Raw genomic sequence first — 144,179 nt, 5'->3', positions numbered from 1 at the left:
CTGGGTCCTACATGCAAAACCAGAGAGGGGAACCACAGGAAGGGATAAGCAGGATGCATTAAGTGGAGAAGCTGGTTGGCAGGTGGAAAACATTTCCCTTCATAGTGTAACTGAAAAGGCAGGGACACAAAGAAGCATCTGGAAGGGGAAAGAAAGGTCAGTGTTGAGAGAACAACATGTCAGCAATCCTATCCATGATCTAAGGAGCTGCACACATCCACATCCAGACACAGCAACATATGTCACCTTCTTTGCAAAGAGAAATGTATGTTTGCCAGAGACAGGAATCCTCCAGGTGACAAAGAGAAGCACATCCTGCAAGGAGTCCCTGTTTTAATTATGAGATCCACAGTATTTAATGCCAACACATCAACATCTGGGATCCCAGTCACCGACTGAAAGATCTCACAGCTAAAGACAGTGTTTCCAGTCTTAGTAGCTGAAAATAGAAGCATGGAAATGTGTCCTCTCGAAACCTGAAAATAATGAAATAATCCAGTTTCAAATTCCATGTAAAACCTGTTGTTTGGGGCCCCCCATATGTTGTGTTCTGAATGAGCCCAGTTTGAAAGACCATCAACAAGTTTTGCAATTTATATTTGTGCATAATCTCAATTTATTTATATGCCAGAGGGAAAGAGCCTTGTTCTCTCTGCTTCTTCCCAGGGGATGATTCTAAGTTTCACAGCCAAGGATGAAAAGTAAATTAACAGGATATTCTATGATTTGCCACAAAAAAGGCAGTGTGCTGATATCTGAAGCACAGCAGGCCCTCCTTGTTCTTCACAGAGATAACTAGGTGGGGTATCTCACATAGCACAGGGTGGTAATTGTAGAGAAAAGTTAACTTGCTAATAGCAATCACTTTATCTTGTTTGTCAGTGATTAGTTATGTAAATTTGTTCTCCCCTTCAATTCCACACCAGCGCATCAAGGTGACATGCCACATGTGCATAATTACTGCCAGTGTTATTTCCAGACCTTGATCTACAAAATGCAAAGTGCCACTTATTAGGAAGTCCACACAATCAAAGAGGCTTCTTTCATTTCTCTACACATGTTTGCTGTTCTCTTTTGATAGGCACAGCATGGAAGAAGCCAGTGGGAAGCAAACGCAGCATTCACAACGTGGCTTCTCCTTTGTTAATTAACTAAGTCAGGTGCATAATATTGCCTGTGTAACTCCTTCAGAGTCCAGGACATTGCTGCTCTTACAACACAGGGAAATGCTGCTTTATCCAAGTCTGTTAAACAATAAACATGAAAAGGGATGATAAAAAAATATATTTATTTATTTATTTATTTATTGCTTACACAGCTTCACGGCACATGACAAGCAAATGATATGAGAATCTTAACGTCTAAGGAATTCATAATCTCCACAGGCCAGATTCAAGCTGTGTCACTCTTTAGTCCCTGTGTCATCCCTCTGAGTTTGGGTGGATTCAACAGAAGTAACTGCATCAGGGTCTGGCTTTAATTAAAGAAAACTTTAGAGACTAATAACCAGAACTAAATAAAAATGTTGCCTCAGCCCTAACTCATTTAAGCAGGAATGAAAAAAGAAAAAAGCAAAACCCCAAAGAGCTTTCAGCTGCAGCCATGTTTTAGTGCTTGATATGCAGAGTTGTCATGGCTGGGACTGACTTGCAGAGTCAGACAGTCAGTTCGGTGCCCACCATGTCTAGCTGTAATAAAACTGAGCTGCTAATGACTTAAAAGCTCCAATTAGCATATATTGCTGAAGAAATGAATGCCATTTGCTGATACTCAGTAACAGGAGTGAGAATCCCATCCAGTTCACAGAAAGAGATGGATTTCATCCCAAACCACTCTTGTGTATTCTCTCCAGACCTTTGTCTCACCATGTACCAGCAGCTCCCAGTTCCAGAGTCCAGAGACAAGGCAATAACAGTCCTTGCTCTTCCCTGTTCCAACAGCCCAGCAGAGAGACCATGCCTGACCTTGTGCAGCAAGGTTTGCCAGTGGGAACACAGCCTCCATGGCAAGCACTGGGATGAGGTGCTGGAGACCAGCAGCAGCTGCTGCTGTGTTATGCAAGGACCCAAATTCCAGCTGGGATCTGCTTGTACAAGTCAAGGAGGAGAAGGCAGCTGAACCCACAGGGCTGTGACTGCCTTGATTGGACCAAGTTCAACTGCACATCTGTTTCAAGCCAGGAAGAGCTTCTCTGGAAAAGTTGCCCAGCACCAGGACTGTTTGTTGCAGCAGTTCACCTCAGTGGTACATGTGCTCCTGGGGAAGTCCAGTCTAATTTGATTTTAAAAACAGGGCGTGCAGAGAAGATCAGAGATCAGCACCACACCACACTGCACTGTTAGAAAGGAAGAAAAACTAGTTTGATAACAATGATATTGCATCAGTCTAAGCACAAATGCAGCCTCACAGACAAAGTGACCTTACTTGGAAAAGGGTTAAGTACAAAGACAGGGCAGAGCCAGGGGAAGGGCTGATAGGCTTCTTTAAGAAAACACAGGATGTGCTGTTTCCTGGACCAGGTAGCCCAGGGCATGTTTGAGTCTCTTCGTGCTTTTATTTATGAAAGCCCCCCCCAAAAAAAAAAAAAAAAAACAAACAACCCAAAAGAAAACCCAAAACAAACAAAAAACTCCCAAACCAACCAAACAAAAAACAACTAACCAAAACCCACTGAAGAGGGAGGAAAGTGTTTATTGAAGGAGGCAAATGAAGCATGGTACAGCTGACTGACCCCCCATCAGTGATACCACCTGCCTAGGAAGGATCCAGAGGTAAGATATGAAAGTATTTTGCTGAAAAAAACCACACAGGGCCAATGTGGCTTCCAGCTGCTCAGTAAAGTTCCCAGTTTGGTGCTGGGAGGGACGACAGGCTGGTACCTAGTGAAATTAATGCTTCGTTATAACAATGAAAACAATACAGCTTCCTTTCCAATAGGAGGGGACCCTGTGGTGTTCAGTTTCACAACTTTTGGCTGGGTAATCTCTGTTGGACTCTCTGAGCTTTGTGATCCTTTCTGGAAATACAAAGCTGTTCCCACAGTGTGCCCCTTTCCCTGGTAATGGCAGGAAGAGAAGCATTTCTCCTTCTCAAGCAGCCCCAGAGTGTTTGCTCTATTCTGGGCCAAAGCAAGAGGCTGCTGCCCTCCCAGCCCAGCCCAGGCAGTGCTCAGCAGTGCCTGGCCACATGTCCTCCTCTCAGATGCTATTTTGGGGCCTGCCATAATAGCTGGCTTTACCCACTCCTCAGGCTCTGTGGTCAGCCTAGTGTTGAGGGGGTTTGTCAGCCCTAAAGGATCAAGCTGTTCCCTATTTCCTCTGGAGCTGGAAGCAAAGGACAGATAATTTTGCCCAGCCTGTGTGATGCAACTTTTAAATGTGCAGGAATGTCACACATCCCAAGTTTTTCATGGTCTGTGGTGAGGCCTGGTTCTGCTCTCAGGCAAACCTGTTGTTCCTTTGAAGCCAATGAACTGGCTCCAGATCCACACTGGCATGAGATGCTTCTGGGTAAAAAAAAAAAAAAAAAAAGGAAAGCACTGCAAGGTGCTCCACAAGACAATTTAATTTGAGCATCTCTGTGAAAAGGAATCGCATGCCAGGCAAGATCCAGTAATTGTGGGGCAAAGCACTTGGCTGCCCACAGATCTGCACAGCTGGGCAGAGGCAGCATTTTGAGCAGTGTGTGACAATCAGTGGAGAAAACACCCTCCTCTCTTGTCCTCTTTAGCTGTCCTGCCAGCATCCCCCCTCTCTGGAGCTGTGAGCTGGAGAGAAGGAGGCTGTGCCTGTCAGGAGCTGCAGGGATGGGGGAGTGCAGGGCAGCAGGGCAGGGACTGTGTGGGCAGCTCTTGACCCCGTGCTCTGCCTCTCTTTTCCAGATCAGGGAGCGGGGGAATGGAGGGCAAGGAGCAAATGGGACTGAGGCAAAGGCTTCAGCAAAGGAGTTGCCTTCCTCTTACAGACCAATTCAATTAGAAACACTTAATGGAGACTCATTTCATAGCTCCCACTCAGCCAGGCTGGACTAAAGGACATGCAGGACTTACTGCCACATTACAAGTCTGGGGTCTTCACCCTGGTCCCCTGAGATGTCCAGGCAAAAGCAAGAAATAAATACAAAAAAAAAAAGAGGTCAGGTTTAATAACTCATCTGGAGAGATGGCAAACCTTTGCTCTGACCTGGCACCCTTCTAACCCCAATTCTACTCTGTCCTTAATAACAGAACTAATTGGAATATCAGGAGAAGATCAGAGTCCTGATGGATAAAGCAGCAAAAACGCCCCTGCTTTTAGATGCTAACTTCTCCTGCCCCTGTGTGCATCAGCAGAGAAATACATACGTGTTTGCAAGCCTTAGAAAGTGTATGCTTTTCCCTGTTTAAAGCCCTATAGAGATACTCCAGTAAAGATGAGGATGCCTTGGGGAAATGGGAGTAATGGGTTATTTTTGCCTTTTGAATATATTCTTGTGTGTTTCCCAAATGATATTATTAGGCCTTAATATTAAAAAAAAAACCAAACAAAAACAACCCAACAAAAACAAAATCAAAAGAACAAAACAAACACTAAAGATCTTAAGGTGGTTTGATAGCAAGCAAAGGCAAGCAAGAGCTGAGGAAACTGTCTTGCCCAAACTTTTTTCACCATTTTCCAGACAAATGGCTTCCTTGTACTCTGCACAGTGCTTGCAGACAAAGTTGCAGTATTCTTAGTAAGGTTTATTATAGCATCTTGCCTTGAATGGCAGCAGCAGAGGAATCCCCACTGGGTGACCCGGGGTGCAGATGAGTGTAGGAGCTGTGTGATTCATTGTACACAGCTCAGTGTGAAATAATCACAGCAAACTGTTTGGCTGGGGAAGAACTGGGCCTCTTTCTGTCTTAGGGCAGCTAAGACAAAAAGCCTCTGATCTAGATGGCATTTCCCTGGGTTGAATTATGCTTCATGACTCTGTTTCCCAAACACATTTCTACCTTTTAGAAGAGTGTGTACAGTGAGAACAGCCCAACCTTTAAACTGAAGTGCTTAAAAGGGAAGATAGGTCAGGTAGAGCTATTTCTGTTCCTCAGCCATGCAATCAAGTACTTCTAGGACATGAAGTACATAGAATAATGGAACCACAAAATGGTTTGAGTTGGAAGGGGCCTTTAAGGTCATCTCCTTGCACCCCCTGCCATGGGCAGGGACACCCCCCACCAGACCACTTTGCTCAAAGCCCCACCCAACCTGGCTTTGATCACTCCTAGGGATGGAGCAGCCACAGCTTCTCTGGGCAATTTCTAGAGCAGTCATTCATGTGAATGAATTTTCAAATAATTTTCTGAGAATATTAAAATGTTTCCCTTTGTTATGTCTTCAGAAGTTATTTCAAACTGGGTTGACTGTACTTCTCTGACAGACAGAGCTTGCACCAAGTCTGCTGCATTCAACTCAGAGCTGAAGTCAGTAATTTCATTGCTTAAAAAGTCAGTGATTATTTGATCACTAAGTCAATGTAACAGTGAACTTTAACTGTTATCACTTCAGTTTAAAAACAGAAGGCCCAGGTAAGGGATAGACAGCAATGTGACACTCTTGTTAAGGCTGAGGTGCCGCTTTAAGCACCTGTGAAATCTTAGTGTCCAACCCAACAGTGCTTGGTTTTAATACAGCAAGTACTTCCAGAGAACAGCAGCAAGAAGGAACGTTCTGCACTTCCTCCTGATCACACTGTATGCAAGATGCATGGACCAGACTCTTGTCTCTCTGGTGAGAGACACCAGTAGGAACAATGCCACACCCACCACATTCCTTTCCTTCATGGAGAAATGGACGCCCAAGTTGCCCATAATTTCCCTGTAGGCAGTTCAGTCATTGCAGCAGTTGTTTTCCTCTTCTATCAGGTAAGAACACATAAAATTAGTTATATTTCCTCATACTGAAAATCATTCAAGAATGAGACCAAAGCAAGAATGACATCCTGATGACAGAGGAGAACATCCAGACAGTCCTTTCCTTTTCTCTGTGATCTCCCTGTCTGCTGTACTGCAAATACTTGTCTCAGGTTGAAGTGCTCCATTTCCTTCCTAAAATCTCTTTCTTGTGCTAGTAATCAGGGCAATATAAAATGTTCCTTTTAGACCATCTGGAAGCCACAGGAAACATCAATTAACTGCATATATTTGAATCATAAGTACATTAGGCTAGAAATTTCTACATATTCTAAAAATGAAATCCTATAAAGATTTTAAGCTGTGCAATATTTAATTAAGCGGTGGCCCCAGAGTGTGCAGAGCAGAATCATGTCCCTGGGCCATGGAGCAGGGTTTGCCACAAACCCACACAAGCCAGTCCCCATCAGCAGTGCAGCTATAAAGTTTCTTTCACATAGCAAGCTCCCTGTCTAGCTGGTGCAGCCGCATCACAAACATTTCATTTATAGCCTCTTTTGAAATGCAGAGGATTTTTTTGGGTGGCTCCAGCTGAGCTGCTGAAAAATAAAGGAAGTGTGCTCCCTACTGTCTGGAAAAGCTCTCAGTGGAGCCTGCCAGTTTGATTCAAGCACACTGGTCTAAAATAGCAGCAACAGTTTACAATGTAAGCCAAGCCCTTTCTGTGTGTGCCTGCAACCCATGAGGATGTCTGTGTGCATCAGAGGCCTGCTCTCAGCTGCAGCCAGCCCAGCCAGCAGCCAGCAGCAACCCTTGGATGGCCTCATGTGTCAGTGGGAAGGTGAAGAAGGAAGTGTGCCATTCCCACCCTTCCTGTGGGGAGCATTGGCTTCAGCCTTGCTCAGTGACCTCGAGCAAGTCACCCCACCTTGCTTTGCCCTTCCCTGTGACCAAAGCAAGGTTTGAATGCTGTTGGTTGAGCACATTTCCATGATCATTCCTGGAGCTCTGACTGTGAGCTGGCTGCTCTAAGAGCAAAGAGGTTTCTCTGCCAGCAAGGGCAGCACAGGAGCCAGCACACGAGTTACTGGTTGCAGCATTCCCTGTCTCTCTGGAGAGCAGGAGGGAGCTGCAAGGGAAGGGCTGAGCACCCCACCACCTGGCAAAGCCTTCAGAGGTCTGCTCTGTGCAACGAAATGGATAATGAACAGACACTAAAGTGGAGGCTGGATTTGCTGTGTTGTGCCAAATTCACCTGACACTGCCCTGTTCAAAAGCAGGGTGAAGAGTCACCTCTGTTTGGATTTAATTTCACTTGGGAGCAAGGCACAAGAAGCTCTAAGTACTGTTATGGAAAGGATATGGTGGAGAAGGAGTTGGCTAAGGGGATGTGGCATGGCTGATGTTAAGGTGAGAAATGTGTCAGAGAACAGCTGTTAGTGGAGATCATCAGAGGTGATAATGAGTAATATTTGCATTAGAGAGCTGAAATAAATATTAGGGGCATTATTAATGGCATCTTTTGATGACAGAAAGGTGTGAGGCATCATCCATGGAGAAAAGATCAAGGGATGAAGTATGAGAAAAACTGAGTTTAAGGAACTGGAGAATTAATAAAAATACTATGAAATTCCCAGTACATAATTCACAGTACAATGTTCAGGGTCTTGCAATGAGGAACTGATGACAAAACCTTTTCTATAAGCTGTGAACTCATCTGCTAGAATTGAGTGAAGCAGATAAAGACCTGTGCATATGAGGTTATTATGGGATGATTACATGCTGCCAATGTGATGTAGCTATGTAAAAAGAAAACGTGGTCTTAAGCGGTGTCAGGAGAGGCACTGAGTGTTGTACAAACTGACAGTAAAACGTCACCCCCGTGGTGTGCGACAGACCCTGATGAAGACAGATGAACCGCGCTGGGAAAGAGGCAGCGATCGCGGGGGAGGAAAGTGCGCTCCGAAGGGAGGCTCCAGCATTTCCCCTGGCTCAGCCAGGTGCAGTGCCGGGAACGCCGCTCTCTCTGTACACAACCCGGGCCAGCGACGGACGGGACCTAGCTGTGTCCTCCCCCAGTGCTGTTCCAAGAGGGAACGGGTGCAAAACCCGCAGTAAAGTGAAGCTGGAAGGCAGGGTCAGAGCTCCGGGAAGGAGCGGCTCTCGCAGATGCAGCAGGATGGGACAGGCGATGCTGCAGTGCCATCCTCTGTCCCTTCAGAGCATCGCAGCCATCTCGGAGCAGGAGCGGCGCTGCGAGGGTCCGGCGGGACGCCTGCGGTGAGGAAAGAATCCGGGTGTGCTGTTTTGGACCCGAGCAGGGCAGCAGGTCCTCACTCCCACCTGGAAGCGCAGCTGGATGTGCAGCTGTGCCAGGACACGCAGAGGGGACAGAGGGACAATGCAAGGGGGACAAGGCAAGAGGGACTCTTACAGCTGGCTTCTGCTAACAGCTGGAAAAATGTGTACCGTGTTCTGAATGAAATCAGAAGAGAGAAATAATAGCAAAATACCCACAACCTCTGCAAGGAAAAGGAAAGGGGAAAGGGGAAAGGGGAAAGGGGAAAGGGGGAAGGGGAAAGGGAAAAGGGGAAAGGGGAAAGGGGAAAGGGGAAGGGGAAAGGGGAGGGAAGGGAAGGGAAGGGAAGGGAAGGGAAGGGAAGGGAAGGGAAGGGAAGGGAAGGAAGGGAAGGGAAGGGAAGGGAAGGGAACGGGAAGGGAAGGGAAGGGAGGGAAGGGAAGGGAAAGGGAAGGGAAGGGAAGGGAAGGGAAGGGAAGGAAGGGAAGGGAAGGGAAGGAGAAGGGAAGGGAAGGAAAGGAAAGGAAAGGAAAGGAAAAAGGAAAGGAAAGGAAGGAAAGGAAAGGAAAGAAAGGAAAGGAAAGGAAAGGAAAGGAAAGGAAAGGAAAGGAAAGGAAAGGAAAGGAAAGGAAAGGAAGGGAAAGGAAAGGAAAGGAAAGGCAAGGAAAGGAAGGAAAGGGAAAAAGGAAAAAAAGGAAAGGAAAAAGGAAAGGAAAAAGGAAGATGAAGTGAATAAGCCCAACTAAATTCCTCTCTCTAACATCAACTTCACCATGCAGTGTCTGAGCTGACTGGTTTCCAGCAGGTGACACACCAGACTGTGTCACCTTTTGCTCTGATAGTGGGGACAGCACAGAACAAGCATCTTCCTGCCACTCATCCCTTTGGTCATTATCTTACACGGGCCTTTGTGTTAAAGAAAAACTGCAAACATTTTCACTTCAAGTACATGCTTTGGCTCATTAATCCTCAACAGAATTGATTTTCTGACATGTTTTTTTTCCATGTAATTGTTCCAAATGGAGAGGAGCTGCCAAGGCTGCAGTGCTGATGCATCTCCCCCTAACCACACACCTCAGGAGAAGATGGAAGGTCCATTTCTTAGCTGCTAAGTGTAGCTGTAACACAACTTGAAACCAGCTGTCTCTGTTTTGCATTTGCAAATTTTTTTCAAAGTAGGTTGATGTTAGGGCCTGCCAGCATCTGCAGCAATGCTGCCAGCAGCTTATTAACAGGCCAATTGCCAATTGCTCAACATTGTCATATTACACCAGAGCCTAAAAGTCTCTGCAATCAGAGCATCCATTTTCAACATCCTTTGCATATATTTATGATATATTCTTCTTTTAAAGTGCCCTGCTACTCCTCTGTTAAATATCCATCCACCATTTGGTGAAGAAAAGCATGTAGAATAAAGAGAACTGTCCCTCAGTACCACACTTCTGAAAGCAAACCTGTATGTGACCTCTGCAGCCCCTCCTGTCCTCTGGGACAAACACTGCACAAGCTCCTGGGCAGAGTGTTGGTCCTCATGTCAAAAGTGCCATTAGAAAAAAAAAACAAACCACAAAACCAAAGACCCCAGGAAGTGGCCACCTCCTGCTGACAGCATAAACTCCCTGAGTGTGACAGGACACCCAGGTCTTTCAGTGTGTCACCTTAGCATGGCATCCTTGATGCCAAACTCCCATCTCTGCAGGGCCATCCCATGGCACCATGGCCATCTCTGCACTGGCAGGTGAGGGAGAACAGCCCTGGTGACCTGAGGGGAGGGAGGGCTGGATGTCTCCAGGAGAAGGGCCCTGGTGATCTGAGGGGATGGAGGGCTGGATGTCTCCAGGAGAAGGGCCCTGGTGACCTGAGGGGAGGGAGGGCTGGATGTCTCCAGGAGAAGGGCCCTGGTGACCTGAGGGGAGGAAGGGCTGGATGTCTCCAGGAGAAGGGCTTTGGTGACCTGAGGGGAGGGAGGGCTGGATGTCTCCAGGAGAAGGGCCCTGGTGACCTGAGGGGAGGAAGGGCTGGATGTCTCCAGAAGAGCCCTGGTGGCCTGAGGGGATGGAGGGCTGGATGTCTCCAGGAGAAGGGCCCTGGTGACCTGAGGGGATGGAGAGCTAGATTTCTCCAGAAGAGCCCTGGTGACCTGAGGGGAGGAAGGGCTGGATGTCTCCAGGAGAAGGGCCCTGGTGACCTGAGGGGAGGGAGGGCTGGATGTCTCCAGAAGGGCCCTGGTGATCTGAGGGGATGGAGGGCTGGATGTCTCCAGGAGAAGGGCCCTGGTGACCTGAGGGGATGGAGAGCTAGATTCTCCAGAAGAGCCCTGGTGGCCTGAGGGGATGGAGGGCTGGATGTCTCCAGGAGAAGGGCTTTGGTGACCTGAGGGGAGGAAGGGCTGGATGTCTCCAGGAGAAGGGCCCTGGTGACCTGAGGGGAGGAAGGGCTGGATGTCTCCAGAAGAGCCCTGGTGGCCTGAGGGGATGGAGGGCTGGATGTCTCCAGGAGAAGGGCCCTGGTGACCTGAGGGGAGGAAGGGCTGGATGTCTCCAGGAGAAGGGCCCTGGTGACCTGAGGGGAGGAAGGGCTGGATGTCTCCAGGAGAAGGGCCCTGGTGACCTGAGGGGAGGAAGGGCTGGATGTCTCCAGGAGAAGGGCCCTGGTGACCTGAGGGGAGGAAGGGCTGGATGTCTCCAGGAGAAGGGCCCTGGTGACCTGAGGGGAGGAAGGGCTGGATGTCTCCAGGAGAAGGGCCCTGGTGACCTGAGGGGAGGAAGGGCTGGATGTCTCCAGAAGAGCCCTGGTGGCCTGAGGGGATGGAGGGCTGGATGTCTCCAGGAGAAGGGCTTTGGTGACCTGAGGGGAGGGAGGGCTGGATGTCTCCAGGAGAAGGGCCCTGGTGACCTGAGGGGATGGAGGGCTGGATGTCTCCAGAAGAGCCCTGGTGACCTGAGGGGAGGGAGGGCTGGATGTCTCCAGGAGAAGGGCCCTGGTGACCTGAGGGGAGGGAGGGCTGGATGTCTCCAGGAGAAGGGCCCTGGTGACCTGAGGGGAGGGAGGGCTGGATGTCTCCAGGAGAAGGGCCCTGGTGACCTGAGGGGAGGAAGGGCTGGATGTCTCCAGGAGAAGGGCCCTGGTGACCTGAGGGGAGGGAGGGCTGGATGTCTCCAGAAGAGCCCTGGTGACCTGAGGGGAGGGAGGGCTGGATGTCTCCAGGAGAAGGGCCCTGGTGACCTGAGGGGAGGGAGGGCTGGATGTCTCCAGGAGAAGGGCCCTGGTGACCTGAGGGGAGGAAGGGCTGGATGTCTCCAGGAGAAGGGCCCTGGTGACCTGAGGGGAGGGAGGGCTGGATGTCTCCAGGAGAAGGGCCCTGGTGACCTGAGGGGAGGGAGGGCTGGATGTCTCCAGAAGAGCCCTGGTGACCTGAGGGGAGGGAGGGCTGGATGTCTCCAGGAGAAGGGCTTTGGTGACCTGAGGGGAGGGAGGGCTGGATGTCTCCAGAAGAGCCTTGGTGGCCTGAGGGGATGGAGGGCTGGATGTCTCCAGAAGAGCCCTGGTGACCTGAGGGGATGGAGGGCTGGATGTCTCCAGAAGAGCCCTGGTGTCCTGAGGGGAGGGAGGGCTGGATGTCTCCAGGAGAAGGGCTTTGGTGACCTGAGGGGAGGGAGGGCTGCATGTCTCCAGGAGAAGGGCTTTGGTGACCTGAGGGGAGGGAGGGCTGGATGTCTCCAGGAGAAGGGCCCTGGTGACCTGAGGGGAGGGAGGGCTGGATGTCTCCAGAAGCAGCACGTGCCTCCCATTGACATTAATGAAACACTGCCTCCTGTGCTGTATGCCACAGATAATTGACCTTAATTTCCCCTGCTTATGCAAAGGAGCAGTAATGGCTCCAGTGCCTTTGTTAGCTGCCAAGGGCCTCATTACAGTCAGGGGATGCAGCCCTGGGTGGGTGCTGAGGTGCACCATGGCAGTGCACCCTGACAGGCCCCACTCTGCACACCCTCCCCTTTCCCCAGGGCTCTTTAGGCATGTGGGGACTGCTGGTGTCAAATCATCCCCCATGGGGGCCCTGAGCTCCTGCTGGGACATCAGCCCTGGAAAGAAGGCAAGGATTTGCCAGCAGGCCTCTGGCTGGAGCCAGTGTTGGAGTGAGATGTTTTCAGTCAGAGAGCTTTCTCCAAAGCATTCAAACAGAACCACCTTTGGTGGGGGGAAGAGGGCTAAAGGACACCCCTTCCAAGGATGTGTGCCAAGTCCATGGGGAAAGTGCTCCACACATTTGTTTGTAGTGTTGAAGGTATAAGAGACCACACACCAACCCACATGGGTCCCATGTAAGAGTGTTTATACACCCCAGCAAAACCAGAAATGAGACAAATTCAGATGATCCACACTCCTTAAATCCTTTTCTCCATCTGTTACTCACCTTTTACACCTCACCCCTCCACCCTACCAGGCATTCCTGTTGATCCCTTCCCTTCAGAGCAGCCCCACTCTGCCTTCCAGCTCTTCTTTGCCTGTAAATCTGCTGTCTGCTCCCTCACCTCTTCATTCATGACAGTTCAGGTCATGACAGCCATGAACACAGTGTGTGAACCTTGAATTATGCTCAGAATGGATCAAGAAACAGGAAGCTGGAGATGTTCCACAGGTAATTTCCTCAAGCTTAGTTTCTCTGTCTAAGCTAGAGCAACAATTGAGTACAATACTCCTGGCTGATCTGAATGACAGCATACAGAAATCCTCCCCTGGACACTCTCCTACCCCCCTCTTGCTTGTGATGGCTCAGGAAGTTCCTGAGCCAGAAGTGGTTTTCTTGTGATAGGACTCAACTGCCAGGGACTGTCACTTATTTGCTAAGGCTGGGAGAGAGCAGGCAAAGAGGTTAATTGTACAGAGAAATGCTCATTAAAAGGATTTTTATTATTATTTTTCTGAGGGTGTGTCATGTTATGCATGTTAGGAGATAATTGTGTGTTACCTGCCACAGATAACAGAGCAAAATTCTCAACTGCAAGGTGAAATATGCAGAAATTGGCAGCCAGACATGTTTACTACAGAAGGAATCCAGTAGGGGAATATCTGGTCAAAGAATTGGGATCTTTCTGCAGCCCATCTTTAGAGCTCAGCCCAAGTTGCTGAGATCTGTGGCTCTGATCCAGCAAAGCACATATTTATCTCTCAGCATGTGAGTAATCCCATTCACTTCATTTGTAGCACTTAGGCACTTCAAGATAAACAAATATTTGTGTGACTTGTTGGATGTGGCTCTCAATGAGCCAGAAGCAAAGAAAGAGAGGTGATTATGCAGTTCCACGGGGAAGAATGTTTTGAGATGTTTTTCTCTCCTTCATCCTTGCAAAGGATGCTGTATGAATTAGAACCCTAGTTAATGCTCAGTTACTGTTCATGGTTACTGCCTCTGAGTCTGCTTTGGCTGATAGTGACAGGAGTCTTTAGGGATTACCTTTTTTTTTTTTTTTTTTTTTAATGTTTGCAGTACTATGTTTCTTTTAGTTAAACAGGTCTCATGCCTGGGAGAAGTCTTCATGGGAGCTTTTCATAGTGTTCTGTCACTCCTATAATTAAGTAAGCCCCCTTCTTGAGCTTTGTAAGAATATGCTGAACTGGTCCTTGTAAAAGGAGGATTTTTTAATGCATGAATATAGGTGCCAGTGTTCACACAGCTGCAGCTGGTGTGTGTGTGTGTTTATGCAGATAAGTATTTTGAGCAGGGAGAAGCCTCTGTTGGCTGCACACTTGATCTCCCTGCTGAAATGAATGACATGAAGTGCTGTAAGACACATTATTCCCATTCTTGCCCCAGGCTGAGATTGCCAATGCTCACATTACAGGGAGACCACTTGACCCATCTCCACTTCTGCACACAAAGTACACTTCATGATTTTACTACAGAGTGTATGATTTGCCTCCATGGGTCAGCCTATCATCTTTCAGAAATTCCAGAAAGAACAGCACCTTCTGGGAGGCAGCCAAAATAAGGACTGCTGGGGAATCTGATATTTGTTTCATGTTTATAGCAGGAGGAGTCAAGCAGTGACAGATCTCCTATCACTTCATTCAAGTTTCTTGCACTGGGTTATGGGATGAGAAACCAGTTGCTCCTAGCAAAGTTGTGCAAACTTGTAGAAGCTAGCAAGCTCACAACACATGAGAATAATGAGTTATTAAAAATCTCCTTTCTCAAATGGTCTTTGTGTTCAGTTTCTTTGTTTTGCTTAAAATTGAACATAATCTCTTTTACTTTCCCATTTTCTCATGTCAGGGAAAACAAAAAAATACATAAACCCAGATTTTAATGTTTTGTATTCACTTTGTGTGACAGAGTTCATTGCAGAAGCTTGTTGGGGTCTCCTGACTTCTGTTTCTGCTGGAAAGGCTCTTTACCCTCTTTGCAATTTACAGTTTAGTTTTTCTCCACAGCTACACCTTTTCTTTGTGTTTGCCCTAAAGACTAAGGAAGAATGCAAGACAGTTATATCCTTTGCTATATACTGCAGCTGCAGCTGGCATAGTAAGAAGTGATTTCTTCTGGGGTACATAAGTTAATTTTTCTCCAAGAGCTCAACGATGTACAATTAAATTTGTGGTTTAATGAGACAGAGAAATGTCATATCATTCCCATGAATTAGAAAGGTAGAAAGCATTTCCCAGTGGGCCAAGTCAGACTTATCAAATTTTAAATTAACCATCATTATAGTTCAGAACTTATCACAGATTATTCTTCCAAGACCTGTTAAAATGAAAATTTAAAAGATCACATAAATAATGCCATGTGCATTTGAGAGTTTTAATTCTCAAATTTTAGGCCAATAGAAGGCCTTGGATAGTGTCTAATTAGGCACATGGGCCATAAGTGAAATGCAAAACCCCAATCACTGTCAACGGAGCCAAAATTTCAGTTAAAACCTCTGACACTTTGATCCTTATACAAAACTCTCATTTTAACCACAATTTTTTTCATTTATTTATGGTCCAGTCTAAGTGCCTTATATAACCTGGGCTGCTCTCTTACTCCAACATGACTAATTGCCCTAATTGTGCCAAGATCCTGATTCAAGGACGTCTGGTACAGTAAGGACCACAGGCCAAACCTACAGTACATGAAAGCTATTTTTACCTGCCTGAAACTTCTGATCAAATGAAGTTTTGCTTATAAAATACCTTCTGTGCCAATTTAAAAGAATTTTGACTGTCTACATAGAAAGCATAATTACCATGTTAACTGCCAAAGTGGGCAAGAAGAATGGTCACTTCATAGAAATTTGTTTGCATTACTCATACTTTAATTTCTTTTCCATTTCTTCTAGCAACTCTATTAACCTATTGTTAGTCTTCAGATCTCTTAAACACTCTTTGCAATGCTTTTGTTCAAAGGCAGCCCTACATCAGTATAATTCAGTTTACCCTATTACTGAAAATCTGTGGACAATATTAATTTTTAGCCATTTTCATAGTTGGATAGATATTATCTTCATCTTACACATTGAAAATCTAAATCTCTGGTATTTCTTTTTGTCTGCTTTGCTTTGCTTTCATCTGCAATGTTGTCACACGTACAATCTGGGGTTTAGCTTCCAAAACCATAATTATTTCAGGACCACTGAGGGTTAAGCAGTGAATACTACAAGAGGAAATGTAACCTAGAGATTTCTTCCTTGACATCCCACCAGCCTCCGCTTTTCACATGAATTTCTGTCCTGTTATCCCAACATTACCCAGGCCTGACCTGTTCCCCACCCCAGACTCCCTCACCAGGTGGTTTCCACCATGGCCTGGGCAATTTGTGGGCTATGCAACCAGCCCATGAAGGGGAGAGTGAGTCAGCCTAGAAGTATCTGAGGGAAAATGAATCTTTAAGATATGGCACTTTGAAAAGGACAGATATGAGTTATCTGAATCATAAGTTACACCTATAAAAATATGGCATCAAAGAAGCTCCATTAACAAACATTCTCTCCACCTCTGCTTGCACCTTTATCTGACTGAGGAGCAAATTAAGCTGCAGCAGCAGGAACAAGCAGGAGAGCTGATAGGAGAACCCTGAGCACCTCTGAAGCACCACAACCCCCGGGGACCACCGCAGTGTGAATGCTCAGCAGCGAAAATTCCAGATCAGATGTGCTCTCTTGCCCTTTTCAGAGTCTGCATAGATCTTCAGTACTCTCCTCAGATCTCTCAGATAGCAAATTCCCCAGACCAGATCTGTAGTGGTGTGGTGTGGATCAGCTTTCTTCACGTTAATGGAGATTAGGCACGTAGGAATAATCAAACCTTCCATGTTACTTATTCCACTCCCTTGCCATTGCTGCTAACCTTGCCATCCAATCACCAACACAATCTGTTTGAAGAGCACTTATCTCATTTTGTGAGAATATTCCAATACCTTAAACCAGCTAGTTTTTTTTAAATTTTATTTTATAAATTTCCACTATCTCAATTTTTCCCTTCTGTGATATCCTGCACATGCAGATTGTGGTTTCTTAAAATGCTTTCCAACTACTTACTTTTTTTTCTTTTTTTTTTTTAATTTAGGAAACATTATCCCTAGCCCTTTAATTAACCACACTGCCCATCTGCTCCAAGCTCTCATCAAATAACACCATTCTCATGGCTGTGCTCTTCAGCTAGAGTTCAGAGCTATCACTCTATCTGGCCTCCACGATAGGCAGCCTGCTGTTCCAGGCCAAGGAATCATCTCTGCTTCCATTCCCATGGCTGTGTTACTCTCAGGCACTTTGCTATTAAAAGCCTGCCCTCTCCAATGAATCATTATCCCCATCGTGGGCACAGGCAGGATGCAGCCTGGTCCTGAGGACCCTTCCCAGGAGCACAGGCAGGCACTATCAGTGTGAGTCAGTAGATGGCTCTGTTTCAAGCCTTTGCAGCAGCATTTGGATCTGTGTGTGTCTGTGTGGGATAATTTAGTCCTGCTTCTTTCTTTTTGCAAAGTGGGGTCATATCCAAATCTTCTTCTCCTCTGTGTGCATCCACTGTAGGTAAAGTGTCCAAGGAATAGAACTCAAAACTCAAAACAAATCAAATATGTCAAAACATGACAATGCCCATATATCCCAGGGACTTTTCAGACAAATGCTAAGAGAAAGTGCTGTGACACCCCTGAGTATTAATTCATCAGAATGACAAAATTAATTACCTCCATCTCCCCTCAGTTTGTCCTTGCTGATACTGCCTGGAGTTTGAAGGTGCTCAGAGAGGTCACAGCTTTCTAGTATCACACTAGAGACACTGATCTTTGTTGCACAGTATCATTTTTAATTGCACTTAACTATGGGAATGGCCATACTGGATTAGATTAATTACCCATATTGTCCAACACACTGTTTCCAACAGCAACCAACAGTGAATGCCTAAGGAGGTCTGTAGGAACATGTCAAAGAACTATGAGATAGCCTGAGTAATTGCAGCCCTCAGCCATTCTTGCTCCAGAAATATTCTAAATTGGAGTAGCCTTTATCTGTTCTGTAACCTTCAACAGATTTTTCTTGCATGACCTTGTGCAGCTTCCTCTTGCCTCCATTTCAGGCTTTTCCATCAATAAGACCCCACACCAAGAAGTTCTACAGCTCATCTACACCATCTGCAGTGTGCCTCTTTTCATTTGTTCAGAGCCTTTCCCTGCCATCTTCAGAAGCCATGTCTAGCTCCTGGATTAGAAGGCTGAGTGAACAGGCAGGCTCTGCTCCCCTTCTTTGTGTACTTCCCCATCTCAGAGATTTGTGTTGCATTTTGTTCTGTGTACTTCCTGCCCATGTCCCTGTCACAGGTCCAGTATTAGAGCTGGAGATACACCCTGGCCAGGTAATTCACATCTCTGTGTGACTTGCTCAATTCCCACAGCTCAAAAATCAGGATATCAAAAATCAGCTGTGCCAAGAGACTGAGGGGAACTGTGGTGCAGCTCATGACATGGCTTATAAACCCAGTGCTGCCAGCACCACTGCACTGTTTAGCCCTAACAATGGGTTTTTCCCCTCCATTTTCTGCCTTGAGCACCAGTTCAATTTGATTTCAGTCATGAGCAAAAGCAATTCTCACCACAAGAGCAATTCTCACCATAAACTGGAGCCAGGTCTTACACTGTTTCTTGGCAGGCCAAAATGACATTCAGTGCCATTAAAAGGCAATTTTAATGGTAGTTCCTGCTAAGTAATCATGGACACCAGGCACTTTGTACCTTTGGAAATGTCTCACTAATAGCAGCATGGGGGAGGAAGGAAGTGCTCCCTGTGGAGCCTGACACATCACTAATTCAAGTATGATTAAGTCTGCCTGTCCATCAGAGCCCTGTTCCCTGCACTCTGTCCTTCTCACTCCTCTGGCTTTACCTGTTCCTTCTCTTCTCCAGGTTTGTGCCTGACTCTGCTCCTGGATGTGGTTCTGTCCTTTGGAAAACCTCAGGCCCCCTGGATTTCTTTGTATAGTGTATTGAAAAATAACCAATTCACTATCCTAGATCTGCCTTAGCAAGTGAAATTTTAAAGTCCCCATATCTAATCTTCTTCATGGTAAAAAACCTGTCCAGAGAGACATGGTTACTCCAAAATCCCTCTGAGAAATGCTCCAACTAATACTTAAATACCTGGAAGGAGGGGACACTGGCACTGGGCATATTGCAGAGGCTTCTGTTCTTGTCTTTGATAGGAGAAACATGCAAAAGCTGGCAGGAGACCTTTAGTAGAGAGTGTTTAGCTCCTCTGGCTGTTTTGCTCTGTGGACAGGCTGCAAGGCTTTGTGCTGAACTGCAATAAACAGGAAGCATTAACAATAGCTCTGAGACAAAAAGGCTCCCCTGAAAGTCTATGGCCCAGATATTTGGCTGGTGCTAATCAGAGCCATTCAGTTGGGCTTTGGGGAACTGCAGTGAGCACATCAGAACAAGTCCCAGCTCACATGTGTCTCGTGGAAAGAACAGGTGACAAAACCAGAAGGTACTGGGGAAAGATTTTATTGTCCAGCTGGAAGTTTCTCATAGGTCAGAAATGAGCTCACTTTCCAACCTCATTGCAATCTATGCAGTAAATATCTGCTGTTTATTGGCATTTTTGTACCACAGGAGATGCTGGCCTGGTGCATCCTCCGGAAGGTTGGGTCACCCAATTCATCATTTCACCACACGAAAATTATTCTTTTCTGTGTCAATTCCCAAGTAGTATCTGGTTCATAGCTTGCAAAAGAAACCAAAGGAACCTGGTACCCATGGCCAGCTTTGGAAGGAGTAGCAGTGCAAAAGGTGCAAGGCAGGAAGGAAATACTGAAGGAAATAAATAAACATACATTTCCACTTCCCAGGGGTCAGCTTGCTCAGCTCAGCCACCCCACAACAGCATTTTATCCTTCATCTAGAGGCAAGGGATTTTATCTTCAGGCAGAGGGATGCTGGTGCCTGTCACAGGCTGGCTCAGGCCCTCGGCTGCCTTTAGGTGCCGCTACAGCCCAAACAAACACGGCAGGGCTCAGCCTGGCCGCTCTCACCAGTGGAGCCCAGCCCCTGCTCGGGCAGCCCTGCATGTCAGAATCACCGGCAAAAAAGCACCGAGTCCATCACAGTTACACCGAGCAAGAGTCATAAAACTCTCGTGGCTCCCCATGAAAGATGCTGCTGGTCTGGTGGGGGTTTTTTATTTTAATTTGTATTTATTCCACAAACTGTTCAATTCAAATGACCTGATCATTCCCAAGCTATTTCTTTAGCCCGTGTTTTTTTGGTAATTAAATCCATCCTAGAAATTTGCAGTTCAGCTGTCCTGTCCCTTGTGTGGGCAGCCCCATAGATGTCCAGCTGCTTGATCAAACACTTCCCTACCTCCATCCTTGCAGGTGCTGTGGGTTTCAACTCATTCCTTCAGGGAAGGAAAAATTACTGACAAAATTACTCCAGACTTTACAAAGTCTGCTAAAAGCAGCGATCCTTCATCCTCACCAGTGCATGAACTACGAAGACTGAGGTGAAGTGGTAGAAGAGCAGGATGGAGCTCCAAGTTGAAGTTCATCACTCTTGAGACTTCTGTAGGATTTGGTCAGGGTCCCAAGATGTCCCTCATTGCATCTGCTGGCTTTTCCCATGGATCATGGATCAATTTCTCCATCCTATACAGCCAGTTTCTCTGATCCTCTGCTGTTGGAACAGCTCCTCTGCTAGAAAATCTTACCCTTCTGTTTCTCTCTTCTGCCCCAGTTTCTTCACTCCCTTTACATTTTCTTTAAGTGAGAACATTCTGGTTTCTTTTTTTCCCCATCTGAGTATTCTCCCTTTCTCTTCAGACTGCAGAGTTTCAGATCCCAGGCCAGATTCACCCTTCTGAATCTCTGGCATTCAAGCAGACCTGGAGTGAGAGCTTCTTTTCCTTGCTGCAAAGAATTTTGCCATGATACCGACGGGAAGAGTGGAAACATCTCAAGGATACTTCCAGGCTGCAAGAAGCTCAAACATAACATTCAGCAATGCAGCAATTTCATTAAAATAACCCAAATTCATCAGTTATGCAAAGCCTCTCCACAGCACACCAGTTAGTGAGGTTAAACCAGAAGAAAACCCTGTCCCTGGGATAGGCAGTGACTTGCCCACAGCCCCAGAAAGAACAAGAGGGAGATTTGTTTTGTGCCCACGGATATACAATTTCTGCCCTTGGAATCATTTCCTCGAAGGAAAGGGATAAATTAGAGGCCCTGCTTCCCTCTCACGATGAGGAAAGCTCTGATGTTGTTTTGCCTGAGGCAGGTCATGAGCTCGGTTGGAATTGTTTATGTGGGCATCTGCTGCTCAGCTGCAGGACCAGTCCAGAGTGTAGGTGCTGCCAGGGGACACCTGGGCAGCAGCAGTGGCCAGACCCAGACACATCAGTCCATGAGCATGTGCCAGACAGCTGTGGCAGAAACCAACCCAGTGGAACACTTCTTTCTGTGAGTTGGGTGCTCTGGGGACATCCCCAAGAATCTGATGCCAGAACCAAGGCAGTGGGGCCTGTGGGTGTGAGGGAGCATCTCTTGTGAACCAAGTGCAAGTATTGGTGCCTAATGTTGTGCACCCAACTTTGTAAACTGTGGCCAGAGTGTTTTAACTGGGCTGGGTAAGGGCTTGCTTCTCATATTGCTTCCTGTGCTTTTGTGCATTGTTACTTCTCAAGTTATTCAAAACATCTAAAGGAGGCTGAAGCAATTACACTGCAACTAAAATAAAGTCCTAATTTTGTAAGCCACTTCCCCCCTCACCCACACAGAAAAAATCCACAATGAAATATAGTGCATGAGAAAATACAGAATATTCCACCTACCCTTCAACAGAGCATGTATGAGCACAGCCCTATCACAGCCAGCACCAGGCTAGAGAGCTTTTCATTAATTTGGAACATATATGGGCAGAAGCTTGATAAGCAAATAGCAGTGTTCCCAGAACACCAGCCAAGCCCCATGAAAACTAAAAACAATAAAATTATTGAAAGCTTTTTTAAAATTGGAGGAAATTATTACTCATTTGAATTCTGTTCATGTTAAGGTCAATGGTCTTTTTTTCAGATTCTGATTGTTAATATTAGATGAAAGGACATTTCCTTTACATTGTATTTATGAACTCTAGTGGCACAAGGAGGATAACAGCCACATACATTGCACACCAGAAACATTTCTCAATTTTGCATTGTTTAAGAATTAGTTCATTACTCATTTTTCCTTTGACCTTTAAGTTAAAGCCAGGGTTATTTAAATACATTGGGCCTGATTGTGGTTCTAGAAATTGTGTGTGGATACATGACCTGCATTCAGTAAATGCAGCTTAGACTGTGCACATGGATAAGACTGTGGTTTGAAAAACATTGGTCTGAGGGGATTCAGTTCTGTCATGTTCTGTATGATGGAGGCAAAAATCCCAAGAGGTTGAAGGATGGGACGAGTATGTTCAGAATCTTCTGCTGAGATTGACAGAACAAGCCCTGTTTATGCCCCTGAGGTGGAACACCACAGCATTCAGCTGAATATGCCTGGCTGTGCATGCTAAAAGTTGCCTGCATTGCACAATGCTGTGGGTATTCAGGAGGAAATTTTTTGATTGCTCAGGTGAGAGCTTTTACAACGCCACACGAGCACAAAATTATGGTCTTAGATTTGCTGTGGCTTTCTGCTAACAGCAAACCTAATTTGACAAGTGAAGGTACCACAGGGCCTTTTGTGTGGTCTGCACCACAGAATAATTATCCACAAAACAACATACTGCTGGTGACACTTCCATTGCCCCCAAAATTGCCTCCTTTCACTTTGCTAGTGTTACTGTCATTTCATGCTAGTCAGAAGCTTTCTGTCCTTGTGGCAGGAAAAAAGAAGCACAATTCTCTCAGATTTGCCTGTGTTTAGGTGCTGGATATTGCTCAAGGTACATTCTTGCCCTGTGTGATTGCTAACAGGGCCCAAAGAGCTATCAACACTGTCAAACTTTCACTCAGCAGTGGAACCATGTCAGATCTGCCCTGATGTCTGGGAGAACCAGGTTTGGCTGTGGGTTTTCCAAGTGCTCCCTCCCTTTACACCAGCTGCCAACTGTGTCTTTGTCAGCCAGACAACAGAACTGTGTGCTGAGCTCCAGCAATGCTGGCAGCTCTGAGACTTCCACCAAACACCTGTGAGCAGTGGCTTCCTCCTCACCTGGCTGCTGAGACACTGCTCTCATTTTTCTGGTGACAGTGACACCAGAGCATGTCCTTTTCCTCCTGAAGGCATGACAGCCTGTGAAAGCTGAAAATTTTATGGTGTTTCAGCACATCTGAAACACCATAAAATTTTAGTCCAAATACTTTCCTCTCATCTTTCCCTTTTAATTTAATGATAGGATGAATGTGGCCTTCTCTTGCCATGTCCTCATGCACACACTTCCATCCCAGCTTTGGCAATTCTGAAGGAAATTGAGAGTATGTTAACACTTGTGAGTGGTTTGGAAAGATTCAGAAGTCTCAGAACCATTCTCCATCACAACTGATATCAACACAGGAGCAGCTCAGTCTGTCCCCTGCAGTAATTGTTAAAGGCTTCTAGAAAATGTATGAAATCAGTAAAGGCATTTACTGGTTTGATTCAAAAAACTCTTGTGTTTTCAGAATCAGAATTCAGCAACAAATTCTATGTTTGGCTATCACTGAGAAATGTTAAACTATAGAAAAAATTATCAGCATCCTAACAGAATGAGGCAGGCAGCCTTCTCCTTCCCCTTTCTAATCTCCTTTGCTCACACATGATGCACAACAGCAAAGCTGCACAGAATATTTTTAACAATTCTAGTTTGTGAAGAACTCCACTAAAATTTTAGTCTCGAGAAAAACTTGTAGGGCCTCATTCAGATTTCAGAGTTTTGGCCTAAAGAAAACACGGGTTGCTAAATTAGGAATAATGATCTGGACAGCCACAGCTCATTTCAAATGAGTGGCAATATTGTCACTGTGATGAACAGTCATGGATTTTATGTGAAAATTTGCAGAAAGGGCATTTGGGGGGTGCTGTGCAGTCTTTTGAAACAGTGCAAAGAACATTATTTTTCCCACTAGCCTTCCAAACTCACATGTTTAAGGGCAGCTTAAAGTGAAAGACACAGTGAGGGTGTCCCGAGGCCGCCCCCGCTCCAAAATAACAATAATACACAAATAGTTCAGCTATTGAATAGGTTTGGGTAATCCTTTGTACTTTTAGTATTTCACCATCTGCCATGTCTAAAAAGAAGTACATGTAGCCAGGAGCAGTGTGAAAGACAGGCAGGCAAGGGATCATGACCCCTGCTTTTGACCTTGATGCTGAGAACTCCCATCTCAAAAGAGATCTAGGGCTGCAAACCCGTCACTCGCCCTGCCCTTTGGGGCCAGACAATTGGCAGGGCAGATTCTTCTCTGTAAAAATGAGAAACTGTTGTGGGGGGCTAAAGGGGAGGAGGGAATGAACACCAGAGAACAACAACTGCATTTCAAATAACCTCACTTATTTCTCTCAGCCCTCCTATCAGCTATCAGCATTTCCCTTCTCTCATTTCCATAGTGAAGGCAGATATAAAGCTGTGAAAGTTGTTCAAGATGTGGCACCCATTTGGAAACCTCCCAGGCAGTTGTACTGACATGTTTCTAAAGACTGCCTGTAGGTCTTTCGTCTGGATTAGCTGCACATTCTTCCCTTGGCTCCTTTTCTGTACTGCAGAGCTCCCTCACTTTTATCCATTGCAGGACAAAGTTCCCCTTAAATCCCCACCTTAGAACTCTCTAATTTACACAATAGAAGAGACTTGCTTACCACCACTTTGCATCTGTATTTACACACGAGGGGCACCTGGATCCAAGTGCAGTTCCTTTTGGGGATTGACTTCCCTTTGCAAATCAGGAGTACATTCCAGAGCTTCGCTCACTTTAAGTTCACACCAAATATGCAAGTTCAGCTGGCTTGTTCATGAGAGTAAGGCAAGCAAGGGTTGGCCTCCTACTCGGCCTCACATGTGAGCAAGGTCTGTCTTTTCTTTTTTATAAGTTTTTCTTGAGTGCCAGAAGTAAGCAGAAGTTTCTGCTTTCAAAGGAAGTGGATGCAACACGCTGATCTTGCTGCCCTGGTCTACTTCTCTTTCATTAGGTTGTTTTTTCATTATTGTAGAGGAAAATAATATACATGGGGGAAGAAAAAATCAGGAAGGTGTATGCCAGACACATAAAGATGAGGTGTTCATGTTTTGCAAATTGTTTCTTCTCCTGTTTGCTCATAGATAATGGAGTTTTTGACATCGAGCCACAGAAAAATAGAAAAAAAATGTTGCCTGCCTTGGCCAACCTATTGAAAGAAATAATCTCCTCTTTCCAGTTTGTTTCCATTCCCCTCATTAATCCTTCTTTCCTGCCCAGCTTAACTCTCCCATCCTGTTATCTTCACTTTGTGATGTTTCACCCAAGACAAGGCTGATGCCTACCATAACAAATTCCTCTGAGAGACCTGGCAAAAAGAGAACACGACAAGAATCTGCAGGCAGATAGAAACCTGAATGGCTGGCCTTAAGCTATATTGATATTTCTGTAGTGATATATACAGAGACTGCAGTGAAAGCCTAGACCTTTGGCTCACTAGGGCCAGTTACTTGTTTTTAGATGTGGCTGCTAATCAGTCTTTCAAAGGAAGATGAAAAGTCCCTGCATTACACTGAGCTCTGGTGTATTGCTATAGAGAGGAAATTTTCCTTGACCTTACAAATCAGCAAGATATGTCATGCTTACTCTGATATTCTGGTATCCAAATACCTACAAATATTATCAATCAACATCAAATAACCAAGTCCTACTCAAAACCCAGGGTAACAAATACGTGAATGAGACTATGTAATTGGGTTGTTGGTCATCATATGTCGTCCTTTTAAAATGTTGTTTTCCCTTCATCATGGAAAGGTTGAAATAAATGATCTGATTGTCTCTGACCTAGCAAAGGGAAATGAAATAAGAACAGCTGGGTAGGTCAAGAAGGAGATGAGTCATGTTGCATTCAACTCATCAGGAAGGGCCAGAAATCTGGACTACAGGAATTAGGACAGCTGAGAGGGAGTAAAGCAATTGCAAGTGTATTAGACTTTTATCCAAATCCCTTAAAATGGCCTTTAGTTCTTGCAAAGTCAGCAGAAAACTGGCAATATATTGCTGGAAATGCTTGACAAAAGTGGAAAAGAAATTCCTTTTAACACAATGTTCAGTGGAAAATGTCAGTGCCTCATTTGAAAATATGGGCTGCTGTCTTAAAACCTGGAAGGTTTTAGCAGAGAAATTGTTGCAGCAAAATACAAATTAATTTAGGTGAAATCAACAATCTGTCAGAAATGTTAGAGGATATCTTAACCTGACTTGAGGTAGACTTTTTGAATTTCTTATGACTGAAATATATTGTACAGTCCTAAATCAACACACTGAAATACTGGCAAGCATCACCAACAACACATATGCTTTCATTTTACTATTAGTGGCATTAATGTTAGAAAGAGCAAACTCTGCTCTTTTATATGTATCTGATTACTTCCATTTACAAATATGGATTTGCTTTAATAGTTTTCTAGAACAGGACACACCCTGCACACTTTTCCCCCTATAAATCATGCCTAAACTCCTTCCCCTGGCCAAAACTGACTGCAGAACATCTCCTGATCACTTCCACTATTTCTGCTTCTTATCCACTCAGTTGATTCCACAGTGTCCAGGGGTTGTGAATGTCCCAGTGGGCCTCAAATCAAAACCAAGCCACAGTGGATGAGTCAAAAAAGCTGTGTCTACAAGACCACAGATAATGCTCAAAATTCAACAGTGCAGCAAGGCAGCAAAATAACTGAAAACTTTTTTTAGGTCAATGAAGATCAGGTAAAATTGGAGGCAAGCAAAGGCAGGCAAACAGTTTTTGGATTAAGCACACGGGTTTTTTGCTCTATGATTTTGCCTCAGGTTCATTTTGAAGTTTATAAGTTTTTATTTTTTTAATTATAGCTCCAGTGTTTGAGGTTTTATTGGAATTTGGGGGATTCTTTTTTCTTTTTCCTGGGTAAAAAGAATATCAAAATAGGATAAATGCTCAGACAAACTGGCAGGAAATATTTTCTGAAACCAAGAGGAACAAAGATGAAGATGAAAGTAGCAGCAATTCACATTGTCCTGACTAGTCACTCCAGCACTGAGGGGTAACTGTTTTTTCATGAGGAACAAGAAGGAATGCAAATCCTCTGAAGGACCAAGGACTAGCCCTGTGTTCCCAGCACACAAACTCCCACTAGGTCAATGCTGAATAGCTGCATGGTGGGATGCACTCAGGTACCCCACAGCATCAAGAGAGCAATGAGTGCTTCAGAGAGCGACTGTTGTGGAGTCTCCATCCTTGGAGGCACTCCAGTCTCAGCCAGGGATGACCCTGAGCAACCTGATCTGCCTTTGAAGTTGCATTTGGCTTTGAAGTTGGCTGTGCTGTGAGTGGGCGTGTGACCAGGTGACACTGAGAGGTCCCTGCCACTCTAAGATGTTCTGTGATTCTCTCTAAAGCTGCTCAAATTAGCTCCCTGTGCAGCCAGAGTGACACAAAGTGAGGCAGTGATAATGCTTTAGCACAGAACCTGTAGCCGGCAGCACCAGCAATGTCTCTCTTCCAAGGGTGAAGACAAGATGTGAGAGTTGCTAAAGTAATGAAGATCTAAGGCCATAAACAAGGCAGTTGTTTGGAAGGTGAGATAGCATCTCTTTATTAATCCAGCTGATAACGGTGGGAAAACAAAGATAAGGTTGGGGGAATGTAAGACTTTTTCAGGTCTGCTTTTTTTCATGTCAGGTCATCTTCAGTTGATCTTGTAAATAATCATAATTATTGCAGTGCTAAACTATGGAGGGATGGTGACTCCATGCATATAATTACTTCAGAAAATGAAGAATGTGAGATTAGGCTTTAAAATGTGCATTAAGGAGATGTACAGACTGACAAAAAAGGAAATTTGAGTTTGTTTTGAAATAAAATACAATGTAAAGAGAAATTCTGCAAGTTGGATTTTTAATTTAATTTCAAAAGCAATTTTAATTTTCATTTCCCTGGGAGACTCCAGTTTACACAGGCTACAAAACTGCAGTTCAGTTCACTGGAAATGGTGGTGAATGGGGAAGAGAATCTCTTGTCTGAGACAGCAGAGAACATTTCAAGTCAGAACTAAGAACTTCTTTGCCACCAGTGATGGCCTTCAAAGAGCTCCCAAGAGATACACTTGCCTCATGTCAGCCCTGTGAGTCACTCTTTTACACAAAAATGTACCCAGATTATATATACTTAATGAAAGCAGCCAGGCTTTATATCTTGTTTTGTTAAAGATGTCTTGTTTCCTCAATTGTTCAACATGAAGACATCTCCCCAGTGCTGTGTGGCAGCTGTGTGTATCCTGAATTCAGAGGGCTGTCTGACCCAGTCAGGGCAGGTTTGTAGTTCAGACAGATCCAAACCTCCCATAGTTTTGCCCTTAGATTACCCTCTAGATTATTTGTGAAAAAGTCCCTGCCATCCAGCAGCAGAATAAATTATTTGCTTAGAGTTTGAGGAGAACTCTAAAGCTTTCTTTCCCCTTGTACCATGCAGCTCAGCACCTCTCTTTTGCTGCTCTCATTCTGTGTGGATCAGCTGAGGGTCAAGTTATCCCAACAGGTTCCTGGGGGGCCTCTTGGGTCTTGTTTCCAAGTGTTGGTATTTATAAAGAATCCAAGGTTATATGAGGGGTGGGCTACCTATGTCCAAAACAAGGCAGGCATTCTGAGAGAAGTCGAGATGTGCTGGAGAAGGCACAAAGGAGCCACATCCAAAGCCCAGCGGATCAATGGAAGGATGTGCAACGCCCTAATCTGATGAAGCACGAGACGCTCAGAAACTGAAGGCTTTGATACCTGAGCCCTGTAGCAAAGATTCCCTGGATGCCATGAAGGTGAATTGAGGTTAGCAGGGAGCAGATAAATACAGGAGGGTGCAGACTTCCATACACCTGATGAGGGAGCACAGTTTGCTTTCATCTCAGCGGGGCCCTGTGTTTTCTAAACACTTCAGATGCTGCGTTCTTGTTTTGGTTTGGTTTTCATTATTAAAAACGCAGCAAATGAAACCCCCAGAGAAGAAGCTGGAGGGAGGGCTGCTCCCACATTTTCACCTCTAGGTGGATTGCTTGACCCTGCCCACGGTCCCACCTCGAGTGAGTAACAAAAACATAAATCCCTGTGGGACATGGGAAGATACAGGTTTAACGTACCAGCAGAGTGTGCCTCAGGAAAAGGTATGAAATCATTGCCAAGGAATTTCAGCGTTTATGTGCAGCTCCAAAGTAATCGTCTTCTGTTTATTGCCTGGGTAAAACCTTTTATTTCTTGGGTGCTGCATATTTGAGTTCCTACCTGTCACAGACAAAACAGGCATTTTGTTCTTGCAGCTGCTTTCTGTACGCTCAGAAGTGCCCTGTGCTCTCTCAGATTTTCCCTTATTTTCCCTTTACTGGAATAATTTCCTTCACTAAAGAACTACAGCAACATACTTTTTGCACAGGAAACAATGACATATACCAGGGCTACCATGAACATCCTGTTATATGTAAGAAATGCTCCCTATTTTTTCACTAAGAATACTTCCAATTTTCAGACCAAAATGGCTTGAAAACTCATTATTTTACACAAAGCTGTCCTGTCTTATCAGGCCTGATATTTCTCTGAGTATAAGGCTATGGAATCCATTCTCAGTGAATTATGTCTGCAGGGTCTCAAAGGCCCTGTAGGGAGGGAAGAAAGTCCCCTATAGCTCTCAGCTCATGATTTAGGCAGTGACACCAGTGCCAGGTGTCCTGCCTGAGGAGAGCAGAGTCAGCAGCACAAACCACCCCATACCCTGTGTACATCTACTACATGTTCCAGTGATGCACCAGCTTCAGCACATTTCCTGCAAAGAAACAGCTGATGGAGAACACCTTTTTGACCCCTCCACAGACTCCAAATCTTTAAGAACATGGTCTCTTCAATATGGGATGAGAAGCAGCATCTCAACTGACACGTGGCTTGTGCCTAGCATGTGACTATCGGTCCTTGGGTAACAAGGCAAGGAACACCCAGGCTAGGAAGATTGTTCATGTCCTAGATACAGACCCCCTCAGTCCTGGTAATGGCAAATTAAATGAGTTGGGGGCATTACAGACAGAGAATCTGTTCCTGGGTTGTGCCAAAGCTGACTTGAATAATGCTTAACACAAAATACCATCAACTGGAGAGATTTACTTAAGCAAAAAATGCTGGTATTTCTTATCACGAGCAAGTTGTGTCCCAGACAGTGCTTTAAAAAAATCAGATCCATCTGATTTTTTTAAAGCAGTGTGGCCAGTGCCTCCTGCACAGCCAGTACAGTCCATCCCCACACGAGTTTGTGGCCACCATTGGCATGGCTCAAGCTGTCCAAGAAGTTTGCTGATTAATCTCTGCATGCCAGCTAATGAGAAGCCAGTGGTTGGGTGCAGGTGGTGGGTGCATTTGCTCAGCCCATGGCACTCAGGATGACTTGGATCACCCTTTCAGCAGTGTGCTATGTTGGAAACCCCATAAAATGCTGGCAAATACAACTGTGCACTGTGTGAATGTTACAGCCACCAAATTTGTTGTGGGTCCCTGTGACTAACCAGAGCTCTAAGATTTTAGTAGGGATTTAATTTTGCAGTGTCTTTAAGGGCATGTGGAAAAGGCATCCTTCCTATAATTCCTTAGACCTTGGGGGGAACTGAGACCTGTGTAAGTATTAATTCCAGGTAGTTATTCTACAGGATTTTGCTAGAAGAAGGTACAAAGATTTCATACCTGAGCACTCTAGGGCTAAGGAGAGCTGACCTAAATGTCCAATCTTCCACAGACCCTGACTCACTGGTTCTAAAGATGTGCTGGGATCTGCTGAATGGCACCATCTCTTCTCTAGTTATACCCCAGGAGTCTGGCAGGACTGACATGACATCCCCTGTCTGCCCTTCACCTCATGCTCCTCCTCCATCCTCTGCCTTCCCAGCCCAGTGCTTGCTGCCTCAGCTGGCAGTGCCAGGAGCTGGGGCACAGCCTCCATGCTTCGTGGCTGCACTCCTGGACATGATCCTGCTCTTAGGGGGCTGCAAAAGGCTGCTGTACCTAATTACTATCTCTTGCACTCTCACTCTCCAGCCGTGCTGCTTCCAAACACAAAGAAAGGTTTGTTAACACAGCAGCAGCTACTGTGATTTTAAAAAATGACACCTTTTGCCTTGTGCTGGGAAATCAGTGGGCGTTGGGGCGAGGTATATATACACATGCACTCACAGTGTGTGCATGCATGTTATAGAGGTTCTGCATATCTACATATATATGGATCTGTATCAACTTTCACATATGTGTACATGCACAGGTTAAGCCTTATCTGTACAACAGGCTAATATGCCCCTTTCCTTTTTTTTTTTTTTGAGAAACAAACATTTATTGCTGACTTGTCAGGCATATTCCTTTGTGTTGTTTTTTTAACTTGGCCAGTTCTTAGAGTACAATAGTACATTGGCCATCTGTGCAGAGGAGAAGAGGGGTTTAATGAATAGACAAAGCAGGGAATGATTGACTGATTGGGACTCTTTCCCAGTCTCATTCATACCAGCCATACAATGGAATCACTCCCCATTTACACCGCCAGAAGTGAAAGGAGAATCACGTCTGTTTTGAGTTCATTCCTCAGAAGCTCAGATCATCCTCCTGGGCAAAAGACTTTAAAGCACGTGCTGCTGAAGCCAGGCTATCTGGTTTATTCAGAACATGCCCCAGCCTTTTATACGTGCTAGTAAAATTAGCTTCTCCTCGGCCCCTCTGATGGTGTCATGCAGCAGACGTGGCCTTTGTATAGGGCTAGGACAGTTTGTGTCCGGACAAACTTGTTTATGCAACCCAGTATGCCCCTTCCTTTTTTTGTCCCCATGTATAATGACAAAGTTCTAGGCCTGTGGGCAGATCACTTACTTTCCCCTTTTGTCAGAGTACAAATTTACAACAGCCTGTTTGCATACCGTGCGCTGGATTTTAATCAAGTTCACTGTAAGGAGAGATAATAAAAATGAGAACCATGATTACTTCACAGTTGATTTCATTTGAATAAAGAACTGCTCAATGACAGATGGTTTCTAGAGCTGCTCTATATGTGAGCTGCCATGATGTTGAATAGTAAGGAGAGCAAGAAAGTATGCTGCTGTGGTCTTTGGGTCCTTACTTTGTCTTATCTATATTCATGTTTTATTCAGAGAGGAAATTAGACTCCACACCATTTTTTATTCAGAAGAGAAGGTTGGGAAGGAATAATACACAGTATGCAAACCTGCCAGTTTCTCTCTGATCAGGTCCACATCCCTCTACTCTGCCAATACAGCTTGAACAGTATTCTCCACCAGCAAAATGCCTGACTGTGAATGTAGCTCCTATCAGGGGAACTGTGCTTTTGGCAGTGTGACTTGTGTCACCTACACCCGCAGCCCAGGGGCACATGTGTTATCCCAGAACAGTAAAGCAAGGGGTTTTGTTTGTAAGAACCTGTCTGAGGAAGGGGTGTCTCTCTGCACTGCCTGATGCATCAGTGACCCTGCAGCACAGATGAGCTGAGAGTCTGTGTCCCCTGGCTTTGAATGTGGCTGTTTCTGTGGGTTACTTTTGCCATATCTAGTGCAGTATTGCACAAAACTGCTGAGGACTTTGTTCTCAGAGTTTTACTCTGTGGCAGAAATGCTCCTCTGGCATATATTGAGGGAGTATATATAACCTGTACAAACCAAAGATGACAAAGGTGACATATCCTTGTATGAATGAGTGGCCTTTCGTCACCAACTTGCAGCAGTTTTAATCTCTCCCTCATTGCATGCTTACCTGATCTGATCCTGCATTATTCTGAGCTGCAATGGAAAATCATTGACCTGATGAACTAAAATGCTAAGTTTGCTTTGCATTTGGAACAAGTTTTCCAGAAAAGGCAAAAATCTACACTTTTCCAATGAATAGCTAGGAATGTCAAAATTTATCAGGAGTAGGAATAGCTTTTCTTAGACCACCTACTGTGCTTGGAAGGGTTAGGCAAGTTTTTAAGGACACCACTGAATGTCAGAAAGTTCCAATCTTCAAAAACGGGGAGAGGTTGAAAAGTGCTGCTTTGAAATCTCTTAATACAGCAGGAAGAGATATCACTTGAGATGAAAGGTGGCTGGTGCCTGTGGCTTGCTGGTGTCAGGAGGGACTGCTACTAAAAGTGGAGTCCCGAAGGGCATTAGCCTGTGTGGTTCAGAGGGAAAGAGACAGGCAATTTATCACCTCAGGAACACAGAGGTATTTGGTGAGAATAGTTACTGAGGGATTAAAACATGCCATAAAACCACTGTCTTTATTGCACCCACAAATTTTGCATCCAATAATGATTAAAGCCAGGAGGTGAATATTTCAGCTCCTCAGGCCTCATTAATGGGAGCCTTTCCAGGGGCTTTTAAATGCTTTGAGTGGTGCACACATAGAGCACATTCGTCTTGTGATCTTTTGGACTGAACTTTTTTGGCTGTTGAGTCATGGGTTCAGCTAGTGACCACCTGTGACTCTTGAGATCACTGTGATTATTAGCTTAGGCAAATGCACTTGTCTTCCATTCCTCCTTCCTGTCTCCATTTATCCTACCAGGGTATTCACCTGTTGTGTACTGTCTAAATCCTTGATTAGGAGGTCTCTGGGTCAGGGCTTGTCTTTGTTTCCTTTGTTAGATCTCTTCTATATTAATCCCTTTCACATTGGCAGTATATGAAAGGTGGATTCCTCACAAATTCTTATTAAGTACCCAATTAATAAGAGCAAGAGCATGTTAAGAGCACAGCACAGAGACAATGCTCCATTCAGATGCTGCATGAAATCTTGATGCTGATACTGTCACTTGAGTGAAATCTGTCTAGGGCTGGGAAGAATCCCAGGATAAGCACTAGGAAAATATTATTTACAGAGATGGATGTATTTTATTTTTTTATTTGGAATTTGGTGGGGGTGTGTGTATAATAAAATAAAACTACCAACTGCTTTCTTTGTACTGTGCACCATTCACATAAATTTTAGAAATTCGGGGACAAATTGATCCTGAGTAAAAAAAGAAAACCTGGCCTAAACATTAGCCCCTGAACCTGAGCATAATCTGGGGCTTCTGCTTTACAACTCCTAAAGAAACACAGGACACACAACACAAAATTTTATGGTTGTTTTCAGAAAGAAGCATCCTCTCCTGGGACAGCTCCATGTTTCTAAGGGACTCATCAGTTCCCATGTGCCAACGGATTTGTAAAGTTCAGACATCAGACCCAAAACCTGAGCAGAACAGAATATCTAAGAGCATCAGTGACCTAGTGAATAGCAACCTAATAAACAACATCCCTTTCCAGGGTGGGGCTGGGACTAGATGATCTTCCAACTCAAACCATTCCATGACTCTGTGACCAGGAGGAACATTGTGGCAGATAAACACTGAATAAGAGAGGGTTGTATTGGCCTAAGAGAGGAGCTGGGGGCACGGTGACACATAGGGGCCAGTGACAGCAGGAATTAGCAAGGATGAACTGACTGTGAGATCAAGCAGGATGAAGGAGAAGATTCTGGTATTCTTGATTGAGAGAAAACTCAGGGTTTGACCTGAAATGCTAAATTAATTAAGGTGGTAAGCTACAATATTTGCTTTCAAATAGATGGCTACAAATTTCCAGAAGGAGGCTGACTCCTGAGGTGGGTCCAGTGGGCCCGCACTGAGAGGGCTGAGAAACCTGGCTCTGCTTCCAGGATCCTTCCCCTGCAGGCCTCCAGGCTTCCTTCTTCCCTCTCTCCACATCTCCACACACACAAAGGTCCGAAAGCACAGTCACACACGGAGTGCCTGGAGTTCCTGACTCTGCCAGGGCCTCCAACAAACATTCCCACGCTGCACCTCCGGCTGTGGCAGCGAGGTGATGAAGGCCTGTCTCTGTGCGCTCCCAAAAGGGCTCCCAAAGATCCTGGGTGCTCCTTTTGCCATTCATTGCCCTATAGAGCAGCCTTTGGGCAGCTCTGAATGGTAACAGGTGCTTCTGGCCCCATTGTGCCGTCCCAGCTGTCAGGGATTTCTGGGGACCAGTGAGTGAGATTGTGTAGGAGTTGCTTTAGTGGCTCTTTGCCATTCAGGAATTCTTTTGCGCCAAGGGAATCCTCCAACAGCTGTTTGGGCTGGCTTGGTGACAGCTTTGTGCTGCCGGAGCCGGGCAAAGCGGCCCCAGCTGGGCCAAGGATCTGGCTCCTTGCGTGTAACTTGCTTATTTAGGCCTGTGGCCCTGTTTTGGAGGTAATCACTGCTACTGGGGGTGAATGCAGCAAGCTGCTGGAGCCGGTGGCCTCTGCCAAGGAGCAAAATACCGACTGATGTAATTGGAATGTGAGATCTGCAACGCTCGAAAATTCTGCCAGAAAGTAGTTAAATGGAGATGGCATCTCATTAAAGGGAAGAATGGGGTCTCTGTGCATGTGTTCTGTCCTTAGACTGGGCAATGGATCCCCAGCAAGTTCCCTCTGCAAAAGATGAGCATTTGAAAGAGAGGATGGGGAAGGGCTGGATCTGTGGGTGCAATGGGTAGGTGCGGAGCTACTGTATTCAAGGATGTGCACATCCAGGTGCAGCAAATGAAGGCCTGGCTGGAGGCTTACAAACAAAGATAAGCTTTGCCATGCCATGGTTTTGGTTGTGCATGTGACCTGAATGTCTGTCCTCATCCCTTTGTGCTATTGCCTATTCAGGAGCCACGAGGAGCAAATCATAAGGGCAGCTAGCGACTGTCTCCATATCTACTGAGTCACGATTGGCAACGCACGCCCCGAGGATCAGCTGTTTGATTATCCAGAGAGCATGTGGCTTTACTCAGCTGCTCCAGGCAAAAAAAGCCAAGCAGGACAACTGACTGATTGTCAGGAAGTGTGGACAATGAGGCAGGAGTGGGAATCCATGTGACTGGTTTCTGAGTGCAGTCCTTCAGCACCCAGTCAAAACAGAATGGGCCTGAGCTGGCTGATGACCTGCATATGTAAAAATATTTGTCCTTACTCAAAAGGGAGTGGGACAACATATACTGTGAATGGAACAATGCATGTAAGCATTTGGAAATCCAAGATGTGCCTTGCAGCTAAATCATATGAAATGACATTAGCTCCCCCAGTGTATTGTTGGATGGGTGATCAGGTTCCAACAAAGCTGCAAAGAAAATACAAGTGGCACAAAACAAACTCTTGCTAATGAGCAAGCCCATTATTTGTCTGCTGCTAAATATGTAAATACTGAAGCAGATTAAGTAACAGTAGCTTAAAGATAGGTGTTTTTCTGTTCATTTAGCTGCATTTTGTAGCTTAATGGATTAAAGTGTAAAGCTGACAGGCTGCTTTAAAGAGATGTTCCTTGGGGGACATTAAAAAGTCTTTATGCATGGCACTAGACAAAACACCCACAGCACTGTCTTTGCTCCAAATGAAAAATCAGCTTTTTTTGGTCTGCTTTCTATAATCAGCTACTAAAGAATACTCTTTATTTTGGTAACTAGACAAAGGAAGGATTTGCAATAGAGTTAGACATCACCTAGAAATTACAGTATTTGCCAGTATTTGAAATACATTTCCCTCAGGACTATTCACTTCCCTCACCTCTGCTGAAAACACAGTTATGGAATTTTTTTGGCCTGGGTTCATCCAAAATAACGCCTTGAAGGGACCTTCTCAAGGGAGGAGCAGTAAATGTGATCCCACACTGTTCAGCTATTTCCTTCTGGACCTTAGTGAAGACACTGCCTGCAGTTGGTGCTCCTGGGGGTGTCAGGCTGGATGGGCCAAGCAGGTCTGTCCCCAGACAGGCTCCCAAAGCTGATCTAGAACAGACTGGAGCCCCAGCACATCTCCATGTCTGCTGGGGAGCAGAAGGAGGCATGTGGTGTCCAGCCTGTGTGCACTGCTCTGTCCAGCTTCCCACGGGAGGGGAGAGAGAAGCTGGCTGGGTTTGGAGCCAGGGCTTGCAGCTATTCCAGCCCAAGGGTAAACTTCATTTGCACCCAGAGCAGCATGTGGTGGGGTTGGAAGGAGAGATGATGGACTCCCTCTGAGGTGATATCCTCCCTGCAAGGGACTCTCCAGGGTTTTTAAGCGTAGGCTGCAAAAATCTTTTTGATTCGCAGATACATGTTGCTCTTCCTTAAAAGAAAACAATTGCCTTTTTTTTTTCCCCTTCCCTCCCTGGACTACTTTAAAATCTTCTTCTCCCATAAAGACTTTATCCAAAGAGAAAAGATTCCTCATTTTATTAAAAAGAGCCCTTCTGGGTATGAGCTATTGCACCAAATTAAAAATAAACTTGGAAAATATTGGCAATAATAATAATAAAAAGAGCCTGTATGATGTGAGAAAACACTCTGTGAGCATATTAAAATAGGAAAGCATGGGAGAGCTTTCCTGAAGTCGATCCTCAAGAATCTCTCAGGGCAAAGCCTGAGCATTGCTGGCCCAGCTCCTGCCCCTCCACTCCTACTCCCATGTTGTAGAGTCTTCCCACACCTCCTGGCTCTTCCCCATCACATAGGGACTCCTTTGCCACATGAACTGGTGTGCCAGATCCATCCCATTGCTCCCACACCAGGGAATGTGGTGGTTCTGTGCATAAATCTTGGTGTGGATTTACCCTGCTCCAAAGTTAGAGCATAGCATAGATTAGGAATAGCAGCTCCACACTTCTCACAGAGTCTGTGTCATCGCAAGCTGCTACTGAAGGGAGAGGGCCAGCTTTTTATTAACTTTTTTGCAGTGCTTTTTGTCAGCTTGAGCATGAGTAATGTCAGGCTCACTGATATTTTTCATGCTTTAATAAAATGCATCCAACACTTTGGGAACAGTGTGCATCCACATTTTTTTCCTTCAGTCTCAACCACCCTAAAAAGCAGCAGCACCAAATTCTAGGGAGTTGCCACGACCGACCTACAGTCACTGGTGGTGATGGACCAGATAGGAGAAAGAGAATACTGTTTTCTCAACACCACTTTTATCTCACACTTTAAACCCCCATCAAAGAATTTCATGCATATTTCTCTACGTATTGTAACTTGTTGTAGGGGCTGGACTTGGATTGCCTTTTTAGTTAATTGCTACTTCACTTTACATTTCATGTAAAATACACCAGTTCTAAGAAGTTCTACTAGGAGAACTTCTAGGAGGTCATTGTCTCAGGTACTGCATAAATGTCAGCTATGTTTTCATTTGCTCCTTTATTTCCTTTTTTTTTTCTTTTGGTTAGGATTTTCCTCCAGGCCATTCCTTCTTGAGGTTCAGAGTCCTCGAACCTCTGTTCCAGCTTCTTTACTTTCCAGCTCAGCATCCTACTATCATTCATGGTGTAATTCCAAAATGCACACATTCCTTACAGCTGAGATAAGAATCAATGGGGTTTTCTTTGAGGAGCTGATCTACCTTTGGCCTCACATGAAAATGTTGCCCTTCATAGGAAATAAATTTGAGCTGCTTTGATTCCCAAATTCATCTCTCCTGTCCTTGTGGACCTAATCCTGCAATTGGATCCAGGCACAGAAGCTACATGTACACTGGTAAATTAAACATGGGCAGCAGCACTCCTGGGCTCTGCAGCCAGTTGGGAAAGGCAGTGCCTGTGCCTGGACTGCCTGGTTAAAGCTGTTCACATGGCAACCACTTACTGGAAATGGAGCCTGAACTGGTCTGAGTGCTGTGCCTGAGAACAGAGGTAGAATGAGCAAACACCCTGAGAAGTCGTGGATGCCTCATCCCTGGGAGTGTTCCAGGCCAGGCTGGATGGGGTTTTGAGCAACCTGGTCTGGTGGAAGGTGTTCCTGCTCATGGCAAGGGGCTTGGAATGAGATGATCTTTAAGGTCTCTCCCAACCCAAACCACTCTAGGGTTCTAGGATTCCATGAAATTCATGTTGGGATGCTCTAAAATTCTGCTAATAGAGGCACAGTACCTGGGGAGCTACTGCCATACCTGAATTTACAAGTGCTACTGCCTGAGTCTCTTGCTGCAAAGCCCATGCTGTAGGAGCAGCCCACAAGGACCAGCTCACCACTTTATCTGAGTGAGTGGTAATATTGTGGTGCAATCTGCTGGGTAGTACAGCACACCACTGGTGTCTCAGCTGCTTGTGAAGGTGCATTTGTCTGAGGTAGTGTAAGATACACCATGAAGCCTCAGCCATTGCTAAGTGACACATTTTGTCTGGGTGCTGTGGTAGGTAGGTATGCAGATAGCTAGACTGATAGATCAGGATTCTTCATCCTCTGGCTCTTCTCCAAAGTCCAGTTAGAGAAGATGATGTGGAAGGGATCTCAGTCCTCACTGCAGAGCACTGACATAAAAACCCTTACACAAGGCCACCCATGAGTCCAGGTACCCCAGGACCTTCTCTCTGACAGTGACCTGCAGCAGGTTTGCAGAGTCCAAAGCAGGGCATGATGCAGAAATCCTCCTGTGGGCATGGCCTCCTCACAGCTTGTGGCAACCAACAACTCCCTCACCTTCTGCTTTAGTAGACTCTAAAGGAATTTTTCATCATGAATGTCTCTGTTCCTTTTCTGGAACCAGTTATATTCTTGGCCCCCATAACACCCTGGGCAAGGAGTTCCACCAACCCATTAGATGTGGTATGAAGCAGTATTTCTTCTTATATGAGTTTGCTGCTTGATCGTTTCTTTGCATGTGTCTCAGTTCTTCTATTGTAAGAACAGCTGTCTTTATTTACCTTTTCTGTGCCATTTGGGATGGAAAACATTTTTTTCTCAGATGTTGCCTTTCATCATCACTTTCTTCCCCATAAGGTAGATTCCTTTCTACTTGTTCAGTCTTTGCATGGAAGTTATTTCTCCATAAATATCACACCATATTCTGTCACAGTTACAGATGTAATATAGTTCTGCTCTGAGCTTTTGAGATGGGGAACCAGGCTATTTGAATGTACTTGGATTGGAGCAATGGCTTTATAATATCTTTTCTTTTTTTTTTCCCTGTATTCTCTTTCCTGTAATTACCAACATCCCATTTGCCTTTCTGATCACTACTGAGCACTCACTGGTGGTGTGATAATCTCATAGTACTGTCCCCTGTGACCCCAGTTTCCCTTTCCTGATTGGTAATTGGTATATTAGAAGCCCTCATTACCTATGTAATATTCAGATTGTTTTTCTCTGCAGTGCATTACTTTGCGCTTTCCAAACTAAATTCCATTTCTGTTTTATCATCCGGCCACTCAGTAACACCATCCTCTTCTGCAATTCTTTGCTGCCAGCAGTAGTTTTGACAGGCAGGACTTACAGTATTTGGTGGAAACAACAGTAAGCTGACTCTTTAATTCCTCTCTTTTAAAAAATAATCAATTCACAGAGGAGCCCATCCATTTTTTTTGCAGACTCTCGCCTGCCTACACGCTACTGCTGTTTTCCAAACAGAAGTCTTGTCGTGGACTTGCCATTCTTCTCCAGCTGAGGTTGAATTAATGAATTAAATCTCTTAGCAGGTTGCTGGGAATGGGACTGGACTTCTCCTACTCCATAAGCGACACACTGTGCTCCACTGGCCCCCTGCAGCAGTTTTCATCTCCACACATCAAAGTACTTGCAAAGATGGGGGGTATCAATGTCTCCAGGTGACAGCCAGGGAAACTGATACCCCTTTTAGCAGTAACAGTATGCAGTGTTCTAGAGTGGCCTGAATGCTATTTGTTGAATAAATTAGTTAATGAGTAACAGCAATAGTTGCTAATTAACATACTCAATGAATATTTATGCTGGCACCTTGCCAGTTGCACATCTTATACAATGTGTCTTTCACTCTCACTTTCCCCTTATTTATTTCATACCGTGAGCTCCCATCGGAAACGACCTATCCATGCTCTGCCTTCCCAGCATCTGTCACAGGGAAAGCCAACTTCTTCTTCTCACCCTGCAACAGCCAATTATGATCAAATGAAAGCCTCAAAAATCATCCCCAGCTCCACTCTTTCCCTGCTTCCCAAGGCAGCAGTAGATCAATGGCTCCTCCACAGCACCCCTAGGACCTACAGAGTCAAATTGTATAGAGGAAAGAAGATCCCAGCTCATGGAGTGAGACAACCAACAAATGACATGAGGGATTTAAGGTCACAAATACACATCTTTTGCCACTGCCAAAGACCAGATTCAGAAGAATCATACCTTCAAAACATAAGCTTTCTTCAATATTTAAAGCTTCATGAAGAAAATTAATAACTCAATCTCAAAGTGGAATCCAGTCTGCAACATGCACAGCTCAGGGCCCATTGCTGTACCCCACAGCCTGGACTCATTCCAGTGCCTGGAGTAGCCCCAAAGCATCTGCATTACACCCAGCTCACTAATCAGGCATCTCAACTCCCTGGAGCAGGATGAGGCAAGGATTGGTGTTTGTTATTCAAGAAATGAGGTGTTGGTGTCATCTCTACTTCTGAGATGTCCAACACACCTTTGGTGTGGTCTGTGAAGAGCATCCTATAGGCACAAACCCCAGAGTTTGGTGGGTTTTATCCAGTACTTCCCTTAAGGATATTACCCAAAGTATTATCCCCATACTAATCTTGCTCAGTTGCTAAAAATAGAAGGCTGATTTTGAAAAGTCAAACAGCTAATGCAGTTTGTGAAGAGTCACAGAAAATCCTGCTCTACTAGTGACTGTGATCTAACATTAGCAAAAGATGAAATAGCAAATAAAAGTTTCTTGATAACAAATGCAAACTGACTCTTACAGGGCAAAAACCACAGCCTAATAATGTCTGTACAATAATGGACCTTACATTAGTTACTTCCTCTCAGGAAAGACACTGCAATCAGCATGGATAGTGCTTAATTCAGGGTCTAGCAGCACTCAGAAAGCAAAATTGAGCATCAGGAACTACTAGGAAAGAAACAGAGAAAAAAAAAGGCAGCTGTTCTCATCCCTGTGCTGCTGTGTACATTGATGGTGTGTACCCCTGCAGGCAGGGCTGCTCACTGTGCCCAGGAAAAACAGAGCAGGGCCAGAAATGTTCACAGGAGATCAACAGGGATGATCAAAGCTACCGAAAGTCTTCAAAATAAAGAAGCATCTCACGGGCTGGGACTGCTCAGCTGGTGAAGAGATCACTCGGACAGCAGATGAGAGAGGAGTGTGAAATCAGGAGTGGCCTGGAGAATGTGATAAAAATGTATCTCCCATCGTGTGAGGACTGGGGAGACTTTACATGACTGAGTGCCAGGTTTGAAGCAAACACACCCAACACATAAGCACTTTGTGACACCCATTGCCACAGGATGTCGTGGAGGCCAAAGGTATAAAAAGGTTCCAAATACAATTAGAAAATTCTTGAGAGAAAAGTCAAAGGCCCCTAGACTGCAGAGATGAAGATACAGCTCTGGGTCAGGAAGTCCCTAAACTCCAGACTGCCAGAAGCTGGAAGGATGAAGTGGAGGAAATATCTCTGTACTTGTCCTGCTCCTGTGCTCTTTTGCTGAGCACTGGCTGCAGGCTGGTCAGAGACAGGATGCAGTCTAGGTGACCCCTCAGCCTGACTCAGCACTGCCCTTCCTGCAGCCTGGCTCCCTTCCAGCTGGGCTCATTCACATGATGGCTGCTCAGAAGCTGTATTTCTTCGTGTCCTGCTGTCTTGTGTACCTTGGGTTATCCACAACACAGGATTTTCTCTGCCAGCTGAGACAGACCCTCACTGGGATCAAGGCAAAGGAACACAACTTTTCAGACACAACAGTCAGAGCTGCAAAACTTGGTACTATGAGGTGAAGGGTCCTGATGGAGCTGCAAAAGAAAAGCAATGACAAAGAGCTAAAACAGAGCTGCCATGACCTGACCAGCACTCAGGCAGGACTCATCAGGGTGTAGGAAACCACACTCAGACTCATTTCTTCTGAGACAGTCCCCATCTCAAACCAGTGCCAGATGGAGTGGGAATATGGACGTGTAAGGAATTTTGGATCCATGCCATGCCCAGCACTTAAACAGTTTCTGCCGACTTCACGTTCCACCAGGGTTTAACAGCTCTGGGTTTTGCTCTGGAGTTCCTCACTAAACAACAGAGGGGGCGAGCCTTGCTCCAGGCTCACACCAGGCTCTCTGAGACTTCCCAGCCTTCCCATGGCAAATGCACAGAGCTGTAGGAGGTTCAGATAAGGCCTTGTTCCAAAATTAAAAAAAAAACCCAGAAAGCCAAAACACAAAAACCCACCAAAAAACCAAACTGCTTGAGCAGCCAGGTAATGAGCAGCACCTGTGCACCTCAAGGCACACGGCGCTTCCAGCTGAGCTCACAGAGCTGCTCCACGTGCTGGAGATGGAGGTGATGCCTGCACCATTGCAGTTTTGGGTGAAAAATAGTGCAGAAAATCCTTCCTTTGCCTCACTACAGCGTTTGTGAACAGCGTGCAGCAGATAAGCAGCGTAAGTGCATTGTAGCAGGGCAGCTGTTTTTGAATTACTAAAAATCTCAGCACACAGGCTTTGTCTGTGATAAGCCTAATCTTCTCATCATTATCATGCTAAGAAATCATGCTGGAGGCCTCTATAATCTGACTTCATTTTGCATTAACCATAATTGTGAGAACTCACTTTCTGCATGCGTGTTTGGGCAAAGATTGTTTGCCAGAGACTTTATACAATTATTATACTCCCAGAAGTATGCCAGAATTAATTTTTTTCCTTGATTTAAAAAGTAAAAGAAAAAAAAAAAAAAAGGAATGATCCCAGAGGAAAAAAGAAAGTGAGAAGAGGAGAAAGTTCTTGTGACACAGCATGACTCTGAAGTGTACAGCAGTGGCACAAATTTCAGAGTTAGAGATTCTGATTAACCAAGCTTCACCAGTCAGCTCAGTGTGCACATCGCTGAGACAGGCAAGGTCCCCACACACCAGCTCTCACAGGGGGACACATGCAATGACTTCACCTTTGTTGCTCTCTTATCAGTACAGATACAGGGCTGGGTTTGGACATCCTTTTGATTTTCTTCCACTTCTACCAAAATCCACACAGTCTGCTCACTCATAACTTTTTCCTCTACAGACTGCCAGGAGTTTACCTTACCTCTAGTGACTGATCCTATTCTTTTCAGACCAGCACAGGACTTTGCAGGAGGGGTGGGCCAGGGCTAGGGGCCGGGCTGGGAGCTGCAGGGGAAGTTCTTTGGAGTCAGTCAGGAGCTACAGGGATCAAAGGGCAGAGCCAGTATTTGCAGCTGCAAAGCAGACCTGATGCTGATCCCAACCCTTTTAGATCCCAGTCTGATACGAGAAAAGAAATTTTCATAGTCTTCCCATTAAACACCTTATCAGCAATGTTAAAGCATCTGGAGTGACGGGGTGCTAAGGAGGAGAGACTCATCAGGAGGGGTTTATAAAGAGGAACACCTAAGAACATGAAACCAAAGGTATTATTATGGCTAATGAAACAAAGGCATTTGATTAATTACTGACATCGCAGAGGTACATTTTTAAAAGTGATTACTCTAACTAGAGATGTCGAACGTGATAAGATGCACTAAACAACATACAGTAGGGCAGGAGAAGATTTATGAGATTCCCCTGCACCTTGGCTGCAACAAAGTTCATCAAATCCCAGGAGTTCACAGGAAGAGACCTGAAGAACTGTGAGTCTTCTGCAAGGCCCTGGAGAGCCACATTATCTAACCAGGATTGTCAGTGATCCAGATAAAATACTGGGAGTCAGCTAGGAGGAGTAGAAGGCAGCAAGGCTGCTTGGGCTGGTGGTCTGTTCCCAGTACAGGGGGGTGGTGGTTTGGCTCTGACCAGAATGTCCAGGGAAATGTCTAACAGGGGGCACATGAAGAAATCGTGGTGTTCAGGATTTGATGTGCCACTTCTTCCTGGCAGCCCTCATGGAGCAGTTTGGAGATGGCAGAGTGTTCTGCCATGGAGGGGTAAAACTGAGTTTTCCTGAAGGGTTTCACCATGAGAAGAAATTCAGCAGACATGAACTTAGTTGTCTGCTGGTGCTTAGAACCATTCTGGCCATGCTGGAGTCATAAAAATTCCCTCTCCTTTTACTTTGCCTTCCAGCACTTGGCCCTGGGCAGTTTCCTCAGGGAACACAATTATTCATGAGCCTTTTCCTCTGCAGGGGAGGGAATGCATCCCACCTCCATTTGTCACTGCAACCCCAAAGAGATGGGGACAAACTGGCCTAGGTAGGGGAAGCCCTCTGAAGACAAACTCTTGTAGCCTCCTTCTTCTGGACCAGGATGTCCCCAAGAGCTGGAGCTGGGTGATGGGAAATGGGCAATTTTTCATCAAGCCCTTGTAGATTACCAGTTGCAGCACCTGGGTGAGATTAGTCACTGGTGGCTGGCGGAGCAGGCTGGGGGCTATCTGCTCTCTGCTGTCCTGCTGTTATCCTCTTCCTCAGATACCAGCCCCTGGCTGCTCTCTGAGAGCACCAGCACACAGCCAAAACTCAGGTTACACATTGCATGTTAATTTGTAAGCTAATTTTGCCCTCTTGGCTCTGTTCGTGCTCTGGCTCTGAGCTGCTGCTCACAGTCAGAACGAGCTGTGCATATTTAGACAGTGACGGTAACGAGGACAGAGCTCAGGACAGGCAGGCAGGGACCTCAACATTTCCACCTGCACTGACTTGAGAATATTACCTAGAAACACTGCTCCTCTCTGCAATCTGCATGGAAATATGACTTTATTGATCACAGGGGTGCAAACACAATGTGCCTGAAGTCGCAAACAAATGGTGATCACAGGAAGAAAAACAAGTTACATAGAAAAAAACCCCAAAACATCAGCTATAAGAAGGCAAGTTGCAACAGTGAAGACTGGGGACTTGTCCAAGGGCCAAGAACTAACCCTGTGTTCATAGGTGCTCTTGGACAACTGCAATGTAATGATTTGGAGCCAGATTCTCTGTCAGGGTAAGAAAGCAATGAAGTAAATTGCACTAATGTGATTTACAGCCACAGAGACTCTGCCACTAAAAGCACAGATCCCTCCAGAAGAGCAAGGGGCATCTCTCATGAGTTGCTGCATGACAGCAGCTCCTTACGCCCTGGAAAAACATCCCAGTGATTTCACTGGCAGACACATGCCCCAAGGGAGGTTTCAAAAGGTGAAAAAAATAACAATATCCTTAAGCTACCTATAACAATTGCTAATTTCCAGCTACTTTCTCTCTTAATCATCGAGACTGGCATATGTTGACACTCCTCTATCACTGCTGTTAATCAGATTTTACTATCTCTGTTTAACTACCACCTTCATAGGCCCCATGGCATTTTTTTGCTTGTGTATGACAGCTCCATTACCTTACCCGTGTTGCCCCGCACTGACACGGAGGGTAATTGAACACCTCCAGATAAAGGTGCTAATAAAAAACCTGTTTGCAGATGCCCCGAACGCGGCCGAGTGGGAGGGAGGGAGGGAGGGAGATCCCGGGTGCTGCCCTTGCCAGCAGAGGTCACTGCAGAACGGGAGTGTGAACGCTCACCCGGGACCCATTTCCAGCCAAACACCTAAAAACGAGATTCTCCATTCCCAGGCACGCGCGTGATAATCCACACGCATTAAGTATTGTCTTAAAAAATAAAATTTAGTCTTGTGGAGACCTTTATCCAAACAGTGCCAAAGCCTCCAGGTAGTCCAGTGGATCTCCCCAAGCTCAAGTGATCAGACACAAGGTTTTTCCAACACTCATTTCTCCCACCTGGCCAGATCACACTGGTTTTAGGTGAGGGCACCCATCATACCCAGAAATGGTACATTTTCTGAACAGAGCAACACATTTCAATATCATTGCTTCAGGCTGGCTACTGTTGAAAGCAGGTCGGCTACTGTTGATAGCAGATCTATTGTGTGAAAATAAAAGGGGGCCATTTTTTTAACTTATTCTTGCTCTTTATCTCAGTTTCAGAGGTGCTGGCATTGAATGCTGTAATCTCAGTGAGATTTAATCCTGATTACCCACTATGGAAACATTTCTCCCATTCACATCTCTGGGGTTCATAAACACACTGTGACTATGGACCATGTGGATTTCCCTGTGCACCCAGGGTCACACAAGGGTTGTCAGAGTAAGGACTAAAGGCACTTGGCATGGAAGGCCAGCTCTGCTGTACATTCAGTTTTGCCATGGGAGATTTCATGATGGTCATCTGAACTGCTCTATAACCCTGATACAAAGTCATCTCCCATGAGCTTTTCTCCATCTTTAGATGTTGCAGAAGAGATTCCAGGAAATCATCCACTCTAGATTTAAAAGAGAAAACTGAGAATCCAACTTTACTCCAGTAAGTAGTGGCTAATTACAGTCAGGTTTTTTTACTTGCCTTCTGTTCTGGATGTATCTAGCATCAACAACCAACCACTAGATTTTATTATGGGTTTATTTTCTGCTTGGAACATCTGTTGTATTTTCCCCATGCTCATACTTGTAGACCACAAGCAAGTCACCCCTCAGCCTTCCCTCAAACAGAAGAATTCCACTGAGTTCTCAGTCTCCTGCCATAAAGTTTTCCAGATCTCAGGCTGCTGAGATCCTTTCCCTGATGCCTTTCCAACCTGTCAACATTTCCTTTGAAGTGTGGGCCTGGAAATGGGACAGAGCGTTCCCATGGCTGCCCCGTGCTGCTGTGCACAGAAATAAATCCAGGTCATGGCTCCTCCTGTGCATGTTCAGGACATTCTGCACAGCAGCATCACACAAGGAGGTGACATTCACCTGGGTTGCTCATTGTCACCCCTACATCTTTCCAGGTCTCCTGTGGTGCAGGGGATGGAGTCCTTTCCCAAGTGCTCCCATTGACCTCCCAGCACTGTAGTGAAAGGCCAGCCCTGAGCTTGGAGAAGAAAATGGCTCCCCTGATCCTTGGACCATTTGGCTTAGGACCAAGTCCAGGTTTATGTTAGAGCCTCGAGGGAGACTCCCCAGCTGCAGCAGCACAAAAAGGATGGAGCTGGGAGCAAGGGTGGAGCCTGCATTCCTCAATCTAAAAGGAGACTTTTAGTCTATTCCTCACCTCCCTTTCTTTGAAATGTCTCTCAAGAGATGGTTAGAGAACAAAGGCAAGGAATGAATAAAACACACATTATCAGTACTTTGCATGAGTCCTGCAGGGAAAGGTGGCAAGCTCCCTCCTCTTCTCCTCCCTTTCTTGTTCCTCCCTTGCCACAGTGACTCTCCCAGCTCTGGCCTGGAGTCACTCTCTGGCTTGGCATCCTCCTTGCCATTCTTTGCAGATCTCTCCTTGGAGACACTGGAGATGCTGGCTCCCTCCTCTGAGGGCCTCCCTGCTTTGCTGCTGCTTGTTGACATCCCAGTTAAAACTGCCTCGTTGCAATGACACAAATGGCAGAAGCAGAGGAAAACACACAAGAATGGGGACAAAATGCTGCACAATGATAAATGAAAAGCCACAACTGTTGTGGGGTGGTGCACACCACTGACTCACTGGGGAGCAAAGCAGAGCCCTATCACTCACTGCCATCAGGAAAACCTGGAAGGACTAACATTATACCTTTGAACAATGACATTTTTAAAATTAATATATTCTTTTTTTTATCTCTCTTGCAGCATATTTTTGAGCACGACATTGTCTAGTGCTGCACCTTTTTCTCTTCATAGGATTTTAATGGAATTTACTTCCTTTCCAGCTCATGGAGCTTTATACACAGTTTCTCCAAGTATTACACCATTACTGCCATGCAATGGAAAACCAAGCCCTACGAATTGTTCAAATTGTTCAGTTTTTTGTATAGGCCAGAAAATATTTTGAATGCATTCTTTTATTAGCTATTAGGGAATTTGTGCCTTTTCCAAGCAGGTTCTGCAGAAGATGAGCATTTGCTAGTCTGCAATATGTCAGCATAGCTTCATGGATGATGTAAAGCCAAATCTGAATAATGCCATTGCTGTTAATTTGCATGGCTGCTTAATATTATCACAGAAAAGTTGGATAGAGATGGACTGTCAGTTGTTTTTTGTTGTGCATGAACTGGGTTCCAAACAAGAAGTGGTAGTTTTGCATGCAATAGATAGTAGATCTGTGGAATTGCTTGCCAAAGGATGTTGTGGATGATAAAAGTTTATAAGGGTTCAACCAGTGAATGGACAAGTTCACAGTAGAGAAATGCACTGAGGTTGCTAAACAGATAAACCACACCTTGCTCAGGGAGTCCCTGACCTGAGAACAGCTAATGCTGGAAGGGGAATGTTTCTTACAGATTTTCTGCCTCCTTCCTCCTCCCAAGACATCTGTTTATGATTTCAGTCCAAAGCTGGATGCCAGGCAAGATGGACCTTGATGTGACCTGGTACAGCTGCTCTCTTGGCTTTATGTTTAGGTGGTACAGGCACAAGGAAGCTGTAGCTCATGGAATCAGAGAATGGTCTTGGGTTGGAAAGGACCTTAAGGATCATCTCATTCCAGCACCCTGCCATGGGCAGTGACACCTCCCACTAGACCAGCTTGCTCAAACCCATTTACTGAAGTGTTTCATTTTTAAGAGAAAAATTACTTGGATATTTTTATTTACCTCTACCATTACACAATGCTTTGGGTTATGCATGGCTTTCAAAAAGTAAAGTTGGTTAATGGCACTATTATTTATATTTTCTGAGGATAAGTTTTGTCTTCTTTATTCACATTCTTACAAGAAAATTAGGACAGTAAAAAAAAAAAAGCAAGAAAAGAAAAATTAAAAACAAAGAAATCAAGTACACATGTTATTTTGACCCAAAACAAGTCCATGACAGCTAGTACACACAGACATTTCAACAGGCATGTTGGCTTTATAATCCCTTTTTTTTGGCGTCAGCCTAAGTGATGAAAGGTAGCCATGTGTCCAGATAACTCCATATGAGTGATTAGAAAACCTGGTCATTTTTCCCATGGCACAGGCCCCTACCTGCCTTTTTAAAGACAGCTTTCATCCCAGATGCTTGATGAATGCCAGCTTGTTGCAGTATTAGCAGTAATGTCATATACCTGTGAATGTGCAGCCCAGCCCTGCAAGAGGAAAGTGCCAGGGTAGAAGATGAAAAGCAGACCCTAAAAGCCTGAATACTCCAGATGGGCAGGCTGTCCCCAGGGATTAGCTCTCCTCTTGTTTCTATCAGCAAGCAGAGGGAAACAGTTAAAAGAAACAGGCCTTGTTTGCATTAATATTTAGAGTGTTTTGCCCAAAATGTAGCTAAATAATGAATTTGAAGGTACTAAACACTGTTGTGTGAAGCTGCAGCTCAGACGAAACAGAGGAAGAGAGGTGGCAGGAAGGCAGCTTGGGGAAGCAGAGACTCTGCTTGGCCCTGTGTGCCATCAAGACCTTTCTGGAGGATTCCACAGAGATCAGACTGCGAGACCATGACAAAAACCTGACAGCAACCTCAGGTGGAAACACTGATGCCAAATAAATGGCCAGTGAAGCAGGTAAGTGCTGCCCCTCAGCTGACAAAATCCAGCAAGGGCTTGTCTATCCAGCGAGACAGAATCATGTGCTGAACTAACCACTGAAAGCAGGAAAGGACTCACTTTCCTGAAGGGATGGACACACTTTCCTGAAGGGACAGACATCACCCGGGCTTCCCCAACACTGGTCAACAGAACAGCGGGGAAATGGGCTCTAAATTAACACCACTCTATGGGATGTTCAAGCTGCAGGTGGAGAACTGAGCTCCAGAACTACTGACAAGATGCTTCTGGGGGTGGGAAGCAGCAAATCTCACTTGGCAGGCACAGATTAGATCTAGATGCAGACGCAGATATTGTTGGTTTATTAATGCGCCCGCTCTCGAGCTGGGTGGCAAGTCCCCGGAGGGGCTGGAGTGCAGAGGGTTGAATAGTTTACCTCTGAGAGGGAGAAAGCAAGTGTGAGGCAAAGCCCCCACACTGCTTCCCTCTGTGTTACTGCTTGGATCAACCAGAGAGGCTCCTGCAGGATGCCAAGCCCCACAGGCCACATCCGATGTCCACGTGGAGCCCCTGGCCCTGCAGTGCCTGTCCCTCCTCAGCTGCTCCCACCACAGCCCTGGAACTGGCCTGGCTGCATTCCCAACCCTGCACCAAACAAGCCACAGCTATTCCTCCTGCTCTCCCAAATTAGGATATTTTCCCTGGGGATTGCTGTCTGACTGTCAGTTTTTCCAAGCTGAGGCTATGCCAGCTTTGCATTTCCTCTTCTTGCCTCATACACTAACTCAAGCTTTGTCTGTGGGAAGCTTTCTCTCCTAAAAGCACCTGGTAAATATCCTAGTTTTCCTAGGCTTCTGGGCTAGGGCTTCGGCTGGTGGTAGCCATTAAACCTGATTAAATGACTGGGCATGGCAGTGTCAGCCAACAGATTGCAATATCAGGGTGTACAATAGCAATTTATAACCATGAATAATGTGGAAAGACTGACCAAGGACCGAGGTTCCATGTCTGATACACAGGTGTTCCTACTGCAGAGAAAAGTGGTCAACACTGATCTGCAGTCCTGATCCTCCCAATTCTCTGTCACCTGTTTTATTTCTGTTCATGCAAGGATTTGGTTCATACAACCTCTGGCCAAAGAGGCTGGTCCTGGGTCTTCCCAGGTGCAGCCACAGCAGTGTCCTTGTCTGTGACCAGGACTGAGGCAGAGAGCCATTCCTTGCCACCTGGATAGTTCTAGAGGAGTAGGAGCCACCACATTTATCAGTGGTGTCCCAGTCCTCCTTCAGTTTTTGGACCATCTGGAAGAGCATCAATGCAGAAGAGGTGTGAGAGTGGGTCAGAATAAAGGGGTTTCTTTGGTTTTCAGTGGCTGGATGCTGGCTGAGGTCCTGCTAGAGCCCATGGATGGTCTGTCACAGCCAAATGTTTGGGCAGGAGGTGCCATTGGGATTATCTGTTGGGAAACTGAGGCTGGAGGTGGGTTAGTGACCAATGACCAGACCAGTTCACCAGGGACACAGCACTAGAAGTGCATAAGTCATAATAAGAAAGAACACCCAATGATGGAGGAAAAGGAGGGAGATATTCTGCCTTAGCCTCTCCTGAAGATCATCACAAGTTTGAGTCCTGAGTGTAGGCTGGAAGAGGGCTCTTAATTTTGCAATGAGGAATGCAGAGACTGGATTTGCTGCTGGAGAACTCACCACTGGAGAGCTGGTGACTTTCCACAAACAACCCCAATGAGCCGAGCCTGACGCCACTACACAAAGAACTGAATTTCATTCTGAGCAGATATATTTGTTTTGGAAAGGTGTCTGTAAAGCTGAATGTGGTGCAAGTATGCTGCTGGCGGTGAATTTTCTGGCAGAGTCCCTCTTGGCATGCAGCAAAGTTACCAGTCCAGCCCCACCATTCATGCTGGGCCTCAATCACCAGCGTGTTGCTGCAGCTTTGTGCTGGTACCATTCCAGAAAAACAAGGGAGAGGCTCCAGAGAGTTTCTGAGCAATGCCATGTCCTGCCTGCATGGCAAAGTCTGTGGCAAAGCTGCCTGCCAGCAGCTGGCTCTTTGCAGGAATGTTGCTCCAGCCATGTCAGCATCCTCTCAGTGTGCTTTGCCATTTTCCTGCCTGTGCCTTGTTTTCTCTCCTGGTCCTACACCAGGCTGAGTGGGCAGGGAGGAGACAGTGAAAGGGATTAGTGGCTCCTGTGCCTCCTCCAAAAAGCAAGAATCGTGTCCCAGCTGTGCTGCAGTGGTGATGACAGCGAGGCCACAGAGGAAATTGAGTACCTTACAGAACTCTGGTAAGGTTGCATCTGACCTGTGCTCAAGGTTAGCAGAGCCCTTCCTTGCGGGAGGAAAGAGTCAGATGGCACCAAGTCAAAGGTGTGTGCCTTGTACATACAGGCAAAAAATCATTTATAAGCTAAAACCCTCAACAAAGGCTCACAATAATGGGATTTAGCTCTCACCACTGTCACAATGCCCATGTGCCACCCAACAATGTTATTTCTCTGTGTTTCAGTTCCTTCCCTGTGGAATGGGGAAATCTTCTGTCTCCAGCCCTTTGCTGCTCCTGCCTATTTAAACTGCAAGCTGTTCAGGCCAAGCATCAATTCTCACAAGGTGTACACACACAACAACATATTCCAGTGCATATTCCATACATCCAGGAATAAAAACAAAAACTTGGGACTCCTGTGAAACTGACAAGTCTGGATAAGGGACATGCTCACCCTGCAGGCTGTGTCTACCAAGTGGCTGCATATGTGGCCAGGGTTTTGAGAGACATTAATGTGATGTTTCCTTATGCCCTCAGTCTCTTGGACTCCCTGTGCTGCCAGACATCCATGGCTACAGCAAGCCTCCCTAATCACTGGCTGCTGGCAAATACACAATCAGTCACCAGCCACTTCTGAAGTGTGCCAGACACATCATGGAATATGTGCTCCTCTCAACCCATCTGCACAACAGGCTACAGATGCCAGCTGCTTTTCTTGGAGTGGCATGGATGGGATAGAAAGAAGGCAAAAGGAGAAAACAGAGTAACTAAAAACCATGTTCTCCACACTTTTAACCCATTTCCTTCTTCCCTGCATACTAATTGCAAATTGTTGCCTCAATTTTTCTCTCCTTTTCATTTTTCCAGTGATTAATTAGGCCGTCATTGAGTCAGTGAGGTTTTACTCAGATGACAATAAAATAGGAGATGTTCCTAAACTGACTCTGGTTTTCTTTGGGAATATTCACAATTCATTAAAGGATAAGCTAGAAAAGAGCACTGGGATAATAAACTTAGCCTTCTTGTCCCTTATACTTTCCCAACACTGCTCTGACTTCACTGACCATGATGACATTATTATCATGTTACAACACTATTAACAGGCTGATGGTTTCACCAGGATCCTTGTACAGGATCAAACATATTTTGTGCCAAAATTTTAGGAAGGAAATCTACTGAAAATTTTTATCCCCCCTGGTGCAAATCTACACGCAAATCCTCTTTGAAAAGAAACATAGCTGGCTATGATTCTGCACTTGAAGGCACATGAGCATGGCTGAATCACCTGAATGAATCTCACTTCAATGGGATTGAACTAAAAATGCTACACAAAGTGCATTGGAACACTTGGATATAGAAAAAAAGAGGAAAGAGATCTCACTGTGTGCAACTTTTCCTTTTGAGAGCAAAATGAATGAAAGAAAGCAAAGGTTAATTATTTCATGTGCCTTCAGTTGAAAGGTGCTTGATGAGCACAAGAAGTCATCCTGGGAATTCTGTATTTTTTAGAGCACAACTTTTTGTGAAATTCTCAATCAATTCTCATCTCCCACATCAAGCTCCCCAGCTTATCTGGGGGCCCTGCACACCCTCCCCTCATGTGTAATGAATAAATCAGGATTGCAAACAGCAGAAACCACACTTCTTCTGAGTAAGGTCTGTCTGCACAGACACACCATATGAATGGAACCATTTTCAATTCACAACTCTTAATAATTTGGTGACAGAGGGACAGAACACAAGACTGCTGGGTACAATGAGCTAATTGGATAAAAGGCATGTGAAAACACCCTACCTATAATGTACCTTGTTAGCATATGCAAATGACATAATTATAGAGGCAGTTAGGCACAGTAATATATTGTCCATGTGAACTGTCCACAAATACTTTTGAGATCAAGAAATAAAAGTAAATTCTTTAAACATCCTAATTGGTTGCCAAAAGGAAATTCATTCCAACTAGAACTTAACTCAGTGTAAAGTAACGTAACTCATTTGATCTCAATGAAGATCAAAAAAACACAACCATATCCAGAGACTCTTGGATTACAACACACTGTTTGTATATATTTACTACACAAAGTTATTATACAAAAAGCAATCTTAGTGAGATGAAGGCTCTGTGAAATCATTCAATGCTATTTCTTATGTGTTATTTGTGAGTCAGACACTGTCCTGTTCGTGCAAGGAGACACCAGGTCTTCCTATAGTCTGGGTTTGCATGCAGGATTTCTGCAAGCCAAATGGATAGTCAGATGTTTCTCATTCCCTCAATTGCACTCAGTGATTTTGCACTTCAAATTTAGGCCAGCCTCTCACCTCTCAAACTATTAATGTGCCTCAGAGACATTTTCTAGGGAATTATTCAGGTAGACAACATTTTTTCTACTTGATTTGCTATGAAATAACAAGCACTGTTAAACCAAAGGTTAATCATTGATTGAGTTTAATGACACTAAGAGAAACAGGTCATGTGAGAAAGCAATTGCACTTCCATTTTTGCTGTCACAGGTCATTTATAGCTTTTGATTCAAATTCCACCCCACGCAAAGAGTTGCTAACAACATCCTACTTCAAATTCTAATGTACTACAACTGCAGAGCAAGCATGTGAGCTGGCAGTAATCAGGTCATTTGTAAAGCATACACAGATTCTTTCATTCATCCCGGCCATTAAACTGTTTGAAAAGATTATTTTTTGTTCTGCATTAAGAGGCAGTGCTTTTGACAACTTGTATTACAGAGAAGTGCTCCTTTTTATTTGTGCTCGAGGCTGTTCTGCCATTTTTGTGCATTTCAGAACCTCATACACATCATCACCTGCAGTTCTTCCCAGTTTGGTATGGACACAAAACCAAACAAAGCAACAACAAAAAACAAAGAACAAAATGAGGAAAACAGCTTGCAAATAGGTAATTTATTTTCTCTGTGACCAATAGCTCTTGTGCCCCAAAGTACATGAGGACCTGAAAAGTCAACTGTAAGAGTTTATTATTCTTTCAAGGATGGCTACATCAGCAGGGAGCTGCCCAGACAGTAATAGAAACTCCTTCTGATCTCATCCTCCTTTGTGCCCTTCCATATTCATTTGGTTCCAGGTCATGACTCTTCCTTTACACCACCACCAAGCAGATCAGAATCAAACCTTCCACCTGCTGAGGGAGAATTAGTGGGCACTGTTAATCCAATACTCATCTATGCTTTGGCTCACTAGACAAAATAATTAGCCCTCTAATGAAGAAAGGACCCTTTAGAAACTTAGACATGGGCAGAAAATAAGCTATAGAAGTAGATCATGAGGCTTTATAAATCCTCTGTCACCTTTATTTTCTTCCTTTTCATCCATGTAATAAGACAAAGAAAGGCCTAGTCCTCTAAACTTTTGGGCACTTACATCAGGACCCACATAATTGTACAAGAATTTGCACATACATACAAGAATTTTCAAAACTGACCTTGTTTGAAAGAAGAAAAGACAGTGATGTAAGCTCAACTTAAAAATTCAGGATTTTTGTTACAAATAGCAGTTATAGGCAAAAGGGAACTGTACTTTGAAAAAACTAATGGTGGGACAAAAGACATGAGATTGCCTTTATTTGTAGATTGTACATGAATTCAGGGGTGAGCTGGTTCTTTGGAACTAGGCTGTTGCCAGGTGCAAAGCTGCAGAGAACAGTTTGTCTCTGAGGCATAGCACTGATTCTTCCTGCAATGGGCAAACGACTCCAGGTGTGATTTGATGAAAATGGGCTGTTGGTAGAGACCAAGTCCAGAGTATCACCAGAGCTCATATCAAAAAATTGGCTTTAAAATGGTAGTAGAAGTGATACAACAAAAGGAATGCCTTGAAGCATTGAAGTGTTTCTCTTTTCAAAGAATGCAGTGAGGATTGTTCAAATCTATAAAACACGAGGAGAGTGCTTGTTCCGCAATAGCAACAAGATTTTTTTCCCTTTAAATCGGGTTCAGGAATGACCATAAAAAGTCTGCATTAAAACTTCTCATTTTCAGCGTGGCAGAGCTGGACCGTTGCCACAGACTTTTTGAAGAGTCACTTCACATCCACCTCTATTTTCACCCTTTCAACCCAATTCTACATTGTTACTGCTGAGTGGTGGAGCTGCCTTTGAAAACATACAAAGCAGGTGATTTTCAATTGTATAAAGCCATGTTTGACTTTAGGCATTTGAATTCACGGGAATAGCCTTTCAAAGTGCCTAGTCCAAAGCATAGTGAAGTCAGTGGAAAATCTCCAGGTGACTTAACTGGACCTTGGATCTGGTCCAAACTGTGGAGCCTCAAAGTCTGGAAGTCTCAACTGGGCTTGAAGTTAACCCTGATTGTTCAAAAAGGGAACAAGAATTTTGTTAGGTCAAACTCCTCCACACATGCTGTGTCCTATTTTGCAATGGCTTGAGAGTCTTCTTGAAGGTTGCAGGCATTCAGCACCTTACAAAATGACCCCCCCATTTTAGGATAAACCTTCCACAAAAGCCACTGCAGGAGAAATGCAGTGGTTTCATTGCATTGTCTCAATCCAGCTCTGCCAAAATTCATCCTGCTGTGCAGTCTAGTCACCTTTAGCCACAAGTTGTGGTTGCAACTCATCTGCTAAATTTAGCAAGCCACATGGAAATTCACTTCTAGGAGACTGTTCCCTCCAGGCATTGGCTATGAAAAATAAAAGAATAAACATAGAAATACAAAAATTTAAATTAAAAATATGATCCGACTTCCAAAACAATTCTTTATCCATGAAGTTCCCACCCAAGGAACCAGTTACATGTTTCAAGGGACTATATTGTTTAAGGAACTGTAAATGCCACACAGTTAAAAGAGAGAGATGCAGCTAGATTTAGTTAAACAATTGACTAATAACTCAGTCAACATTATTCTTACCCTAGGTAGTAGTTATCAGCTTAGACAGCTGTTACAGTCTTTCACTGTAATACTTAAAAGGCAAACCACCAAATTCAATACCATATTGTTTGTGTAGTAGTGTTTGTTTAAAGGTAAATCACTCATAAAAGTGTAATTTCCTGCTGATACATAATGGTGGATAGCAGCAGGAAGCCGGTTGGAGCAGACAGACCCTGAGATATGCAGTGCTAAATCACCAGCAGCAGCTACCCCAGCTCTGAAATGACTGTGTTTTTACACCCAGTCACACCTAAATCAGCATCAGCATATTAGGCCTTCTTGCAGACACCTCTTTTCTCTTTGTGCAACAGCACACGATAAGAAAAAGTGCTACAATTGACATAATAAAGTCATGTTTCTCCAAATAAAGATTCTCTTCCTGCTGGGGACACCCTGCTGGGCAAAATTCCCTCCCCAGTCTGGTTTTCTGACTAATTTTCTACAGAATCAAGCTTATATTTTGGGAATCCTTCTGCTTGCTCTCAGCTGATGCACTGCCTCATAAGATCCCGTTGTTTTTGGAACTGCTAATTGAAGCTCCCAAATTCACAGTGTTTTGCTCTCTGGTTTCCATGTGTCAGTGGCACAGACTGAGAGCAGCTGCTGTTGGCTTTGGGAGAGCTGCTCTAGATTCATGCCACTATGACCAAAACCCCAATTAACTTGCCAGCATGTGCTGATCCTTCTCCCACTGGCCCCTCAGCCTCTATAGGGCCTGGCATTGTGAAAGCCATGGGGATGCTCCCAGGGATTAAGCCTGGGACACTGACACATTTATCAATCATGGGATGAAACATGCCCTGAGAGAAATAACTTTGTGTTTCCATCTTGGAGCTGAATGATTTTTGTCCAAGTTCATCTGCCTAAATCTCAGGTTTCTGAGTCCAAGCCAGCTCACTACATGATGAAATTATAATCAATAAAAAGAGAGGCAGAAGATAATTCATGCTGGGCATTCCATCCACTGGGTTTTTTTTGGCAGAATGAATCAGCATCCATCTCTCAGACAGTCCCTAGTGCCCGGGGTGGGTGGATATGTATTTCACTTTCCTGCATTTCTCTAAAGAGATTTCCTGGGATGCCATCAGTATGCCTTGATGGCCTGCTGCCAGAGCACTCCCTAGGTGCCATAAGAATGCACTGGATAAAATCACACAGCCTGTAGCTCAAGCCCACGCAGAGTGGGGAGGAAAGGACTCTCACTGCATCTCTCACCCTTTCTCTGCCAAAGCCTAACTGTTCAGAGAGATTAGGAGAATAAAAACAATGTGTGTCCTCTGCTCACTCTTACCCATCTATACCTGAGAAGCTGGACCCAGTCAAACCTGGATCTAAGCCACAGCCTTCAGAGGAAGTTTTGACAGAATGAGGATGTTGAGCCTCATATGGTAGGAAGGGCAATTGCTGTGGAATTTGCACTGAGATTCTCTTGTTCCTCCTTTGGACTGGAGAGACTTCTGATATGTGTATGCACAGATATTTTTACAGAATTCATTTTAGCAGTTCATGGAAAGGAAATAGGAGACCTGCAAAGATTACAGAAGAGTGAATTACTATGCTAAATTTAAATTCATAAAACATTAATAGAAGGCAAAATGGGAAATCAGTTCCATCTTCCTCCATCTGCCAAGCTCTGCTTTCTCAGCAGCAATCACGTAGCTCAGGGAAATTCTCCCATCTCCTTCCATTAGGGTTTGATGTTATCAGCATTTTCCTGTCATATACAAGAAATTATCTTTAATTAGCTCAGCTTACAGCTACACTACCCAGACTTGGAAACTTGTTTTGGGATATGAGGAACTAGTTGTCTTCTCAAGTGTCTTATGAATCATCAGCAGCAGCAATAAATACATCAAAGTCCTGTAGCTCAGGACTGTTGCCTGGCATAACCGAGGCCAATGCTTATCCCTGGAGATGGAGCTTCAGTGCCCAGGCCATGCCCACAGCTCCTCATCCTGTCCAGTTCAGCCATTCTTTCCCCATGGCTATCAGCACTGAGAGGAACAAGAACAAAAAGTAACCTTGCCTTCCAGTGCCAGCAAGTGTATCCCAAATTATGACCGAGACAGAACAATTGCTTGCCTTAAAATGATGCCTTGTTCACCTACTTTTGGTTTGGATTTTTCTTTGTTTTGTTTTAAAACTTAAGTGCATTTAGGAACATGAGTTTCCAGTGTAGTGTGAGCTGCTCACATTCCCTCTAGTTCAAGTTGTTAGAAGTGAAGGGGGATTCATTTCCTGGTAAGTTGGATAAAATCCTTTTGCAGGTTGCATTAGTTCACAACTAAATATAGCACTTGTCAATGCCTTCCTCACCCAGAGGAAGACAAGATTGTCTATTGGTTTCCTCTTCATTAAACAGAGGCTAAAATAAAATGTCTTTGTTTAATTGAATGCCTCTGCAGACCTGCTCAGGCTAAACCCCTGTTTCTTCAAACAAAAAGATATCAAAGGAAACATGGATCTGCCATATAACCTCGTCATTTGCTTGGAGGGGAGGAAGAGCTACATGCCAGTCTCAGCTTCCCTCAGTGCTTCAAGGACAGAAGGAGCAGCTGCCAGTCTGGGGGCAGCAGGATGGAGGAGGTTCACACACTCTATAAAAGCAGAATAGCATTTGGAGAGAAACTGCAATCAGCAGGGGAATGGTTTGGAAAAGGCTGTGAGGAGAACAGTTTTGTTATGGCTATTCTCTTTGTTGGACCATCAGGCTTCAGCTGTGATGTTCATCACCCAAAAAGTAATCTTGAAACCAAGAGAGATTTTACAATGACCCTGGTGTTTGTGAAGACATGGTAATTTGTATCACTTGTGCAAAATGCACCTATTTGATACAAGGATGGAGCTACTGACCTGAGTCAAGGATTGGGTAAATGTTTGTCTTTTCAAAAATAAATATTATTTCTTATAATAATATTTATAAAAATTTTTCAGGTTTGTACTGCAACCCTGAGTGAGAACAAGACCTCTTCACACTTACAAAGGCAGACCCTGCCCCTCAAAACTTGCATTTGAAATCAGTGAGAGAGATGTTGTATAGCGAAGATAACAGAAATGGAAAGGGAAGGATTAGGTTGTTATAAATCACACAAGAGGACAGTGTCTGCGCCTGAATGCTGATTTTAGGATGCTAATGATAGAAGGTAGGACTATGGGGAAACAGTCACAGAAATCCCCCAGGTGATCATGGTTGATGACGAAATTTAGGGTTTCTAAATAACACTCTGTCTTATTCATAATAACAGAATTCAGAATTGCACACTGAACAATAACATACATAGAGCCATGGTTTTGCAGTCTGCAGTCCAAAAAGCACAGGAATCTCAGACTTTCAATTTTTAAATTGATCATGAATTTGTTCTCCCTCCAGTTACATTTGGTTTTACTTTGTGGGAAGCCACTGAGGGATACCAGAATGGAACTTAGAAGAGAGCAGACCAACAGCAAATCCCCTGCCATGCAGTTGCAGTGAGGCTCTGCCTGCTTTGCTGCTCTAAGATAGCCTGTGAATTATGGGAGCCTGAATCTCCTCATCCCTTTCTCCCCACCTTGAATGGACAGCACAGGCAAAGCCCCGCGCTGATCTCAGGCTGTGGCAGCCCATGCACTCACAGCTCATGATCTCATGATCATTCAGTCTGACCTTTGGAGCAACCCAAGGTGAAGAAATTCATGCAGAAGCTTCTGCTAAACCCTGTGGTCTCAATTTGTGGTTCGTGGTGGTTAAAAAAAATATGGCTTGGTCCAGTCTCCTGATGATGGAGAATCACCACATCCCTGGTCAGGCGCTGTTGTGGTTTGCTACACTCAGTGAGTCAATTTAACACAAATCCTCTCAAGCCTCAGAGGCCTCCTATCCACTTGCAAACCTGGAAATCAAAACAATTTGCAGGCCCTGTTTTAGTACAATACAAATTAAAATCTCATGTTGAGTCTATTATTCAGCCTAAAGCATCTACCAGAATATGTGGATATTCTCTAAAAAGTGTCACTGAAGACTGGAAAACCTACCTTCTACCTCCATCACAAATTTACATGTTGATGTATTAGCCAACCCAGATGTTGTTGTTTAAGCAAGTCTTGGCCTCAGAGAGACAGTCTAACTTTGCTAAGAGGCTCTTAAGGACATTGAAACTGAATTTATTTTCCTATTTGAAAACCTCTCTCACTGAAACACTCTTTGAGGGAAATCACAAACGCAGGAAACAGCAGCTACAGTGCTGCATGTTTGTCCGTATAGAAGGAATGTGATGATATCATTTTGGAATGTGCTTTCTGTCTCAGGTTTTTGTTTTGGTGGTAGGAATGTCACTTTCTTAAAAAGTAAAGCACATTCTTGGCTGTTGTCTCCCTCCCCCTCCCTCCAAATTTTGCCTACGAATCAATATTCCCATCTTCTGCCATGTGTTTTTCCCAACCTGTCAGATACCGTTCTCATGTTAGTAGTACAACCATCTGATGTCAGGCATCCCAACAGGCAATTATAAATAGTCATTTACTATTAGTTTGGAAGGTTTATTTCCACAGATATAAGCTTCAAGATGTTCTTTGCTATTTTAATTTGAAAACGTTTTTTTTTTTTTTTTTTGCATAGAGGATATGAGCATTTAAAATATGTCCATTTCTGCCATGTTGTAGTAGAACCCCAAGAAAAACCTTTGCTGCCTGAAATGATCTGTAAACACCTCATTCTTTCAATAACCAGAGGAGCCCAAAGGCACATGATGTTCAGTTCTCTGCAACTCTGACTGGGTACCTCTCTTTGACAGCTTTTCCTGAGAGAGCCCATTTCCCAGTGGATATTCCCCTATAGCCAGAGTCAGTGCAGATGAAGTTGGCCAAACATGGACATCTACTTTGCCATGATTTTCTGTGGAACTTTTTTAGTTTTCCCCATTTATACCTAATCCATGTGCTATGTACTGCTACTACATCCCCTCTTACATCATGATCTTAAAATTCTACTTCCAGTTGTTGTTAAGACTAACTTAAGGAAAAGTAAGATCCTAAACCAGTTTCTCAAAGCCCCCAGGGGACTGAGATGCTGGAGAACACACCCACACTTCCAAGAGGCAAATCCTGCCTCATCACGCCAGGTTGTTGTCCTTCCATCTCATGAAGCATTGAAAATTCAAAATTAACCAGGAAACAGACTTCAGACAGAAGAATCTGAGAGTTTAACACTATTTTTTTCTCACCTGAAGAGATCCCTCATTGGGGATTTCAGTGTGCTTTGCAGATGATCAGGAAAGGAATGATCCTTTCAGCAAACAACACAGGGGAAACTATCCATGGTTGGAAGGCTCCCTTGTCCACAGGCATGATGAGAATGGCTTTCTGAAAAGGCAACTCTTGTGCCTCAGGAGTTTGTCCTGCAGGAGTCCTGGACCTCTTCAAATGGCAATTGGATCCTTGCTGGTTGGAAGAACAAAATTAACTTCTTGTCTGCCCCAGCAGCTGGACACACAGAATTTAAAGTTTGATATTGAGAAGTGCAGTGCATACCAAACTGCTGAGTTGCAAGAATCCTACTTATCCCAAAAACCAACATGTTTCCTGAAGTGTGTACTTCACCAATGAACATCTGGTAAAGAATACAGTAGAAGAACAGCAGGGCATTGCCAATATGGCAGGCAATTCAAAAGCAAAAATGTTGCACCCTGTGTAAATGAAGCTGATTCCAGAAAGCTGTCTTGGAATCTCCTTGTCCTAGCATATCTCATGCCTCAGAGATGACATGGTGTGATTTCTGGGTCTTTATTCTCAGAGAACAGCAACATTAACCTCAGCCACTCTGCAATTTCTGATCAGGACCATCATGTTAATAGGAATGAAGCAGTCTTAGTGAAACCCAACTCACTGATCTAATGTTCTGTCTGATCTCCAGGGTCATTTGCAATGAGTGCTAGCGTGGTTTTTTAATCACACAAGTCCTTTTATTGAAGAGTGTTTGACAAAATGCTAAGGGTCTGTAATTTGCCAGAGAATCAAAATTATCTGTATAATCAAGGACACTTCAAGATCAAATATTGACTTTGCATAAGCAAAGCTGTTGCTACAAAAGAATTTAAAAACCTGGCTGGGCAGATGTAATCATGCGAGCATCAGCCAATACATTTTTGTAAGTCTCTATACTGGCTGTAAAATGCTTATGCAAAACCAGAGGCTTCCTACTGACTTAAATCAGGATTGTGTGTGGGTGTAGGGTGTGCCTTTGTTGGAGCAGTTTAGATGTCAGAGGCCAGAAATGCAACTCTGTATTCTTTAACAATTAGATAAACCAGTAATAAGTTCGTAATTGCAATTCCACAAGGTAATTTCATGTGCCTGGGAGATGACAATATGCATACAATTAAAAGAAGAAAGCTTTTCATCCCTGTAAACTGTTCATTACTGAATTCTGCAATCTTTTCTATTTGCAGCATGCTGAAGGGAGGGCAGAGGTCACCCTGCACAGGGTGGAGGTACCAGGAGAGGAAGAGGGAATCCCCAAGGCTGTAAATTCACTGAGTTCAGCTCAACACAAAGTATGAAAATGTAGGTCCCTCCTATGCTACCTCTTCTTAGCAATTTTCATCTTTTCGCTTGTATGCAAGAGGAAATGTCCTGGGATAAGGTTCTTAGATCCAGTGTAACAAATAGGGTAGGAAAAATCCCCTTTACTCTGACCATCTTTGAAATAACAAAGCAGCTCAATTTCTGAATTATTATATTTAAGCTGTCTTTCAACTTTCCTTTTCCCCCGACAGTTTTAAATCTCTCTGTGGGTGGAGGTCTAATGTCAGCACATGCAATTCTATACTTTAATCATTTTTTAACTACAAGATCAAAGCAAATAGGTTTTTATTACTCCAGTGTCCGATACTTCAACTTAACTATTGAATATCAGGCAACAGCTCTTCTCAATGCACTACATTAAAATAAATCTTTCCAGCTACACTTCCCTTCCACCAAGAAATGTATTAAAAAATTATGTTATTAGTCATGTGAAAATAACAAACTTGTTTCTACATTTACTCTGGGGGTGTGCAAGCAGCACACTGCCTCATGGCAAACATCATTAATATTCTCATCTTATTTTCATTTCTAACACTTTTCTTCACTTTCCCTGCTTCCACACAGGAACCCAGAGAAATTAATACCTGGCCCGTGGCCAGACTGTCTGGGAGAGCAGTCTCCTGGGATATTATTCCTCTGGCTATGGCAGTGCAGAGCCAACCACATGAGAAGAATGAAGGCATCTTTCACCTCCCAGTGTCAACCCCTCCCTAACTGTGCCCAAATCCCATCTATGGGTATCTCCACTACCCTGTCTGTGGGAATTCTTCCCATCCATTTGCTGCTGTCTCACTCTCATGGCTGGGTCTCACAGGAATAGTTTTCTGAACTGGCTGCACAATTGTTTGTCCTTTTGAACATGAACTTCAAGACAGGGCAGAAGGCTGATAATTCCTTCATACTTCTGGAGAAAAGGTGCCACTTACAGTTGCACATGACTTGTTAAAGTACTCCCTACTGCTCACAGGAGAGTGACATATTCCTGCTTGGCCCAGAGGAACCTTAACAGTGTCTTACTGTGATTACAGCATAAGCTCTGAGCCAACCCTCCTGCACATGAGCCACTTTGGGCATGAGGGCAGTCCCAGTGACCCTCACTATTCCTTACTTTGCATGAACATGGATGTGCTGGGCAGAGTTTCCATCAGAGCCGTGCACACACAGCGTCTGCACTTTGTTATCCTCCCAAATACTTCTCTGTCACAAGCCATTCCAATTAAGAAGGCATGCAATAATATCCCTAATTACATTTTACTTTGATGAGAGATCTAGGCATTTTTTGAAAATGCATGCTGCATAGGGTTAGGAGAATCTTCATTTCAATTCCTTGCATATTTTGGCACGAGCTGTGTCTCCGCCCTCGGTGGGCTCCAGGCCCTGTGGGGCACGTGCATCCCTTCTGCTCCTGCAGCCCAAGCTCTGCATGCCAGACACCAGCACAGCAACACGGGGCTGGTTTTTGCTGACTAACCACAACACTGCATCTCTGAGCCCTGACAGCTCCAACACAAGAATTAGAAAAAGACCCTGAGCAGTCTGGGGGTCTGGATGAAGGGTCCTGCTGTAAAATGCTCCCTTGGAGCTGTCAGGCTCAAGCAGGCACTTGGAAGGAGATTTATATTTTGTTGATTACAATGGTAATAAGCCACAAACACAAATTCAAAGAGTAAGAGTGAACCAAACCCATGTTCCCTTTGAGTGAGATAACATCTCTACCTTTTACACGCCTATCTATTGATGTGTTCCTGGATAAAATGTGTAATTTTAATTAACTGAAAGTACCTGCCTTTTATATTGGACTTGGTGCTAAAAACAAAGAAAATCACACAGCAAAAATGCTATGCTGGCTGAGTGCAATTTTTTTTTTTTTTTTTGTGCTGAGGAATTAATGTGCGGATTGCTTGCCTCTCAATCAATACACATTAGTGTGTAATTGGTGACTATAAAAATATCCCCCATCAAGGTGCTCAGTATCAATTAGCATCCCTTTGCTAATTCACTTGCCAAACAGGTACAAGTATTTATATCTTAAGTTTCTCTGATGCAGGCTCCATATGTAAATTTCTTTCTATTAGTGAAGCAGCTACAGGGAATGTACTTATCCCTAAAATTAGGAAGGAAAAGAAGAAAACCTAAAAGCTATTGTGTCAATACAGAACTAAAGTTAAGCACAAGGAGAATAGGTCTTTACTGTAATTGTTTAATATCATTCTAGTATGAAATATTTCTCTCTATTATTTTTACTATTATGTCAAAACCATCTCCATTTAACACACATATTTGTAAGTATGGATGGAAGCATATATATAATATTTATCTATGTATATTTCAAGAGTGCTGTGTTTTATTTGGATCTCAGAACCATTTGGTCAGCTCAGATCCCTTGATCATACTAAAGAAGAATTTTAGGTCAAAAATTTATATTTACAGAACCAAATATCTGAGCAAATGGGTGTTTCATTAGAGCTAACTTTTAATCTCCATCTGGGCCCAAGTTTCAAACACTCCTTCCTGGATATCCTCTCTCTGCCCAAGAGCTTTGCCATCTCACTCTCTCTTTCAACACCACCCTGTTGTTTGGCTAGAGAGAAACGTTGTTTCTCTATCTCAGCCAAGGATTTTGCCAAGTCCTGTTGCTTCCACTTCTGTAGCATATTTAGAATTCCTCTTGCCCTCTCTATGTTGAAATTCTTGGCCCTGCACAACTGTTTTATTTTGGCTGCTAGAAGCCCAAACTAACCTCATCAGATTTTGGCTGGCAACATGGATCTTTTTAACCATGTCTGTTTTTCCCTGGACACATCCTTGTTTACTGAGTCTGCTGCTGGTGGAACCAGTACAGTAAAATTCAGCACACAAAGATACCAAGGAAAATCCATGCTGAATCTTTAAAACAAATAGAAGTGCCACAATACAGAGTTGAGGACACGGCGTAGCCTAAGTCTCAAATTTTCTTTGTTGGGGTTTTTATTTTTGAGGATAGGTATGTATTTCTCCTGACTACAGCTTCTTTTTAATGTTTCCAAAATGTAGGCATACAATGCACAGTTTTCATTTTTTCTGCCCAGTTTGCACACAGGTGAATGCCCACAAGCAATTCTCTCTGGATAAGAGCAAACATGATGCAGAGACTCTGTGATTCTCTTGCTACATCTGACTGAACTGGGCTATTACAGCTAATAATGCCTGTTAATGTATTAGTGGACTGCTGGTTAATGTACACTGGTAGATAAATGCTGATGTTGGTATTGGTGATGGCAGTGATAAAAATATAACAGTATAAACACAGTCTTCTGCTGCAAATCACTCTTTCCTTTATTACCTTTCCCAAGTGAAAATCAGCTTTGCTTCTAGTAGCAAACTTTAAAGCAAAGCTCTGATAACATTTATCCCAGAGCATTTTTATCACTATTATCTTCGTCCTCTGGTCGGTTAGATAGAGCACCAATTCCAACAGTTTTCCTACATACAAGGTGCACAAGGTTGCCTTCATTGAAGAGTTGCTTCAGTGGTTTACTAAAAGACAGAGTTCATCTTTCTTTTTCTTTTTTTTTTTTTTTTTTACTTTTTAGAGCTTTTTATAAAACCCATTTTCACTGCACTTGGAAAATGTGACTGTACAATGGGAAAGGGCAGGCCCTCTTTTTTTTTCTTGTCTGAACACAATGGCAGGATAAGGGAGGCACCACTCATTACAAGGAATACACTTTAATCAAGTTGCCCAGCACCAAGTGTTTGTCTTCCACCACTTTAGATGCCAATGTTTCTTTTCTCTCTAGGAGAAGAAACAGACAACACTTTTAATTTTAATAAAAATCTTTCAGAATGAAGCAAACAGATGACCTAATTTGGAGGATCTACTTCTTTGCTTGAGTTGCAAATAAAGGCAAAGATGACTGGCAGGCTCCCATACAGCATTGCTGGAGGAGATTTAACACTTTCCTGCTCAGTTTGTTGGCTGGGAAGTGTGAGATGGATTACCATGCTGTTTGATTCCACTTTCCCTGCTCCAGCAAGTGTCCTTACTATCACATACTGCTTGGCTTGAGTGGGAACTGCAAAATATGCTGCTGTGACTAAAGCTCCAGTTGGAAAGGTAGAAATCTGATTTTATTAAACACATGTGGATGCCTCTTAAAATTACTCCTGCAGCTAAAGCCAAGACTTCGTCTTCAGTTTCACAACAGTCTCATTCTCTGGTATGAATCCATTGTTTCCAGGCTTAAGGATATCAAAGCAAATCTGATGTGTTTCTTTAACCTACAGTACTGGGTGTCTAAGTAGACAAAGACAAAAAATCATAATCATAAGAAAGAGCCATCTTTCACCTAAATAATTCTTTTCAAGCCTCCATGTTTGTGAAGAAAACCACAAAATCATTAAAGACTCCTAGTGCAGGGAAATTGAAATGCTTATTTATTGTGAATCCTCATGGCCAATTCCCAGGATTTGGAACTTGAGTGCTACATTTTTTATGGTGTTGGCTGACAGCAGTTAACATTTGAGGGCTTCAAGCATCTTGTCCTGTCTGGATGTATCATCCAGTAACAGCAGAAACTTATTCTCTGTGACCAGATAGAAATATCTGGAGCCTGAAGACTCATGTTCTGTTCTAGAATTCATCTCCTTCAAAGCCAGATCTCCCAGCCTTTTCTCCCAGCAGCGCTGAACTCCCAAATTAAAGGGAGGGAAGTACAAAAGGAAGGGTGAAGATGCAGAAACATGAAACCTAAGTCCTCTTTCACCTACACCACCTTGAATACCAAGTGAGCAGCTCTATTGTCTCTGAGCTGCAGCCACAAAAGGTGCCAGCCCTGCAGTTTGACCTCCTGAGGCTCCCTGCTGGAGGGAACACTGGAGAGACACCAAGTAAGAGGACACAGGAGGTGGTGGAGGACTGGAACCAATGTGTTTTCTGCCATGCACTTCTCCCCAGACAAATCCCTACTTGCTTTGCTCACAGGCTGTAACAGATGAAACTTGGTGTAATCTGTCAACTTGACTATAAATTGCCCAAAATTATCAGCCATGAGGTGGTTTCTCTTGGAACTTGTACTCCCCTGGTGAGTGATCCTCACTGTTGGAAACACACTTCTTAATTTTCATTTAAACTTGCCTTACTGCAGCTTCTTACTGCAAATTCTGGCTATTGCAATGCCACAGTGCATCTCCCTGCAAGGGAGAATTGGGCAAAACTGAGGCTCTCCATGATATTGGGGTTTTTTGTTTTTTAATTTTGTGAACAGATTCTGGGGCTTGCTCTTCTGCCTGCCTGCAGTAGAGCATACAGCAGGCATTGCTGACAGCAAAGAGCTTCTTTGGAGCCCCAGGGTACTGTGCAATGCAGCAAAAGTACAAAAATGCATGGTCTACTGAATGGATCTTGCAGTGAAATGTAGCTGAACAATGAACACCTTGAGGGGAGCATTGACTGGTGACAAGCATGGGATTCAATCTCTGTCCCAGATCCATCCAAGAATGGATCAGTCCTCATTTTCATAAAATCATTGTTTATTCTACTGACCCACTAATTGCTGTTATTACAGCAAATGGTACCATGTATGGTCTTGCAGAGTATCAACAACCTCAAGCTGCCAGGCACTTAGGTGTGTAGCAAGGTGCTGCATGCAAACACCTCCACCCAGAGGATGGGCATTTCCTTGATTATTGCTCTGCTTTACCTTTGCCATCCCCTAGGGCAGCTCCCCCCATGGGCACTATCCACAGACACCAGCTGTCTTCCTGTCTCAGCCAGCAGCTGCTACCAGCTCTGCACTATCCATTTGGCAGAGCTTTCACTCCTGAGCAGGTTCTTATGGTTTATGGGCATTTTCCTGCGTTGGAAGGACCAAGAATGAAGGTGCTTCCATGTGCTTTTGGCCCATATCCCCTCTGTGTCACATTGAATATCCAGCTCTCTGAAGCCACATCCCCTGTTAGCTGTTGACACTGGGGAACCACTTGGCTTCCAGGGTACAAGATGCGATTTGCTATGTACTTTTCCTTCCAGACACCGTAAATCACCTTGAGAGTTATTTTATCATTAATTTTACCAGGAGGATTTTGGATTAATATTTTCTCTACCAAAATCAGCAACACTGTCAGCAGAGAGCCAGTCCCATAAACTGGATGGGAGCCAGACACACAGGACTCCTCCATGAACAATGGATTGTCCTGGAGAATAATCTGTAGAAATCCTGATATATCTCACCCACAAAGAGGTGACAGAGATCCCAAGCTGGGGCTAAGGAATAACTGTTGGCACCCAGGATAGATTCCTGAAAACTTCACTACATACAAAGCAGCCACTAGGCTAAGCAACTCCAGTATAAAGGTTTCATATGGATCAAAACACTTCAAAACAAGCATCTCACCATTGACCAGTTATGCTCTTTTCTCTTTTTCTTTTTTTTTTCTTGTTATGAGAAAATGGGCAGAAAACAAGTGGAGAAATATAAATTTCTTGTCCATAGACTGGAAATGCTTTTTTTTCCGGTCAGCTCCATTCCTGAGTCAGCCATCTGTGTACACTGCTAAAGGAAGTAATGGAAGTTGTCTACACAAAAGAAAGGGAGCACAAATCAACAAGAGAGAAAACTGGGTTTATCTTGAGCCACTGGCAAAAACAAAGCTATCAACCATGTGAAACAAGACAGGGCTCAGTGCAGAACTGCAGAGACCCTGTACTGTATTGATGATATCTAAGTTGTGTGACTGCTTTGCAGTTCTTTTGCCTTTAATCCAAATACTGTCAGGCTTCAGATTGCTTCTCAGTGTATGTGTCTGCATGCAGACACTACTGCATTGATTTCCATCTGCTGCATGTTTTAAAAGTTTTACTCACAACCTTAATGATTAACTGCCCTTTTTAAATTTTTTTTTTCTCTCCACAGAACTTCAGATTCTGAAGCATGCTGAGGAAAACAATCACAGCAAAGAAGCACCAAATCTCCTGCAAGCTCTCCCCTGACCAGTGGGCACACAAAGATCTACCAGCAGCTGTTGATGTTGCGTTATGGATGATTAGCAGGACTTCCTGTATCTAATGAACATGGCTCTTTCAGTGAGGGGAGACAGTACAATGCTGTCCCAGGAACATAAAAACGATGTAACATTCAGTCAGGAATGCATTTACTACATGGCCTGGAATGGTGAATTGATCTCATGCTTCTGTAACAAAGCTCTCATCTGTAGTCCCCATGCACTGCTGGCACTGGCACGGCTTCAGAACAAGCCGGACGATCCTGCTCCCAAAAGGAACTGATTAGGAGGGATGTTCTAGGAGCTATTTGATACAGGCAGCACAATCCAGAATGCCATTTATGAAGCAAAAATAAAATAATATAGCGGTCTTTAAGTATTTTTATGTCGAAGTACGCCAACAGCATCTTCTTACTGATAGTGAAAATAAGCATTTAACACCCCTATAACCATGGTGTTCCTGGATTTGAAGCAGGTAGAGTGGGTGGACAGATGTTTTGGTGTGAGCATGGCACATAAGAGAAAAAAGGTTCAGTTTGGTTTTTGCTGCTTTCCTCCTGATTTTAACTGGAAATATATAAAGATAGGTCCATTTAAAATCCCTCTGCTCATATCTCTACATATTGTTTCACACACCAGGCATCCAAGATATCCAGGGATACGTGAAATAAAATGTAAAGTTGTGAGATGACCTATATGGTGAAGGGAATAAGGATGATGTAAGTAACACAGGCAGCTTGTAAGAAAAGCTTTCAGGATCTTTTGCCAAATATCTACCTTATGGCAACAGTGCAAGGAAGAGGGGGAAAATGTACTTGGAGTTTTGCTTTGTCAATACTATAAAATAAACCCAAGTTAAAATGGGTGTTACTCAACCCAATTGTCAAACATCACTGCTGCAATACAAAGACAAATGTTTATTGGCTTAACTTTGAAACTGCAGTAAATGCTCTTCTATTCAATTAGATAAACAAATACAGGACAGAGTATATAATAGGGTCCTTTCATGTAAATTATGCTTTCTAAGTCATGTGTAAAAGAAAAATGACTTTGATGTTTATATTTCTGTAAAATAAAAAACCATCAAGGTTCTCCTTCTGCTATATTCTAAATATAAAAAATAAAGAATGTTTAAATGATGTCCATTTTATGACAAAGTCAGCAAAGTAAAGAAGCATAGCCAGGCTGACAATCCAGCTTTTCTTCTCACCATTACAAGAGAGAAGGAGAAAAAATTCTTTATTCTGTTCTCATTTACAGTAGCACAAATCCCCAGGAACTGCACTGACTTCAGTATGTTATTTTGGATTTACAGCACACTAAAAGAGATTAGAATTCAGTCACACATGAATGAAGAACAGAATATCCACATTCATTCTAAACATATTTTCCTTTCTTGTGTACACAGAGCAGCAATGCTGTCCTTAGCAATGACAGATTATGTGCTGTTTGTTTACCTGCTTGCCTAGAGGTATTTGTACAGGTACCAAGCAGGATGCCTCAGTGAAGGAAGCACTTTGTTACCCTCTCCAGCAAATGCATCCTGATTTACGTCCAGAGAGAACTGTCTCCTCTGCAGCATCAGGGCATCAGGCAAGGGGCTAAAACATACTCACAGCATTATGCATCCAGTGATGAAAACCACCTGTTTGTGAGCCTGTGCTATTGTCTCTGCCAAGGACTGCCTCTAAGTCCTCACAATTTCTCATGCAGACATATTAGCATACATGGACTGTATATCTTTAAAATATAAGCAGAAAACTGTAGTAGTTTTTGGAGAGCATTGTGGTTAAAAGAATATATAATTCCTGATCTTGATGGAGGAGGGCAATTTCTTCCTTCAGGTTGCTTAGTTATGAGAATCTCAAATCTAATCTCAGCAAAAAGGCAATGCAATGAATAGATCCCCACCAGTTTAAAAGCACTGATATTCCCAGCCCAGCACAAGCCAACTTCATACCCTAATGCCCCATGCCTTGTCCAGCATGTTCAGCTGAGCTGCAAACTCCTCACCCAGGAGCAGGGAGCCAAGCAAACAGTGCCTTTCCTTTGGTCTTGACACCCATCAGCATTAAACACATCCGCCTCTTCTGCTCCACAGCCTTGCTAATGAAGTGGCTGCAGGCAAGGAAGAGGCATTAAAAGAGGGAGCACTGCAAAAGTAAAATGAAAATAGGCTGCTCCAGCAGATCGACAGAGATTAGGGATGGATATCCTCGGGCTCAGTTTTACTGTGGGCAAACTAATGCCCACATCTCCAGTTGAAATGCTCTGGAAACCTTTTCTGCAGCCTCCAAGTACACAGAGCAAAATAATAATTCCAGCAAGATAGATCACAAATAGGAAAGAGGAGGAAGGGTTGATTTTTGTGGGTTTTTTTTTTTCTGGACTACAACTAAAGAATTGAAAAGTATGCAGAACATTTATTAAAAAAAAAAAAAAAGAAAAAAAAAAAAAAAAAAGTCTAGTTTTCAAAGTCAGGCACTTTCCCAAGTTAGGAAAGGTCAGTGCCAACAGTTTTGAGAGTCCAGCATAAAATGCCTAGGATTTTGTTTTGCAGAACTTTGATTGTTATGGAGATCCAATCTCTTCCAGACCCAATCTTTTAAAGACCCATATTCTAACTTTCCAGCTAGCCCTCAACAGCAAATCAGTTCAACTACCTGCAGATTACTTGCTAAATCATTTCAACTGACTCAGTCCAACCCTTATATTGCTTCCTGACATCAAGTCTCTGATAATGAAATCCTGCTGTTCTGTATCTCCAGCCCACATCCCACGCTGCCACTGCACTCCCAGAATCATGGTCTGTGCTGTCCTTCAACCACATGTTTTTTGAAGAACAGTTACAACTCCTTGAACTAAGTTGTGAGGTGCTTACCCTGTCCTTCCTCTGAGCTCTTCTCCAACTCCCTTCCAACGACAAGAATGTCACTAGAGCATTTAGGCTGTTTTGTGATTCGATACCAATGATCACAATAAAGCTCTGGGTTCCTAATCACTGGTGCAATAGAAATAAACAGCAAATTATATAATATGTCTAATGAAGAGGAGGCAGGAAAATAGCCAGCTGTGTCTCTCTCCCTTTCTATCACAGAAAACACAAATACATAGATTTGTATTTAAAGATGTTGATTTAGAAACCATGTACCTGCTCTCTACATCTGGTGAAAAAAACCTCTCTGACTATATTTTTATTTTGGAATGTCTCAATTTACCAAACAAACATTTCATCCAGACAAGTATTCAATCAAATTCCTTTGAAAAACAGGCAAGTTTCCACTGGAGCTATGCCAGCCCCAGCTTGTGAGCAGCCTGGCTGGTGGTCTCCTGAGGACCAGGGCTTCCCGCTCCCACAGTTTCAAGAAATCTTGCTAGACAAATTGCCTGAAGATTAAGGACCCTTGGGCTTGTAATGCCCCCAGTCCAGGGCAGAGTCACAGGCACAGCACAGTGTTGTGGTGACAGGGGAGCTCAGAGATACCAGGCTCATGGCTACAGCCATGGCCAGCACTCTAGTATCCAACAGCTCCGGCTCCAGTCCTTTTTTACAGGCAATTTCAAACTGTTGGAACACCAAGGTTCCCTGAGAAATCAAAATACTTTTCTCCTTCCAGCTCTATTGCATACATATGTGGCAAACAAAAGAAGATCCTTCGTGATCTTTTGCTCTCCTTCAGCTGTTCCTTATTACTGTACATTCATCTTGTTTGTTCTTTTGTGCAAATTATTTTGCTGCTTTTTTTGTGAAAGACACCATTTTTCTACCTGCATTTGAACAGTTCCCAGCATAATGAGATCCAGATATTGGTTGTACATGGTTATGTAACACAAACAACACAGTGTTATCCTCTTTTTTCCTTCCTTACAGAGAAGTTTATTGAAAAATCAAAGCCTTCCCTCTAATCGTTTTCACTCTGTTTGCTGTAGGCAACATTTGTTGGATAGTAATTAATATAATATAAAAATATCTAAATTTTGCATGCATATTGTTTCTTTTTTTTCACAGACTGCATGTTTGTTCTTCCCCCAGCTGAAAAGCTAAGAATGAGAATTTACTTCCCACGTTCTCACCTCCCCTCCTCTACTTTATACCATATTGCAACTTGTCATATTTTATTGTGAATAACTTAAGACCTATTTGACATATTAGTTACACATTTATGTTGCAGAGCTTTTTTTCCTTCACTATTTTTAGAGAGACCAATTTTACATGCCATGATATCCATATCTATATTTATACTGAATATGTTTAATTTTTTTTCTTGCCATATTTAGTTCAAGGCTTTTACTGATGATAGGCAGAAAAAAAAAGCTACTTATCAGACCTTCATTTCACAAGGCAGATGGATAAATTTCAGCTCTTCTGGGAAATGACACTATTCTAACTAGACCTAGGTGAGTTTCCTACTACAGCCACGAGACAGCTCTGGACTTTGCAAAGTAAAGACCAAGATGGTTGTTCTTATTAAAAGAGATATACTTTTTCTGAAATAGGTGGAGCTAATCAAAACATCTAAGGGGAACAAACTGACATATTCCTCTAACTCACTGTGGTGCACGTCAGGAATACCACACACCATGCCTGTCTTGATCATGCTGTTAGTCCTTACAAACCAAATTCAGGAATAATTGCTCCAAGTTCTTCAGACTGAGGCTATTAATGGATTAAAGCAGCACTGAACCAATTGATGGTGAACAAAATTGTTGGAACATAATATTATCTACTGCAGTGCGGACCTCTAATTTTGTATTTTGTAATTGAAATGTAAATAATTTATTAAAACAAAAAGTTGTCTCTCAGGAAAGTTACTACTAAAACCAAAACAAATTTCTCTAGGGCTCTATTTACAATGCCAAAAGAATTGCATAAGCACAATTCCTGACTTTCATGAATGTAACCAGGGCGGTTATGCCCCAGAACTGAATAATAATTAAAAGTTAGATATTGGCAGCTTCAGGCTTGCTTTTCCCCAGGAGCCTAAGGGGTAAGCTTTAGAAGGCAAACTTCACAGCAGCCACTTCATTACAGAAAGAACATGCATCTGATCACCAGAAAGGCACTCAAAACTAACATCTCTGTGGGGATGCAAGGACGGCCCACATGAAGAGGATACAATTTCATGCTGTACCATAAGGATTCCCAACACGAGTTTACAAAATAGACTTCATTTGGGACACTTTCATCCATCCGTCTCACTAAGCCTGTACAGCAAAGGTGTTCAACTCTCCTAATACCCCTATGTGACCTTAACAAAAACTGCACATGGCCCAGGGAGATGAGGCAAAGGAAGAAGTTCTGGGAGCAGTTTTTAGGCAGAAGACAACAGCTTTGGTGGCATCCCAGCTGGATGGGGCTGATGTGAGCACACAGCTGGATCCAGTGCCTCTTGGCTTCAGCAGCTCCTGCTGGCATTCTTCTGCCCAGAGCTGGGAATCCAGGTTGTCACCCCAACAGAAAAGTCCTTCTACCAAACATGTGGCATCACCTCCACTTAACAGCTCACAAACCATGAAGTTTGCCAACATTTACATTTCCATGATTTACATTTCCCATTTTTCCCTGCAACCATGAGGGTTAGAAATATTTTTTAAAAATGGAATTTGAGAACTGCAAGTCAACACACCTCTAGCTGTTGAGGCTTTCATATTTGTAGTATCTTAGTAACTACTGTACTCACAAATATCAAAAGTAATGATACTCTGCAATATATTAAGGAGTCCTCTGGAGATGAAAGGCTCAGGACCTGATGATTTTTTGTTCATGAGCCATAGCATGTCAAAGAACAAAGTGAGCCTGGCAGGGATTGACAGAGATTAAAAGTACATGCAGACACGTACACACACAAAAATCACTATGGAAAATGTGCTGCCTAAGTCTGCATGAGTGAACCCAGCAGCTCAGGCACCTTGCTAAGCTCCAGTGGGAAGAGAGAAGTACTGCAAGGGACATTCCGAGGTGTCCACTCACTGTAAGCCTGGGCCGAGGGGAGAGGTGTGCTTGGCTCCCGGGGCCACGGCGAGCAGACGGAAAGATTCCCGGTTGTGTCCGAAAGCAAACAGCAATAAAACAAACTGCTAATGAGGATGCAACCTGACCCTCTGCAGAGTGCCTGCCCAAGGACCGCGGGGCTGCAAGGGGAAGGGAAGGACTGTGTCGGCAGAAACTCCAAGCTCAAGGGGATTTTTTTAAAAGAGCAACCAAAAAATGTTTGGGTACTTTGCTGGTAATAAAAGTTACTCACGAAATAACCCAGAGCAAACACTGCTTTGAAGGAAAGAGAAGTCTCTTAAACAAAGAACTTTACACTGCAGAAAGAATTCCTTTTTAACACTAATGTTGACATTTCATTTTTTTGTAAGAAATGCCAGTGAATCTTCCCTTAAGACTTTTTACTCCAGACAGAACACCTCTTTTTTCCCTCTCTGCCTGCTGATATACTCTCCAGGAAAGACACAAATTTTTACTCACACTTTCTGCTTTTCTTCATTGGGCTGTTTATCACACTTTTACACAAACCATCCTCAGCTATTACAGCCTAGGGACAAACATCTAGATTTTAGTATTTTACAGCAGGAGACCAGCAGCTCCAGGAGACTGAAGAACCCGTGAGCAAACTACCCATGACAGCATTCACAAATTTGTCTCTGGGTTTTTGTTTTTTTTTTTTTAATAACAAGAAAACAATCCAGAAGCCACTGTTAAGGAAGAAAAAGGAATGTATTTAATGTAGTGAAAGGCAACCTGTCATTCTGACACATTCTCAGTTTTCTGAAAGTCAAGTTAACAATCACATTTGTCAAGGAAGATGTGATGGCACAAGGGACTTGGTTTGTGGAAGGACATCAGAAGTAGCTGTTTTGATTAGAAGAGCAATGATAAACCTGGATAGTGCCCTGCAAAGAAACTGTGATAGCCAAGACTAATGCAAGGTGTAAGAAGTTTGGCAAGTGATAAACTAGGGACTAGGATTGTAGAAATGTAACTGATACTGGAATAATGCTAATCAAACTCAAAAGATTCTGCAAGCAGTTAAACATGAACTTAAGTATTGGAAATATCTCATTGACAGTAATAGGCATGAACACAGTCCTTAAACACTTTGGAATTATGGATGTCTGTTTTCCCTAGCTTCTGACCACATACCACTGCTAGTATTTCTGCTTTAAAAAGGAACAATCACAGGGATGTCAAGGAACACACAACAAAGTAGTTGGGGCAGTTTACTGAGCAAATATGCCATGTCCTTTGCAACCCAGGTGGGAACAGAGCTCTCCTGACCCCTGAGCTGAGGGGCTGAGCAGCTTCTGCATTGTATCATCTCCTAATCCTTGCTGTGAACTCAGTGCACCTTGAGCCACGTTGGTCACTGTGCCAGTCAGCCACAAAAGCAGTGAAAGGGAACAGGAAAGCAGGAGTGTGTCTCACCCACACAAAACCCTTTGTTATTGTCCCTTTGAATAAATGGTAGCTGAGAGAAATTTCCTTCTTGGGATTGTTCCTGGACTAGCAAATGCAAAACCACTTGCTGCAGAGGGTATCTAAGCCTTAATAAAGAACTATAATGAAATTCAGGTCCAGGTGCTGAATGATAGTCCCACTATGCAGAACATATTTTTCCTATTTATTTTCTTCCTCAGATTTCACCTGTAAAACAGGGACATTAAGGCAACTCCTCAATCTCAGCCTGTTAAATCCTCAATTTAGCTGGCATACTCACAAAGAAGATTTTCCAACAAAGGAATCGACAGCTTTCCATTGCAACTGCAACACCAGAGCATCCCAAAATGCATTTTCCTGTGACACTGTGCTCAACTGCTCCAGGTACATTAACGAGATCTGTGACACATCACAACCCCAAAAGCTTCCCACCTAAGCCTAGGAATGGAATAAGCAATCCATCACATAGTGTGACACGTTCCCCAAAACACACACACACTCAAAACCTGAGAGTGGTGTCAGAATGTTTATTGAAGAGGGCAATCTGACTGGCTGAACCGACCTGGGTACCCGGTAACTTTTAACATAAGCAAACAGAGATACTGTAAACCTGCTGTGCATGGAAACTGTGTTTATACTTAAATTGGACTTGGAAGACTGAAATAACTTACTAGAAAAATATAGCTTAAGTTCCCAGGAGCTCTGAATGACCTTGAGATCATTCTGAAAAAAACAGAAATATGTAGACATATACAGTGATGCAAACAGAGTTACACAAATATTTTTGAAGTCAGCTAATAAAATACATTTCCTTCCCTATTTTTTATGATAGCTTTGCAAACATACTTTTAAAACCACACTTTTCAGCCCCACCAAGCATTTTTTTTGCCACTCGCGTTATCAGAACTGATGGCAAGCATTCTGCAATGTAAGTGCTGCCTCATTTACTTCTGAGTGAGTTTTGTAATTGCTGGATCTGTTCCTTTTAGATAGACTGCTGAATTTCTTACTACCACATGACAAGACAACAAACTTTATTAGTGATGCAGTGGAAGTACAGAGGAAGACAAAACCAAAAAAAGATACAAGAAACTTCAGACTTTTCTGAGTGCGGCCAGCACATTGACAAAATATTTTGATTTATATGGCACCTAAAGTGGTGTACATTGGTACATCTGCATGGAAAGTGATCACAAATCAGAAATAACAACCACCACAAATTGTGAACTCTGTTGCTCATGAACCTAGAAAATAATTATTAGGAGTATGAAAGCACCCAGACTAATGTAACCTAATGTTGCATAACTGTGATCAAATGTCTACAAAACCCAGGAAATTGCTAAATCTAAAAGCGTTTTGCTTAAAAAATAATGTGATAAAAGAAGAGAGGATAACTATTTTAGAACTTGAAAACAGCCAGAAGAGTCTAACCGAGCTGCTTTTACTCTTCTGCCATGGGCTGGTGCATGGCCAGTATTGGAAGCTGACTGAAAAGGAAAGTTGGAGATGCATCGAGTGATGGATTGCAGGTTATCCACCAATCTGAATTTGTACCTGCATTTTCCACACCACTCATACAATCTCCATTTAGCAGGAAAGCACCACACATGCAGGCAGGCAGAAGGGACTGTGCTTTTCTCAGCAAGGTGCTCATCCTGCAAAGCCCGATGGTGTCCAGGAGTGGGATGACCTGGGAGCACTTAGATCGCATCAAGGCTCTGGAGGAGGGGGGCGGGTTTCAGTTCAGTGCCGGCATATACATTTTGGTGTATAGTGTGGGAATAACTGACCCTCGGAGAAAATCCGCCAAGCTCCTGAGAAAACAGGATGGTGAATATGTGTTTGTGGAGAATAATTCTACTCCGTGACTGGAGGTTGTAGCGAAGTGGGTGGGGGCCGGTCTCTTCTCCAATGCCTGCAGCGAGAGGAAAAGAATAAATGGCCTTAAGAGAGGAGAGATTCAGAAGAGACAGCAGAATTTTTTTTTTTCACTGTTATAATGGTCAGACGTTGCAACAGGCTGCCCAGGGAGATGGTGAAGTCACCAGTTCAAGAAGCGTCTGGATTTGGAACTGGGTGACGTGGTTAGTGGTTTAAGGGTTACACGGGCAGTGCGAGGCGGACGCTTGAACCGGATGATCTTAAAGATGTCTTCCAACCGTGGTGATTCTGTGAATAAAGGCGGCGAGGCTCCTGCGTCCCGGTTTAGGGGGTGAAACTCAGCATTCCGTGATTCCGGCTCCCACTGAGGGCAGAGGCCGCAGAGCGCCGCGGCCGCGTCCGTCAGCTCCGGTGCCGCTCCCGGCCCGTCCGCCGGCGGCTGCGCGCGCCTCCCCTTCCTCCTCCTCCTCCTCCCGCCGCGGCCACTGCCCCCGCGGCAGGGATGGAGGCCATCGAAGAGCTGGCGGTCCAGCCTTGCACCTCCTCCCTCTACCTGCGGCCTTTCCGCCTCTCTTACCGGCAGGTGAGTGGCGCCGCCGGCCCGCCCGCCCGCCATGCCCCGTCCCGGCGGGGCCCCTCAGCCCCCGCCTGCGCCATTTTGGAGCAGCGCCGCTGCCGCCTCATCCCGGCACCCCCGGGGCGACCGCGCTGTCACCGGCGCTCCCTCGGCCCGCCCTGAGGTGGGGTTTGAGGAGGACAGCGCAGGAGGCCCGACAGACCGCGGGGTCACTGCCTTGGTGTGCCAGCGGTTCCTGCGTCCCCATGGGTGTCCCCTGTGCCTTCCGCCTGCGCGGGGCTGTCACTGTCACTTTCACCCCGTGCTGGTGTTTGGGTTCACCTCTCCGGAGACATTCCAAACTCGCCTGGACTCATTCCTGTGCTACCTGCTCCAGGTGACCCTGCCATGAGAGGGGCTTGCGACTGGGTGATCTCCAAAAGTCCCCTTCCACCCTATTTTGTGATTCCGTGAATAGCTTCAATGCCCGCAGGTGGGAAGTGGGGAAGGAAATTCCTGTCCTTTATCATGTTTGTATCAACATGAGTCACCTTTCACAGGATCACTGAGAGCTGGCGCTTCCAACTGCGGCAGGAATGCGAGCTTTGAAAGGAAAGACACTTCTCACAGTGCAAAGCATTGCATGTCCTTAGAAGCTTTCCTTGGGCCTGGTTGGTGGCTGGTCCAGGGTGAGCTTTTACCCAGGCAGAGTGGTGGAAGGGGAAATGAAGGAGAGCTTGGACAGCCCTAGAAATGCATGGTGGAAAACACATCTCTCTTCTTTGCTTTGCTCCTAAACACATCAGTTGGAAAGGCAGAAGAGGAATGTATTGAGTCCAACAGTGAAATAAACTACAGAAGATTAAAAGCAAAGGTTCAGATAGGTTTCATCAAAGCAGATGAGCTGATTTTTAGCATTTTAAAAAATACATTTTATACATGATTTTTCTAAAGAAAGCTCTCTTTTCATTGATTGGGATAAATAAACCATTTTCATTCATTAACAGCTGAGAGCTTTATACTGAGTTATGTCTTTTTTAGGTATCAGAAGTAAACCTGAAAAACATTCTTTCACATTCTGAATTTTTGCTGGCTTAGTTTACAAGTGCTGGGTCTTTCTACTTAATTTAATTTTCACTTCTGAGTCATGCTCTATTTACATGAAAAACGGGATTTAATTAAAATGCTTGAAACAGTATGGCAAAATTACATTTAATTGAATAGATGTGCCTTAGATGTGATGAGTATTGTAAAGAAGAAATAAGGATATGTTTGGTCATGTGCTGTGAATTGACAGAGATCAGCCTTGCCACTAAATGAAGCAGACTCGCCCTTCTTGCTACTTCCTCTCCTTGCACAAGTGTCTGTGCAGCAGCTGAATGAGCTGGACCAGGGTAAAACCTAATCTAGCCAAAAAGAGTCAGTTTTGAGCTAGACAAGATCAGTGATTCAGTTCATTATGCTGGCAGAGGGGAGGTGGTAATGTGGTAGTTAGGGATGAGTGTTTGGGGCCTGGTGAGAGATTGTTTCTCTTGGCTGCAGCACTGTCTTAAAATGAACTTGAAAATGTAGTTTCTATGGCATCTGTGCAGAGGCTGGCTTGGGTCCAGCCCACTGAGAGCATGAGCTCAGTGTGAGCACAACTGTCTGTACCTGACCTGAGAAACAGGCCCTAGGTTTATTGAAACACATTTTGCATTTAAAAACTGACTTACTAAGCAGAGGAAATACTAAATATTTTCACTCATTTGACTAATTGTTTCAAAAGCATTTAGGTCTGCTGAAAACCCCATAAAACAGTCAAGTGTCTAAAATCCAAGAGAGTTAAATGCCTGTTGTGCTTAAGAATTTTGAAAATTCCACCACTCCTCTAAAACTGACAATTGTTTCCAAAATCTAGCCCTTGATCTTAATGCTTTTATACTGAGTAGGTTTTCCCTTGTCCAACTATTTTAATTCACTATCTGGAAAAAGAAAAGACATTTTTCTTCTTCCCAGTTCCTAATTGTTCGTAAGTAACATTAATTTCCCCCATCCATGAATTCCCTGCACTTGCTTGCTGAACGTGACCCAAATCTAATAAAATAGTCTTTCTGGATAACAGAATAATCTAATGGGGAAAACTTGAATAATGGCATTTGTTGCACTGTGAAAACTGACACTAGTTTGTATACTTAAATTATGCAATAAGTGGAATTGTGATTGGAAGGCTTGGGGTGGCCCTATAGGTACATTTTGTGAAGCTATGACACATCCCCTCTAATTCATTGCAGTCCAAAGAAGATTAATTGATGAATTTTTTCACATAATATTAATGAAGGATAATTGGGGCCTTGAAGTCTGAGAATTTGAAATTTATTTTCAAAGAGGTATATTCCTAAAATAGGCATTGATGTTTAACATAAATCTTTTGTCCAAGGACATACAGAGTGAGAGGGTTTCTTACTCATTTGTTTCACAACCACTGCTTTTCTGTGCAAATAGGAAATTGAAAGAATTTTTACATACAGTGTAGGATTTTAAGATTATTTCTAAGCATTCATGAATGCTTAAGTAACAGCATTGATTTCTAGACATTTCATATCAAAATTATGCTACTTGTGTGGACATAATTTGAGTCCTGCTACCATACTATATCTAATATAGCAAGGTCTTTAACATAAACAGAAATTTTATTATTTTAAGATAAATTTAGATAAGTGATTTACATTTCAGTGTACCCTGCTAGTTTGGTTTTATCCACTCAACCTGCACCCCACTGAGTTGTAAACCACTGTTGTTCTAGCAGCCTTACAGACCACTCAAAATCTGTAAGACACCAGAAGAAGATTCATTTGGGGGCTGAAATCTAAACAAAATCCTGTGTAGATAAGCTCAGCTGGTCAGAGCATGGTGCTAATAACACCAAGGTCACAGGCTCAGTCTCTGTATGGCCATTCGCTCAAGAGTTGGGTCAGTGATATTCATGAGTCTTTTCCAACCTAGAATATTCTGTGATTCTGGAAATACTTCTGTAAACCCAGATAGGTTACACATCTGAAGGAGGCTGTGGTCCCACCTGGTGAAGAGTGGAGCCACAGAGTCAGGTCATTGTCAACCTGCTCTCAGAGGCATTTGACACATTTATAGTTGCAGGCCTAAGGATTGCATTAATGTTTTGGCCAGCTGAGTATTTTCCTTGGACATACAGATGCTCAGACTGGGAGCTGTGGACCAGCACAAGAACAGAGTTGTGTTTACATCAAATCCAGTCAGGCAGTTACTGTCATGTTAGAAAAAAACACAGCACTGTCCTTGTAGATTTGTGCTTGAGTCCCAAGTTCCCCTGTGTTGTAAGAGGTTGAGTCATCCTTTAGATTTTATTTGGTTACATATAGAAATACTCTTCTAAAAGTCTGTGAAAAAAAAATGTCCTTTTCTGGCTGTTTCACTGAAGTGAGGATTGTAAGAAATTATGGCAGTTCCTGAAGAAGGAATGGCAGAAAACCATACAACAATTTATGCCCATGGTGAATTCTGTTCTTCCCATGAGAGCTTTTCATATGAAGTGTTTCATCATCCTCTCCTTCTGCCCATCTGTGTTTTAAGTGAAAGCAATGAGCTCTGAATTTTTCCTGTAGAGCATAAAAGTAGTTGTATACCCTTCTGAAAGAGTTCCAGGTTTCAAACCTTGCAGATTGAGGCACCCTGCAGCTTCATGTTGGGCATCCAAGCTATGGAGAATTGCTTGGCTTGCTGGACAAATCACTGTACCAGTGACTCATTTAAATTCTGCCTTTGTGTAGTGTAGAGGTAGAAATGGAAGTGCAGCCAAGGAATTGTGGAATTCAGCAAACTGCAGATTTTGGTGAGGGCCAATATGGAGGGGTAAAGTACAAATTAAGATTATATTCTTCAAAATGGGTGTCTGACAGAACTCCAAAAGGGACCTCAGCTTCTATTTTCAGCTGTCAGCCCTGCTCCAGATGGGGCCCTTAGTCAAATGAACCATGTTTAAATGATGTGGCCTGGTGTTGAGAGATGGACAAGGTACCTCACTTAGCCTGAGGAATATTCTCTTCATTTTTGTCAGTAGGAACCCTGTGTTCCCATATATTTTGGTTCTGCTTGGTAGTGAGAGAAGAAAATTCATTTTTTTCACATAGAGGATAGCATCTGTCTAGCTTTAATGTGTGCTTGCCCCCAAAGTGCAAATTGATTTGTTATCTAAATTGGCTTTTTTTTAAACATACATCACCTCCTGAAGAATTGGCTTCTTTACCAGGAACTCCATGGTAAATCTCTTTTCACTTTTTCCTATTGAAGTTTTTCTGCTTTTCATAAATAATTTATTCAAGAGACCAGAGGGATGGCTAATGAGAGATTAACTCAATGCCCAAGGGCTAGGGCATTTCCCTGGGATGTGGTAGAGTCAGGCTGCAAGATCTCACTTCAATTAATATTTCTTCCCACATCACAGGAGAGTGTGCTCACTGCTGGGAAACACATTTGTGTGTAAATCTTCAGCTCTCTTTTGTGTATGCTAGCCAGGCACTAGCCTATATATTAGACAAAAAAAAAAAAAAAAACCCCAACCAAAAAACCAACACCCCCCCCCCAAAAAAAAAAAAAAAAAACCAAAAAAAAACCCCAAAAAAGCCCCAAGTTTAAGAACTCTGCTGAGACTCCAAGTCATGAAGTCAACTCTTGAGTTGTCAACAGTTAAGGAGAGTAGTTATGACTTGAGCAGCATTAAGTATCCAAATGGGATTTGGATACAACGAAATCTTAATCAGCGCCTCAGCAGGGAGGGATATCAGTGGTTCTGCATGTTGGATTTGGACCCTTACACACAGTTTTGACAGAGCTATGGTGAATCTTGCTGTAGCAATTTAAGAAGTTACTGCATTCAAGTTTTCCCTGTGGTTCTTACCCCCTGGGAATCAGCAGAAGGTGGCTTTGCTGAAGCTTTTGCTCTGTTGTTCCAATTCGAACCCACTGCCATGAGCCCTTTAAGCCAAATCACTAAGCTTTACACAGAACTAAGTGAATTGCCTTTGCATATTCTTTTTGGTGACCTCTGTGCTAGGGACAGCACCCTTCAAAGGGGAGGCACAGCATCCATCAGCTGGGGGAAAGCATCTAGCTGCTGGACTAATACTTTGAGCTGTTATAGAGACTTTTGTCCAGAGCTCACATATCAAAGCCATTGTGGATCTCTCCCAGACTCACATACCTTTGTTTTTGAAAGTTGTTCTGGCAGGGGAGCTCTTGCCACTGTTTCCTTGCATTCTATAAACATATATGTGCGTCTGCCCAGGAACTTTTAGAAGTTTGCCACCAGACTAGAACCAACTGTCAGTAATTTTCCCAGCGTGTTTGTGTGTGAGTGAGTTTGTGTTTTGAATCTGTGGAATGGTGAATGGGCATCTGTTTCAATGATGTGGGTGGGATAAACCTCAAAAACTCCATGCATATCGACTGAACCATGCAGTCAGTAATGGTAAATTGGAACTATTTGCTCTTTTCTGAGCTTCACATTCCTTCCACACTTCAGAGTAGGTCAATGCCTTAGCATCACATTTCCTCTATTGATTTAATCCTTAGAATAATTTATTTTAAAGTTAAACATGAAAAATGCTCCTTTCAATTTCATTTTAATGCATGATTTTTTTTCATTCACTTTTAAGGGAATTATTATGTCTTTGAGTTTTGAGTAGTTCTAAAGCAATTTTCAAGGCTGCTGTAGATTTTAACACCTCATGAGCTTTGTAATGGGTAGAAAATGTGCTTCATGAGCAGGGTGCAGTTCATCAGTGAAGAAGGAATTTCTTCTGATCTGAGTTTGCTACTGCTTTCTTTTGTGACCATGAGCAACCACTGTATCTTAAAATTTTAACTGTCTTGGAGATGTCATCAAGATTAGAATATGTGTATTACATGGAGAAAGAAGTGAGCCCTGTATCATTAATGCCATAAAAACTTTGAAGAAGAAAAAGCAAAGCAGGGCAGTGTAACAATAATATTAACAATCTTATTTTGCATTTAGGAATTTTTGTATATGGTAATAGCAAAATAAATGTGCCCAGCTGCCTGAAATATTCTCTGGAACTTCCGTCTGCTTTTTTATAAACATAAAACATTCTTCTCTGTTTTGACAGTTAAAAATTACGCTGTTGAGGGAGTAAACAGATTTTTAAGTTACCTGTTCAAACAAGTAAGTCTTCTGTTGAATCTTCAAAAGGTTCCAGTAGTAGGAAATATGTTACCAAGTAACACATTTATTTGCAGTTCATTTTTTTAAAGCAGTAGTGCAGTGAAAGGAGATGCCATTTTTTCCCTGTGAAGTTTGTCTCATTTTCTTCAGCTTGTCAAGTCTGTTATGTCAGTGTTGAGTATTAATCTTAAATGGGAATATACTGCTTCCAGCTCAGGGAGTCCCTGAGCTGCAAATTGCAGGAGTCTGAGAGTGTTTTAACAATATATTCTTACTTGGGCATCTTGGCTTCTGTCAGAGGTAGATCTTGGATGAGGCTGATTTTTGATCTGACTGCTGCTGTGTTAACGGTGAATGTGGTTGAGGTGCTATATAATTCTTTCATATGTGTGAAAGAAAAGAAAGAAAAGTTTTTGCAAAGATAGCATTAGTGAGTTGAGTACTGAGGGAACATAATTTCTTTTGAGGGAAATGGTATTCTCTGCAATTAGAACATAGATTTAAGAAAAGGAACTAAGGAATCTAGGCATGTCTGCTTCTGACTCTGCCATATGCTTTGAATTCAACTCTGAAAATTTGTACAAGTTATTTTTGTGTAAGACATTTATTAATTACTGAAGGGGAAATGAAGAGCATTAGTTAATAAGAGCAGTAGTTGAAAAGAACACTAGTACTTGTTTTTGTTTCAGTGAAATTATGTCGTGTTAGTCTTGATTTCTTTATCCAGCATGCTTTGACAAGTGAACGTAAGCTTTGAAGTAAATGCATGAAAAGTAGTTGACAGCGACAAAACTTCGTATTTTTAGGTCAGTCATACTATGATTTAACACACTTGTGACAGCAAATGTCACATAATGGAAAGAATAAGGCCTTGTTGAGCACCTTTTGTAGCTGAAATGTGGCTGCGCTTACATAAACGATCAGTAAAATCTCATTTAATGCCATCAGACTACTTGGGTTACTGCACAGTAACTGTGAAGTTAAGGCTGAGTGTAGGAGGCGGTACAGAAGTTGTAGTGAGTTTAAGCTGTACTTCTCAAGTTTTGATATGCTGCTCACTGAGGGCCATTGGAATACTTGTAGTTCATCCATATGAGGCAGCTAAGAAAAGCAGATCAGTTATTAGCAGGCTTAATGTGCTACAGCTTCCCTGGAAGATATTTCCAGATCTGAGATGAAGAAGTTGAAAACCATCAGCTCTGGCAATACCACTCCAGTAGCCTCATGTGCAAGGACTTGTCTGCACAGGACTTTCCTGATTAACTCCATGTCTCATTCTACAACAAAGAGTCTGGTTCTGTTTACGTTAAACCATTTTCAAAGTACGATTGCACTTTGAATTCATACCCTACCTTAATCCATGCTAACTTTCCAGTGCATGCCCTAAGGGAGCAGTAAACTAAACTGGATGACTGTGTCCACACAGGGGTTTAATGGAGTTTAAGTAGCAGAATTCAAGTTCATCAAGGTACTTACTTGAGATTCATTTTCTAGATGTCCTGGTATAGACAAGCCCTAAGAATAAAAGTGGTTTAGTTCTAAGTGAAGGAACCATGTTATATAATTCATCACTGAAGTTTTATTATACTTTTGTGTGTGAAATACAGCTACTGTAGGGTATAGATTTTTTGTCCTGTTTGGTACCATATCTTTTGTAGTAATTGCATTTATATCTGAGAAATAAAATAGTGCTCATGTTCTTCTAACAACTGAATGCTGTATTTGTTTTTCAGTTTGGATCAAAATTCATGTGTTTGCTTAACTAGCAGAAACTTTTCCTCATACAGAAAATCTGTCATCTGAATCACAATCTCAGCTATGACATTATGTGTATTTGATATGTTTTAAAGCAGATGAACACTGTAAAATTTTAAGTGTTTATAGCGAATCTGAATATTGTGGGAATTAGATTTTCTGTAAATGGCAGTATTCTTTAAAATGTCAGGGTTTGATGTTCTATAGGGTATTAAACTATCCTACTCTATTTCTGAAAACGAGTGTTTTAAATAATTTTATCTCAACTGCTGCAGTATTTAAAATACATTTGTATTTTCAGCTGTAACTCATAAAAGGTCAGCTCCCATGCTTTGAAAACGCTATACAACTTGATACTGCATAAATGAGCATGTTTTACACAGCAGGCATATAATGTTATCTGCCCCTCCGACTTGCACTCAGATTAATTATTCTTCATAATTTTTAACCCAAGTCAAAGACCTTAGCTTTCTGGTAGTGTCCTTCAGGCATTGATCAAAATCTTGTTAATATAGCAACACTAAAGTTTACTGAAGTTTAAACAAAGTAAAGCTCCGTTTTTCTTAGTGGTCAGCTCATGTCACACTAAAGCCCTGATCACTGATCAAAACAGCATTAATTATTTGTTTCACGTTGAGGTTGCTGTGTCAAAATCCTTTAAATACCTCTTGGAGCAGAGAGGGAATCTTACAGCCTGTGACAGAGCAGCTGGTGTGGACATGGGCTGATGCCCCAGTTGACAGGTTGTTGGATTAGAAAGAATATCAAAGGCAGTGAGTAAGATTAGGGATAAGTGAACATCTGACAGCAGTTTGCAGCAGGGGAGAACAGATGATAAACAATGGGAGCGGGGTGCGTGGGGGGGTGAGAGGTGAGAAGGCCATGGGAAAAGTGTGGCGGCAATCACTAAAGCTCCAGGTTGCTGAGCCTCATGAATAGAACAGGAAATGGGATTTGCTGGGACAGATGTGCTGAGTGGTGATGAATACATTATAGGGAAATGAGGCTAAACTCCTGAAGGTGAGAGATGTTCTTTCTCTTGAAATAGAAAATATGGGAAAAGAAAAGTTTACCATTCTGGAGAAGTAAACATTCTTGAAAATTTATATGGAAAAAAGTAATGCTAATGGTAATTTTAAATAAATTATTATTCTGCAAGAGCGTTCATGATAAACTCTAAGTCGTGTACTTCCAGCATAACAATTTTACAGTGCTATTACATATATAGGATTGTAATTGTTTGTTTTAGTATTGAGACTGCACAAATGGTGGAATAGTTTGAATGATGGAACAGCCTGGAATGGAGGCTCTGACTGGATAATGCTTAGAAGCATATTCTGTATCTGGCATGTATTACATAGCACTCACATAACATATGTTTGATCCTGCCACTGTTAAGAGACTTGTACTGAGTGATCTTGTGAGGTCCTTCCAGCCTTAACATTTTTTCAATTCTGTAAAGTGATTGAATGCTTGTAGAATATCATACATAACTCCTCCTCTTCCTTAGGGTATTGTTTCTTTACTTCTTGGACTTCCTTAGTTTATATTCTTGATGGATCCTTTTCCAATATTTATGATATAGTTATGTCAGAAAGCAAACAGAAACTTTTTGCATGTTCTCTTATAGGGTTGTACATTAGTTTTCTGACTTAGAATTTCTTATGAGATTTTTCTTTCAAATTTCTCTAAAGAAAAACTTATTTAAAAACATCTCACACAAACATTTTAATAGTGTATTACTTTAGCTGAAGGGAGGACAAGCAGAAAGTATAATTATTGATGTTCTGAGAAAGTACCAATAAGATTTTTTCACAAGACATCTAGAAATTTATTCCACAATGTATTCTCACAGTTTGAGTTACAAATTCAAGCTTGGTAAAGCTTGTAGAAACACAAACTGAGAGAGTCACCAACTGGCAAATACAAAGCTCAGTGTTACAAGGACAAGAGGTGACTTAGCTGTAATGGGAATGCCCACCATCTGTCCTTCCTGACCTCAAATCCCTCATATGTGCTGCCCCTGTCCTCTACATGAGGCTGGCCTCCTTCAGTCCCTGTTTGCTCCAGCCATGTGTCCTGTAACTGTAGCTCTCATTTGTAAAAAAACAAGGGATTGTAAACAGAATCTGGGATTGATGTGTCCCATAGCCCTGCTTCATGGAATTAGCTATTCACATTTGAGAAGTTCCATGTTCCATTGACTGCAGTGATATCACTTGAACACAGCAACTGAAGAGTTGGTAGAGCTTTGGAGTTACAGATGTCCCATAAAATTAGCAGTCAATGAAATTTGTCCTTCAGCCACTCATAATCAAAGAATAAAATTATGGTGAGCACAGCAAAACAGAGATGAAAAAAATCCACTCTACTGATTCTAATTAGCATAATTACTGTCCTAATAGGTCTGTTTTCCATAAAACTGGGATTTCTGTATTTGCATGAAACTATAACCAAATAATTTACCATTTGTTACAGGCAATTCCCATTTTAAATATAATTTATAGTCATCTTGCATAGTTCTTTACTTTATATTCCAGTACTGAAACAGTTATAGGGTCACTGTCATGCAAGTTTCAGAAATAGTGCAGTAACACATAGAACTGTAGATAAATCACTAATCAGTTGATCACTAATTCAATCAATTTACTGAATGCCAGTAGTATTTAAGTAATAGGTACATGTCTCACAGTAGTGCACTCTCTTAGAATGGATGACATATTAGAAGGTGTTCACAAGTTACTTGAATCTTTCTGTGCATTACATTTTCCCAGTGGGAAGATGATAAGAGGACTGCCTTTGTGGGAATCAGATTTCAGTTGAGTCTATCAAAATTGAGAGGTAAAAGTGAAATTAAGGAAAGAGCAGAATCTGGAGCTAGTTGCATCTGTCATTTCGAACTGATTTTTGGGAGGGGGTTGGGAGGAAGGAGAGGATGAAAAGCCGTGAGGATCTTTGTGAGGAGGGTCTGTGAGAAAGTCTTAGGAGAAAAATCTAAAGATTGTTCCTAAGCCTTGGCTTCTGTTAGCCCCCTGCTGCTGTTCTTCATCAAGTTGTTTTAATGGCTTTCAAAGCAAGTGAGTGGAAAATGGTTTCTCTGGAACTTTAAGGAGTCTGAGCTGAAAACTGTCATTGCTTTATAAGTAAAACACATCAAAGATTGATGGAAGAATTGCTTGTTAAACACATTGTAGATTTAATTAAAAAAATGGCTGATATCATAAAAGAGACATCAGATCATCATAACTACCTAAAGGTGAAAGTTTAATGGCTTGTCATCTGCTCAGGAACCTGTGTTAAGTATCTCTTTCATAGCTTTTGTGACCCTCTGTATATCTGCAAGATGTTTTATTTTTTCCATGAGTGTTGCGGTTTTTTTCATCATGTATAGATGGAAAAGTACCAAAGCATAAAAATATGTAGGTGGTCGTTACTGTGCTTTTTAATTTTCTGTCTGTCTTAAGGGATGCCTTTTTCTGGTATTTTTAATTAACTAGTGCTTCAAATTCTTATCTAGTTCTGAAATAGTTGTTTTTCTTTGTGTTGTAGTGCATAACATTTGTTCTGTGTGTTCAGTGTGTGCAAAGTGCATTTGTATATCATCTAGTAATTGCATGTTTCTTCTGGAACCTGATCTCTTATTTTCCTCTCCTCTCCTCACTGACAATTCTCTCCACAGTCCTCCTAATAAGGAAATAGTGTATTTTTTACTGTTGTGTTGTAGATCTGATATGAAAAAGTGAAGAAAAAAAAGTGTACATTGAAAACAGCATTTCCACTGAGACTATAAGCCTCATTTTTTTAAACCAAATGCTTTTTCTGATCTCATGCTGCATATGATCAAGGTGCACTTTTAGTAAGCAAATACAAACAATTCTTTTTAAAGACTAGAATGATTCCTCAGCAAGCTGATAAAGTACAATATCCATCTTCAGATTTCAGAAATATCCAGTGTTGTAATTCCAGTTTTAATTCACAAGTTCCTTCTGGAGTAAAACAGCTACATTATGCACAATTCTGACTCCGGATCTGATTCTATGAGATGCAGAAAATTGTTTTTCCCAAGAGCCTAATATGAGATGACTGCAATTACTGGATTTTCTGCAAATGATAAGGTTTAGAAATGGTATGTTACACCCAGAAGCATGACATTATTTGAATGAAATCTGTAAGATTTTTATGATGTACGAGATCATTTAAATAGGGAGTAAGAATACTGACTATCCAATCAGCTACATAGAATTTAGTCACTTGATATTACTGTTTTAAGGTTTCTTTTCAATGGTATTTGTCATTTTAGATGATGTTTTAATTAGCTGTAATGGTTATTTGTGAACTTAGAATGGATTTTAGACAATAAGTGCGTCTGCCCAGATATTAAGATCCTTGTAATGAATTTTTGTAACTTTGTGAAATTACAACCTTGCTGAATAAAATGATATTTTATCTCTTCTCATTGATGAGGCCAGGCCATCCCTTACATTGTTTCTATTCAGTCCTAGTTTAAGGAAATTCAAAAGCAATTTGAGTAACTTTTTTTTACTTAGTAGGTAAGCTGATTGGAGTACCAGCAGTTTAGTGGTTTTTAAGCAGAAATTATATATTCTGACAAACTGAGCTGGAAGTCAATATGGGGAAAAAATAGGGGCAAACAGTACATTAATGTATTGACAATAACATTATAAATAGTAATAAAAAAAATTTAGGCTATGACGGTATATAGCTCTTGTATATATTCTTATCCAGAACTGCTGAAATAAACTATCACTGTTGACTTTGTTTAGTTTCATTTTGGCTTCATTTTGGTTATCATTATGCCACTTAAACTTGTTGAGCTTCTGAAGCAGCAGGATTAGAAGAAAAATTGGCTTTCAAAAATCAAATCTTTTGGCAAATCTGCTGTAGAATTTAGTATGTGTTTCTGCACTTAGCACTCTGCTTTCAGCATTGCACCATTTCTGACACTTGAAAATATTGGACATAGGCAATTTCTGGCTTACTCTGCAAAGCTGTGTTGCTCTTCAGAGTGACATTTCCATAGCACTGCAGTTTGTACAGCCTAAAATTTTATCTGTAACTCATTTGATTTGTACTGTTCAGATAAATTAAAAAACAGTATGAGATTATTTCATGTTGTGATAGGACATGGAGAATGGTCTTAAAGAGAAAGAAGGTAGATTTAGATTTTTTTATTAGGTGGAAACTCTTGGCTGTGAGAGTGGTGAGGCACTGGCACAGGTTGCCCAGGGAAGTTGTGGGTCAATGCCCCAACCCTACAATGTTCAAGGCTAGATTGGATGGTGCTTTCAGCAACCTGGTCTGGTGTAAGGTGTCCCAGCCCAGCAGAGGGTCTGGAAATTGATAATCGTGAAGGTCTCTTCCAGCCTAAATCATTCTGTGAATATTGGCCTCCTATTCATGAAACCAATCAGTAATTATTAGTATGGAAATTACTGCTATAGTATTTTACAGGATAGTTCCACCAAATCTGAAACACTAATGTCTCCTTTATTGTTTCTGTAAACCACCCTTATTTCTTGACAAGGAGAGGTGGTTGGCCTGTCAGTCTGGAGAACCCTGTTTCTTTTTATCTCCTTACTTTCTCTTTGATCTGTCTAGGAGTTTAAACCTCTTAGCAGAAATCTGACAGGTCTCATGGGAACATTTGAGCCTCCGTAGAGCATTATGGGACACTCCATAGAGAAAGATTAATTTGTTAAAGTAATAATATGAATGTTAAGATTTAAGTGTAAGAATTATGTTGGGGGGTGGGAGAGTAGAGATTTAATCACACCCAGGGGCTGAAAAAAGTCAGGGAAACTATTTCATTAAACGGAAAAAATGTCAGGATATTTGCTTTTGAAGTATTTCTGAAAAAACCTAGATGCATGCCAGTTGGTATTGTGTTTTCCCTCCCCTCTGTCTGTACACTGTTCTGCAGCCCATAGGATAGAGCAGTGTCAGGCCTTCCACTCCTGCACCAAGTGGGATGATAAACCACACCCAACAGTTGTGCCTTGGGGAGAGGATGAAAGGAAGAAGAAACAACTTTCTGCAGTGGTATGTTATGTGTACATTTTAGTGAGAAAAGTGTGTCATGCTCTTGGAAGGGAAGGTGTGGAATAGCCTGTAGTAGTTGGGAATGTTGGATCTTCATTCTCAGACCAGCCCTGCTGACCCTATGGGATGAACTTGTGACCTTTGTTCTTTGTCTATGATTTAGTCTCCTCTATATGCTGAGTTTGTGTCATTGCATGCTCAGAATGAAGTCTTAGGGCTTAAAGTCTCTTGGTATTCTACTGAAGGAGCCAACAAAAGAGGCCAAGAAACAGTTTTATCATGCTCACAGTATTCAGTACTGCTCAGGAGACATGCTCAAAATCCTGGGACTGTGTCTATGAACATATTTAGAGGAAGTGGTAGCCTTGAGTTCCTGTGAGATTTGGTGCATAGGATGCATCTTCCCCTGCTCTTACTTCGCCATGGAGACACAGCAGTGCTGCTCCTGGCTTTCTTCTCAACTTTGTTGAGACTCAGGATGACCCAAGTGCTGCCTACTAACCTTGGTCAAGCTTCTTCATGCTGGATCTTTGTTGGCAGGTACCAGCCTGGTGTGTAAGACGAGGTGTACAGTTCATTGAGCTGTATTTTCTGCATTGATTTGAATGCTGCATCAGATGTATTTTGTCCTTTGTAAATTATATATATAAATGAATAGATTTGTGAAACATTTTTAAATCATACTCATGTGATCTATGATATTGCTTATCAGGTGCATTAGGAAAACGAAGTAACTTGGCAGTTATGCATGATGGATTATTTTCTGTGGTATTTGGAGGGTTTTTTAATCCAATTTTAATGATACAACAGTCTACAGACAGGATTTTTCTTATCAGTATTTTGCTTCAGGTGACACAGTCAGTATTTTTTTTTTTTTTAATTAGAGCAGCATTCATCAACTGCATTGGTTTTGAATGCAGATTTATTATCTGTTTAAATGTGGAGTGGCCCAGTGTTGTGGTAGAAGAGGGATAGTTTTATTTTCCTGCTGGCTCTTTGTCAGCCAGAAAAGATTTTAATCAGATCCTATGTAAGTTGCCATGAATTGTCAGAATGACTAAAGAGGTAATGAGAAATATTAGACAATTGATGGTGGTGATTAGCTTTTGGCTGAAGTACCAGTGGCAAGTTAAACTGTGGTTTTATGGTGTTGTCAGTGTTGTTTTCCTGAATGACATAGCAAAGTTAATGATGAAAGGACAGTTTCTTTCCTTCCTCTCTTGGATGAGGGTCATGACCTAGGGTAGCAAAGATGAAGAAATTATGCTTGTAGGCGTAGTGGTTGCCTTGGGACTGATGATTTTAAGATTCATTTACTCCTTCTACCTACTATACTTGTGTTTGCTTTTCTCCCTGCTGTGCCTGCAGGGATGAGGTGAAAGCCCTAAATCCCAGCAAAACCAGGGGGGTGAATCTCTCTCTGAGTCAGGGATCCTACGTGAGGCTGTGCTGTACCAGTAACTGACCAGGGAATCATGAGCTGTGGGAATGTGATGTGGACCAGAGCAGTGTTTGCCCTGTGTGCAGCATTTGGAGAATCCTCTTCCTAAGGGGTTGAAAGGTTATTTTGACTGATGAGTGCACAGGATGAGTACAGGAAGGAGCTCAAGAATATTCAGTGAGAATTCTCATCCACTGCGGGGTCTCGAACTTGCAATGGGTACTTAATATTGAATTTCACTCTGTCTTGAAACAGCTACTACAGACAGACATGATTGATCTAGGTATGTTATGATGAGTGCAGAATTATTGCCCCTGACTGTCATTAAATATCACTAGTCTGAAATTTCAGTCAGGCCCTTTATCTTGGTAACTCGTCAAAAGGAGCAGCTGCCAGTGAACAAGAAAAGATGAAAACAGGTTTCCTGGAAATGTTTTTAATTCTTTTGGTCTCTCTAAAAAACAAAAAAAACACCCCAAAAAACCAAAAACAAAAAACAAAAAAAAAAAAAAAAAAACACAAAAAACCAAAAAAACAAAAAAACCAAAAATTAAAATTAAACAAAATTTATTTTTCTCATGTGAATCTCAGTAAAATTTAGAAGTTTGGAAAATGTTGTCTTCATTAAGACAACATATTGTCTTTATTTAACTGTTGGAATTTAAATGCCATTTTCCAAGGGAATTTTCAGGAATTGGTCTTGCTTAATTTCACTAATGCTCTATCAGGTAGTAGAGCAGAAATAATTTCTGTAATCCTCGACAAATATTGCAGTCTAAGTCCCACCACAGAAATTACATTATTCAATAAAGATGTTTAGATGCAACTGGGGGGTTCTGGCATTTGGCTGAAATTGGAGTGGTCCACAGTAAAGTCTAAATTAAATTCTTCCATTTTTCTAGTGAGGGTCTTAAAGGTGAAGGTTATTGAATGCTAAAAAGTGCTTTTGTAAATCTCATCTTTTAATGAGAGCTGTTAATGAATTATTATAAATTTGAAGTAGGGCTGTGAGCCCACATCGGTGTTCCCCTGATTAATTTATTACTGAACTACAAAGACCATGCTTGTTTGTTTGTTTCCAACTGCAACAATATTTAATACTTTATACAAATAAGGAAAACTCCAGAAAAAGTACTGAGGCACAGAACACCCAGGAGTTCTCAGCAGCCTTTGGCTGAGGTATTTCCCTGGCTTTTATTCTCTGAGCTGGAGCCAGCAGATGTGCATCCTGGACCTTTGTTTCTCAGCCCCTATTGTAGTTATTGCAAATTGAGTGAGATTTTTTTCTTAATATCAGAAAAAATATTGGTAAAAGATTAGAGAAAAGGCCTTTGGTGGGGAGGTTTTCAGCAAGTATGGGTACAAGTGTGAGATGTATAATACATCTGTTTGAAAGTACAGCACTTGCTTACAATAAAGTATTTTGCTGTCACATCAGCTGAATGCAGTTTCCAAACTACATTATCTCTGTTAAAACTTCTTTTGTTATTAGGAATATTTTTCTTATCTCCATCCAGTCAAAGTTAAAAGTTTTATGTTTTCCTGTAATGTTCTAGAAAAAATAGTGTGAGTAATTTTGGAAATATGGAAGGCGTATGTTCCTTTTATCCCTGCAAAATAAGAAAGTGTGTTACAAACTTCAAAGGGAAAACACAGTTTAGAGAAAATGGCAAAATACATGCAGCAAAATTCAATAATATAAAAGGAATTTATGTAAAAGAACAGTTGAATATTCACTTTAAATTTTATCAGTTGTATACAATGAGAAAGGAATCTGAAGACTCTACCTGTTAGCAATTGGTTCCTTTGTACAGAATTGGATTTAACTTAATACTAGGAAATCCCCATCTGTATCTCAACTTATAACCTTAAATTATATGCTGACTTGGCAGTAAAATGATGTGAGAAAAGTCATAAATTTGACCTTTGTGCATATTGTGTTTCTCAATGTCCTTATTCTTTGTAGTATAGATTTCAGTGCACTGCTGTAGATTTGCCTTGGAATAAAGTGTGTTTGATCTGTACATGCAATTGTTCCTGATAATTATGTATATTCAAAACAGAAAAACAAGGAGAGAAAGGAGATTTTATTGTATTTAATGTACTTACATATGCTTAATTCTCATGTTTTATAAATTTCATTCAAAGGTAAGCGATCTTAATGATAGCTGAATGCCAAGGTAAACTGCAACAACTCCATTGTTGAAAAGTACACACAAAAAAACAAACTGTGACCTGAAAAGTAAACTTCCAGAGGATTATAGGAGAAAGTTTACTTACACATCAGGTATCTTAGTTGTAATTGTTCCGGCAGTTGATGTACATAAAATGAACAAAGTGGCTTGGCCCAGTATTGCATTAACAGTTGAATAAATTAATGCATTCTCCATTGTTTACTTTACCTCCCAAAGTGTGAAAAAATTGCACCTTTGAACAGTAAACTCTATTGCTATAACCATCTGTTTGCAGTTTCATTACACACTCCTACCAGAATAACCTTCTCTTTGAAGAGAAAATTGATATGGGTTGTAAAAATTACGGTCTCTGACCTTAGGTTTTATGTCCCTTGAGGTATCCCTGGTGTGGTCTCCACTGGTAGATGTTAAGGTTACTTCAAGAAGTACCTTTATGTCTTCCAGCTAATTTCAGATAAGAAGCCCATGCATCAAAGAGATGGCTGTCACACAGAGCTGAGCACTCCAGTCTCTTGTTCAAGCCTTAAAATGAGCTGAGACCCCAGCAACTTTGTCCTGCCCTGCCCAGAACTGCTGGACATCTGGCATGATGTCCTTTAGTGTAAAGGATGTTTTGTCTGCATGGACTTCACCAGCTCAGTCTTACTTCTGGAACTGTTCATATTGTCAATTAAAGCCAATTAGCAGCACTAGTATTTAGCTTCAGGTAGAATGTTCACTTTTAATTCTGTTAAAATGTCATCAGTTTGTGTAATTTTGGGTGCATACTCTACAAGGGCACTAAACTGAGTCAGTTCCAACTGAAATATTTGAATAGGGAAGTTAAAAACTGAAAAATGCCATTATTTGTAATCATGATGCTTTTAAAATAAACACTCTGGATAGTTTAGTAATGAAATATTACAAGCTTTGTTTAAAAAGCAAACACTCCCCCCCTTCCTCTTGAGCTTAAACAGTGGCTTGTTTAAAAAACCCAGTAAAATTCCATAACACTTAAACTCTTTTGAAGTAGTTTTTCAACATCAGAAAGTAATTCTGCAAATTGCTTTTGAAGATGAGGCTTCATTTACTCCAGCGTGTGCAGTCTGATGGAGTGGATTAGTGGGTGTGGACTGAAATGGTAATTTAGGCTTTTTTTGTGTGCATGTGTCTCTCGGTAGAACACTCCCTATCACACACATCTCTGTCCTGCAGTAGTTGTGAGAGGACCAAGGCTGTTCTGTTTAATAGCCATTGCTGAAGTCTCTGTGATGGCACAGTCTCTGTGATGGCACTGCATTCATGTTGACTAATAATTTTTCATTATTAGTTTTTTCACTTTCATTCTACTAAATAATTTTTTCATCTTTTTTTTTTCTAGAGCAAAAAAAAATCTTTTTGATTAGGTGAGTTCCCAGAACCAGCCCTCACAAATATCAGTGGTGGGGTAAGAGTAGAGTAAAGATGTGCAGGTGGGGTAGGAAAAGGGGCAGCCTGGTTTTTACACTGTTTTGGGACTGCACCCCAGGACAGAGTGACTTCAACTTTGCATTTGAATTAGTAGTTATGTAATAAGAGAGCCCAGCATACAACAGTTCCCTAACACTGATGTGTACATTCTAAAGGAAAAAAAGGTCACTCAATTAATGCAAATTGAAATCATTTTATTGATTATAATATTTTTGTAACTCAGTTCATGGTTTTATGCTAGCTGGAAGTGCTTCCTTCCATTTTGAAAGATAATGTAGAACTTTCTATGAAGTCTGTAATTATATAAAAAGAAGACAGCATTTTCCCTGCTTGCTACAAATCAAACCTTTCAAGTAGACAGAAAAATGATGATAAGTCATTATTTCAAACAGATTTCAGATGCAAAGTAGTCTATTCAAGACCGGGCTTTTCTTTTAGATGAAAAAGTTGAATATTAAGTGTCCTTGAATTTTTGACTGTTCATTTGCACTTTTTTTTTTTTTAATGGATGAAGATTTTTAGATACAGCATGGCAGTTCTTTAGCTTCTGTGTACAAAAATCCACCCCACTGACTCATTAATCCAATAAAAATATTCAACAGGAAGCAATAAAGCTTTTAAAGTGTATTGAATAGGTATTGAATAGGTATTTTATTGTCATCAGAAGTCCAAACTTGCTTTAGCTGTCTCACTTTGGTTTCTGTTCTTCATACAGATTTCACAGCATTGTGATGACTACCAATGATTTATTTCTTTAAAAAAATTCCAAACTTTGTCTTTTGAGGATGTTTTTTTTTTCTTTTTATTCACATAGTTTTTGTATGTGGCATATGCTGAGAATACTATGAAAAATGTTCAGACAATGCAAGGTAATTGGGTGACTAATTGTCTCTGATAGTGAAGTGAAAAGAATAAAGTCCCTGAGTTTGTCCTGGAAGTGCAGTTTCTGCAGGCCCATCATTGTGGGCACTGAAAACAATTTGTATTGATTCTATAGAACAGAGAGTTCCAGCATTAATAATTGAGCTCACAAGAAATTGTTTACATTAGGTTATCAATGCTCATATGTTGCCACTGAAAACCATTGTTGATGTGACATCAGGTTCCATTAGGCTGAAAAAGAAACATAACAAGGAAGCCTCAACTGGTAGCAGCACTTCTTCAGTAGTGAGAGGAGAAAGGAAGGGAAAGGTTCATTTGCAGAGGGATGAGGACATAACTTTTATGGCTTTACCATAGGGGAAATCCACTCTGTTTAACCCAGGGTCTGGGACTTGAGAAGCAGCAGCTAACACAAATCTTTCCTGTTGCAGAACTATATCTTTTATAAACCAAGAAGTTCTGAATTACTGAGTTGCTTTTATTGCAAATTTATCTCTTGACAGCTTTTAAAAAAAGGTTATAAAAAGGTGAATATGTCTGAAAAGCATTAAGCTGAGACACTTAAGGAAATAAAGGTGGCAGGAGGTAGCACAAGCTGGCTGTGTTGGTGCAGATTTTTGTCTTCATGAGTCAGTGACTTGACTGCTCATGTGGATTAACCTGACAAAGGCCCATCTAATAAAATGAGAAGTTTAGTGTTGTCTTGCTATGAAGATCTGGGCAACAAGTAGACACCACAGGAGAATGCACAGTGATTTTCCAGATAGAGGCATTGCTTTGCACATTGGTACTAAACTGTGTGATTACATTTGTAGAAGATTGGTTGAATGTGAAAAAAAGTCTATTAGAAAAACAAAACCCTCAAAGATTTAAAAAAAATTTTTGAAAGCAGAAGAAAAGCAAAAAATTGATTATTTCTCTAGAGAGTTTTACTGCTTTGGTCCACGTAAATCATTAAACAGGGACCTCACTCTTACTTGACTTTGCTGATTCTGGTTTAAGACCGTTATTTGCCAATTAATTCTCTTATCTGTTTTTCTACACCTATAGTATAATTATTTTATTACATGAAGAATGCTCATTATCCCTTTGTATTAAGGACATTAACTACTTTTGTGTCTTAGGAGTGTGGAAACAGAGTAAATGGAGCAATGAGGACAGAGTTATTTTTATGTTATATTTGCTTCAACTTCTCCAGTTGTATTTTTTCACAAATATGGAACATTTACTTCTTGGGTGACTGCTTTAAACCCAATCCAAATGGTGGAGACTGGGGGATCATGACTGTTGTTTGTCATTTTAACCCTCATAACTAGTGCATGTAGCTTATCTAAATCATAATGTATTTGTCTAAACTGCCTCTGTTTGTTTACATCAACTTTTGTCTGGGCTCTAACTGAATTGTAAGATCATTGAACAGGAACTGTTCCCACTATATGTGTTTAGTGCCTTTCACAATGGGTCGCCAAACCTCATGTTGTCTCTCCTGTAATGTAAACAGAAAGAAGTTAATCATTGTCATGGACAGATTTCTTTCTCTTTTAGTGGTATATGTGATGTTAATTTGCTTATTTTGAACATATTTTGGACATATGTCTCCTGCATTTTCAGTGATATTCCTGCGTGGTCTGTTACCTTTCTCTTCAAAAATACACAATACAAGGTTCAAAACCTTTTTACTGAGGTGGTTTTGGTGTAACTTTACATGTCTTGGCCACTTAGACTTTCTCTGCCCAAGCAGAAGTGGATAAATGTGAGAGATGACATAAGGCAGTGCCTTTAATTTGGTCACTTTTAAAATTTTTAGATACTTGTATAAGGCAAATAATATAGGAGAGACTTTAAGAAGGTTTTGGGTGAAGAATATTTCTCCTTCACTTCTGTGTTGTCTGTCCAGAGCTTATTTCAAGGAGTCATTAAATAAGTGACAATCAAAGTTTTATTGAATAAAACTCCCAACAGAGTAACTACAGGAAATCTCTTACTGTAAACCTGTGTGTGGAGGATTTATTTTATACACCCTTGTGTGATGTTGTGAAAAAATTATTACACAAAGTTAAAGGAAGCATTAGAGCATTTTTGTGAGTGTTCTTTCACTTGTTACACCAACATGGTTTTGGCTTACTCTTCAGAATAAAACTTCTAACAAAATCTGAAAAGAATAAGCCTTTAATTGCACATGTGTAAAACATACATGTAATGCAGTTTGTCTGCAGCTGTTTTGGAAGCTGTCAGTTAATTCTTTTAAACCTCTCTGTGCAGCTACAGCACTTGAACACTGCTTCATTGAGATGAGGCAGATCGGAGAAGTTCAGCCCAGAAGAATCTCAGCCTTTTTCTCAGGTAGCCAGCTATGACATAGTGCTTCTATATTATGAGAAATAGTGAATAATTTTTTCACATTCACCATCTATGTGTGATTCATGGTTTTTCAGACTTCTGCTGTGTCAGCCCTTAGTGTGGCAGTGTACCAAGGTTACTGTCAGCTGTGTGCCATGGACTACAGCATCCGTGTCCTTTCTCTTCCTCACCTTGAAACTCAGTAGCATTTTATAACTGGAGTACCACAGCTCTAATTAAAAAAAGTACTTATTGAAAGGATCTTATTCTTTGGGAGGATTCTTGGAATGATCCTTGAGGAAAGGCCTACACCTCTCTCTCTAAATTGTGTTTAAGTACTTATTCCTTCCATTTGAAAAAGCTGCAGCTGCAGAGAAATTGTGTGTCTGGAGGACTGTAGACCACAGTAAGAGTGAGGGGATTGGTTTATTTGCGTTGGGGGTGTTTTGAAAGCCCAACAGTTAGTGCCAGTGAATGTTTCTTTCTACATCATTAGCACAGCAAGTCCTTTTTCTCTTCTTTATTGGCCTGCCTGGCTAAGTCTTAGGCGAGTTCCTCTAGCAAGCAAGAGTTATCCTTTAGGCATTCTGGCAGTGATTTGACCTTGCTGTTCAGATATTTCATTGCTTCAGGTGGTGGACAAAAGCAAAGGACAGCAATATCCTTGGCACAGTGATTCTTAAGGCATTTTAGCTAGAGGGCATGTGACAAAGAATGGTATTTTGATAGGCTGCAGACAAGTCCGACTTATCCATTACAGACAGTGTGAAGAGACTACTGCTTGTAATTTTGGCACTGAGCTGGTGCTGGAAGAGTCTAAAGAAAATTATTTCAAGGATGGTAGCAGGACAGAGAATGTGAAGATCAAGGATGGGTGATATAAATAGCTCTGCACAGGTAGCAGTCACATCTGCTAATGCTGTAGCCACTGTCAACACTTGTCTAGCAGAGAGCCCTTGGCCTGGTTGTCCTGCAATCACTTGAACCAGAAGGCAGTGAGTCTCCTTGTGCAGACTGTCAGGCTGGGAGCGAGCTGATGTTAATTCTGATTAAGGTACCAATGCCATTACCAAGTCAGTCTTACAGACAGTATGGTCTTGTGACACATTTTGCACACTCAGGTAGTACTGAAATGGCTATTTGTGCTTGCTTTTTAGAGGTGAGGGAGGACCATGTTTAATTTGGGAGCCTTTTTGAAGCACTGTCTTTTGCCACTCTTTAGTGCCTTTTGCCAGACTTAGAAGAGTGTTCTGGGGAAGCATTGCTGTGTGCTTTCTCTGTTCTTAAATTTTAGAGACAGGTTGCAAGGCAAGATGGACATCTCGTCTGACCTGGTATGGCTTTCTTATGCAATTAGTACTTGGGTAAGTGATCTGTCTTCTGTGTAATGTGAAACGAGGTTGTCTCACATGCTGCCTCTCCTGGAATACAGCTTTATTAATTTACACATACTATATGCACTAGTTGTGTGTTGCAACATCACAGAACCTGATCACTGAGCACAGAACTAGAGTGTGATTACTTTGTGATTAAAGATTTACCAAATTGATTATGTGTTACACAAGGTTGTTGCAGTAGCAGAACTGCTATGCTGAACAGATTAAAACTAATTTAAAATACTTCTGACATATTTATCTTTATAAACATCACAGGACATATTTCCTGTTTGAAGCATTATTTTTTATATCTTTCTCAAATGTCATAAAATAATTCTTTCTCCTTCCTGTCATCAATGCTTAGATCTCCCAGCAATCAGTTATACTCATTTCTCACTGCATTGAGAGATACTGTGATTGTTCCTTATTAGACATTGGAGAGTGGACTACTTGTAATAATGCAATTACCTGTGCTTATTAAAATGAAAAATATTAAGGGTTTGAGAGAGCCTTTGTGTTTCAGAAAGATACTTCTCTTTTTTAGGATTGATGTTGACCACTGATACCTTTAATATTGGAGCTGTCTGTAACTGTGCAGAGCTTTGTCAAAGACCAGGACATACAGAGTGGAACAGTTTAACAAGTAATCATAGCCACTTGGCTTTTAAAAGCATGAATCTTGATCAGTTCAGCAAGTAATACTTTTGTCTCAAAGATAAGATAGAGATACTACATGTAGCTTGATATAGTTGGTCAGAAGCTGGCTGGAATTAATGTTCTGTAAAGTATGTAAAGCAGCATAAGAACCATTGGTAACTGTTTACATGCTATTAATAATTAGCAACCTTCCCACCAGTCTGTTAGGAAAGAACCATGCATTGGGTACAATAGAAACTCAATTCCATTCGGTTGGGTTCAAATTACATTTGACTTCGACAATAGGGCATGAATGGGGCTCATTTGAGTTTCTGCCACTGTAAACAAAGAGATGTTGGAATGTTTCATTTGTTTATTGATTTATTTATTTGGACAGGTGCAACTTGATCATATGAAAAATTTTTTAAATTCAAATATAGACAGAAAATATCTTTGTAAGCATTGTCCAGTCAGAGTATATGATATTAACCAATGTCTTGACTCAAAATAATTTAGCCTGTGGCTGGTTTTGAATTTGTGTCTTAGAATAATCAAATCATGTTCTAGAGAAAGTGCTTTACCTGGGCCTAGAAAATTGAAAATACAGATTTTATTTTCTGATTAATTTATTTTTAGGTACTAAGTTCCTTCTTTTACTTTCTGCTAAAAATTATGTGCTTGTCCGTGAGGTAGGCTCTGTTAATGGTAATAGAGCTCATCCTTGGGAAGAGGTCATTCAGTTCTGATGGATCCCATCTGTATGAGGATGATTCTCTAGGGTGTAATTTTCCTCAGCTATTTGAAACCCTCTCATAAGTGCTCCAAAGCGATCAGGTTCTATAATTTGCAAAATGTTGGCAAGAGGAAAGAGCTAGGAAGATTGTTGGTGGGATTGTATGTTAGAATGCAGTATCACAGGACTAATAGTCTAAATTAATGCAGGGAGAGACTTGATTCAGGCTTTTTTATGGCGTCTCCAGCAGCTGGACGCCCACACTTCTCCAGAGTGGACATTACAGAGAGAGAATTGTTGATGGTAGCACCAACCTATGATTTGGGGCAGGGGAAGGTTGAGACTAGAGAAACAATATGAAGTTACATGCAGAAGACATTACTGTTGGTACAAAGTTTTCCAATTCTTTTGTGTTAAATGGAAAATTGCTTAGCAATCTAACAAATCCCACACATACCTTACTTACAGGTAGAAATAAACCTTCAGAAAGATTGAGCTGACCTTGCACATTTAATACCCTAAATTATTTTACCATAACACAGCCTATGTTGCAGCTGTGTATTGTATCATAGTCCTATCAGAGTTGTTCCTCTGTCTCTCAGCAGGTGGAATGAATTGGATATACACTCCAATTTGGAAGCAATGGCTTTAATATTTCAGTTCACACTAAGAATTTGCTGTCTTTATTTCCCTTTCAACATTACATTGCATTTAAACAATGACAGGGCTTTTCCTGTAATGCACACGTTGTATTCCTGTCAGTGCTAAGAGAAGGTATGTGCACACACCAATGGAAGCATGGATTAGAGTTTCTCTTGAGGTGAACAACTGTTTATAATTAGAGTTGTGGGAATGAAGGAAAACCCAGCTAGCAAGCAAACAGTCCCTCTTCCAAAAAGCTTGGTAAACTCATAAAGCTCAGGGGCTTAATCTCTGAACCAGAGTGCTTGTTATCTAATCCCCACCAGCTGTTGTGTACTTGGTAGCCATGACATCTGTAATAGAGCTGAAGGGCCTGTCTATATTGGTTGGCACCTTTACTCACCAACTGAACTTGATTCTTCTCTCATTGCTCACATTTACCTGCTTTAAATCATTAACCAGTTGCTCAGGGTTTGATCATCCATTTAACCATACTTTAAAATAGAAGTCAAGTGCTGCTTTTCACATTAAACATATTTTACATGTATAGGTCTTCAGCAGGTCTCATTTTTGTGTTGCTTATAAGAAAAAGGTATCAACCACAAGAATTTCCTCTGGTTTCATACGGATTCCTAACACAGACTTAAAATCAACCTGGGAGTGAAATCTTTTGAGTTGTATTTGAGCTGAAAAACACCATCACACTTCCAGTAAACAGAGTAAAGAATTATATGCATCTCCACTAACTGATGTGTATGAATTGCTATAGTATAGCAATAGATAGTATAATATAAAGGTAAGAAAGGTATGTGTGTGTTCATTATAATTGTGAAAGAGCACTTGTTTTCAGGGATCACTGTCAGCTGTGCTGTAATGAATATTGTTCTTTTTAAGCTGGCAGAGGACAGGAATTGGCCCATCTTGAGAAAATCAGCCATTTTATGTCTCTCAGTTCTTGAGTGAGTGCTTGATTTCAAGCCTGCTGGGAGAGAGTTCCCTCAGCACCACCAGCAGTGTAGAGGAACAGCTGCTATGCAGAGTAGAGTGTGACCCCTTCATTAGGTGTGGACAAAACTCCTTTTCTGGTCCTTGTAAGGGACCAAAGGGTCCTTGTAAGGGGTTAGAGGGAAGGAGTCTTGTTCCTGGATCCCACATGGATTTAGTTAGGAGGTAAGGGCTGAGCTGTTCTCCAGGTTAAGAGCATTTCTGGACATGGAAGAACATACCTGTGGGTTGTTTTACTGGTTATAACAGAGCTGTTTATGGCTTCCTGGCACCAGGGATGCTTAGACTGGGCAGCTGAAGCTGATACTGTGGCCAAAACTGGGCCTGAAGGCTGCAATAAATGTCTGCTAGCTGTCATCATATTATTGTGGGTCTAAGATTTTGAACTGTCCTACGACAGCTCTAGTGTCTGTAAAACTAACTGTCAAAATTCAGAATACTGGCCTCATAAATAAAACTAACTGTACTAAGTTTTCAAAGAAATGCCTCTCAAGTTTTGTTAAATTTCATGATAGTAATTTTTTAGTTGGAGTTAATTTGATTGATTTTTAATTTTTTTCCCTCCAGAATGGCACTAAGAAGTTCTGGGATTTTATGAGGACACATGACAGGTAACAATGGCATCACATTATTTCCCATTGTCTTCCTGTTGTATTTCATACTGTATTCTTTTTCATTGGTCAAGTGTTGTTGATGTTTTCTTTTCTCCAATTTCCTCTTCAATTCTCACTTCTTGTATAATACTTGCCAGTGGTTCTCTACTGTTTAAGATAGAATTAGCAGAAATTTTAAAATCTCCTTGTGGTTTATTATGTATTCAGTAAGTTTTGTCTTTGCTTGACTGTTCCAGTATTAGAGTTTTAACACATAATTGTGCATTAAGACAGTATTGTACACATTATTTACACATTACATTATTAACACATTATTGTACATTTTAATGATTACGTAGAAGATGGAACTGAACATTTGGATTGTGTGAAATCCTCTTTGTTGAGTGGGAATTTATTACCTGAAAGAAGGAGTTTCTTCTGTCTTTCCAAATGTTTTTATCTGATCAAAGAAGAAAAGCAATTAACTCCTGACTTCAAAGATCAGTTCATACAAGACTATAACAAATAAGGTGTATATAAAACAGACCAACTCTCAGTGTTATTAAAAACTAAAATATTTATATGTCTTTCGAAAGTATTAATATTTAATCTGTTTACTGAAAATTCAGACACCAGAAGATAAAAAAAAACCAAAAAACCAAGGAAAACAGATAACAACTTTTTCCAGAAAAAAGCTTTTCTAAATCTATTAAATGTAAAAAATGTAGCAAAACACTAAAATAAATTGTGACATAACCAGAACCACATCAAGAGATGTGTTTTTTGTGTGCATTAAATAACTAAAATCAGTTGCATTTTAGGAAATTCCTCTGTGTTGGAGCCCTCTAAGTCCTTACATGAGTCTTTTTATGACATGAGTCTTTACATGCATGTGGGTGCTTGGGAGGGATACAAAATTCTAGCAACACTTTTTATCTATATAAATATTAGAAGGTACAATTTTCAGGAGAATTGGGAAAGTATTAGTTGGATTAAAAATGCCTGTACTGCTTGAGAATGAGGACAGAAAAGGGAGTGATATTTCAGTACTGAACTTCACACTTGCTTTTGGAATTTGCCTGGAAGACAGTTCTGTCTTTGCACTTTGTCTGTCCATATGGGCATGTGCCTGAATTTATGATGGCAGATACAAAGGCTGAAATGATAATTGATTGCTGGAAATTTAATATATTCCCATTCAAGCAAGTGAATCCAGCCTCAAGTCACAGTGCTGAGAACATGACTTCCAGATGAATTTATATGACTATTTTTGTTTAAACTTTAGTTTATCACTGTGTGATAATGTGTGAATATATGCAACTAACTAAGTGGGGTAAGTATTAAAGGATCAGTTTTCCATGAACTTCTTGGGAACAGTATTTCTGAAGGACTTTTGTGGACATTTTTTAAATAGTTGAGAACATAACTTTATAAAAAGGCTATGGCCACATGTCATGCCAGTCATCTCTGGTCACATAACATTTGTTAGCTTCAGATGCACAACAGCTGCCACCCCAACTTATTAGTGACTACTGTTGAACTGCAGAATGTCTAACACTCTTTCACAAGGAAATTCATTGCAGCTTCTGACACCAAAGGTAGTAATGTGAACTTCCTGCATAGGAAATCCATGGGTTTACATAAATTTTCTTTTGTGAATAGGAAGGCAGTTATTACCCAATACATTAGTCAGACTCAAGATCCCTAATAATACTTTAAAGCTCTACATTTTGATGTATTTTAATAGCTGTGATGCTTATTATATGGAAAAGTCATGTTAACTAGTTCCTGAAGATTTTAATGAACTTCATGCTGAGAGAGCTCCTACAGGTTCATTGCTGTCAATGAAAGATAAATATTGAAGAAGAGGAGAGGTTTCTGGGACACAGTTCTGTTGGTCAGGATTTCCTGGTGTGTGTCTGCTTGAAGAAGATTGTAGATGTCTTCCAGAATTGAGATCCCTTTTCCATAATACTTTTTCATAAGTATTCATAGCCTACTACTTGGGGAAGTGCTGTAAGACTGTTAAAATGCTCCAAGTGTCTGTAATAGGGCTGTTTACCTGAACCGAGCATGTTCTGTAAAGATCTGTAAAGAGCACATGTATATATTATATATTTACATAGAATTGATATATATTATAAATTTACTGATGCTGAATTAAAAAAACAACTGTGTAATCCTATAAAACCAGACATTGTGCCTAACCCATGTCTTTATTTGTCATGCTCTTTCAGCAGCACAAGTTAAACATGCTTAAGACTGACTTCCTTGCTGCATGGTAGTGAACTGAGAGCCTGTGTGCTGGGTTTCTTTGGGACTCCAGTGTTCTGTCTCATTTCAAATTAGGTCAATATAAGCCAATTTTTAATAGATTTGTATCAGAAGATACAGGAAAATATTTACCAAGAAAGATGAAGTTATTGTTGTATAAATATATCCTTTCCAACTGTTCAGATGAACAGCTGATTAAATTATACTAAGACAAAAGCACAAGGGCTGCAGTAGTCACTTCATTTGCCTTAGATGTGAGTCATCTTTTAAAACCTCACTATATGTTGCAGTAGGGCAAGATCATTTAACCATATGTAGTCTGGTGGTGTAACTCTAGCACAAGGTAAAATAGCAGAATTGGTATTACTTTTCCTTTTCTTCCTTTCATTTCTTTTCTTTCCTTTAGTTATTGCAGATCTGGGCATGAGTCTCCAATATGTAGTTCATGAGCTTTCTTAAGATCAAGATCATTCAGAACTAGACATCAATCCTGAAGTCACTGCTGTAATTTATGTTGCTTATTCCCTATCCCTCCCTGCCACTTAAAGACAAAAATAGCTATGTGCAATTTATTGCTGGTCACACAATAAACTGTGTTAAGGCAAACCTTCAGAACCTGTGCTGTCAGAAGTCAACTGTGTGTCAGCATAGAGAAAAGAAGCAGCATTTCTTACCATATTTAGGTTTAAATTCTAATAGACAGATACACGACACAAGGATATACCTATGGACAGTAGTTTTGTCCTGGAATGCTTTGCCCAGAATCTCCATCCTTAGAGAAATCCAAACTTTGACTGGACAAGGCTCTGAGAAATCAGGCCTAACTTAGAGTGACTTTTAACAGGGGATTGGATCAGATGATTTCCACAAGTCACTTACATCCTGAAGGTTTCTATGATCTTACAAGCATATTAAATGTTTAATGAGTGCTACAATTCCCATCGGAAAACTGTCAAAAATTTGTAAACTTGTCAAGGAATCTGTCAATTCATAAGCCATTTTTCTATTGGAAAATTATGAGCTTACTATTGTCCTGTAGAGTTAGATTTAAGTTAATCTTTCTTTGTAACATGCAGATGAACATTATCAGAGCTCATTGGAAGGTTTTACAATGTCATTAGAAACAGCAATGAAGTTTACTAAAAATGAATGAAGTAAAAATCCTTCATTATCTCCACTGTAAATATTGAACAAGTGCTCCTAATAGTTACATAATTTTGGCCTGTTGTGTCAGGCACACAGCAAAAGATGCTTTCTGCAGTTATGCACTGCTTACTTTTCTAATTAAGTGTAATTTTCGCTTTAATTCTCAAGATGATGTGTTTGGTCATTATTAAACATATCCTGATGAAAATCAGGCAGAGTGCAAGCAATGAAAATTTAGATACAAGGTTTATTTCAAGATTGTTTTTAGGCTTGGGTCTGTCAGAACTGGTTAGCAATTTGTGGGGGTGTGATTTGTGGGCTGGTAATTTTTTTAAGGGCTCTGCTTTTAAAAATGAATGTCTTTATCAGGAGAACTTTTTCCTTCTGCAAATTTGTAGTGATTTTCTGTTAGAAATATAAACATACTAAATTTTAGAGAGTAACCATCGATACCTGTAACAAAAAAATATTCTCTAAAACCAGACTCATGTTACAGTTATATTCTCCCTCATCCTAATTTTGCTATATATAGTACAGTAAGAGCCTGAAATGTAATACTTAAGTTGTACATTCATCTACTTTATAAAGCAATAGACCACGTTCGTTTCAGGTTTCAGCAGCTCCCCTTAAACAGATTCAAGGCTTTTAAAAGGCATAATTTGGGAACAGATGAAGGTCAGTGTGCAGTCATGTGCTCCCTTCTGTGCTTTGAGTAATAACGCTTGAGAACAGGGACACAACTGTACCTTTTCCTAGTTGACAAAACAAAATTATGTCTATGTGAAAGGATGAAAAATTCACTGTAAAGTTCACTGCATTTAGAAGAGAACAAATTTGAGGAGACTGAATTGTGTGCAAGATAGTTATGTGATTTCTTCTCAACTCTGAAAATATCATGTGATAAATAAAAAGCATTTACACTAAAAAACTTGCAACTCTACATGTGCATTGTACCCCATTCATGCTGCATTTTTACCTGCAAAAACATGTCACAGTGACTCGGCAGTAGCTCCTGAGTTAAAAATTCTTCATGAAAAAAGCTGAAAGTTTATTCTTATATTCCTGCTTTGTAAGATTGGCCTTTTGTGGGTGTACCACTCATCAGTTTTTCTGGGTCTGGATTGAAGGCACTTGAGACAGTAATATGTGTTTGGACTTAAATGTTTATTATTTCTTATCAGTAAAACAGTCTCATTACTGTGAGTTTGGCAGCTTTTCATTAGAAGGCACAAAATGGCTAACAATCTTTTGTTCCAAGGTCTTTTAAGACTAAACTGTCCAATTAAGAACTGACACCTAGATTATTTTCCCTTTTTACCCAGTAAGTGATCCCAAAGAGCCCCCAGTGCAGATTTTTCTGCCCAGTTACAAAATGCCGCCCAAACTCTAGAAGAAGAAAGAAGAAGCGTGAAGAAGAAACCCATGATGACACCCTGTGCCCTCCATCTTGCTTCCATCCACAACATACTAAAAATCCCAAAACCTCAATTTCTCACCAAGTGAAACACCTGCACCACTCTCGATAATCTGTTTCACACTTTTGTGGATTCTGGTCTATCTTAAAGTCTAGGAAACTTTCTCCATAAATGAGGGTCAAAGTCAGTGCTTCCCTGGGGGTCAGGGCACCCCAGAGCAGACAGAGAAATATTCCCAGTGCCCTGGGTTTCCACAGCCTTTTTGTTTTTTCAAGTAAAGAGATTAACTTGTTTCACATTTCAAACAAATTAATTCCTAAAATTCCTAATCTAATTTGCTTCCTCGGAAGAAATGACTTCACACTTTATCTATTACAAAGACAACTGAAAAGTGTAGTTTTCCATCAGGAGTGAGTTTACAGGGTGAAAGAAACCAAAGCAACTTCCACTTCTGCTTTTTCCCTCCAGCAGGTGCCAGTCCTGCAGGCAAACAGGAGGAGGTTCTCCAGGCAGGTTAGGAATGAGCATAGCTCCAAAGGAGGAGGTGCAGGTGTGGAATGGAAGCTGTGTGCTGTGCAGTTACCTGGCCAAGGGCAGAGATCAGGAGGTGCTGCCCAGGGCACTGAGGATCACAGCCCAGCAGCTGTGGCTGCATCCCAGCCCTGGCCATGGGACCAGCCAGGGTGGTCACCAGAGCTGGGCCAGTGGCCTGCAGGAGCCACGGGTGCTATTCTGGCTCAGTGGCTGGAGCAGGCAGCTATGGAGGCAGGGTGGAAGTCATGTGCCCTGACCACATTATAGGAGTGGATTAAATTCCTTCTCCTATTTCATATGCCAGATCATTTGGGCTTTATGGAAACTTAATCCTGTATGTATTTTTCTGGTTTATGGCCTAGTGTATTATAAGACAGCATGAAATTTAACTCAGATGCTTCCTTTGTGCAAGAATTATCACAGTAGCTTTAAAATACAGCTTTTTAACATCATTACAGGTAGAAAAAATGTTTTTCTTGGGTGGCATATGCTTTTTACTGTCAATGATGTGCTGTTATTCTGTAAACCTTGTCTGTCCTTGTAATGACTCCTCCAGGTGTCAGTGATATGGAATTTTCTTGATTATCTTCAAAGATAGTGTAGAAGATAATGCACTGTTCAAAATCAACTGGAGATAGTTCCACAAACAAAAATAATGAAAGTTTAGGGAAATAATAGCTGAGAAGGGAATGAGAGCTGGGCATGTTCATGCAAAGGATATCACAACTGAGGAGAGAAATTTCCACTTATCATAAAATGTAAAGGAACATTACAGAACATGCCAGAATAATTTAATTTCATCAGTAATCAATGACAGAATGAGAAATGATGTGTGGTGGGAAAAATATGTTTAAAATTAAGCACTAAGAAACTGTTTTTACCAATAAGCAATATGATAATCCAGGAAGGCATGTTTGGTAATCGCTGTCATTGAAAATGCTCAGGTCTAGGCTTGTTATCTGTCTATCAAGGATGTTATCGAGATAATGATAATTTTCCTGGTATTAGAAGGAAAAAATGTAGTAGCCTATTAGTTTCCTTCAACCCAAGTAATTACATGATTTGTTTGCATACAATATTTGCAAATAAAATCCACTTAATACTGTGTTTTTTGTTGTTAGTTTTTGGGGTTTTCTGCAGTGAAGACTTGACAGATCCTCTGCTTTTGTGCCAGGAATTCTGCAGGCGTATTTACTGTCTTGTCAAATGAGTTACTATGTAGTTACCTTAGGATCCAATTTAAATAAAAGCATAGGAATGAGAGAAACGTGAGATGAGATGTTGTAAAGTTATCAGAGAGAAACATGAAGTCATAAATTTTCAGATTCTCATTTCATCTTCTTAAGCATGTGATATGAAAGCACTCTATAGCATATAATCTGTGCTGTATCACTAAAACAGGGTAAAATGGCAATAAAATCTTTATAGAGGGAATTGCTTCATTGGGAAGTAAAATATTTGCCTAATTTTAAGAACAGAATCCATGAAAATTCTTATAACTAAGCAGTACACAATAATTTTGGCTGGTTGGTCATTAATTTCTGAATACAGGTTTCTGGTATCCAGATTAGAAGCATCTTGGGTTTTTCACAAGTTTAGGGATTTAATTTTCTAGTGTTTCCAACAATATACAAAATAAATTAATGTATTCATTCTTTTACAATCACTGAAATCAGATAGAGTCCTCCCTCTGCTTTCAGGTGATTTTGAAATAAACCTGTTGTGTGTGAAGGGTGCCAGGAGTTTGTACATGGCCTAGAGACAGTAGCATGGCCTGCATTTGGATGGGTGAAAATAATCTTAGGAAAGCTAGGAAATGTTCTGTAGTTGGAGTATTTTAGAATTTTAGCTAAAAATATCTCTTGGAAAAGAGGGAATTATTTAAACCTTATTCTAGAAAATTGAGAAAAATGTGAACAACTGTCAGTTTCATACTGATGATACTGAGAGTGTGCAGCTATACCTGGCAAAAGGTTGTGTTATGCACATCATATTTGAATGTTGCCAGGTAATAAACAAAGTTGCTCATTTCCATTACCTTAGTGCAGAACACTTGAACTTTTTTGTTTTGTGAGCTGTCCTTGAAACCTGATGGTATTTTAAATCTTTGACTTCTGCCGTTTCAGAATGGAATAGAGACATACTTAGGCTTTTTAGGTGGATTACTTATTGGTCTTACTATGTGATAGCACTTATAAATGGCAGTTTCACAAATAATTAGGAATTGGAACAAAAGCCCATCAGACTCTGACATCTGTTGCACATAATTCCCATAAAGCTGTATTTAATCAAATAAGTTAGCATAAAACCTGAATTTATTTGTTAAAATATTTTGTTGAAAGAACCCCATTGAGTTGCAATGTGTCATTTCTAAGGGTATCCTGGGATACTGGCCAAGATATGACACTTAAGGAATGTTATTGAGAGCAGTGTGCTTTGATGTCTCATTTATTTTGCAGTTGAATTTTCTTTCTAATTTTTCTTTATTGTATGAAAATAAGCTGCTGAGAGAATTGTTTATTCCAAAGAAGTTTTCCTGACAATATTCTCTGGTTGGCTATACAAATTGCTACTTTACAAGTAAATACAAAATGTGTTTTAAAAGTGCATGTATATGGGTTTGCTACCACTTCTTAGTTCATTTTTATGCTGGTCTGATGATTAACCAAATATATGCTTCCTGCTTTATGGTGTCATGAACACCTTCCTGCTGCAGTTCATTTTACTGAAACCAAACTTCCTTTTGATTTTTTTCCAAAGTAACGTTTATTTTCTCAAGCATACGTGGCTCACGACTTTATTCTGGGTTTATTTAGTATTAAATATTTATGTTGTGATGGAGAAAGCATTCAAATTTCATCAGAATACAGAAGTCTTTTAGACATCTCTAATTATTTGTTGCCAAATCCACTTTATCTGTGATTAGTACGAAAGGGTGAATGTTTTTGTCAGGAGCCTATAGCTTTGCTTTTGTAATAGGCTGCATTTTAAGCAGCCAATTGGATTGGTGTTGGCCTTTGAAAGATGCAAAATGCTTTGAAGGAAGACTTAAATGAACGAGTAAAGACTGTGCAAGCACACACATTTAATCTCAGGACTATCTGCATTATAGCTAAAGCTCTGGGAAACTAAAGGAATTGCACTGGAGAGTAATCAAAGGCTACAGCTTTATTACATCTCTGTTCTGAAAACGAAGGGGCTGTTTTCTCTGGTTTAAGGTACTGGGTGCTGTGCTGATAAAAGGAAGAAGACAGCACTTTAGACACCACTTCAGAAGTTTTCAGGATGTGTCCAGCTGTGAAATTGATGGCTGATTTGAATACAGAAGTGGCACAGGGGCTACATACAATTTTTTCTTACAGACATCAAAAATAAATTTGAAATAAGATGAAGTAGGCCCTCCTGAAGGTTGACTCCTCCCAGAGAATTGCTTTTGAGTGTTGGCTCTCAAATGAGTTTAGGTGGTTTTTGATTATCACTTTCAAATTGAAAGCACAGTCATTTTACATTCAGACAAGGAGAGGACATATCCACACATGTGAACGTGGTTGTGTGGAGACCTCACAGCACCTTGCAGGACCTGAAGGGGACCCACAGAGAAGCCAGAGAGAGACTCTGTCAGGAGCTGTAGTGACAGGACAAGGAGTAATAGGTACAGATTCAAAGAGGGAAAGTTTAGTTTGGATATTAGGAAGAAATTTTTTACTGTGAGGGTGGTGAGGCACTGGAACAGGTTGCCCAGGGAGGTTGTAGATGCCCCAAGCCTGGAAGTGTTTAAAGCCAGGCTGGATAACACCTGGAACAGCCTGGTCAGGTGGGAGGTGTCCTTGCCTGTGGCAGTGGGGGAGTAGAGGATCTTTAAGGTCTATTCCAACCCTTTAGCATTTTATGAACATACTTTATTTGTGATCTGGGGTGTTTCTCAAGTACAATATTTTTAAAAGACTAGATGGAATTGTAGGCTTGACATGAAAAGCTATGAATAATCAATTTTTCATCCCTCTATGAACAAAGAAAGCCAAATTCATATAAGTTCAAGAAGAAAAACATATTTATACTTTAAAGCTAAAACAATTATGGGATTTCTGAATTATTTATTTCTTACTAACTTTTCATCTAGTGTGATTCGTAAATCTTGACATTTTCTCCTTTATGAGCTATGTGGGCAAAAATATGAAATGTATGTTTTATATTCACATGCTCCCCAGCAGAGATGAATGCATCTCTAAATACCTCTGTGGTTGCACAGTACATTTGATTATTTTCTTCTGATTGTATCAAAGGGATTTTTAAAACCAAATATCTGTTGAGAGTCGAGGGGGCTGATTAAATCACTTGCTTGCTTTTATTCCTGCATGCCATTTTTGTGTCTCTTTTTGGAATCTGCCATTCCTTTGTCTTTATTGAGAATGGTAACTGAAATACTGCAGGCGCTGTATTAGTAGTATTGGAGGACTTTTGGTGGTTTGGTTTGGTTGGTTTGTTGTGGTTTTTTAGAAATCATACATCATTAGTTCCTGAAGTCTCCCCCATGGAGCTGAGATTATTGTTTGTAGGCAGCACTTACCAGTATTACAAGATTTAAACTTAATTTTGAGATACTTTTTAACTTTTAAAAGTAGGTGAAAGTGGCTGAGGTTAATAGCTCAGAAGTCTTGGCTTTTTAGTGTTAATATCACTCTTTTTTTAGGTGCTTTATCTTCCACTATTCATTTCTGATCAAAATTTGTGTGTGTTGCACACATATCCATGCTTGACACAAGTAGCTCTTACAAGGATTTAAGAAAGGTCAATTTCTTTGCCTGTGTTACCTCATCATTTACCATGTATTAGTATTTTACTTATTAGTACAGGATTGTCATTAAAAGTCCTCATCTGCAGCCTTGGGAGTCTTAGCTCACTGACAGAAGTACAGGGGTCTTGTCCTTGTCTTTGCTATTGCTGTACTGTGGGGATTTTCTAAAATTATTTTTTAGTTTACAAATTCACATTTGTAAAGTCTGCACTAAGGCCACATCTAAGAATAAAGAAAGACTGAATCCATCTTTATTTATTAAAGGATTTTGAAAATTTGCCTCATGAAAATCAATTAGTAAGTGTCAGGAGTTGCATGTGGATTAACTATAGCCCTAGAAGTACACATTGAAGAAGCTGTGGTAAAGTTCATTTGCTGATCTCAGTTTCTGGGATGTACTTCAAAAGAATTAACTTTGCATGGTCCATATGTGTGTGTGCACATTTTAACAGGATGTCAGTTTTCTTCTGTCCCCTACCTCAGAGCTGCTGTGGTCAAATGCTGTGTGTCTTGTGCTGCTCCATGAAACACCACCTTCCTTTCTCAGGTTTGAGAGTGTGAAGCTGTAGAATTTCTAGCTAAATGTCTGCTGAGCTGGAATATCAGCTCAGTTCCTGCAAAGTTATTGTGATTTCAGTAAATACAGAGCTCTGCTATGTTGGGAGGAGGAAAATTGTGGAAGTAGTTTTCTATGGCACACAAAGGCGTCATTTTCTAAACTGTTCTCAGCAGTGTTTTCAGCTGTAAAGGTTGTATTCAGGTGGTTTTGTTGTTTTTTTTTTTTTTTTTTCATAAAAGTCTTAAAGGTGGAGGAGGAATTAAGGTTCTGCCCTCTTACATTGCAGGGTCCATGGGTCAGCTGTCTGATTTCTGCACATTGACTTAGTTTAGGGAAGTCACATATCCATCAGAGAATCCTAATACCTATTTCACTTGGGTCTTTTTTGAAGTTTAAATTATTAAATGCTTCATGAGAGCCTTGGCTGAATAGTTGGAATCCCTTTCAGAAAACATTGTGTGCCAAGACCAGACATACTTCAACTGCAAACCTGAGTACAACAGCTCAAGTACAGGTTAAATGCTCTTTGTATGTGACATTTTAGGTACATATCTTTCTTAAAATATTTTAAAGCTACTCTAATTGTTCCTATATGTATAGAAAGAACAAAATTCTACATCATTGCACAGTAAGCTGTTTACATGCATGCTTTCTTTGGGGATAACTACTGTAATTAGAGTAGTGATTTATTTTATGTATAAAGTGAGTGGGAGACACTGCAGTGGGAAGTTGAGGATGAGGTTGAGCTGAAGGCGGAATAGGTCTTTGGTCTTCACCAGCCCTGGTAGACACTTTACACACCCTGTCATCTCTTAAAAAGTTCCTTTTCTGTTTGGTTGTAGTCCCTAATGCAGCCATGACAGATGAGGTGTGGAGGAGCCAAGTCTCCTTCACTGGGCAGTGGTATTTGCATTCCTGAGCTCTGCTTTTACACCTCTGATTTCCCCCAGAGTCAGCTGCTGGAGGAATAGCCAGCAAAAATCCACACCTCTGGAATATGGTAAAAGTAATCAGCCACAAAATGTGTAAAGATTAGAAGGTCTGAGCTGAGACAGTGTCTCCTTAGTGCAGAGGTGTTGCAGCTTGTTTTAAGGCACGGATGGAAGCTTGGGATTTATCATGATCCTTTTCTATCTTAGTATTGTTTTCCTTTGTAAAATATAATAAAAAAGTGGTCTTGGGGTCCTGTTTGAGTCAAGAACCCTGTTGCTACATTAGGAACTTTGATGTCCATTTTAGATTAAATTCTTGTATAGTATTACTGCCTTCTTTTAGGGAATGTGGCTGGGCTTTTTTTTTTTTTTTTTTTCCTTTTCTAGTGCTTCTGTGTGTTTTTCCCAAATGTACGACTTCGGCTTAATTTCTTTTCTGTATCTTTAAGTTGTGGAGATGCTCACAAAAGTCCATGTGGATGTTTTAATTTTGTGTATGCTTACTCCTCATTTAAAAACTGTATATATAATACTAAAATAGATCTGGTTACAATATTTTGGAGGAAGTTGCCTTGAAGCATCAAATACCTCTGTAATACCCCCCATGGTATGGCACCACTGAAAGATGTGTTTGGACCTACTAATGGATTTGTAGTAGTTCTGTTTGGTAGCCTGTATCATCTGTAAAAATAGCAATTTCAAGCTGATTTTGTAGTGAATTCTTTGTATGATGGTTTTAAACTCCAGAAGATAAATATTTTCCTTATAGGCCAGACCAGTCATGAACCCACATTTTAGGTCATTATAAGGAAACCCATTGGAAATGGGAGTGAGGCTCCTCCACTCAGTTCAGCTGAACTGTCTTGCTCTAACTTTGTGTAATACTCAATTAACTGTCCAGAATGCAGCCTTCAGTGGGTTTTTCAAAATTACAGACCTAATCACCAGTGGAAATATTTCATGTTTTGTTGTTTCTTGTGAACAATGAAACAGCAAATGGCATTGCCAATGTTACCCCCCTCCTAAGAAGGTGTAATTCTGAACTTTCTCTTCCAGGACTCTCCAACTCTGACAGGAAATATTAGAGCTTGTGTGTTGTGGCTTGTTAAAAAAATGTAAATTTCTGTTCAAAATTGTTTGTCAGTCTCTCAGAAAATTAGAAGTAATTAAATAGAAAGTTCTACAGATTTGTGCCATTTCTGTACCCTCTCATCTCAAGATGGTGTGAGAAGCAGACAATTGTAATAACTTGCTGTACTTCTTTCCAGCTAATTTGATCTTGTTCCTTAATTCTGACAGATTGTTTTTAATTTTCCCATCTGTTCCATAAAAATCTCAAGTGATTGACTCCTAGGAAAAAATAATGTCTAATAGCTGAGCCATTTTTAATGAGTTGGTATGAGTTATTTAATGAGACGTGCTGAAGAAGGCAAGCCAAAGGAAAGATTGGGCCTGGGGTGGTGGATGTAAAGAAAGGTAAAGGGCAACCATCTGCTTCAGGAAGCTTCTACTCTTCATCAGCAGCTTTAGGCTGCTGCTCTCTCCCCTTTCAGGCAGTGCCTGTGGACAAAACAACAAAGGTTCAGTGGCAGTAATTCCTTTCCCCCTTTTATTTGGGGCGGTGTCTGCCCTCAGACAGTACTGCTTTGGGGAGAGGATTGGTCATGAAAAGGGAAAAAAGAAATCAAAGAATAAAAGAATAATATTTAAGTAACCTTAAAAATATTATGGTCTGTGTTTAACTTCATTTCTTCCAGCACAAACTCCCAGGTATTCCAGAAAGAGCACTAGTGCCAGGAAACAGAATGAATGTTCTCCTCCAGCCTCTCTGAAGGCTAAAACCTTTGCTTTAAAATTGCCTGCAAATGGCATCTCCCAGGGCAGGAAGCCATCAATATGCAGTGCAGGTCTTTGAGAATAGCAAGCATGAATATAAATACTAACATCTGGACTTCTCCATTCTGTTTTGGTTTTTATATATTATTATAATAAACATTAACATTGTTTTTAATAATCATCAGATAGCATTTTCTTTGGCAGCTTGAGACTTCATTATTAAATCAAATACTGAAAATAAATATACAGCTCTTTTACAAGGAAAGTTGAAAGTTTGACTCAACCCTGCAAATATGCCATTGTGAGTCTAATCCATTGTAGAATTCATAGAATAATGAATTAACATCTCGATTGCATACAGTGAGGCAGAACAAATGAGAGAATGCTGCCATGGTAATGAGCAAAATATACACTTGTTTTTTCAGGTGGCAGTGGGCTACCAACTAAGGAGAAAAACTTTTGTCTGCATTTTCTTAAACTAGTAAAATCTGGGAGTGTGTTAGGCAAGCAGAGAACATCAGTACTTTACACATCCAGAGCATGTCCAAATACTCAGCCCATCAGGTGTCCCCATGACATGTTCTGCAAGCAACCAAAGAACCACTGAATGTAGCAGGTGAAGCTACTGGATTAAATTTGTACAAAATTGGACTTGGATGGTGTCTGTTTTGAAACCTGAGCTCAGCAAGTAGCTGCAGATAGGAGATGCTGTGTGCTTATACAGAAGTCACTGTCTCTGAATGAGACTAGACAGTGCTGAGGTTTTGATTATCTTAATTTGAGAGTGATATGAAGGGGAAAAGTGTTTTTATTTGTAAGGATTTTTTGCTATCTAGTACCAGTGTTCTTACACTGGAAGAGGGGGTGGTGGTAGTGTTCCTGTTGGGAAAAAGAAATTGATTGGTGCTTATTTTGCATGCCAGGAGACAAAAGGGACTTAATTTTGAGCAAAATTGTCATGGACTTTGGGAACATGATCTATCCCTCTAGATGGATTTTGGACAAGGACCTTGCTGTGTAGTGGCTTTAGTAATAAATCTTTTGTGTATTTATGTAGTTGAAATTAAATTCACATGATGTAAGTTTAATAGCTCTGCATTAATCCTGCATAAAGCATTGATCTTTTGGTGTTTTTATCTTCCTCCTCAGTGTGTCAATCCTGATCTTTAATACTTCTCGGGAGTGCTTTGTTGTGGTGAAGCAGTTCCGCCCAGGTAATCCTCCTTTTTACATTTACTTTTGCTCTCTAGTGAAGCAAGCTTTTAAGGGTTTAGCAGTTAAAAGTTGGTGCATCTGTGGTGATAAAATCTTTGTTCTATATTCTGTTTCTTTGTATGGTAGCCCATCCTTTTCAGTCAGTCAGAATTTCTAACCAGGGAAATTTCCATTACAGATGAAACGAATGATCAGGGTAGTCTTACATTCTGCTCTTGGGCTGGTTATTGTCCTTTTTTGGGTGAAATTGCAAACAGCTCTACAATGATCGTGCAAGAAATTGATTTAATTTGAAGTTCCTTCTTGACCTACTTGTACAGAAGCACAGTGTTTTCCTTTTTGTTTTGTTTTGTCTTAAATATTCTTTTAATTTGTACTGTCTTATTGTGCATTGTATAGTTGGGAATTTAAAATGAGGGAGATTCAGGACTGTATGCTTTTTCACCAGTATGTGGACAACTTCATTTTACCAGTTATTATGAATTTAGGTTAATGTACACTTTTTTCTGAGTTTTTGTATCAGTTCTTTTAACTCAAAGCAATATTTACTTTCTGGAAGTTAAAAACGAAATGCGTTTTCGCTGCATTTTAATTAAAAGAAATGACAAGGTATTTCACTGACTGTTGCTAAGAGACCATTTCAAGACTGCTCATGGTAGACTTTATAGAAAACTTTGTAGGGTAGTGTCACACTGCCCTTTCTTCGTGACAGTGATTGCAGCCTCTCCAGTGCTGTGCAGCAGTGTTACATTGAGAGTGCATCCTTCTCATCAAGTGCTAATTGACTTGTATAAAGTGTTTGGTTATTTGTTCATCACTAATCCACTGTCTTTTATTTGCCAGTGAATAAATGGCTCCCATAGCTCTTGCTCTCTTTGAGGCAATGTTAGGGAGAGGTGTGTGCATGCACATATATATATACACACATGTAAATATATGTACTGAGCAGCAACACATTCATTGCATTATCTCTATGAAAGTGTCAAATCAGCCTCAAAAGACTAGAGTGAAACTATTCCAGAGGCTGGAGCTGCTCAGACACCTGGCCATAGGCACAGTGGTCAGTCAGATACCCCACAGCACTTCAGTGATCACAACCATGCCCTGCCCTTACTCACGTCCGTGTATTTATAGTTATACCTCATTTCCGTGGTTATTGTCTGCCCTGGTGCCTGTTCCACAAAGCCAAGACAAAGGCTGAGGCTTTCCTCCTTGCCAGATCCCACCAGGGTCCCACCAGGAAGGCGATCCCTCATGGCTGGGAGGGAGCAGCTGCCGCTCGCTCTGCAGGCACGTCCCCTGCACGTGTGCTGCTGCCATGTGTGCTTGCCTTTCCCTAGGCTGTGCTAGCAGGAGCAGCTTTTCCCACTGATGTCTGTGCTGCTTGTAAAGGCACTCATCCCTCCCATTCTGTTTGGCAGCAACAGCCCTTATTCAGCCACAGCAGAATGGCTGCAGACAGGAGGTTTTGAGGAGCAGGGAGTTGAAGGAGCTCATGCTGACTTGAGAGTGGCAGAAGCACACAACCAGTGAGGCAAACAGTGTGCTCTGGGATTAGATGATCTTGAATGATCATGAAATCACACATTTGGGAGGAGCAGAGAGAAGAAAGATAAGCATGTATTTCTGTGTATGTACCTTACCCATGACCAATTTGCAAAGGTATTGGTCAATGCTTATTTTGGTAGGCAATTAACCACACATTTTCAAATATAATAAAATTATGTTACTAGGGTTGGGACCTATGAACATGTACTCTGGTTTATTAACTGTAAACATAATGACCTTTCAATGGATTGTGATGTTTGTTTTTCCACTGACTTACAATAAACAGTATCAAAGATTTGAATCATAAGCCATGTTCCATTTCAGGAGGTAGAAAACACCAGTGCAGTCAGAAGTTTAGAGAGGAGCCAGCGCCTTCCCAGACAACCAAACCCCACTGGCTCCTTAGTCCCTACTGTTGTTTTCTTCTGTTTAGGGTCAGCAAACAAGTCCCTCTATGTGTCACCTGCAAAGGCTGCTTTTAATAACAGCAGTGATCTTATTTGCTCCCTGTGGTTGAACCATCTATCCTTTGTCCCACATTACAGAAAGGAAGGTGAGAACATCAATTCTACTGGAGTTTCCCCTCTGAGTGGAAACTTTCTTACAGCCAGGTGGCTCCAGGGTAATTAGTCCAGATGTGGATTCCATCACTTCCTTGGGAAGTCTTTTCCAAAGCCTGACAACCCTTTCGGTTGTCATTCTTCCTGGTGTGCAGCCAGGAGCTGCCCTGGCACAGGTTGGTTCCTCACCGTGCTGCCGTTCGTGGCCGTGTCCATCTGGCCTTGGAGGAGACTGCCCAGCCCTGGTGCAGTTCCTGGCCAAGGAAGTTTGGAAGACGAGGGAACAACAGTGCTGGGGCTTCTGGATTCTGCTTTCCAACCTCTGTGGATTTGCAGTAAGATGACAGCCTCTGGTGAGGAAGAGGAGGGTCACAGAGTTCCCTGTGAAGAGTGTGCCTTAGCCAGTAGGTCACACACTGTTTTTCCATCCAGTTCTTTATCATCCAGAGCATCACTTGTGCAGTCAGTTTTGCACCTTCAAGAGAGTTATGGGAGATTCTCTGTTCCCTGCCATTAGAAGGCAGCTTGGCTTTCCAGGCTTTGCTTATCTGTGAGAGTTGAGTTTGAACTTTTGCAAGCCAGGTGATATTAAATTCATAATCAGACTCCTTGGTGAATGCTCTAATATTTGGGCTCTTAGAGAAGTGGCTGCTACTGCTTCTTTTCTTCCTTATCTACAGAGAAAAACTGTTCCTGGGCTTGAAGTGTGGCCATATCACAGGACTTTGCTCTGAAGAGGACTGCTGAATTAGGTCCTTCTGGGAATGTAGGTTTTGATCTACCTGGGGCCCAGTTGTGCTGAGGGAGAAGGAGAATGTCAGGTGCCTGATGGAATGACAGGGATACAGAAGACTTTTAGTACTTTTAAGTCACAGCTTCATATATCTGTACCCCACACTCTTACCTGCATCCTGTTTTAGTATCCAAAGCCTTTAATGGGATGCATGTGTTGTTCCTTTTTTAATTATCTGATAAGGGTTTGTCAGTACTAAAAAAGAAATAAAACTTTCAGAGGATTTGGCTTGTCTCAAAGAAATCTTGGATGTGGTTGTCATTTATGATAATTTTCCTAGCTTTTAGAAGTTTTTGGAATAATGACAATAGACACCCTTCAAGGAGCTGTCCCTTAGAATTGGCAGGGAATATTTTTTTTCTGGCTTCATGCTGCACTTAAGGAAAAAAACCTAACTCATGTCTCTCAAGTAAGAAAAGGAAACTCTGATCTGTACCTATTTCAATCTCAAAGACCTGGATATAACTAAGACTAGCAGCTTTGAAAGTTTTAACCTCTGGAGAAAGATTAGATTTTGCATATTGGACTGATCTGGACACCTCCCTTTCAAGTGCAGATCTTGCTGTTCTGCACTTCTGAGGTGTCAAAACGAGCACTGCAGAAAGAGCCCAGGCACAAATTGCTGGGTGTAGACTCTACCTAAGAGACCTGTGCTTAAGAAGTCACTGTGGTACTTCACTGTTATGCAACAATGTTTCTCCAGAGACCTTTTTTCAAGAAATACCAAGCTACAGAACCTGGAAGGATGAAAAGTTGCCTTTTAAATCTCAGTTGTTATTTATCAATTCTGCAAAATTTAGGAGGGGAAATAAAAGAGAAACTAATTTGAAAACCATGTTATGTGTATGTGAAATATGTATGTAAAATGTTTTAATGAAATAAAAATAGGTTCAAAGTTTAAAATAGTTCCATTCAGGGTGGTTTATAACACTCTCTTGGGAACCTTTCATGAAAAGCAAGGGAATAGACATAAGGAAATTTCAAGGAAAAAAACAAGTGGAATTATGCCCATATATTAAAGTTGCAAGGATCTGGAGTTGTCTGTCAGTGGGGATTCTTTCTGTGTTGACATCCAGTCCTGCAGTTCTCACTCAGGCAAAATTTCTGTTGACATCAGTGAGAGGTTTTGCTTAAATAAGGACTAAAATCTGACATTTGCACTTTCTTTAGGAGTGCATTACAGTGGCAGCTGTTTGTAGATTAGTTCAAGAAGTCTTTTTCAGACTCCATACAGGAATCTGTGCAAGGAACTGTATGTTCAAAAGAGGATTTTTTTTTTTTCAAACAAACATACATGCTTTTCATACCCTTTCTAAATAACAGCTGAGTTGACAGGCTGAAAGACTCATCATTGTGCACATGGTACTTTATGTGCAACCCAACTTTCCTGCAAGATAACTGCATAGTTTAAATTAAATCCCAGTATCTGCAGTGCTCAACAAATGGGAGCTGTAGGGTGCTTCTGGCACTTGATTTCTTGGATGAACTAGCTTCCTTTTTCAATTTTTATTTATTTGAAGGTATGCATGAATTCATTCCAGATGATATAAGTACAAATAAGAGTTTAAAAAATAATTTTACGGACATGGCAAGCAAACCTTTGTTCTTTAAAATTCCAGTTTTGTATGTCATTTCTTTAACAGATAACACAACTGTATTTCTTGTTTCTCTCAAGTACTCTCATGGTTGTTAATTTCTAGGCAAAATTTGTTGGCCACCCTTTTTTATATTTAATATGAAGAGACTAACATACTACCCCTTGTTTCTTTTTCTTTTCTTTTTTGGTTTTTTTTTTAAGCTGTTTACATGTGTGAAATAGAAAGGCATCATCCTCAAGTCTTTGAGAATCAGGACAAGGAGAGCTTCTCTTCCCTGGAAAATCCCTTACCTGCTGTGGTTGGAGTGACCTATGAACTCTGTGCTGGCATTGTGGACAAGCCAGGCCTTTCTTTAGAAGAAATTGCTTGTGAGGAAGTTTTGGAAGAGTGTGGCTATCGTGTTTCCATTGCAGACCTCAGGAGGATCACTTCTTACAGGTAAATAGCAGCAAGTTACAACACTTAGCATTTCATTGTTTCACAGATTGCTGAAGTGGCCTGGGTGTTCCCTCTTGCCTTGTTTAAGGAGAGTGTTGGAGGAACACGGACATCTGAAGGTACAAGAAAGGTGTAATTTTTTGCAAGTGAGAGGAGTGTTTATAGGAATGTAAGGAATTAGAAATATATAATCAATATGATAATTATGGGATTGAATTCCCAGGAAGAATCATACTATTGTGACTTATTCCAAAGACTATCAGAACAGGAAAAAGTTGCATTGGGCTCTTCAGAGTTTGTTACAGCATTAGAAAACAGCCCATCTTTACTATACTGGGTGTTTTCCATCTCTGATTCTTATTACTCAGATTAACAATAGAAACTGCCCAAGATGCTCTCTGATTTACCTTTAACATGATTTTGCAGAAGCATGAGAACCTGTGGCATTAAATCTCTTAATAATACTTGGTCTGTAATTAAAGCTTCTTTTCATGGGACAATAATTATTGTTATATATGAAGATTTTGCTGATTTGACTGTGAAAATTATTACATTGTATTTTTGCAGGGTTATAAATAGTTATTGAAATAGTTTTTAACATGTTTTAAAATATTTATAAGGAGTAAAGGGGAAAATTAACATGTAATGGAAAAATACAAAACATGAGTTGTTGGTGGAAAAAAACCCCTCAAGATAAACTTTGCACACAGCTTTAGTCCTATTATATCTCATTGACAACTTTTAGTATTGTTATCCAAAATGTATCTATGTTTGTATTTTATAGAGAAAGCAGCAGGTTTTTTACTTTCTTTATTTTACTTGACAACTCCATTGAACTAGGCACTGTCATTGGTTTTTAATTTGGGAATTGAATACAAATCCACAGCTGTCAATCCTGGCAAATGTTATTTCCTGCTGGATTAACAAGCAATGCTTCTGTTGAGGGGAGGGGGTGAATCACAGGAGCTGTCTTTTACAACTCATTGAAACCAGATTAAGGGTTTGTTCTGCTGAAAGAAAAAGTGTCTTCCAGATTTATGAGCAAAAGCTGTCTATAGAATTTCATAGGTTGGGTGACACTGACAGGCTGCTGCATGCAGATATATACATATGTATGTGTATGTATGTATGTATGTGCATACAAATGCAAAAGAGGAAAAGTAGAATACAATTCCTGTAGAAGGTTGGAGATTTAATGCAGAAGTTTGACTCAATATTAATGATTTATATCTGCATAAAACTCTGTGTTTTGGTATTGATAAATATATGTTACAGGTGGTTGTTCATTCAGTTGCTTTTTTTTTTTTTTTATAATTGCACTGACTTGTGAACAGTACATACAGTTGGGGTTTTCTTTGTTGAGACCTTTGCAAAGAGCTCATAATCCTCCATTGTCTATGTGGACACAGCTTTCTGCCCCTGGAGATCCATGCTGAAGTCAGAAGGGCCAGTATAATTTCTAGATTTTTAAATTAATTTGAAAGGTTGAAGCCTCAAAGATGATATTTCACAGGGTTTTTTTTTGTGTGTGATTTCCCAAGCTCTAGTTTTAAGATTTTTTTTCCAAATATTTTGGTATTCCTATTAAGAGTGTCCTGTTTTCCTCCAGCCAAGGATTGCCATCTTTCTGTTCCTTGAGGATTTGATGCAAAGAAAGGAAGTAATCAGTTCATTTATGGTCTCCTAAAGACATTTTTTCTGTAATGGCTACACTACATATAAGAATTCCTGGGCTTTTTCTAAGTGCAGCAAGTTTTTCCAAGTGGTTTTTGCTGCTCTTTCATGCTGTGACTGTCAATAGAAAGCACAGGCATAAAGCATTGCATTAATGCATGTGCATGCCATTACAATTGCAATGCATCCTGCCCTTCTACTCTTATCTCCCATCCCAGCAATCTGTGTAATAGCTGCTCTGCATTATTTATTGATCCAGTGCCTCAGGTCAGAGTTTTGGGGGGCTCTCTCTAGATGGCTCCTCTTCCAAAGATCAGCCTCAGCTGGACTGGCACCAGTTGTGGCAAATGTGCATCTTTGCTTTCTCTCAAATGTTACCATTCCATGGCCTCTCTTGGAGGGTTTTGGCATTCTGTCTGAAGTGTCTTATTTGTCTGTACCACAAGCAACTTTCCCTTCATGTCTTGCCCAAATTTCTCTTTCTTTACTTCAATACTGACACTTACTACTCTGTCCCCAGTCGACATGAAGTACTTCTGCTCCTTCCACCTCCTTGTTAAAGCATGTTCCCTTTATTTTATTTTTGCCTGTGCTAAACTATTTTAGTTGATTTGATTAATCTTTTTCTTCAGATCATATTTTCTAGATATCTGATCATTCCTACTGCTGTCCTCTGCCTTCTCTCCATCTGGTCTGCATATTTCTTAAAAATTTAGTGCCCAAAGTGAAGCACAGTTCTTTAGTGGGGGCTTTCCTGGAGAGAGTGGAAGCATTATCTCCCCTAGTCTCACAGATCATTCTTTATACACTGGAGTTTGCTGTTTGCCTTTTTTGCTGAGGTATTACATTATTGATGTAATTTGTCTTCCACAATGCCTCCCCTGTCTCAAAACTAGGATTTGAACCTGATGATCCTTGTGGGTCCCTTCCAACTCAGAATATTCCATGATTCTGCATTGTCATTCACCTCCTGTCTGTATTCTGTGTCATCTCAGCCTTTGATCTGAAAGCAGGGAGTTGTGTTCCTAATGACACCCCTTGCTGGAATCATGGTCATCAGAAGGAAATTGTCTGGCTGGAATAAAAGCAGGATTTGAGCTAGGCATGACCAAAGGGCATGAAGAGCCAAAGACACATCAAATGTAAAGGGAGAAATGGTTTTGGCTAGGGAGGTCAGTACATTTCTGTGCCTAATGGATTAAGAAAGATGGAGTATGGACAATCCATAGGGAGAGCTTAGACTATGGGGAACAATGGAAAATGAAAACCTTGAGTGGAAAAAGAGGAAGAAGAGATGAAGGAACAATGCAGAGAAAAATCATAGGCAGAGACCTAAATGGACCTGGGGAAAGTACATTCATTGTGGTAGAGAAGAATTCTCTGTAAGGACATGAGGAAAGTACTTAGACTGTATTGAACTTTGCTCTGTTCTCTGTTCTATAACTGTATAGGTTAGAGGTAATCTGAATATAGCAGGGATTTTCCTCATTTATTATCAGGGCCTGTAGCAGTGGTTTTGGGGGATTTTTTTTTTTTAGTTCTTCTCAGCTAAGCTGGAAAGTGTGAGCCCAGTACTGCCACAGGTAATTCATACACATGCAGGCAACCCACTGGACCCCTTATTAAGCTCTGTCAAAACTCCAGTGACTTAACACTCATCACATAGAAGTCAGACAGTGAATTAAGCAGATCCTAGACTTAATTACCTTGAATGATCCACAGAGGAGCTTTGGAGTCACTGAGGAATCAGGAAAGAAGCCAGGAGTTGGGGAATTTAGGCCATTTGAGTAAGAGTCTTTGGAACAAACTGTTCCAGCAGCAGGAGGACAGTACGGTGTGGGTGAGTGAAGGAGGCTGGGCTGGGGGCAGATAACAAGAAACACAAACATATTTAGAGGAGCTTGACTGGAGGAGGACAGAGGAATCACACTTTGAAAATCAGAAATTTCTGTTCCTATTATAGAAAATTGCCAGACAGGATTTGAGTTGAAATGCAGATGGTTCATGTTGTTATGTTGACAGAGGAGGGATCATTGTGAAATGAGTCTGTATTGTTGCAGCCTGTGTGGTGAGGGTCCACATCACTCGACAAATTTCTACCTTTGTGCTAGGCATTCAGTAACTTCATTTTGGTATTGCAGAAAGGTTGGTTTAAATTATGGCAGCAGCTAATTCAGTTTTGGAGACTTCAGGAAGTTTTGGTGGCTGCTGATGTCTTGAGTTCTTGTCAGTTGTATGTATGGCATCAGGGAAAAATAGCATAGATGGTTGATGTGAGGGGTGTGAAGGAATTAGCTGGTTCAATAACAAAATAACAAAATGAAGCTAATCCTATTGCAATTATACACTGAGGGTTCACGAAGGTTGAAGTTAAATTCAACATTTTTTAAAGCTCTAAAAGAAATCTGTGAGCTTCCCTTAATGTTTGGGTTTTTTTTCACAAATACAAAATTTTTTAAGTGAACATCTTACTTTGGACTTACTCATATACCAGATACAACAATTTTTCTCTCTGTCATGGCATCCCAGCAGTTTTCTGATTGAATCCCATGTGCTGAAATTCAGCTGTGTGTTAGTTTCTTGGGTTGAAGTACTTCCAGCTATCTGCCTTGAGACTTGTTTTCTTACAAGACAGGGGCAGTGAAATAAGTTGTTGTTGTTGTTGTTGTTGTTGATGTTGGTATTGCAAAATATTTTCTTTTAGTTCTTGAAAACGTTGGTTGTCCTCAAGAATATTTATAAAATTAATTGGTCTTCAATAACACCTCAGAACATCAGGGTAGAGTTGAACCAGAGTTGAACCAGATCTGCTAGTTCAACTTCCTTTTCCCTTCATTACATCTTTATTTTCTCCCAGAAGCTGTAAAATACTCTTGGCTCTGACCTGGATACAATAGGAGCTGTAGGTTTTCAGCCCCATTGCAAAGAAATCAGATGGATTAGTTTAAAGGACTGACTACATTAAAACAGGTACTTACTTTAATCTTCTTACATTTGATTTTTTTTCCCAAAGTGTACCAGAAGAGCATTCAGAGAATTAATATTGGATGTTCCAATTACCATGCCATGGCTTTTAGCCTCTGTGCAATGAGGTAAAAATGGTTTGTATTCACAGGTTTTTATGTAGAAAGAATAATAGCCCTGAAAATCTTAGAGTGCATTATAATTAGAAAGATCACCTGCTAGTACACCTGTTGGGTGATGGCATAATGTAATATAATTTTATGTTAATTACTTCTGTGCTTTTTTCTTGCACCTGCCGCTCATAATGTCAGAACTGTACAAAGGTCCTAAGAAGTGACAATAGGAGCTGCATGTCACTGATCATCAGTTTACATGTTGCATGCCTAAGTGGATCTTGATTTAAGCATAAATAACAGAGATTTATGTCACATTTATTTGTAAACATGAATTATGTATTTACTCTATACCCAAATTCTGCATCCAGATGGCTTATGTCTTAGAAAAGGATATATTGCTTTCAGGAATTTGGACATTAACTGTGTAAGATTAAAACCAAAAAAAAAAAGGATCTATTTCTGTGTTGATAAGAATGTTGATTGTGTATAGATTAATATTAACGCATTACAAGAAATTTAGCTTTTAATTGCTGTCTGTCAGAAATCTGAACTAAAGTAATAAGTCTTCACAAGGGTAAATCAATTTATTTGTTCCCATGTTGCAGCAGAGGAGAAGAGTATAAAATACTGTTTATATTCTCATACATGCTTGTTTATTCAAATTACAAATATAATATTTACAAACATGATACTTATGAATGAGATAATTGGTTGGCATAGGCGAGCACCCAGACATGAGAAAAAGGCAAAGCTAATCTGAACCAATGCTTTGAATTTTGGCCCCAATTACCAACGTGTTTGTGTGTGGACATGCACACGTGAGCATACTCATTCTAGAGAAAAAACCACTGACTGTTGGCAAACTCAATCTCACTTATTGCTTCAGACACTACTAAACCTTTTTTTTTAAGCCATAAGATAGTATTTCCCACTTCTGATAAAAATTGTATGTACTGTATCTTTATGCTCATGAACTTGGGACAAGTGAAAAGTCCCATTCTGCGAGCTCGATTTCGAGCGCTGTGTATTTCCTCGTGCATTTGATAAAAGGAAGAAGTTAAACAAAGGCTTTGTGGTAGCTGATATTGCTGTGTGTCAAAAACAGATTGGAGTGACAATCTGTTCCCCTGGTCTGAGGAGGAAGTAGATGGAAATACTGTAATTACAGCCTCCTGCTGCCAGCCAGTCCCACCCCTGGGCAGGAGGTGGGAAGTGCTTCACAGTCATCCTGCAGAAGCTCCTTCTCTAGTGTGGCATTGCCTAAAAGTATGTTGCCAGGGCTTTAAAAGCAAAAGCATGATTTAATCTCACTGTTTGAGTGTTTTATTCAAAATGAAATATGGGAAGGCAGCACACAATCTTGTTTTGATGTGTTAAACTTATATATAAGTTAGTGTTGTGATGAAAACCATATGACTTTGGTATCCTTACTTTGACATGCTTACATTCCTAGACTTGCTGTTGTCAAAGGTAATGGAGGTTTCTAACTGTCTGAAGCAATGCAGAAAGTTCAGTGCTAATAGAGTTTTGGGGTTTAAAATCTCTCTGTTGAAATTACAGGGCTTGTGAGCTTAAGCCCTAATGACTTGACAAGGAGTTTTTGTGGGCCCTGTTGCTGTTAATTGGAACAACCATCAGCTCCTCAGAGGGGAAACCAATCCTCAGCATGAAGAGGCGAGGAAAACCAAGCTGTGTTTTGTGTAGATCATTTGCCTTTGTCCCACAGTGGCAAATAAGTCAAGCCCTGTGCAGACACATCAGAATACAGCTGGAACAGCCAGCTGAGGTCAAGCCAGGCTTAGTAGGTCTGGGTCAGTGTGGGCCATGACCTGCTGGGTTTGGGCAGCATGGTGCTAAACCCTGGACTGACACCGAAGCCTGAAGTCTCACCATGGGCTGGTGCTGAGTTCAGATCTGCTCACCCTCCCCCAGCCAAGCCTCTCTTGTCCCAGGAAGGCACCTTTATCAGGAAGGTGGCTTTCCCAGGCTGAAACTCATCACTTGTAGTTCGGGTGTGCTGACCCCTGAGATCTCCACAGATGCAAAGCTAATGAGTATAGCTGTAATCTGTTAATAGGTGACTCATTTCAGACCATGGCAAAAGTGCTTTATTTGTGGTGGGAAATACTGGGATAAGGAAAAGCATATACCACAGGTGTGGGATAGAAGAAGATGGTAGCAGAAAGAGGAGTATGAATAGGATTAAAGGCACATCAAAATTCCTTAAGCAGCATACTCAGAAAGTGCAGGTAATTGTGCCAAAGCAGAGAAAATTCCCAGTGACAGATAAACCTGAAAGCATGCTGCAAACATAATTTTTCCTGTAGCCTATTCACCAGTCAGAGCCACTTTCTCCCTCTCTGCTCTCTTCCAGTGCCCAGAATCACTGAAATGTACAATGTTTTGCAAGTTTAAATGGAAAATCACTTTATTACTTCTATCTGAAAAGCTTCAAAGCAACAAACCTAAATTCTGATTTCTATAAAAGCCAAAGGTACTAAGACAAACAAAATGGGAATAGAATTGATTTTTGTGCAATTTTCTAAGGACAAGCAGGATACATTAGCAGTCTGGAAATGTCGTGAAAGACAGCAGTAAGCAATACTGGAGAATATTTAATTTAGTAAAGGGCAGTCCTTGTGGATCTATGCAAAAATGATCAACTGCGTTGTAAGCCAGAGCATTTAGAACGAAATATCAAGTGTAAAAAGGTAAGATATTTGCCTCTTTTAAGAAATAAAGTATATTTCTAGATCTTTCAACTTCTTTCTGAAACCATTGAAATGGTCTTTTAGAATCAGAGACTAATGGAATATACTGAGTTGGAAGGGACCCACAAGGACCACTGGGTACAACTCCTGACTCTGCACAGGACACTCCAAGGATCATACCCTGTGCCTGAGAGCCTTGTCCAAAGGCTTCTTGAGTTTTGTCAGCCTTGGGCCTGTGACCACTGCCCTGGGGAAGCTGTTCCAGTGCCCAAAAACCTTCTGGGTGAAGAACCTTTCTCTAATATCCAACCTAAACCTCTCCTGACTCAGCTTTGTGCTGTTTCCTTTGGTCCTGTTGCTGCCACAGGAGTGAAGATATGGCTGTCCCTCTGCTGCACCTCGTGAGGATGTTGAAGACAGAATCCAGCACTTGCCCTTGTTAAACTCCATATGGGTGGTGATTGCCCCTGTCTTAATTTGCTGAGGTCTCTCTGCAGGGCCTCTCTGCCCTTGAAGGAGTCAACAGCTCCTCCCAGTTTAGCATCATCAAATTGGGAGAAATTGTCAACTCCCTTGAGGGAGACTAGACAACAAATTAAAGCAGTGAATATGTTTATAAATAACATCCTGCAACAGTCTGAAAAGTCACCATGTAAAGAGTGAAGGGATTCTAGGTAGGCTTAGCAATGTTAGATTTAGTGGTTTGGGGAGGAAAGAGTAGAATAGAATGTAATGAGTAATAATACCAGCATTCTTTAATTTTATTTATAGCTCACTTGGAAGTTTTTATTACTTTTTAGCTAATATCTTGTGGCAAAGTTGCACCAGAGAAGAAGTTAGGTAATCAAGTAAGAGAGAATGATCATGTGGGTATGTCCTCCTTTGAATATGTATTGTTAGAAATTTTTTTTGTTGTTCCTGTGGTTAATTGTAGGCCAATAGATCTGAAAAAATACCATAACTTTGGGCATCATAACAAAGGAAAGACCTTGATGTCCAGGACTTTCATATTTTCAAGAATATTAAGTGTAGTAGTTACTCTTGATATATTTAGTTCATAACAAGGGAGTATCATGTGAGTAAGTACAAAGAAATTACACCATATGGAAATCAGTCCTGCTATTTGAGCTGTGGTGGCAAGAACCTGAGTCTTACAGTGTAGCACCTTGGAAATTGGTTTTCCTTTACTTTAGAGAAAAGATGTGTGGAAAGTGAACTGATTTCACAGCTGTAGCTATTTCATAAGGAAATGGTCACAGGTGCTATAGAAGGAGATTATGCTGTAAGTAATCAAGGCAGAATGTTCTTGTAGAAGTACTTTTTATATAAATTTGCTGGTTTTGTATATAATCTTTATATAATATCAAGTGGACATGGAAATACTCAGGTTAGGATCATTTTCATTCTCCAGGTGGAGCACCCTAGAGGAAGGTGTCAGACTTGACACTCCCCATAAATAACAGGACATTAAATATATTACACACAGTCCTGTGTTTTTCATGGAACCTGTGGCAACCAGCAAACTGCATTCTTTGTCTTGCAAATTTTACAGTTGGTTAAAACATGGAGTGATGAGCACAGAATGAAAGAGGTCCGATATCAACCTTCAGACTTCCTGAAAATGCCAAAGATGGTCAAGTTTCTTTACATAAATGTACAGGAATGATCCTGGAGGGGTGACACATCTTGTCCAAAGTCACAGAATGCATCAGAAGTAATTTTAGGAAAATAATTCATTGATTCACTCAGTATTTTTAAAAATTCATTCAGTATTTTTTAAAAGTGTATATTGATGTAAGAAACCAATTTCAATAATCTATATTAGAAACCAACCTCTGTAGTCACTATTAATTCCTCAAACAAAATAATTGCCAGTGTTCTTAGAAAACTGAGAGACAAATGATTAATTCCTGCTATGGGGTGTGATGTGTGCTGGATTAACTGAAAGATTTAGTTGACTAATGGATGGGTAAATCTGGATATACACTCTAAGATCATAACACTGCTACAAATCTGAGAATCCTCTGTATGTGTAATAATATGGGAGCTAATTTTTCATCTTGCCCTAATGCCTCATTCATAGTTTCAGTGAACTTTGGATCCAGATTTAATGTGAAAAGTCACTTGTAATCATGTGAAATGAAGAAATTGCAATTACAATGTGAATATTTTCTTGGAAGGACTAAATGAGTGGATTATCTACTTATCCCTTATTTAATAATACCTAAATTAAATAGTCCTAAGGAAATAGAGGATTAACAAATAAGAAGTATAATACACAGCAAGCAGTCTAGCTGAAGAAAGACTACATAATCTAAAAGATCCTCAACTAAATCCACTGAAGCAAATTTAGCAGAGAGACTGAATTACTTTGGACATGTGCGTGCTTACAGTGGTCCATTTGGGTCAAGGCTAAAGTTCAGGAAGGATAGAGAGCAAGTCTCAGACTGCCTTTCCCTTCTTTAACTATCCAGTCCATGAGTGGAGAACTCCAGCTGTGAATGGACATAATCCTCTTAAGAGTAAAAAATCTAAATATTTGTGTAAAAACAAGCAAACAAATGTAGCACGACAGCACACAGATAGAGTGGGGAGCTTCTTCCTGTTGTTTGTGCATCTCTCTGAGTCATCCTGCAGTTTGTTCTCCCTGAGGTCAAATGGAAGAACTTCTGTTGACTTCAGTGTGTGTAGGACAACAGTTCACCAATACAAAATTTTTTTTCTTTTTTTATTTTATCCCAAAATCACATATTTCCAAAGAATACATTTGAAGATGGATCTATTTTATATGGAACTGTATTCAAAACTGTTGGTATTTCTGCTTGAAAGTTGTAATCAATTTTTGTCTCAGTAATTCTGTCTCAGTCAATTTCTGTCTCACACATGAAGGACTCAGGTTTCCATTCCTAGCTCCTTGATGCCTTCTTTCTATCTAAACCAGAGTTTCCTCTCTGCTTTTTTCCAGGTCTGGAGTTGGTGTGACAGGTTCTAGACAGACTCTGTTTTATGCAGAAGTAAATGACCAGATGAGAACCAGTGAAGGAGGTGGCCAGCCTGAAGAAGGAGAGCTGATTGAAGTTGTGGAAATACCTTTAGGAGAATCCATGAAGTTTGCTTATGATGAGACATTCCCGAAGACAATGGGTGTCATCTTCAGCTTCATGTGGTTCCACAGCAACATAGCACCTAAACTACCCAAAAAGTAAAGAACCATGATTTTAAGGAAAGCTTTTCTGCTGGTGCTGTGCATGCAGAAAGCTGCAAATCTTCCTGCCTCAATCAACTCAGCTTCTCATAAGACAGATTTTTCTTTAAATAAACTTGGAAGTATAATCTGAATTAAAATCTTCACACAGTTTCCATTATTAGCAAAATGCAAACTGGAATCGCTGGGGCCAGGATTTGCCTTGGAGAGGCAAATGTTGATTTTTGTGCAAAGGTTAAGTGAATGTGTCCAATCTCCTTTCTCGCAGCACTGTTTTGAGGAGCTGCCCAAGCCCTCAGCACAGCTGCCTCAGGAGCCTCTCACCGTGTCTGTACATATTGGCAATGCATATTCATTGTTGGTTTTGATATTTTTTTTGAAGAAAGCAGCAAACCTTAATAGTCACAGATACCTTAACAACGTTCCTGAGTTCAGCACAGCTCTCGGGGAGCAGCTTTCTCTGTGGTGTGTGGCTCCTGTGCAGAGGAGGAGGCGTTTGCATTTCTGAACATGCAAACCTTTATTTCATAAGCAAACAGGTCTGTAAATCCTGCTAACGTGTCAATGCAGCAGCTGTAAGATTATGTGCTCCTGTTTGTTCCCATCACAATGCTGGGCAGCAGTGATGGTGATGGAGGGGTGAAGGATGGGGGCTTCTGCTGGAACACATGCTTCTTTGTTTGCTTTATGGGCAATAGTTGATAAATTAGATCAAACTTTGTCCCCTAGAGCGGGACCAGAGAGGCCAAATTCTTTTAATTTGACGATGAGGGATTAACACAAGGGATTTCTCTGAGCCTTGCTGTGGTCTCAATTTCCTCACCACCCAAATGGGAGGAATGGGACTTACCCCTCAGATAACACTTCTTGGAATCTAATGATTGGAAGTTCTTTATTTTGATTTTATCATGATTTGTGCAGTGCAACCTGCACAGACGTACTGAGGAATGGCTTTTAAAATCAACGTCTTGATTTAATAAGTTAATCTAATTTGATTTAATAAAGTGGTCTAATTAGGACGTATAGTACTTGTTCTATCAGTGTAGTTTGGATGTGGACTGTTTGTCATGTGAAACTGTTAAGAGCATGAATGAAACAGAATGAAGACTGGCAATTTAATTATGCACTGGGTTATGTTATTCACTGACTTAATCAACATGGCACATTATAAATGCCTCCAGGAGTACTGAGGTGCTAAGTGTGTTTAGAAGAGAACTGCAGATATGCAAACTTGAACTTAACAGCTGAAATAAATGCAGCAGAGGTGTCTGATGGTGTCCAGTGGCTGATTTTAAATCACTGCTTATCTCAATAGGTGTATAAATAAAAAAGTTTTTTTTTTTAAAAGAGCTTTTAGAATTGCTGCTTGCTGCTTCTCCTCCTGATAAGGAGCAAATGTTCTTGGAAAGCCACTGAAGAAGGAGCAGCCTCTGCCTGTGGAGTCAGGCTATTTGTGGAAGTTCAGACACAGCTGTGTTGAGCTGGGCCTGGTCCATGGTGAGTCAAGGGCTGAGTTATTGTGAGAAGCAAATAAATTCTGTCTGTCTGATGTATTTACATTGGAAGGTGTTTCAAGGTGGGGTCTCCACTGCTCTGTCTAGTACAGTGTGTCCTGATTGCTGCTGAGGCCTTTCTGAACTACTACAGTCCATAGAATAAATAATGCCTTTTATTCTAGGCTGTGCTAACTAAAGTTTCTATTTGATTCCACCAAAATTACTGGTCACACTGCAGCTTGTGTGCATACATGTCAAAAATATTTTTTGTATATGCAGAAATTGGGAAAAATAAAATCTTTTGCCCCTCCAAGGCACTGTGACTGTGCCTCTTAATGTACCAAACCTCCCTGGGGCAGTGCCAGGCTTGCCAAAATCTGGCCCCAGGTCCTGCTGCTTCCCAGGGATGGGGTGAGAGCTGGAGCTCACCCTGTGGGAAGAGGGGGACACATGGAGGGGTGTGGGGAGGAAGCCACAGGGGTGGCAGGGTGGCATCAGTGCTCTGAGGTGACCTCACCAACACAGCCTACAGGCTCTAGAGTGTTTTTAGGCAGTTGTTACTCAAGGATAATGGTGATGGAGGGCAGTGGCATGAGCTGGGCATTCCCTCAGCACTCCCCCATGATGTAGGCAGCCAGACAAGCATTGTCCCCACCTCCCAGTCTGCTCCTCCAGGGCTCTGCTGGGCACACACCCACAAACTCCTGGGGGACTGCAGTGCTCTGGAGCCTTTAAACCCCAAGGGATGCTGCACTCCATCCCTGTGCTCTGCCTCACCATCCCCTCATTGTGCAATTCTCAAACACACAAAGCAGTCACAGGATTACTTCCATTTTCTTCCACAGTTTGGGAATTTTCCACAGAAACAGCAGTATACTGAAAGCTGTGGGGATCTTGAGTTTGAATCTGCAATATTAAATATAAATGTGTATTCCATCTCTTACTTTTTCTATGTCAGTTTTGGTGGGAGATTTTATAAGCTATTATTAAGGTTTCAAAATGAGGGACAAAGGGCTTGGCCTTGTTGGGGTATTTTTTTTAATACAGTAGATGATTCATATTTATAAAAATAAAACCAGAACAATTCAGATGTCATTTAACTCATCTGGGCTCATTTCAAAGATCCTAATTAGAGCAAATCCAATATACATTGGCCAAGCCAGGCAGGGGGAAAGTTCTTCTAATGGAATCTCACAATCACATCTGCCTTTTAGATGCATCCTTTGGACGTGCCACCACACATACATCCGTGGAGGGTGGACAGTTAGCATAAAGCAGGGTCTCCATTTGCTGCTAATGAATACTGGCTCCAGCCTGCAGAACTCTGAGCTGATCTCATCCCACCATCCCCATGAGATCAGCATCTTTTATTGAGTACAATTGAGTGGTCCCCATTTATAACACAAGTCTTAGTATCTCTGCTGTCTTTACGATGTGACTTTGAGATGTAGAAATAATCTAATGAACCCGAAGTTATGACTCAGACTTCTAATGAAGCCTGGAATGATAAAATCTTCAATGCAGTGTCGCTGTCGGGCTCACTATTGGGTGGCAGAAGAGAAGGCACCAACACCTTGCAAGTCCGTGGATCTCGTCTGTTACTGCTCTTCGTGACCCTGTTTGTAAAGTGGCTGCAAGCCCTGAGCTGCTCCCAGCTCTCACGACAGAGATATGATTAAAACGCCTTCTCTAAAAGGCTGTCACTGTAAACAAGCGAGCTGGATCGCCCCGTGGAGCTGGCGGGGTGCGGGATTCCCCGGGGAATGCGGTGATGCTCCCGCCTCTGGGAGCGCTCCCGGCGGGCGCCGCTCCCCTTCCCCTTCCCTCATCGCCGTCCCTCGCTCGGCCCCGGCCAGAAAAGCGGCGCTCCCGGATCCCCGCAGGGCCAGCCCCGGGGCCGGGCCAAGGGCAACCGAGATAATTGCTCCTGAAATACACGTGCCGGCCGCGCAGGGCGACCCGCTGGACAAATAGGATTTTTGCTAAATTAGGACAATTGCCGAGCACGCTCCATCCCCTCGCCGGGGCTCTATACATAGATGAAAGGCACACCCAGTTGTGCAATCTGTTGCAATGGCACACCTGGTGCTGTCTGCAAGTCTATTCACAACCGTCAGCAGGTGCGACGTGGCCTTTGTGGCCATAAAAGTCTGTCTGGGCCGCCCCTGCTGCGCTCCCCGCGCTCTGGCAAGGGAGGCTGTCACAGATTAATGCGCTTGTTTGAAGCTGCTGGGAGCCACCGCCTGAAGCTTGTAGAGGCTTCAGGGGGATCAGAGCAAAGCCTGTGCACACAGGATAGATTTGCAGCTCCTGTCTTGGTGGCTGTGCTGGGGTGGAGGTAACAAGCAGGGCAGTGCTGCTGCCTGAGCAGGGACAGGGGATGAGAGCAACCTGCTCAGATGGGAGGGGTCCCTCCCCATGGCAGGGGGTTGGAATAAGATGATCTTTAAGGTCTCTTCCAAGACAGTGATCCTCCAATACAGCAGGTTTCTGTTTCTGCAGCCCCAGGGATGCTGCCTGGTTCCTCTGGCATCAGGTACTAATGATTTGCAGTCAAGCCCCTGTTTGGGCTCAGTCTCTCCAAAAAGGGGTTTGCTTGCTTTGCTTCAGGGTGCTGCATCTCACACAGCACAGCATTAAGGTGGAGCTCCAAGACCTCTGCCCCAATCCAAACTTGACTTTCATTAAAGGAAGGATGCCATGGACCCTGAAGTAGGTTTTCAGCAGGAGTTTTCATTCCCACTGGGTCATGCAGGATTTTTTAGATACAAACAAAAAAAGGGGATGCTCAAATCCCACCCTGCTGCAAAAGGTACTTCTCAATTTCTCTAATCCTTCAGAGCCACTCTCACATTTTAATTGGCAATGCATTTTTACAAGGACTTAAATGCTCTCGAGATGAATCATGAGGGAAGAGAGGAAGAATTCATAGCAGCTAAATGGCCCAGATTTGTGGTGCTTGGAGCTCTCTGGTCTGCCTCAGGACTGGCTTCAGTGCATTTCTCGTAATTGGAAATACAATCAGATCCATATTAAACCCTGCCAACCATGGCCTGTATTGCTCTGCTGCTGAAGTGCTCAATATCCTGTACTGGCTTCAGTCTCTAATAAAACATTCAAAGCAGTGACGCTCAGAGAAACCCCTTTTGGACCCTTGGTTATGAGGAAAATGGGCTGGGAATGGGCAATGTGGGAATGTCTGTCAGCCATCATTATTAACAGTGGCCCTCATGCCCCAGCCTCGTTAACAGAAAAATCCCTGGGCTCCTCCTGTGCCCACCTGTGCATCAGTTCTCAGGGTATGGGTTGATGGGCAGAGTATTCAACAGTGAGAAAAGTATGATTTGATCCTTTTATGACAGCAAAATGTTGCTGTGTGTGGGAAGCCCCTGGGGTTGAAGCCACATGTGTGAGAGACTGACCCCTCCAAATGATGCCATCCCATGCATGTCCATCAGACTGAGAACACAGCCTGGTTTAACCCTGTTTCCTGGCACTTGTGGAGAGGGGCTTGGAAAAAAAAAAAAGTCAGTTTGTTAATTCCTTGACAATAAGCCCAGAAGGACATCTCACCTGGCCCTAGGTGCCATGGAAACATCTGATGAGCCTTGCCCCAGTGCTTTGGGGTGTCTGGCACAGCACTGGCCCCACCCCAGCCATTTCCAAAGTCCTCAGCAGGTGACGGTGGGCATGGATGGTGCTGTGCTCTGTGCTCTGTGCCCTGTGCTCTGTGCTCTGTCTGTGGCACAGCTCAGCCACCTCCAAAGCCACCCAGGGGCTGTGGGCAGGGCCAGGGCCATGAGAATCACTGTGCTCCAGCCTGCTCGTCCCCTTCAGCTCTCTTGGGCCTGGGGAGGGGGACAGGCTTTGGGTCCAAGGTCACCAGTCGGGTTTCCAACGTGTCTGCCCGGGGAGGTGGCTTGTCGATAGAAGGTGCCTCCATCTCCTGCCCAGCGTGTGGGTCCCTCCAGAGTCCTGCCCTGTTTCATGGGGAGGGGGTGTTGGGGAAACACTTGCTCATGCAGCAATCGCTAAAATAACTGTTCAAGGCACAATTGCCCTCTTGAGAGTGCTAGAAACAATTTAAGAAATGTTCTTGGGACGAGCGTTGGGCGCTGTGCAAACAGCTCGGCGGGGTTTGTGCGAGGGGCCCCGGCCGCCGGCCCGCCCGGCCCCGCAGGAATGCGCTCGCACCGATAACCCACACGCTCCTTCTGTAACCTCCTTCCTTTGGTCCTGCAGGCTCCCCCCGCTCCCACCCTGGTGTTTG

At 41.8% G+C, this 144,179-nt stretch overlaps 2 protein-coding genes across 2 annotated transcripts; one reads left to right on the top strand and one right to left on the bottom strand.

Annotated features, from left to right (window-relative positions):
* Positions 1-9,825: 9,825 nt before the first annotated feature.
* LOC127059648 (uncharacterized) lies at positions 9,826-11,838 on the bottom strand. Its single transcript, XM_050974929.1, has one exon. The coding sequence runs from the start codon at positions 11,836-11,838 to the stop codon at positions 9,826-9,828; it is 2,013 nt and encodes a 670-aa protein (XP_050830886.1).
* A 66,964-nt stretch (positions 11,839-78,802) lies between these two features.
* On the top strand, positions 78,803-139,682 carry NUDT14 (nudix hydrolase 14). Its single transcript, XM_009101686.4, has 5 exons — positions 78,803-80,824; positions 108,075-108,118; positions 122,741-122,805; positions 127,506-127,743; positions 138,174-139,682. Exons 1-5 carry the CDS (start codon positions 80,744-80,746, stop codon positions 138,412-138,414), a joined length of 669 nt encoding a protein of 222 aa, XP_009099934.3. The 5' UTR covers positions 78,803-80,743; the 3' UTR covers positions 138,415-139,682.
* Positions 139,683-144,179: the final 4,497 nt, after the last annotated feature.

Source organism: Serinus canaria, chromosome 5 (assembly GCF_022539315.1).
Source record: "Serinus canaria isolate serCan28SL12 chromosome 5, serCan2020, whole genome shotgun sequence".
NCBI classification, from domain to species: Eukaryota; Metazoa; Chordata; class Aves; order Passeriformes; family Fringillidae; genus Serinus; species Serinus canaria.
This window is presented reverse-complemented; position numbering and strand designations above follow the sequence as displayed.

Bases quoted from the DNA above. Each gene is read 5' to 3' on its own strand.
- NUDT14 (XM_009101686.4), top strand. From the start codon at position 80,744: ATGGAGGCCATCGAAGAGCTGGCGGTCCAGCCTTGCACCTCCTCCCTC. The intron at 80,825-108,074 runs GTGAGTGGCGCC...TTTTCCCTCCAG, and splicing joins TCCGCCTCTCTTACCGGCAG to AATGGCACTAAGAAGTTCTG. The intron at 122,806-127,505 runs GTAATCCTCCTT...TTTTTTTTTAAG, and splicing joins GGTGAAGCAGTTCCGCCCAG to CTGTTTACATGTGTGAAATA.
- LOC127059648 (XM_050974929.1), bottom strand. From the start codon at position 11,838: ATGCAGCCCTCCCTCCCCTCAGGTCACCAAAGCCCTTCTCCTGGAGAC.